The sequence below is a fragment of the Poromitra crassiceps genome (genome assembly GCF_964638095.1).
Source record: "Poromitra crassiceps genome assembly, chromosome: 7".
In the NCBI taxonomy this organism is placed as follows: domain Eukaryota; kingdom Metazoa; phylum Chordata; class Actinopteri; order Beryciformes; family Melamphaidae; genus Poromitra; species Poromitra crassiceps.
The window spans coordinates 16,646,508-16,790,686 of record NC_139628.1 but is presented as its reverse complement, the minus strand read 5'-3'; the positions used below and the strand labels follow the sequence as shown (position 1 = coordinate 16,790,686).

At 44.9% G+C, this 144,179-nt stretch overlaps 1 protein-coding gene across 1 annotated transcript; it reads right to left on the bottom strand.

The window, feature by feature from the left end:
- Positions 1-84,453: 84,453 nt before the first annotated feature.
- On the bottom strand, positions 84,454-129,191 carry LOC310779443 (uncharacterized protein; the record flags this gene model as incomplete). Its single annotated transcript, XM_083639976.1, has 10 exons — positions 129,161-129,191; positions 128,212-128,422; positions 126,277-126,447; positions 125,809-125,863; positions 121,877-122,756; positions 93,456-93,704; positions 92,398-92,544; positions 91,949-92,089; positions 87,465-87,557; positions 84,454-84,482 (listed from the first exon to the last, which is right to left on the bottom strand). The coding sequence occupies exons 1-10, from the start codon at positions 129,186-129,188 to the stop codon at positions 84,454-84,456; spliced, it is 2,004 nt and encodes a 667-aa protein (XP_083496102.1). The 5' UTR covers positions 129,189-129,191.
- Positions 129,192-144,179: the final 14,988 nt, after the last annotated feature.

Below are 144,179 nucleotides of genomic sequence, written 5' to 3'. Positions count from 1 at the left end.
TTTAGCGTTTGCGCTCATTTAACGCCGTGCGCAATGCAAATTGGGGGCGTGCACAAGCGCATGCCTGTTATAATTGTAATGGGCATAGGCGTGCCAAATGCCAAAGCAGGCGTTTCAGCGCGAAAATGTGGGGATAGATGGCATTATCCTATCGTCAGCAGCGCGCAATTACTTTGCGCTAAGAGCTTTGAAAAGGACCTCTTATCCGCTAAAACAGTTGCTGCGCTTGAGCACACCATAATCTCTGAGCAGCGCAGCACAGAAACGTTGTTTCTGTGGACGTGCCACCCCAGGACATCAAATTCTGCTGCTAAAATTGTAGCCTACTTGCAATAGGCTATTCGCCTTCTTCAGGCTATTCGCGGTCGTTGGCATCACAGCTGATCTGGCACAAGCCTCGGCACGAGTCGAGTTTTAACTCATTGAGTGCCAGCCACTTTTGGAGAACGGACGCTCCCAGTGCCAGAGTTTCAGAGCGTTTTCAGTGATTTCTCGAGGCCCACAGAATATTGTGTGATATTACTATGTAAACACCGAACATGCGCAAAGAACGAGGAGACTCTCTTCTATCATCTGCAAAAAAAAGTTTATTGATCCCATTTTCCGTTCTTTAGTTATGAGCCGGAGAAGATAGCTTGATTTAACCAAAAACAGCCATTTTTTTCTAGAAGCTGAGATAATGAGCCTTTTGTGAAATTAAACATTTCAAGCACATCACTGACTCTGAAGCTAATATTTTCTAATGTAGTCACACCTCAAAAATAATTTCCTTCAATAAAACAGTGAAGGCCAGGGAATTTTGTTTGGCAGAATAATATTTTTTAGCTGCAACCAGCAGCGCTGGCCCCTGCGTGCGCTGCTGGTTGCAGCTTCTTGCTGGTCTTGATTTGCTGCTGGTGGGCATCAGATAGCCTATTCTAGCTTGTTTGCCTGTCTCATCGAGCCTGCTGCCTGGGTCTGTGTTTACTGTCAATGGTTGTATGCTGTAGTGCCCTGCGCGCCCCACCCCCCTCCTCCTCCTCCTCCGTGGTGGGAGGAGTGTCTCTGGGGCTCTGCTGCGAGTGCGTTTGCTCTGCGTTTGCTCTGCACTGAAAAGTCCGCTGCACGCAGCTTTTTCACAGCATGTCGCCGGCTCCCAGCTGAGAATAATGTAACTTTTCAGCTGGTGTCGGCAACTAAATCATATGGAGGGGCTATCACAGCCGACACGGAGGGGCTCAATTGTGGCAGCAGATGACTGCTGTTCACAGGCACAGCTAACGTTATGCTTCATGCATATCGATGCGATTTCCGTTTCCTCATGACTTCTTCTCTCTTTTTTCCTCGCGTTTCTCTAATCTGCAGAGCACTGTCGCCACCTAATGGGTCCCTAAAATAGCTTTTACACATTCAACAGCCACCATACTTTCATAGGAGATGGATCTGGCTTTGATGCACGTCCCACCGTCAAAAAACGCAATTGACGAACATACTCGTCCTTGGCACTCTACGTTACTAAACCAATTGACGAACATACTCGTCCATGGCACTCAATGAGTTAATTGAGTCCACTGTAAATCCTCCAATCTTTTCTTTTGTCTCCGCCGTTTACCCGCTGCAAACACGTTTCTATTGTCCCACCCCAGTCAACAAAATAACCAGAATTGCATCAAAACTCAGATGTTTTTAACAGGTATATGATGTGATGGTGTCGTTATGAGATAGGGATAATATATACAGTCAATAGGCCTACACCTATCCAAATTACGTATAGGGAGAAGTACACCATGCCTCACGCAAACTGAACAGGGAGTGCAAGACGGGAATCTGATTGGCCTTTGATTGTAATGCCTAGGCATTGCCAGACCACACCTGTGAATAATTCTGGTGGTTAACACCGCACAAATCCCGTTTGCGTCGTGCATAAATTATTTGGCGCGCCTCTAATCTGCGTTTGCACCCGTTGTTGTGACGAGTTATGCTTCCCTGTTTTTAATTGCATCACCACCATATATTGGGGCTGTTTTAACTTAACACATTCACTGCCAACAGTTTTTTCAATACAGTAGGTAGCTTCTGCCAAGGTTTTTTTTGAGGATTCTGGCTCATCTTTCAAGAGCCGAGGATTATTTTCTGCTAGGACTTTGTGAACACAAAATATCTCAAAAGAACTAATAGAATGTGTGCTTTCTCTGTCTAAAAGAGTTAGTTTTTATCATGTTCTGTTATGTAGGCATTAGCAGTTGAATACAGCATGGTTTCAGCGTCTGAGAAGATAAGCTGAGAAAAATGCATTTTTGTGAAATTCGATAGAACAGGCAGAACAGTCACTTTAACCATTTATTTTTGGCATCAGTGAGACATCAGACATCTAAACAATATAGTTCTGAACAGTAATTTCCTCCATAACAGCACCCCCACCCCCCTCTCCTTCAAACTCCTCCCTCCATGGGTGTGTCTCTGGTGGCTTTGCAGCCTGTGTCACAGGCGAGTCTCTGCTGCCTGTCTGTGCTGCCTGGCTGCTGGCGGCCGCTCGTCGGGCGAGTCTGGATCGGCTCGTTCGTTTGTTGTGAGCTGGGATAAAGCTGCGTGCGATTCTGGGCTTTCTGCTGTGTGTTTCAAAGTGTGTTGCACCCAGAGTCTATTTTTGGAATCCCCCACCGTTGTGCGCCAGCTCCCAGCGCCAGCGCGAAAGCGTTTTCGCCAAACCATTTTCATGAGAATGGATTCCTCACGCTTCTTCCTGCTGTTTTTGCTCGGCTTTCTCTAGTCTGGAGAGCACTGTCGCCACTTAGTGGGTCGGTAAAATAGGTTATACACATTCAATAGCTCCCATATTTGTATAGGAGATGTAAAAGGGTTTGATCCACATCCCACCGTCAAAAAAAAAGAATGTGTTAAAAACAGGGAGGTCGCGTCTACCCAAACAATTATATCGTTTTGAAACAGTTACGTTTCTGTATAAATCATTACAATATGCTCCCGTGAGGTGGGAATGCATTTGGCGGCGGGGGTGCAAAACTCGGCATAACACCTGGACACTGGCGCATGGCAGACTGCTATCGTCGTGCAGAGACGATAGTATATAAGGCAGTCGCAAACAGGTGTGCAAAGTGCACAAAGCGGATAGCGCCTGTACCAAGATAGAGCCCTGTGTGTGTGTGTGTGTGTGTGTGTGTGTGTGTGTGTGTGTGTGCGTGCGCACTAGAGAGCTGCACGGGCCTGACATTTTGGCCCCCAGCCCGTGACATGCAGGCCCGTGCCCGGCCCGGAGGAGTTATGAAATTAATCGGCCCCAGCCCGCCGCAAGGCCCGACATCAATATCACGATATGACGACACATCTCTCTCTCCCTCTCTGTGCATGCTGCCGTGCTGCTGAACTCGTTGGTCCAAAACGTTGCTACACTGTGTTGCCTATAAAGACAACCACCGCAGCTTTCTCTCTGTCTCTCTCTCCCCCTCTCACACACGCTACCGTGGCCTATCAAAATCCAGACATATTGTCGAGAAAGAGAATGTTAGATCGTTTAATTGCCAACAGCAACAATGCCCTCAAACTGAAACATTATGTCACTCAAGCATATCGAAATTAAAACAGCAGACTTACCGTTTATAGCTGCATTGAATAACGTCACATTAGTGTCCTCACAATGTATGGTAGATGGGTTTGTTTTCCACAGGTTGAAATGAGCTTTCCCTACTGCAGTGGAGACTGTTTAACTCTCCCCTCGCAAACTTTGTTTTATGTCCATTGATCTTATTGCTCTCTCACGGCACGGACACACACGGCTTGTTTTGTTGTTGTTTTTTATGCTGACAGTGACAGCACGCTGACTGAAACATGTCATGACGTGGATTGTGGACTGGACTGGCAGACTAACGTCACGGTGAGGGTGTGTGTGTGTGTGTGTGTGTGGGGACGGTGTGTGTGTGTGTGTGTGTCTGTGCGCTCCTCCTCCTCTTGGTCTCACTCTGCTGTGTAAAATAAAGCGAGTAATACAGCTTTATTTTATTTTATTATTGAAACGGGTCGGAAACCGGCCCGGCGGCTCGGAGCAATTCATTTAAAAAAAAAAACGGCCCCAGCCCGTATTGGCCAGGCCCGAGGGGCCCGCGAGGGTACCCTCAGGTTTGCAGCTCTCTAGTGCACACTTGCCTGTGTGTGTGTGTGTGTGTGTGTGTGTGTGTGTGTGTGTGTGTGTGTGTTTGTGTTGCAACATCAGTGATACAACAGTGATATTTTGTCTCACCTCTTCTGAAGAATTCATCTTGACAGCGTTCCTCTCCTCTTCCCGCCAATCAGCTCTGACATCATCAAACAGAGACAGACAGTAAGACGGGCAACACCCACAAAAACAATAATAAATATAGCCGCAAGCGGCGATGACGGGGTCCAAGCATGGTCAGTAAGGGTGTAGTGGTCAGTAAGGGTGATGGGGTCAGTCAGGGTGTTGTGGTCACATAAGTACTTGTGACTTGAAGTAGTCCTTGGATAGAAAGCAGTTTTTGTGTACAATATCCCTTTAAGTATCTGGACAGAAAGTGGTATTTGGGTAGAACATACTGTCAATACGACAAGTACTTCTCTGGCTCTGCAGATACATATAATATGGTCTACAAAATTAAATACAACAGTTTGGATAGCTCACTTGGTAAAGCTCATGACTTATGCTAACTAAAGACCATTGCGGCTCAAAGTTCAAACCCCACGTGGGATGAACAACTTTCAACTTCAGACAGTTAAGTCAGTAACAGTAATTAAAACCCCACATGTTGCCTCCTTATTTTGCGGTGTTTCATGAACTTTTTCAATATCTTGGAAATGTTAGCTGGAGATTGCGTGGCTGTGTTCAAGAACGTGTTTTGCAACAGGAGAGGTTAGTTCTTGTCTCATGATGGAGCTTTTGTGTTCTGAAATCAGAATTTTCAGTTGTCATTGTGTCTTTCCCACACACACATCAAACCATAGGGCGTAGTGGCGTCCACTACAGAAGGTTGATGGGTTTTATCCCTGAAATTGCTTTTGGTGACTATAGCCAGCACCCTGCATGGCAGCTTGTTATGCAGTCCATTTACCATTAAGGACATTTTTGTATTACACACATAATGCACCACTTTACATTAAAAGTCTGCCCTGAATGGAGGTGTTTGAACTAATTGGTGTGGGTTGTGCTGTTACAATGAGCACATGAGTGACAAGGATAATTCAGATTGAATTCTCTTTTTGGACCTTTCACATCTGAAGACACAATAATGTATTGGAATGTTTTTCCTCTCATATATCTGAAAGAAGGCTCCCAGCAAACACAATTACATCATGATGATGTTCTGATATCATCTTTCAGTGACGTCCAGGACTAGGCCAAATCACAGCCGATTTGGGGATCATTTAGACATCTACACAGGAATGTCAAGATGACGTCGAAATATGACGTTACCATGAATAGGCATATTCAGTTATTCTGCTATGTACACAGTGTGTATTCAGCAGCGTTATACATAATTATATCCAGATTAACCTTTATTCTACATTTTCAAAAAATAAAACAGTTACCTGGCCGTGGTTTGAACCCAGGACCTCCAGCTTTGGTGTCTGCTACTCTACCCCTAAACCATCTTTCCACAGCAATGACAAGGCACGGATGTAACCTTATTATGGCATAAACTAGTTTTTATTAAAACGTGGGTGTCAAGTCTTTGTGGATCGGGCATTACTGTGTGACATCTAAACCAACTATGTATTATGCTACAGCAGATGCAGAACCCCAAAACACATTAACCCCACCCAAAATGCTACATTCCAACTTCCAGTAGTAGTAGTAGTAGTAGTAGTAGTAGTAGTAGTAGTAGTAGTAGTAGTAATAGAAGCAGAAGTAGTAATAGTAGTAGTAGTAGTGTTGGTAGTAGTGGGAGTGGTAGCAGTAGTAGCAGCAGTAGTTGTAATTGACCGGTTAATGAGTTGTGGGCAATTTAGTGTTGGCGTGTGTTTCATTAAAAGTTTCGAGATTTATCATTTCAAAAGGGTTTCACGTATCCAAAATCCTTTAATTACTTTAGGTCGGGGTAGTCCATAGATGACCCAGAAAAAGTTTTGTGTGATTTGGCCAAACGGTCTAGGAGGAGCTCGCAAAAGTAGGTTTTTGATCAAATTCAAAATGGCGGAAAATCTGCTACACAGAAATGGGCGTGGCCTAGTAGGTTAGATGCATGATGCTCCAGGGAAACCAGTAGATGTGGAATTTTGATTCTACAGCTCGCAGTTCAGAAGTTTTAGACCGACAAACGTGAGATTGGCTGTTATAGCACCACCATCTGGTGGATTGGTGTAATTTTTTTACTCTGAGTAGTGGGTGATGTCGTGAACCTGTGTGGAAAGTTTGGGTGATAGGGGGTGTATGGTTTCTGAGATCCACACACTTTTAGGGCAGGAAAAGAACAAAAGTAAATACACAAAAGTTTAGACATTTATAATTTCAAAACGGTTTCACGTATCCAAAATCCTTTAATAACTTTAGATCGGGTTAGTCCATAGATGTCCCAGAAGAATTTCCGTGTGATTTGGCCAAACGGTCTAGGAGGAGTTCGCAAAAGTAGGTTTTTGATCAAATTCAAAATGGCGGAAAATCTAGGCACACGCAAATAGGCGGGCCCTATATGGATAGATGCATATTGATCCAAGGAATCCAGGAGAAGTGAAATTTTGAGTATAGGACACACGGTTCAGAAGATATGGACCATAACGCGAAATGGTCTGTTATAGCGCCACCATCTGGCCAATATGGGTAATTTTTTGTTTCTGAGTAGTGAGGCACATTTACAATATATGTGCCCAGTCTGGCTATGCTGAGCCTTACAGTTTCTGCTGTACATACAGTTTTACCGGAGAAGAGAAAAAAAAAAAAAAAAAAAATCAGAACAGATACAATAGGGATCCACGCACTTCGTGCTTGGACCCCTAATAATCATAATGTAGCGCAAGCAGTAATTGTAGGATCCAAGCAGTTCTCTGAAGACTAAAACATACTGAAGAAATATTAAGGTTTCATTAATGCGAGTGGAAAAACAGTAAAAGTGCTGCTGTCCAACAGACAGCGTCTCATATAAGTCATTTAAAACACTAGAGGGCACTGGACTCGGCCACACCCATTAGCACACCGCTTTTTGGTCAGTGCATGTGATAATCAGTTCTATAGGCCCATGACCTACTTATGATAATCAGTTCTATAGGCCCACTTACTCTTGTTACTTACTCTCCAACCCTGCTCATGTAGGTCTCCTTACCTTTGAGAAGACTGGCAGGGGCTCCTCTGGTTGCGTTGACGACCTCTCTCCATCCGTGGACGTGTCACCCGTGCTCCACTTTCCAATGTCGGGCTCTGCATTTTCCTGTCCAGATATGCCCTGCCCAGCTCTGTCTTCAGGACATCTGTGAGGAGGACCACACTGTCCAGATATGCCCTGCCCAGCTCTGTCTTCAGGACATCTGTGAGGAGGACCACACTGTAAAGATACGCCCTGCCCAGCTCTGTCTTCAGGACATCTGTGAGGATCACACAGGGCCTCCTGCTACAGGATGGAACACAGAGAGAACCATTGACAAACGTCCTACAACTGTCACCTCCAACCCATTGCAGCCAATCAAGAAAGATATTCTCACTCTTACCACATCTGTCATTCACACTTCCCCTATTAGCTGAACAATAGGGGGCAGTAAATGGCTGCAGGAAGGAGAGGTAGGCAAGTGGACAGGGGTAAGACGTGCAGTCATAAGCTTGGTCTTGAATTGTGGGGCTTTAGCATGGCAGGTTGGAGCACTGTAGTAAACACATGCTGTACACACAGGCAAGAGAGTGGGGGTGGGACGACACACCGTTACTAGGGCTGTCAGCGTTAATCACGGGCCGCGTTTTCTTTTTTTTATCGCGTTAATCGCATGCCGCTATTTTGTCCCTTCGTCGCACCCGTACTTGTAGTCAAGCCGGTCGCAGCCGTTTCCTGTCTCCTGCCTGTGCAGGCATGGAAGAGAAAGACAGCAATACGCTTCTAAATGGCTCCTTTATAGTGGACAAGTCAACAGTAGTTTGCACCTTGTGTAAAACGTAATTAAAATATCACCGAAGTACATCGAGTTTGAGCTATCACCTAAAAGCTAAGCATAACGGAGCAGCTAGCGGCCAGCTAGCAGCCAGCCAGCTAGCAGCCAGCCAGCTAGCGCGAGACTCATCACTCATTCTTCCTTCAGAGTCCCGGATGTGCGGGTCCTCTACTAACGCCGGGATTGCACTGTTTGCATTTGCATTGTGGCTGTGCTCCGGTTTTGCTCCGTGCTCCGCCAACACTAACCGGCTGCGTGCAGAGCACGTCACGGCTCCGCTCCGCCAGACAGCTAGAGTGACGAGACCGACAAGTTCTCGCGGTGAAATCGTGCGAGACAATTTGTATGTGGTTTTCCACTTCAATGATGAACTTTTCCTCAGACATGTTTGTCCTCTGGCTTGATATTGAATGCTGTGAACACCTCTGCCCTGTTGATTTCATGCCTGGCTCCGCCCAACCTGCTGCAGCTTTGCTCCGACATCCGTGGAAAATAGAAGCCTTGCGTATCTTTTCCGGAGAGCTCCGGATCGTCGGAGCTGGGACGGAGTAGACACGCAACGCAGCGGAGTAGGTGGGAGTTTACACAATGATTAGAGTGGAAACGTATCGGCTCCGAAGCCGTACCGCAGCGCAGACGGACCGAACACGGACTCAGTGGAATGTGGCCGTAACCACTGGGAGGTCGGCTCCAATGGCTTCATGTGATATACACGTTATCAATATACACAGTTTCCAATACCAAGCCATTATTCACATGGAAGTGCCAAAGTTTTTAGCTCAGACACAGCCTTCTTCGGCTGTGTCATTTTGGGTTTCGACTGCTCCACAGCGCCGCCACCGGAACTATCGGTTCTGGAGCGTGTACTGCACTGTTTACAATTGCATTCATTTTCTATTCCAAGATATATTTTGTAGACATTGTTACCTCCTGTCTACATTCCACTTCTATTGAATTGAAAATAAATCTAAAATTCAAGATCACAAAGTACATTTATTTGCATTCATTTGATTCCCAATCACGACACACTGGTAAGAATTATTAATATCTAATTCAAAATGCTTTGAAATGCTAAATAATGGCATTTTAAACATGCAATACAAAGATGTGATTAATTGCGATTAACTATAGTTAATCGCAAGATTAATCGCGATTAATAAAATGAATCGTTTGACAGCCCTAATATACATGACATAAGCTGGAGCCCTAGTGTGTGTACTGCAGTGTGGGTTTGACGTTCTTCTCACCTGGCTCTGGTGGTCCTGACAGCTCTCGGTGGAGGTGGTGCTTCTAAATCAGACTCCGCACCAGACTCTGAAGTGCTCTCCTTCTCACCCTTCCTCCTCCTCTTCTTCGTCTTGCTCTTGTGTTTTCTCTGCTTCTTGTTTTTCTGACGGGCCGTCTCCTTTCCTTCCTTGGCTTCCTTCACTTCATCTCTCTCAAGTGTCTCATGCTCACCTGCACAGGGAGGTTTAACGCACAGCGTTAGAGCTTAGATGAGTGTCTGGCAAAGCACAAGTCCTACACTTAAACTGGACGCATTTAGTCTTGCCCTGGAGGAATATAAAATAATACTGGTACTTGTCTTGAGAAACAATGCTCAAGAACAAAATATTTGATCTGATGGCCTTCATTGTTTGTCCTATGAGACATACCATTTTGCTTAAGACGCTATCATTTTAGCTAGAGAAACAAGGATAGTTTATAAAATCAAATATAAAATATGAATCAGAATTTGGACAACATTGAAAGTGATGTCATAGGGTATAATTAAGCAATATAGCATGAGAGCCAGTGTGTTGTGAAGAATATATCCCCCTGATCAGCTGTTATCCCACGAGGCCGCAGGCCGAGTGGGATAACTGCTGAGCAGGGGGATATATTCCACAACACACGCAGCTCGAGTGCTATATTGCTTTTATAAAACGGTTTCCAAGTATGATAATATAATAATAATAATAATACTATAAGTCCGACTCCGACTGGCATGTCATTCTGATAGAGTCAGTTGAAACACTACTGTAAGGCGGGACCGCAAGAACATGCGGGTGATTTGATTGGATCGTTCTGGAGACTGAAGTTGACATTGGCCAATCCTGGCGCTTGCTGAGTAGCTGAGAGCTTTCTGGAAACCCCGACAGGCAGGCAGCTCGAGCGCAGCGTTGCATTCTCAGCGCTTGCAAAGCCTGACACCAACTAACGTTACGGGGTTAAATGCGGGGTTAAATGCGGGGTTAACAGCCTTTCTTTTGCAAAGAAGACATTAGCCCGCATCTATTCTTGTACAAAACATCATTTTCTGCGAAGTATTAGTAAAGTTATAAGCAAAGATCGATTCACAAGGATCTGACAGCTGTCTCCGCCATTTTTTTTTCCTACGTTGTCATTTGAGGTAAGCCTTATTATTATTACTCTCTTAGTAAGAGAGTTGCCATGGCAACCAATAACCCATGGCCATGGGTTATTGAACTCGGTTACTGGAATTATACAATGGCTGTGAACCAATCAGATTGCTTGATTTGAGAGAGCCGTTTTATAATGATCCATCACTCACATGAGGGAATGTCCACCATACATTCCATGATGCCAGTGTCCCAGAGGAGTGACTGATCTGTCTTCTTGTCCCAGAGGTGTGACTGATCTGTCTTCTTGTCCCAGAGGTGTGACTGATCTGTCTTCTTGTCCCAGAGGTGTGACTGATCTGTCTTCTTGTCACTGGAAGGCGTGCTGCTCCTTCACTCAAACACTCTGGATAGGAAAACAAAGATAATGTCATTAAAGCAATGGAGAATAATACAGCACAAACTGCATTCTGGGTATTTGTTTCTTACAGGGTGGTGTATTGAAAAGAAAAAGTAGAGCAGCACATGTCGCGGGTCAAAGTGAACTCTGCAATTATACAGCTATCCTGATGTAGGGTATAAGATGACTTTGGGTGGAAAGACTGGATGATTGACAGGTGGGCGTAGAGGGGAGGATATTTGGATGTGTTGTGCCTGGTGTGTTTTTTCTATCCTAATTAGGCTGATCCAGCGCATTGGAGGGGAGCGGCGCACCTGGGTGAAGAGGCGGTGGCAGGACGGCAGACGACAGAAACTGGGCAGCGGGACAAGCAGCAGACGTGCCGGGAGGAGCAGCAGACCTGCCGGGAGGAGAACAACGGCTCATTTGATTCTACGCACGCTAGTCCACCGAAAAGGGACGGTCGCTTCCAGACAAGCCTATAGGCTTTCAAGGTTGTGTCACTATGGTAAACAAGTCTTCTCATCCCGTGCTGCTCTCTCTGTGTCCTCATAGCTGCAAACGGGGAAATCAACCAGCAGGGGTTGTATCATTTTTTAGTGGTCTGTACAGACCATTGGTCAGTACCACTAGGGGGTGCTAAAGCGAATGGTCCGGACTAGTTGGTGTGGTTCTTCACTGTACCACGGACCACTAGTGTGGTCTGTCACGTGGTCCCTTCTCCTCTTAATGCATCGCAGTCAGCGTACAGACGCTCTGACCATGGTCCGGACCATCAGTGTGTGGTCAGTGTGGTCTGTGGTCTGTCACGTGGTCTGCCCATCAGTGTGTGGTCAGTGTGGTCTGTGGTCTGTCACGTGGTCTGCCAGCGTTCCTTCTCGTCACAATGCATCAGTCAGCGTACAGACGCTCTGACCATGGTCCGGACCATCAGTGTGTGGTCAGTGTGGTCTGTGGTCTGTCACGTGGTCTGCCCAGCAGTGTGTGGTCAGTGTGGTCTGTGGTCTGTCACGTAGTCTGCCAGCGTTCCTTCTCGTCACAATGCATCAGTCAGCGTACAGACGCTCTGACCATGGTCCGGACCACCTGTGTTTGGTCTGTCACGTACGCTAGTACATGGTCCGTCAGTGTTAATTCTCCTCTTAATGCATCGCAGTCAGCGTACAGACGCTCTGACCATGGTCCGGACCACCAACGTGTGGTCTGTCACGTGGTCTGTCAGCGTTCCTTCTCGTCACAATGCATCAGTCAGCGTACAGACGCTCTGACCATGGTCCGGACTACCTGTGTTTGGTCTGTCACGTACGCTAGTACATGGTCCGTCAGTGTTAATTCTCCTCTTAATGCATCGCAGTCAGCGTACAGACGCTCTGACCATGGTCCGGACCACCAGTGTGTGGTCTGTCACGTAGGCTACGTGATCCGTCAGTGTTCCTTCTCCTCTTAAAGGAATGATCCGACGGCAATTCCCGTGGACATTGTGTTAAAGGAATTTAATTCCCGAGTTCATAGCAGCAATTTGTTTTCAAATCGACCAAACATTGGCGGAAAAAACTGCATTTTTGTTGTTCTGGTGTGTTCAGCAGCTCATCCATTACCCAGGGTTCATTGCGCTGATAACGCGCGCTCCCGAGTCCCCACCCTGCCCTGAGTCAGACCGAGACACCGCAGACAAATATACATACTTACTGTACATACGGAGAGAGATAGCGAATTTTATTTATAGAAGAGGAGAGGAAAGGAGAGGAGAGAGCAGAAGAGACAAGGACATAGCATAGTTTTTTTTTGCAGTAGCTTAGCTAGCGTTAGCTGACGCTAGTTAGCTATCAGAGTGGGAGAGAGGGGGCTGTTTGGCTAAGCTAGCTTACCGTTGTTTAGTTAGTGTTCCTTTAGTTAGCGTTAGTTGAGAAGAGTCTCAGTGTCATTAGATTACACAAAGAGAAAACGTCAAACATGCCTATGTGTATGGTGCCTCAATGCGGCAACTATTTGCGGGAGGTAAACCAGGTACATCCTGGCCGACAGGAAAGCTATCACAGGTAAACATGGAACGGGGCGCAAAAAATGGCTGCGGATGATAAACAACTGCCACTATGATGAGATCACAGCACAAACGTGCTTGACGGACTTCGGATATGCCCATTGCATTTTACAGAAGATGACTACAACAGCTAGCAGAGTTGTTTGGCTTTGGAGCAAGAGCGCTGAAAAGATCTGCGGTTCCCCAGTCTGTTTCAACGTGACGAGACCAGGGAGAAGCTACAGGTAGGCCTAAGCTTGTTTTAGCTAACGTTGGCTAAGTTAGCTGTACTGAAAACCAAGTTTTGTATCTGTAACTTGTTGTGTCTGCTCTAACGTTACTGCAATTGCTAATCACTCTGCCATGTAGTCTCACTGTGTCTCATTTGCGTCAGGATTCCCCCCTGCCTGCGTTAGGCTAGTTTGGGTCTCTGTGTCGGTGTTTTGCTTAGTTGTTTACAGTTTATGCTGCATAGTCAGGAGGCAATATGATGTTTCACAAGCTTGTGCAGTATAAGCTCACTCCCCTAAATGAGCTGATCATGACAGTGATCGATACCTGTCAATCATTCAGCCAGTCATTACTGTAATTTAAGATTGTAATTTTGAAATGACAATGTGTTTACTTGGAAAGAGTATATTTTCCCTTTTATTATTTTAGTATTCCCAAATATTGCGTGGTTTCTAAGCAGCCATAGGCTTTTGGTTCTATCAAAGCCTTTATTTTTGAGTGATACGCTTTACTAAAACACTCATTGTATCATATTATATCAGAAGTGTTCTTTGTTTTGTGTTCATACAATAGTGATGTCAGTTAGATTTGGTTAGGTCAGAGCTATGGAATATTAAATCATCCATCTTTGCTCACTACATCTGTCTTCCTTACGCCAGGTGTGCATAAACTACATGTTATTATTTTTAATACAAAAATGTGAAATTATTATTGGTTATCGGACAGGAGAAGCAGATATTTATCAGTTATCGTATTGGCTGAAAAAAACAGCCAAAGTCCATAAATCCTCCATATCTGAAGAACATAAGGGGGGGATTTACATTGCTTGATGGATGACTGATTCCTCTAATCTTGTCTCCTCTCCAGATGACTACTCGACTACTAGAACTAGAACTACTACTACTAGAAGCCTCCACAAGTCAACAGCAACCATCTGCATCTCCCAAGGTGCAACCATCTACATCTCCCACGCCCCGGCCCAACTCAGCTCAGCCCGACCCAGCCCAGCCATAACCCCCCTGCCCCAGTATCATTGCAGCCTCCATCGACCTGGTAGCAACTGCATGAGAGAGGGTGCTTGGTTACTCAAACGCACACGGGCACACTTGCCACATGAGAAAAGTTAAAAACAAGTCAAACTGAGCTGGTGTCAGTTTGACTGACAAACGGTACAAGTTCAAACCAAATTGATTCAATTGTTTGATTCAAGTTCAAATTTAACAGTACATACCGGTATATATATTTAGAAACAGGAGAGATTGCATAACATTTCACTGGGACCAAAACCACAAAACAGAATGAGGGGGTCCCCGGTATATTTTCTATCTTGTAAGGGGTCCTTGGCTGAAAAACATTTGAGAACCTCTGGGCTAAGTATCCGGGTTGTTGCTGCTGTCTCTTGTTTGGCGTATTTTTCTCAGTGCATGAAAGAGCGATTATTCTTATGCCAAATTAGGAAGATGGCTCTTTTGTCTGGTCTGGACAAAATGGAAGCTAATGACAGGTTTCCATACATTTTCCAGACTGTGATTTGTTTTGAAGATTTTGCTGAGTGGTCAATATGATTTATGCTAACTGCTAACTAGTTTATATCAGTGAAGATGAAGATTGTTCTTCACAGTGACTATCAGAATATGTGAGATGATTGGCAGGGTTCATACACTTTACGTTTTAAAATTCCACATTTTTCGAGGCAGACCCTATGTCCTTGACTGGATGTGATTTAGGTACATGGTATTTGATATAATGCATGCCGACAGTGGCTTGTGTATAAAAATCCTCTAGGCTATCTGAACATTATTCTTCACATCAACAACAACTGGAGACTCAAAACATCAAAGCTATGTGTATCAGACTTGAACCACATCTTCCATACTTTTCTACAAAAAATAATCTAATTCCCAAACTATTCAAGACCTGCAAATGATCATAGAGTGATGCTTATACAGTAGGATACATTATGCTTTGAATTCCTTCCTGTGGCAGAACCCTGGGCAGAACATTACACTGAAACAGATCCCAGGGATTAAAGTTCTCAGTCGCTATGACAGATTTCTGTCAAATCGAGTCACAATATGTGAAAAGTACAGTAATTAAAGGCCCTATGCACATTTTATTTAAATTTGTCTATTGCATTGAGTTTGAATGAAAGCTTTTATTTTGAAAAAATGTTTGACTGTATAAGAAACAATATGTTAATTGGGATTTATTATAGCCACTAATTTGCATATGTCTGTTTGAACTTATAACAACACTGATTTAACCTAGAACAAAATTCATGCATCATTCGGAATCCAAATCACTTTTATTGCCACAATATGCAAGATTTGTGTCCGTATGCAGCGTGTAGGTGGAGGAGTGTTTATTAGCCATAAATTCAGAGTTAAATGGGCTGGTAATTTTTATGAATTTACAGTGAGTTAAATCAGCATTAAAATAAGTATGAGTTACAGTCTAAGCAGTGCACAATGTAGTTGGCAAGAGCAATCCAGTTCTGGTAAGACGAGCACCCACAATACCTGGGTGTGTGGGAACTTTTTAGAGTGACATGAGTGTTTTACATGAAAACCTGTGGGAAGCGACTGCATGTCAGAGGAAAAGCGGACACTTTAAAAAGCCTGAAATGGTTCAAAGGGACCTGGAAATATTCTGTGATATAGATGTTTTTTTAAACCTCAATGGAAGACCATCTGCTTGTTGGTTAGGCTGGTGTTCACCCTGCCTTGAGACACAATGGCTGCTGTGAAAAGGGTCTATTGTGTTAACAGTGACCATTGACAGACCACACGTGTTATTAAATATTTTTGCCATGGTTGTTGACTTGTCTTTGAACTATAATGTTGACGTTTGTTTGGTTTAAAAACTATTTCCCCTGTTTGTACTTTGGCAATACTGCACATCAATATGGTCATGCCAATAAAGCCTGTTTGGATTGACTTGACTGGTGCCATTAGCACCCCTAGTGGTAGAAACCAATGGCCCGTGACGCGGGCTGACGCTGCTGCCCATCCACTTTGTATTGAACATGCTGCTCGACGCCTCGCAAAGCATGCTGGGAGACCACCAATTTTCAAAAAAGCAAAGTAAATCTAGCAGCAGCTAGCTTGGGAGCTAGCTGCACCACACACTGGTTGTCCGGACCATGGTCAGAGCGTCTGTACGCTGACTGCGATGCATTAAGAGGAGAATTAACACTGACGGACCATGTACTAGCGTACGTGACAGACCAAACACAGGTGGTCCGGACCATGGTCAGAGCGTCTGTACGCTGACTGCGATGCATTAAGAGGAGAATTAACACTGACGGACCATGTACTAGCGTACGTGACAGACCAAACACAGGTGGTCCGGACCATGGTCAGAGCGTCTGTACGCTGACTGATGCATTGTGACGAGAAGGAACGCTGACAGACCACACTGACCACACGCTGGTGGTCCGGACCATGGTCAGAGCGTCTGTACGCTGACTGCGATGCATTAAGAGGAGAATTAACACTGACGGACCATGTACTAGCGTACGTGACAGACCAAACACAGGTGGTCCGGACCATGGTCAGAGCGTCTGTACGCTGACTGATGCATTGTGACGAGAAGGAACGCTGGCAGACCACGTGACAGACCACAGACCACACTGACCAGTGACCACACACTGATGGGCAGACCACGTGACAGACCACAGACCACACTGACCACACACTGATGGTCCGGACCATGGTCAGAGCGTCTGTACGCTGACTGATGCATTGTGACGAGAAGGAACGCTGGCAGACCACGTGACAGACCACAGACCACACTGACCACACACTGATGGGCAGACCACGTGACAGACCACACTGACCACACACTGATGGTCCGGACCATGGTCAGAGCGTCTGTACGCTGACTGCGATGCATTAAGAGAAGGGACCACGTGACAGACCACACTAGTGGTCCGTGGTACAGTGAAGGACCACACCAACTGGTCCGGACCATTCGCTTTAGCACCCCCTAGTGGTACTGACCAATGGTCTGTACAGACCACTAAAAAATGATACAACCCCCTCTCAAATCAACCCCACTGACTCCACCCGACCGTAGCGCCGCTGCCTTCTCCCTCAAGTCCGCATCACTGGTCCGAAGTCCAACTCCGCTGGTCCGACGGGGACGACAGAGCGCGCCCGCACGCACGCAGTCAGCTGCCTGGACTGGGACGGGGGCTACTGTTGGCTACTCGCCCGCTCCCTCTGGCCATCCGCGCCGCAGCGCATCAGCTCTCGGGTCGGTAAGCAGCAGCTTTGGAGAGACTTTTTAATCCGCCATTAGGCCATAAGAAGACGCCGGAGTACGGGACTGATTAGCGTATTCCAATTTGGGTCAGCGCTGGCCAAATTGGAATTTTTACTTTTTTTCATTCCTTTCATTCCTTTCATGTTTTTGTGCGGTCCGTTGTCGTGTCCCCTCTTCCTGTGATAAATAGCCTACATCACAATCACAGCCCTTACTGCAGTGGGCACCCCCTACGTGATTAACTTTACCCAGATCTTACTTTAAAGGCCCAAGTAGTGTGCTGTTTTATTCCTCTGATGAAAAAGTGGTGTGAATTGATTTAGCTGTTTCAGTATGTGCTTCATCTCTTAAACCTAATGGTTTGGTATTATGTGGCTTGATTTTACACATTGTTCATGAGCTTGATTTTTCGCATGTAGTGTGATAACTTGCAGTGTCCTGGAATGGAGTGTAATATAGCTTTGGCCTAATAAGTATTACTGGTGATATCGTTTGATCTAGGTGGGACAAGCTGATGGGGAGGAGTGGGGATTGACATTTATCCACAGTGAACTGTGGGGCACTCATGTGTTTTATTTGCTGCCTTGAATGTTAATAAAATTGTTTGTATTAAGCTTAATCCGTCTGTGTGTGTGTCTTGGGGATTGTGAGAGGTGGTGTCCATTGAAGAGGGTCAGTCGCCCTGTAAATTGGTATAGAAGTGTGACACACATCCAGGCCCCTATCTTCCCACTGGCCTTAGGCGCTAAACTGGCCTTAAACACACAAAAAAACACGCTTTGCGCCTGAGAAACTGTTTAAGGTATGTGATTTATATGTAAAGCTTATATATACATGAACGTCATGCCTTGTGTAACAGATGTGGGTAGGGCCTGGAACGAGACAACGCAGGGTTGTTTTCTAATATCTGTAACCACTGCAGAATACAATAGCCTACAACACACATGAGCTGCCTGCCTTCTGCTCTGCAAGGCAAAATATCAGAATTGACATCCACGGCATTCTGCTGTTGTTCCTGCTGTTGTTGTTAACGTTAGAAAGTGACAACGCCTAGAAAATGAAAACGTCAACAATTTCTTTTTTTTTAACCATGTGTGCCCGGGTGGAACTGAAGAACGCAAGTCAGGTTGCGTGTCGGCGATAGATTGGAGGAGGACCCGGTCTTCCCGCAGATATATTTCCGGCGGCGGCACGAGCAAACATTTTGGACGTGCACGAGCACGAGCAAACATTTTATGTGCTGGTCGAGACACGCTAATACCGTGGCTCGGGCGTTGTTTTGCACCGTGTGCAGTGAACCAGAGGCAAGACACGCTAATACCTGGGGCTCGTGCATGTTGGATGCCGTGTGAGTATCAGAGCAAATCTGTGCATTTGATAATTTCCTTAAACATCAGTGAGACGTCTGAATGTGGGTTTAATGGGGAAACTATTTCCAGGGAGGAGCTATTGGCTGGACAGGCTTCAGGAAGCGGGGTCTGCAAGTGGCGGTGCTGCACAGATATTTTACTGTTTGTATTTTGTTTATTTTATTGTTTGTATTTTGGTGTGGATGTTGTTTTATGATGACTGTTATATAACTATGTGCTGTATTGGTAAGTTGTGGTTCTTCCCAGTGTCACTGTCAGTGGTCTCAGCGGTGGGTCCCGGGGACTTGCAGCTGCACAGAGTGGGGCCCATATTTTGCGGTATAGTCTGGTGAGCATGACTGGCTTGGGGAGTGGGTTGGCCATTTATTCATGTAAATGTATTCATGTGTATAAAAGAAGTTCTCCAGCGCACACCAGGTGTGCCCTGGAGAACTTCTTTTTTACTCTTGTAATTCACCCTGCACCAGCCAGCACCCAGGAGAAGAGCACTGCTGTGCACAGGGCTTTTCTCAACTGTTTGTATTAATGTGTATATTGTATGCTATGTGTTAATGTGTTTCATGTTGTGTTTAGGGCTGGGTATCGTTCAAAATTTTTCGATATCGATACCGTTTCGATACTTTGATTTCGATACCGGTTCCTGAGCGATACTTCTTTTCGATACCAATTTTTTGAAAAATCCATTTTAACAAAATAAAACTGCATTACACATTGACAATTATGATACAAATCCTGTTTGTATCAATCCTGTTTTACAGCAGAAAAAAATAAAACCTACTGTGTTTAACATAACTTTAAGTTGTCTAAACTTATTGCTGTCCCTACAAAAAAATATTGGCATACTACAAAGGAAACAAATGTAAAACAAATAAATCAGTGCAATAGTTTTCAGTGCAAAACGGAGAGTTGCAAATCGGTGTTTAATACTCACTGATGCAACAGAACTCTATTCTTGTCCAAACTGATGAGACAGCTCCACTTCATGCATGGAAGAATAGTTGAGCACTGACTAGCCTATCAATATAGCCTTAATGGCACAAAGTGAACCCCATTTATATTCAACAAACTATCATGACATCAGCGTTTATTAACGAGTTGCTAAAAATACATAATGGGCGATAACTGCCCGCTTGCATATAACGTTAACACCAATTAATTGAACATCTAACGCTAGCGTTGCAGATCAGTGTTTAATGCTCACTGCTGCAACAGAACGTCATTCTTGTCAAAACTGACGAGACAGCTCCACTTCATGCATGGAAGACAATAGTTGAGCATTGACTAGCCTATCAATATTAGGGGTGTTAAAAATAATCGATTATAAGATGCATCGCGATGCGGATGTGCACGATTCTGCCTCGATTCACAAATGTCAAAAATCGATTATTAAAAAAATAAAAAATAAAAATTAATCAAATAAAATATAATGGAAGTACATGCAGGTGTTTATTTTAATTATGGATCATAATACAATGCAATTCCAAATTCACTTTTATTTTAAAAGTAGCCACACAGTGAAAAAAAAGAAAGTGAGAAAAAATAAATAATGTATTGTGGAAAAAAGTGATGCATCGATTTAAGATGCATCGAGATGCATCGATAATCGTAATCAAATCGTAGCCCTCTGAATCGTAATCGAATCGTGAGGCCAGTGAAGATTCACAGCCCTAATCAATATAGCCTTAATGGCACAAAGTGAATCGCATTTACAATCAACAAACTATCATGACAGCAGCGTTTGTTAACGAGTTGCTAAAAATATTGTAGCGACCCAGGGGTTTACATGTAATGTGGTGTTTCCGTGTTTAGCTAGGAACTGATGTGTGGGGGTGGTTCCTGGGGGGAACGGGGGTGTAAGTGGCACTTCCTGTCTCGTGGTGAGGTCAGTCAAGCTATGTGAGAGAGCTGGCTGGTCGTGTGTAGAGCTAGGAGCGTAGCCGTGTGTGGCTAAGAGCTAGGAGCTATGAGAATGAGCCTGTGACTAAAAGTCCTGTACCAACTACAAGTCTCCGGTTCCTGGACGAATACCTGAATCGTTACATTGGTGTCAGCAAGTAAAGCGGTATCGCCTCTGCGTCGGCCGAGAGGGGAGAGAGTGAGGAGGAACGACGGAGAAAGTTGGAATCGACGGCTGAGGGCTAGAGCGACCTAGCGGTAGCAGGCTAGCTGCGTGTACTAGCTCCTACGAGCACCACGTGCGATGGTGCGCGGTGGAGAATGGCCGTCGGTGAACGGGAGGAAAGAGGAGCTGACGACGGTGATCAGCTCGGTGCTTGCAGGTATGGAAGCCCGTTTGTTGAAAGAAGTCAGACGGCTATTGGAAGCTACGCCTGCCTGGGCAGTAGAGCTGATGCAAATGCTGCGAGAGGTGACGCAGTGTAGAGAACGGCCGGAGGAGCCGCAACAGAGACTGTGTTGGACTTGCGGGGAACCTGGGCATCTAGCGAGGTGGTGTCGCAGTGGTCCCGGGGGACAGACCAGGCACGCGGAGCAACGGTACTGGGGACGGCCGGGTCTCTGCTGGTTATGCGGAGCATTGGGGCACCTAGCCAGAGAGTGTCGAGAGGCTATCGGGGACCGGAGGACAGCGGGAGAAGAGAGACGTGCAGGCGGCGGGCAGGTGAGACTCTGTTGGACTTGCAGTTCGCCTGAGCACTTAGCCAGAGAGTGCACTGAGACTTTGGGGAACGGAGGAGACACAGAGCCGGAGCGGAGCAGCGGAGCAGTGGAGCAGCCTGAGCAACAGGCAGCGGAACAGCGGAGCAGCGGAGCAGTGCAGAGCCGGTTGTTCAGGTCAGGAGAGTGTGGACTGTGTGTCCAGATGGACGGGTGTTGATAACGCCGGAGGAGCCTAGCTGCTCTGCATACCAGCCAGTAGAGGGGGACATCATCAGCGACGAGACCATCAGGAGAGCGGGGATCGTGTTGAACAGCCAGAGGGAAGAGAGGGACATCATCTGCAACGCTGTCACAGTCGGGGGAGCGGCGCTCGTGTCTCCAGGTGAGCGAGAGAGGTTAGTGCCGGAGGAGACGGCTCAGCCTAGCTGCTCCACACCCGCCACGGTTGCTGCGCAGAAAGCTGAGGTGAAGATCGAGGCCGGTTGTGTTCCCCCTGCTGTCCTGAACACGCCGCCCCCTGGGGGAGGGGGACGGGAGGATGAGCGAGTGCAAGACTTGGAGGACGACGACAGGGGCATCTGGGATGTCGACGTGGGTGAGTGGAAATGCAGGCAGGCGGAGGACGCGGATATCGGTCCGGTGCTCGCGTGGGTGGCGGCCGGACGCCGGCCCCCTGTGGAGGAGACGCATGCGTGCTCCGGTGCCACGAAGGGACTGTGGAACATGTTTTCGGACCTGCATCTGGGTGAAGATGGGATGTTGGAGAGGAAAGGAGAGCACGGGATAAAGGGGTTCCAGAGGGTTGTACCCAGCTACCTACGGGGATGGGTATTACGGTGGGCGCACAGGGGCCGCCGCGGTGAGGGGCATCGCGGCCCTGAAGAGGCACTCCGCCGTGTGCGTGCACTGTTCTACTGGGGCAAACACAAGGAGGATGTGCGGAGCTACTGTAGTGCGTGTGATGACTGTAGGGACAAGGGGAGGGCCGAAGAGAGTCACCCTATGGAGGACTAACCCCACTGGGGGTTGAGCGGGACTAGAGTGCTTCAGGTGGGACAGAAGCTTTAAAAAGGGAATGTAAAGGTGACGGGGTTGAATGTTAATTGAAGTGGGATAATGTGAAGTAGCTAAATGTTGGGGTTATTGGTGAATTGAAATGTGGGTTTAAATGTGTGAAAAAGAAGAGAAATAATGTAAACTAGACATTATGGAGGGCCTAATGCAAACTAGACATTATGGAGTGCCTAATGCAAACTAGACATTATTATGGTGGGGGCTTGTGTTGTGGGGAAATAGAATTTGATGTGGTGATGGAAAAAAAGATGTTGGGGAAAAATGTTGTGTTTTGGTACAGGGATATGTGTGGGTTGTGGGTGCCAGCGTGGGAGCTGGTGCCAGCGTGGGAGCTGGCTTTTTGTTGGGTGAGGAGTATGTAGCGATCCAGGGGTTTACATGTCATGTGGTGTTTCCGTGTTTAGCTAGGAACTGATGTGTGGGGGTGGTTCCCGGGGGGAACGGGGGTGTAAGTGGCACTTCCTGTCTCGTGGTGAGGTCAGTCAAGCTATGTGAGAGAGCTGGCTGGTCGTGTGTAGAGCTAGGAGCGTAGCCGTGTGTGGCTAAGAGCTAGGAGCTATGAGAATGAGCCTGTGAATAAAAGCCCTGTACCAACTACAAGTCTCCGGTTCCTGGACGAATACCTGAATCGTTACAATACACAATGCCCGCTTGCGCAACACGTTAGGGCGCCAATTAATTAAATGATATAATGCTAGCTACAACTCACAGCCAGACTGTCAGACTGAGGGCTCTGATAACCGCTAACATCAACAACAACTTGCGGTAAGCTGACCCACCTCTCGACTATTTCTCTTGTCTGTGGAAACCAGTCCTTGTTGTTTCTGTTTCTTTCCCTGCTTTTCATCATCTTCGCCATATGGTACTCCAGGATAGGATTATAGCTTGTTAGACTAGCTTGCTAGTTCCACTTCTGTCTCCGCACCGCACGCTGCCTGCCTCACAACAATGCTGCTCACAACAAACACACACCGGCTAAAGTGGGCGTAACTTTTCCTGCATGCTTCTACATGACAGCCAATCACCAGCCGTATTAGAGTGTGGTGTGCAAGCATGTCGCATGCTTATAGGCTCAGTTTTGTTTTGGTATCGAAAATTGGTATCGATTGACAAGGGAGGCTTCGATACCCCTTAGTATCGATGCTTTCATTTCGGTGCCAAGTAAGTATCGAAACTCGATGCCAAGCCCTAGTTGTGTTGCAATTTTAGGTGTGGGTCTGCTGTCTTGGCCCACTGTGGTTATGCGTACCTAACCCTAAGCACTGTTGCACAGAGAACACAGTTGTATAGTCGGCTTGCCTCTTTATATTAGCAGAATTTTTGTTAATAATGATTGTGAATAAAATATGATTTTTGATACATTCTTCTATAGTGGCTAGTGTTTGACTCCTTGCCTTTTAGAGGTCCAAGACCTGCTCTGCATTTCTTTACAAGGTCAAATTATGTCAAAACAACACAAAACAGCTGGGTAATGTAACCGTGTTAGCCTACAACTCACCCTCAGCGATGCAAGGAGAGGAGCGTTATTGTGGAGAGCATAGTCTCAATGCCAGAGCCATGAGAGTTGTTACACTGATACACTACGTTACTGCATGCCGCAGATCTCTCTCTGGGTCTGGGACACTCCTCTCACCAAGGGAGGGAATCTTTGCCAGTGGTGGTGAATTCACCATTCACCAATCAGGAACGACTTTGTGATCAGGGATGCCCACCCACCCTGAGACCATCTAACTGGCTCCTGTAACAGCGAGCATTTCGAAACACTCTCATTGGTGCTATGACCTGTCACTCATTCAATTCCAACCCCCATACCCGAGATAGCATCACATTTCTTTGCCAAGACCCGCCCTACTCTGCCGCTGATTGGCTTACCCTGATATTCCGCCCCTTCCCTTAACCAATCATCACTCCTAGTGCCTAAACCCAACCAAACAGATGCAGAGTACAGCGAGAAGCCACCGTCATCATGGCTGTGGAATGTGGAAAAGGGGGTGGGGTGTGTGTACTGTGCAGCAGGGTCATTCCACACATAAATATTTACTCTACTCTACTCTGCACCAAACCCCTACTATACACACTGTGTAAGACACATCGCCAGACCCCTACTATATACACACTGTGTAAGACACATCACCAGACCCCTACATTACACTATACTGGTGGTCACTGGTCACTGGCTACTATAGTGCACCCTGATAGGTCATGATCCAGTGTGTCTGTGCTGAAATGATTAACAAACTGAAGCAGTCGAAAACACCCAACGAGCTTCAAAGCAGGTGCAGGAACCAAAAACAGCAAACAAGGAGAGAAGAAGGCACACTAGCTGCCTTTAGGTTATTGTGGAGATTGAACAGCTCAACTGGGAGGCATCCCTTCACTGACTGACTACCGTATTTCTTCTAATAAACCCCCCGGGTGTTTATTTAGCTAAATCAACCCAGACTTTTACCTATTAGTATTACCTAGTATTAACAGTATTTACAGGGGCCGTCCCACACGATACAGTGGACATTATTTCTGCCCTTCAGGGAGACATTCTACATGACTGTTATATTAAAAAATATATATAGATATATATATTTTATTATTTATTAAATGTTTTATGTTAATATGTTATTTATTTTATTTATAGTATATATATTTATTTTAATGTAATTGATGACAACATCAGGCTCGTGTACAGCTGTACCAAAGAAGAGCATGTTGTTATGTTATGGTATTGTAGCATTGTCAGGAACGAGGCGAGGGTCAGGATCTAGTCACCGCACTTTATTCTTTATCACACACAGGTCCGGGGCTACTGTCAGCCGTAGCCCACGCCAAAACAACCCCACAACACACACCAAAACCCCCGCTAGCTTCCTCCTAGCTTCTCCGCTCTTCACACACACAACCTTCCGTCTCAGGTTCCACACACCAACTCTCCGAGCTGTCCCCCGCTCTCACAGCTCCCCTCCCCCCAGCCAATCACAGGTGAATCCCTCTCTCACCCCCCCCCACTGGCTACATGTCGCCTTCACAGACCCCCCGTAACTCCCCATGCACAGAACAGTACAACACACAACAGCAGCACACAAACCCAACCCGTTACACTTCCCCCGCACATCAAAGCTTCTGGCCCCCCAGAAGCACACAAGTCCCTCTCCCCCCCCAGTGGGGTCACTCCTCCGCCAGGTGACTCTCCTCAGCCCCCCCCCCCCCTGTGTCCCACAGTCATCACACGCACTGCAGTAGTTCCGCACATCCTCCTTGTGTTTGCCCCAGTAGTGTCCCCCACGAACACGGCGGAGCGTCTCCTCATGCCCGCGATGCCCGAGACAGCCGAGGCCCTTGTGCGCCCACCGCAGTACCAGCCCTCGGAGGGAGCTGGGTACAACCGTCTGGAACCCTCTTTTCTCCCCCCTCCCCAAAACTCCATCTTCACTCAGACGCAGCTTCGCAAACATATCCCACAGTCCTTTCGTGGCACCGGAAAACGTGTGAATCTGCTCCACAGGGGGCCGGCGTCCGGCCACCACCCACGTGTACACCGGACCGATATCCGCGTCCTCCGCCTGCCTGCGTTTCCACTCCTCCGCTTCGACCGACCAAATGGCCATGTCGTCCTCGCCCGCCAGGTCCACATCTGAACACTCCCCCTCTTTCTCCGCCTCTCGCCCACGCTCGTCCTCCTGTCCCCCTCCCCCAGGGGGCGGCGTGTTCAGGACAGCAGGGAGAACACAAACGGCCGTGACCACCACCTCGGCTTCCCGTACAGCAACCGTGGGGGGCGTAGCGCAGCTCGGCTGTGCCGGTCCCTCCGGCGTTAGTAGCGACACCTGCTCACCTGGAAATATGAGCGTCGCTCTCCCGATCCTAACAAAGTTCTCTTCCCCCCGGCTTTCCACACTCTCCCCAACCCGTGTCTCTTCCCTGACTTCCACTGTCCCAGTGCAGTCTCTGGCCAAATGTCCAGGCCTCTTACACGACCAGCAGAGTCTCACCTGCCAGCCGCCTGCACGTCTCTCCTCTCCCGCCGTCCTCTGCTCCCCGACAGCCTCCGGACACCCCCTGGCGAGATGCCCGAAGGCTCCGCACGACCAGCAGACACCTGGCCGTCCCCAGTATCGTTGCTCCGCGTACCCCGTCTGTCCCCCGGGACCGCTGCGGCACCACCTCGCCACGTGGCCCGGTTCTCCACAGGTCCAACACACTCTTTGCGGCTCCTCCGTCCGCTTCTCTCCGCGCTGCGCGACTTCCCATAGTAGCTCCATAAGCCCCTCTGCCCAGGCAGGCGTCGCTTCCAACAGCCGTCTGACCTCCTGCATCAAGCGGGCCTCCACGCCGGCAAGTACCGCGCTGAGCTCCTGCTTCAGGCGGCCCTCCATGCCAGCAAGCACCGAGCCAAACTCCGGGGTCGGTAGTTCCTTTTCCCCCCCCGTCCACCGACAGGCATTCTTCTCTGCGCACCATTCCACGTGGTCCTTGTAGCAGCTAGCACACAAACAGCTAACTGCTAACGCCAGGTCGCACTCGAGCCTTCCAGTCGTTAGTTTTTCTTCTGACGCCAGTGTAGCATTGTCAGGAATGAGGCGAGAGTCAGGATCTAGTCACCGCACTTTATTCTTTATCACACACAGGTCCGGGGCTACTGTCAGCCGTAGCCCACGCCAAAACAACCCCACAACACACACCAAAACCCCCGCTAGCTTCCTCCTAGCTTCTCCGCTCTTCACACACACAACCTTCCGTCTCAGGTTCCACACACCAACTCTCCGAGCTGTCCCCCGCTCTCACAGCTCCCCTTCCCCCCAGCCAATCACAGGTGAATCCCTCTCTCACCCCCCCCACTGGCTACATGTCGCCTTCACAGACCCCCCGTAACTCCCCATGCACAGAACAGTACAACACACAACAGCAGCACACAAACCCAACCCGTTACAGTATAATAAGACTCTGTTGCAGGATGTGGGGAAAACATCCAACAGATTCTAACAAAAGCACAGGAAGGAAACTGGGGGTCAGATGGCAGTGAGTGAGTAGCATGGGGGGGGGTTGTAGTGGAGAGTGGGAGTGAGAAAGGAATGTCCTCTTCACTCTCTCTTTCTCCATCTGGTTATCATGCTTATGTATAATAACCTCACTACTTTATCCATCTGGTTATCATGCTTATGTATAATAACCGCACTACTTTCTCAACAATTATCATTCTCAATGTTCCTCTTCAAAACAAGTCACATTTAACCATGAAAACCGAGAAGCCCCTGACTGCAGTACGCAGATCGGGGAGTGGCTCAACGTGTAAAACTCAAAGTAAAACTCAGCTCTTTCTTCTTCTATCAGATCTTCGGCAGTGTGCACGCTTCTAGGCGTATTACTGCCCTCCGCAGGATAAAGTTCATAGTGACTCTTTTTACAGTGTTTATCATGTACCCACAAAACTACTCTAATATATCTGTAAAAATCCTATTGAACAAGATCATATTTTTATGACATTGTCTGGAAATTCCTGCTTATCAAACTGAACCAACAAACAGTGCTGTGATTCCTTTCTCTGCCCATTGAATAAATCTATTATCACTTGCAGCTGGCTTAAAGTCTGGGTCAAAGCTCAGCCACCTCAATATTATTTCTTTCTGCATTTTAAGTTGTTTCACTAGACGAAACCAGGTATCTATAGAAAACCTAACCCATCGACTCTGAATATCACTGTGTTTAGCAGCTAGTGGGGATCCTAGCAGACTTTGTATAGGTTTATCCATCAGTGACTATAACACATTATTATTGTAATGTTCTGTGTAGGTGTTGGGATATTTTTTACCTAATATTCAATATTCTTGTCTCATTTTGTGAATAAAATAATGGGAACACGTTTACATTTTCATGAGCCCTCAAAACTTCACACACAACTTCTTACTGAAGTTCAGCTCCCACTGAACTTGAAACCTGTGTCCAGCTGAATTGGAACAGTGAAGTGAAATCAATTCATTTGATAGACAGACATTCCTATATTTTTACTTGTTAAATGTCTTCTTTTTACTAAGTCCATTATTTTATCCATGCTGCCTATATTTAAAAAAATATATACCATAGCATTTCCAGAAGTGAGTGACACATGTTAAATTTATGTACACTCAATTATATCAGCTACATTAAGGAGATCAGAGACTGAAGTGATGTCTGTGCCATTGACACTTGAACACGCTTTATTCCTGTCGGTGTCAAAAACAGTAAGTGTTCTGTACACTCTATTCCTTTATTCCAAAAGCAGCAGACACCCGCATTCGCCTTGTGTCTATAATTTCTACACAAAATTCTTCGTAATCTTCCTGCAGACTGAAATGGAACATGAACGGTTCCCTTAGTTTAGTCTCCTCTTCATCCAGGCCATCAGACATCTGTCGCAGTTCCACCACTGCCCTCAAGCGATCTTCCTTGTCCATGGTGATGACTTGGGGAAGGGAAAGTTTTCCCTTGAATGTTTTTGTGCCACACCACCTTGCTGCCTCAATGGTGTCCCTAAGCAGAGCATCCTCCTAATCAAAAATAAAGAAAACCAGGTTGGAGAAGGCCCAGACCGGCCCAAAACAAATGATCAGATTTTTTTATATATAGCTTACTGTTATTTACCATTTAATTGTTATTTCATATCCTGATCTTCTGTTTTACTCAACAAACGCAAGCAACAACAAACACAAGCAACACAATATTTCATTAATTAAACATCAGTTGATCTTTCCTGCAGATTACTCAGATGATGGCTATTCGATTGTCTAATGCTTATACACGAATCCTGCGAAGTCGCAGATGTAAACAAGCTGCCATTACTGCGGTGACCTACTGCGGTGGCTCCAGGGGGAAAAACATGGCGTGCGCGTTTGAATGCAAGCTGTCCTCGAGTGTAGCCTTATATTTTTCTACATTTACATTTTTATTCAACGTTACTTTTGACAACGATGCCTAGGAAATCGGGAAGAAGCTGTGCCGTTATCAGCTGCCCCAACAGTAGTGGCAAACCAAGCCTTTACTAGCTACATGAAGAGTGCCCGTCTGAAACCATAACGTTACATAAACATACAAATATAGATTCCCTGGACGTGCAGAGGACCGAGCTGTTCGCCAGAGGTGGATCAAGAATATTAACAGAAAGGACTTTGTTCCCAATAACAACAGCACGGTAGGTTTTGGTTAACAGTCGTAAATCGCTAACGTTATTTCACCTCATAATGAGTAGCATGCAGCTGCAGCTGCCTAGCCTAAGCTAACAGTGATTATGACATGGGTTATGTCAACATTATGATGGTTGTTGATGGACTGTGAATATCGGACAGGTCCTTTCAGAATGATGTGTTCATCATCTGGTACAGTGTGCAATATTTGGCCAATCCATCCCGAGCTCAGATCATTTTGACCCTCTATGAGAGACCTAGTAGTTGGCATTCTGTTGCTCATCACAAGCCAGGCAATTAATAAAATACCCTTGAATGCCTATAAAAACACAAATTCGTATAGCTTTTTAAATTTTTACTAATGTAATTGGTGTGCAATGATTACATGCAACTTGATTGTTTATGCTAGCTAGCTAGTCTGTAACGTACATTAGCATGTTTACACAATAACGTCACTTGAAATGCGGCTCGTTAAGTGGTATTTTTTCCGCTATTTACAATTTGAATAATTACTATCCCCATCCATAATAAGGTCGTACCTTCATCAGTAACTGGGGGCTACTGTCTCACGTTATCAATCCAGCTCACGACGCTGTTATCATTTGGCATAGCGTTACTGCATTCTGCATCAGCCAGCAGCACAGTCTAGCTGCGGGGACCTACCCCCGCAGTAATGGCGGCCCCACTAGATGGCAGCCTACACAAATTGGCCGGTGGATTCGTGTATATGAATGTAGCCTCAACAGCCCGGCGAACGTCACGCATTTCCCATTTTACACTGTGCCATTTTCACGTCTAGGTCTAAAAGCCAGCTCCTACCTGAGTCTTCACGTGAAGTGAAGACGTCCGATGCAAAACATCCTCTTCTTTTAATGACACCTAGTTGTTGCATCCAAATTGTTGCATAAAATCCACTTTTCTGTCTTTCAAAAACCGAAAAGCATTTATTTGGAGCACCTCGAGCAACCCGGAAGTCGTTGTTCCGGGTTGCTTCAGATCAGAGAAGAAGAAGAAGCGGTGCTCCAGATAAATGCTTTTCGGTTTTTGAAAGACAGAAAAGTGGATTTTATGCAACAATTTGGATGTAACAACTAGGTGTCATTAAAAGAAGAGGATGTTTTGCATCGGATAGAGTCTTCACTTCACGTGAAGACTCAGGTAGGAGCCGGCTTTTAGACCTAGACGTAAAAATGGCACAGTGTAAAATGGGAAATGCGTGACGTTCGCCGGGCGCTACCTCAACATGAGACTCCTTGCCTGCTGCTGCAGAGTCTCAACATTGCGCAGACACAGGTCGCTGCACTTACCTCGCCGCCACGGATTTAAGCTACTTACACGTTATCAAGCACAACACAAACATACGTCATTTATGCATATGGTTATTTTCTTGGGTCTCGCACTAAAAATATTCTGCAGCAGCAGGCAAGGAGTCATGTTGAGGCTAATAGGAATGGCATCTTTTTAAATCTGCTTAAATCACAGCATTTCTCTGTATTGCTCTGGTAATAACTATCACAAAAACATAAGATACTATAATATAATATTGCAAAGTAGCACGTTAAAAGCACGTTACAAAGTAGCACGTTGCAAAGTAAGTGCAAGCACTTCTCTTCTCTCTTCTTCTTCTTCTTCTAATGTTTTATGGTGGTTGGCAAACAGCTTTTGTGCATTACCGCCACCTTCTGGATTTTAGCAGTTACAAAAATATTCTCTTCAGTGTGCGGTTCATGTGGGGGCAGGTGGGCGGAGTCAAACGTTGAGGTTGAGCCACTCCCCGATCTGCGTACTGCAGTCAGGTGAAAACCCGTAACAGTAGGCTATACAAAAGTAGGAACAGTGGCACCAAGTGGACGAAATAAAAAAGGTGCATAAGGGGGGAGTAAATAAACAAGACAACGAAAATGATAGTTACAGCAATGAAATGCATACCTGTAGAAGACATGAAAGAAGAAGGATGAGTTGCCTTCTGCTCTCTGCTGTGCATCCGAGTGGTCTCTAAACATGTAAAACAACAGCATGTTTACATGTGAAACTACCCCCTACGTTACATTGGTCACATGACAAAATGGCGGCTAGTGTGTGTTTAACCTCTTAAAGAATTCATCGTGGATATTTTTTGCTAATTTGCTAATTTGACAATTATTTGTGTGCGTGCGTGTGTGTGTGTGTGTGTGTGTGTGTGTGTGTCTGCGTGCATGCGTGCGCGTGCGTGCGTGCGTGTGTGTGTGTGTGTGTGTGTGCGTGTGCGTGTGTGTCCACGTGCATGGGCGTGTGTGTGTGCGCGCGCGCGCGCGCGTGTGTGTGTGTGTGTGTGTGTGTGTGTGTGCGCGCCTGTGTTACAGGTCACTGAAGAAGGAGAGACCTGACTGAAGGAGGGACTTGGCTTAACACGTTCAGTGCCAGCGACGCCATATGGCGTCATTAGAAATTTACCGTACAGTGCCAGCGACGCCAAATGGCGTCATAACTCCAAATTGTTTTTTTGACGGGGGGGTGTCGATCTAAGCTTCTTACGTCGCCTCTAACAATATTGTAGCTATTGGAGGTCGATAACCTATTTTACAAACCCATTAGGTGGCGACAGCACTCTCCTGATCAGAGAAAAAGGAGCCAAACACACAGAAATAGTCACTGGGGAAAATGAGGAAATCGCATCGCATCCGTCCGTATGCATCGACGTGCCTCCATAAACGAGCACAACGCCAGCTGTGCCCCCAGCAGCAGCATCCGCTGTCACAACTGAGCACCTCCATGTACGCTGCAACAGCACATTCACATAATCAGCCTTATTATTCCGAACTGGAAGCATGCGAGCCCGTGACAAACACACGCGGAACCAAAAAGCTGAATGTCGCGCACCATTCACTGTGTGTGCGCAGCAAACTCAGCAGAGACTGAGAGCCACCAGACACATAAGACACACCCAGGAGGCGTGTGCAGTTGAGGGGGGGGGGGGGGGGAGCACGCAGAGCAGCAGAGCAGCATACACTTCACCCAGACAGACCCAGACATCAGAAAATTAGCTTCAGAGTCAGTGATGTGCTTGAAATGTTTAATTTCACAAAAGGCTCATTATCTCAGCTCGTAGAAAAAAAGGGATGTTTTTGCTTCAATCAAGCTATCTTCTCCGGCTCATAACTAAAGAACGGAAAATGGGATCAATAAACTTTTTTTTGCAGGTGATAGAAGAGAGTCTCATCGTTATTTGTGCGTGTTCAGTGTTTACATAGTAATTATTAAAAAAATTATATGACTGTTTTAAAATGCATTGCGGCCTATGTGGCACAGCAAGCAACCTTTTGCCCAAGGGCCGTGGCACTCAAAGTGTTAAAGAATGTGTCATGTGTGTAAGAGTGGAGATAAGTTCTTTTGGAGAAAAGATTACTTTTAAGTTCATGTACGTGTCTTTTACTACTTTTAAGTACATTGTACATGTCTTTACTACTTTTAAGTACATTGTACAGATCCCTTGAGGTGTGTTTTTATTTTGTTTTTATTTTACTTTTATCCTGTGTTTACTTGATCCTTTTTCTGCTGGAAAACTGCTGCCATGCTCCATGTTTGTTTTAATTTGTTCATGTTTTGTTTTTTCATGTATTCGCTATGCTTTTTATATCTGCTGCACACAAATTGCCCTTCGGGGACAAATAATAAACTTGAATCTTGAATCTTGAATAAGGTCACATTCAGTTGTTACAGCAATTTATTCGATTCTGGACTTCTTTAGAGCATTTTTGTTCGTTTTTGCGCTCAGTGCCCTGTGATCAACAGCGCAAGTTGGCCAATCAGGAACGCCACTAGCACTGCATAACAAAACAATAATGGCTGCCTCCTTGCCTGTCCGTCTCGAGGAGTAATGTCAATGCTCGTCTTGTTAGCCATAAAGTGCAGTTATTGCAGAAATAGACTCAATAACAACAATTAAGCAAGTACAGGAGTATCGCCGCAACAGTGGAGTTTCTCGTGGAAAATATGTTTTTGCCGTTCTCCCGAGTGGATTTTGACTGGATCCAACACTGATTGGCTGAAGGAGTTGTCTGTCAAGGCAAGAACACCCGCCCAACCTCCGCCCACTGCTAAACACTGGGTGAACGAAGAACGAAATGAAAATGTGAGTTCACGTGACCCGGCTGGTTTACCAGGCTACTGCAAATAGCACACAACTGGCAACTTGTGGCAAGCTAGCTATATTTATGCGCATACACCCACTTTTAATTGGAAGCAACAACAACAACAACAACAAGCATGTGGCATATGACAGTGTTAGGACTATGAAAAATATAAGGTCAAAAATGCTAAGCTCAAGATTCAATTATAAAGTCAACCTTCACATATCAAAATGGGACATTTGTATTTTCTGTTTGTCCCCTTTAAAATATATATATATATATATAAGATATTATAAAATATTTAAAATGTTCTTGTAATTTATTTCAACAAAGTGACAGTAGGCTACTTCTAATTGATTAGCAGGAAATGAGGTCTCCACTTAATGCAATAAGTATGTTTCTCACTGACCTGATGATACATGGTCCATGGTACAAAGATTTTTTCCATTAAGCTTCACACTGATTAATTGCTGTCATTGTGTACAATTGTTAATTGTTGCACTTTCATTGTTTCGGAACAGCAACAGAAGAAGATCAACTGCTGTACATGTCCAGATGATCTCATTAAGAGCATTAGCTGGAGTACTAGCTGCGCATTTTCATAATAAGATACAGTATAATGATGTACATTCATGTTTAAAGACAGTACATTTTGTGTGTATATGAGTAAACATCAGACAATTGTCCAAGTCCCTCTGATCCGAGTCCCAAGCGAGTCTCAAGTCAATTGGTCCCGAGTCTCAAGCAAGTCCCAAGTCTTTCCTTTTGTCGGCAAGTCAAGTCAAGTCACAATGTTATTTCAAGTCAAGTCTCGAGTCGAGTCACAGGTTATGTCAAATCGAGTCACAGGTTAGAAAAAATGACAAGGCAGAGATTATTTAGGCTGCGGACGTGCGCGTTCACGTTAATACGTGCTTGTTGCCAAGCAACACACTTCTCTCAGACGAGCTCGAGAGAGCTGACAGACAGCTCCAACTCAGCTCAAACTTATAGGTCCCTATCGTTGCATCGGCGCTGTTTCTAGGCCGAGCGGCTGGCGCAGCTCAAATCAATGGGCGTGGACCAGCGCACTTGATATCGTCGTGCTGGCGCTAGATGCAGCCTCAACCATTACAACCACGCCTTTTAAGCGTAAAATTATGCACCATCATGCTCATTGGATAACTGCAATAAACGAATCGCACGCTTGCCTTTTTAGCTCCAATTCCAGTGATCCCGCAAAACCAGACGAAAGCCAAACGCTCTGCCCCCCCCCCCCTCCCTTCATCCAGTCGGTCTGTCTGCATTATAGGCTATTATTCCATATTATTATGCTTCTCAAACCAATCTAACTGCAGTTTCAATACTGCAAGCATGTAAATACGCTACACTATAGCAAGATCAAAGTGAAAATAATGTACTAAACGCATCAGCTAGAAAAATATAGCCTATTAGATTGGTGAAAGTTTGTCCAGAAAGATATCGTTTTCTCTCCCCTGCTGCAGGTAGAATGATGCACATAAATATACCCTACATTATGTAAAGTCATTGCATAAATGTGTTTTTATTGTAAAACTAAATGTCAAGTAGGGCCAAGTTATTGGAGCGGACATCACAGTATAGCACATCACAGAAGCGCGTTCCGCTGTCACTTATCTAAATCACGTTAAACCCACAAGGGGTATAGGCTCAAGAGGACATATATGTTTCACATAGGGTGGTGTTTCATTTCGATGTTTTATTTGGTCCAATATTGAAATGTTCGACAATTGCAGGTTGTCTTACCATTACACATTATTTTAGATCTACCTTTTATATCTATTTCGGCTCATTTGGTTGCTATTTAGTAGCGAAATGGAGGACCCAATTGCATGCTGGGAGTGGACATTCACAGGCAGTAAACTTACAACTGCTATTTCCTATGGGAAGCTGGGTGCTGCTATGTGTTGTGTCTGTTTGAGCGAGGGAGTCAGAGAGAGAGAGAGAAGGGTGACTCAGAGGCAGAAGAGCACTGGCGCACTGAATAGGCCTGGTTTCAGAGAGAGACAGAGAAGGGTGACGGGAGAGGCACAAGTGCACTGGCGCACTGAATAGGCCTGGTTTTCAAAGGCGCAAAGCGCTAAATGTAGGCCAGGTGCGAAGATAGCACTACGCCGGTAGTTAGCGCCGACACGCCCACTTTGGCCCATTCTGGGACTGCGCCACGCCCATTCGGCCTAAAGCGCATTTGGCAGCCTAAAGCCATATTGATATCGTCCCAAAACAGGCGCAAGGCACGTTTTTTTGCGTTTAAGGCCCGTTTTAGCGCCGAAGGCTTATGGGAGAATAGGGCCCATAGAGTTGTATTCAAAGCATAGAAACGTTGTCACAGCTCAATTTAACATCGCCAACACAAGCAGTTTGATCACAAGTGCAATCAGTAGCCTACTGAATGCGATGGCAGACTGCGCACTGCGGGCAGTTGGCGAAGTCAGGAAGAAATTAAAAGATCTTCCGACGCATCAGCTTAAAACCCGCCGACGAGCGGAGGTCCTGCGCCCAAAACGTCTATTTTACAGCACATATCGATCGATATGCATCACGCGCAGATCAAGATGAGACAGCTGTCAGTGAGTAGCTACGCATTTGGGTGTAACTTTTACGCCTGCTCCATACACAGACGCAGCGCATACAGGGTGCACTAGTCATAAAATTAAGTTAGTCGTAACTTTGAGTTCTACATCGGACGTAGCGTGTAAACCTAGGCGTACGCCCAGCTGGTGCACTCGGCTAATCTTGTCACAAGTCCGAGTCGAGTTTCGAGTCATTTTCTTCCAAGTCCGAGTCGAGTTTCAAGTATTTACCTTCCAAGTCCGAGTCGAGTTGGAAGTCGTCAAATTTGCGACTCGAGTCGACTCGAGTCCGAGTCCCTATGACTCGAGTCCAATTGTCTGGTAAACATTGTCTACATCCATAGATTAAGGGCCCTATTCTCCCACAAGCCTTCGGCGCTAAAACGGGCCTTAAACGCAAAAAAACGTGCCTTGCGCCTGTTTTGGGACGATATCAATATGGCTTTAGGCTGCCAAATGCGCTTTAGGCCGAATGGGCGTGGCGCAGTCCCAGAATGGGCCAAAGTGGGCGTGTCGGCGCTAAATACCGGCGTACTGCTATCTTCTGACCTGGCGTTAATTTAGCGCCTTGCGCCTTTGAAAACCAGGCCTATTCAGTGGGCCAGTTGCTTGGAGCGCTCCCCTCTGGCTCTCTCCCTCCCCTCTGGCTCTCTCCTCTTTCACCCTTCTCTGTGTCACCTCTCTCCCTCTCTCCTCAGTCTGACAGGCACAATACCGACTGTCTCTGACTCCCTCGCTCAGAGTCCCATAGAAAAAATAAGCTGTAACTTCACTGTAATGTGAATGTCCCAAGATGCATTGTGTTTCTCCATTTCGCTACTAAATAGCAACCAAATGAGGCGAAAACCTATATTAAGGGAGGATCTAAATAATGTGTAATGGTAAGACAACCTCCAATTGTAGAACATTTCAATATTGGACCAAATAAAACATCGAAATGAAAACACCACCCTATGTGAAACATATATGTCCTACTGGGGCTATAAATATCCCTTGTCGATTTAACGTGATTTAGATAAGTAACAGCGGAACGCGCTTCGGAAGCTTCTACTGTCATCTGCTATACTGTGATGTCCGCTCCAATAACTTGGCCCTATTTACAATAAAAACACATTTATGCAATGACTTTACATAATGTAGGCTATATTTATGTGCATCATCCTTCCTGCAGCAGGCGAGAGAAAATGATATCTTTCTGGACAAACTTTCACCAATCTAATAGGCTATATTTTTCTAGCTGATGCGTTTAGAACATTATTTTCACTTTGATCTTGCTATAGTGTAGCGTATTTACATGCTTGCAGTATTGAAACTGCAGTTAGATTGGTTTGAGAAGCATAATAATATGGAATAATAGCCTATAATGCAGACAGACAGACTGGATGAAGGGAGGGGGGGGGGGGGCAGAGCGTTTGGCTTTCGTCTGGTTTTGCGGGATCACTGGAATTGGAGCTACATTAAAAAGGCAAGCGTGCGATTCGTTTATTGCAGTTATCCAATGAGCATGACGGTGCATAATTTTACGCTTAAAAGGCGTGGTTGTAATGGTTGAGGCTGCGTCTAGCGCCAGCACGACGATATCAAGTGCGCTGGTCCACGCCCACTGATTTGAGCTGTGCCAGGCGTTCGGCCTAGAAACAGCGCCGATGCAACGATAGGGACCAATGACAGTGGAAAGTATCTCCATCAACTGGAATTCAGCTGATTGGACTGGATTGTTTGAAGCATTTCAGAATGGACTTGCACATTTCTCATCAACATAATTTCAATCAGGAGAGACTAGAGACCAAAGGATGAATAAAGTGATATTTATTACAATAAAGTGAATAATTTACTACAGAAAGAATGATGAGAATAAAGTATTGTTATTAGTCTTTGGCGGTTAGACACCGCAGGGAGATCTTGAGAGAGCTGAACCAGCCCAGAGCAGCATCCAGATATATCCCCCTGCAGTGTCTAGATACTGGTGGTGCTGGTGATCTCCTTCTGAGACTCATGATGACTCTTCCGACTGAAGAATGGGATAGGACTGCGATGACCGGGAGGAGAAGGGGAGGAGGAGGGTGCGAGCCTGACAGCAGCGATGATTGAGAGGCTGAATGAGACAGAAACAAGCATATTTAAGGAACCCGCCTCCAAGCAATTGGCTTACGACTGGGTTGTGGAGCAACGTGATAGGCTTACGCTGGAGGTGCGTAGGGTGAGAGGTGATCAGAGCAGTGATGTGACACTATGCAATTGGTTAACAGAGACTGGGCGGCAACCAGCTGATTGTTCATTGAAACCCGGAAATTGACAGCTTATTATGATCTTGTGAGTAGATTGAAGAGTGGAGATATAAAGTGAATTAAGGAAGTGTAAAAGATATTATAGTCTTCCTGCTTGAACTTACGTTGAGAACTACATCAGCCTTCATCTAACTCGTTGTATCGGGTTCTATTTTTAAGAGTGTGCTGTTTGAGAGAGAGAGGAACCGTTAAACCACCTCGTTCTCTCTGCTCTGCCTGTTCACACGCCTGAAGCTGCTGCTTACAAGAACAGAGGCGAGGCATCTTTGAAATAGACACAACGTGGTCAAGAGCAAAGCATTTCTTTTTTAGTGTAATGTAGTTTCCCTTGAACCAGCAGCATATTTGCAGTTAATAGTGTACAAACTTTGGGGGGACAGTGTAGGGGGGATCTATGCATTTTCAAAGTCTAAGACTGTGGGCCTCCCCCCAGACAAAGCTTGGAAAAAGGCGCCTCCCCTTGCTCAATTGCTGGATGCCTATTGGATCTAGGGCATTCACAGACTAGCCGACTAGTAAAACCACTAGTCGACACTGTGCTTAGTAGTTGACTAGTCGTTAAAAAAAATAAAATAATAAAAATTAATCTTTAAGAAAGAACATGAGGTATTTACACGACATACATGGACTATCATATCCCATATGCCCCACAAAGAACATCAAAACACAACAAAACAAAACAAGAAAACTGCATAAGATACACAATAATCCAAGAACAAACAAGACTATTGGACAAACAACCAAACAAAAACAATGCATTCAAAGTAAATACATAGATCTTGCCCTGTTGGAAGCTAGGAAATGCATAGCTTTAAATTGGAAAGCATCCAATCCCCCAGCTGTAGTTCACTGGTGGAATTAACTCTCAAGCTACCATACGTTGGATAACATTTACTACAAAAGCAAAGGCAGATTCTTAGACATCCCCAAAATTTGGCAACCACATACAGAGTTTGACTTTAAGAACTTTTTACCCCAGTGTCATTAGGCTTATCAGGATAGGAGCTGAATGCATTGTTTTTGTTTGGTTGTTTGTCCAATAGTCTTGTTTGTTCTTGGATTATTGTGTATCTTATGCAGTTTTCTTGTTTTGTTTTGTTGTGTTTTGATGTTCTTCGTGGGGGATATGGGATATGATAGTCCATGTATGTCGTGTAAATACCTCATGTTCTTTCTTAAAGATAAAAAAAAAAAAAATTAAACGACTAGTCGACTACCTTTAGGGACAACTAGTCGACTAGTAAAATTCACTAGTCGTGAATGCTCTAATGATATGTTATCTGAGCTCATAGACACTCAACAATTGAGCCAAGATATTGCTGTTTGACGTACTTCAGACTGCACCAAATACATAGAAGGTTGTTTCTGACTGAAAAACAGTAAAATTCCCCAAAACTGATGTATCTCTGAACCATCTCTTTGCCCAAATTTACACATTTACACTATTCTATGAGATCTCCTTTGGATAACTAATGAAATAATTAATGTAATACAGTATGTATTCACTTCCGTTCACTGAGCCTTCCCTGAAACTGTTTTGAGGCCCCCCGGGGAGGCCCACCTGCCACTTTGAAAACCTCTGATCTATGCGACCGACATGATTCTCACCTCCTTGTTGTTGAGTTGTTATAGGTGTTGTTAGTGTTGTTGTTAGTTGAGTTGTTATAGGTGTCCTGGCTGCTTAAAAAGCAACTTCATCTTCACTTGTGTGTTTTATAATACATGGAAATAATGAGGTCAAGCTTCACATAAAATGTCAATTCGTTTATTCTCTAAGAATCACTGTAATACTGTATTTGTAGTAATATTTGTAGTTTTCGAAGTTTATCATGACCTTAATATATGACCTATAGAAATAAGCTGACTGATCCAAACCTTGTCTATTAAACATAACATGCAGTTTTAATTCAGTTATTCCTCCTCTCATAAGTGTTTGGCTCTCTGCCCAGCACCTATAACTGGATGTACGCGTCATATACTGTACACCTCTCTTAATATATGTTATGGCATTTTCCCCATGATATAGCTATATTATTCCTATATTAACTATATTGTCTTTCTCATATTTATTACGAATAGTTTATGTTTCATAAGGGTTGGATAGCAAATTTTTCCTGAAATACTTCATGAGCACCCAGACAAAAGTTTTGCAAAGACATATCTGTTTGAGCCCTTTTTATACCTTTTAAAACATGCAAATCAAAACAAACATTGATCACGAAAAAGGAAAAGTCCACATTTTAGCCACTATCAAGGAACATTCATAGATTGATGCTGCCACCCAATGGCCTAGCATTGTCAGTGGCAATTTAGAGAAATGTCCTGTATAAAATAATGTATTTATTATACTTTAGCTAGTTGTGGTAGGGAATCATTTTCAGAGGCATGTGCCATCAAACAAATAATCTTTTCCCATCTCATAAGCTTTAAGATGACTGAAACCTAAACAGGTCTGATTTTTCGATCACTGCCACCGTATGTATGTAACCATCAAGTCAGTCTATGTCTATGGTAGGCAACCTGTGGCTCTGGAGCCACATGCGGCTCTTTAGCATCTCTCGAGTGGCTCCCTGTGGCTTTTACAAAAATTATATAGAAATTAATGATGGGTGTTGTTGTTTTTGACTTTTTATTGTTGTAGGCCTAAACTGATTCTTACATTCTCCATTTGTAAAAATGTATACACTGAATTAAAAAACAGTTTTAACATTTCAGTCAACTAAAAATGTGTGTAATGCTAGTTTTGTTGCAGCTCGAGGAGATATATAGGCTACTGTAAGGAATAATTACAGGAGCACAATTGCTCAACTTTGCGTAACTGATGACATCACTTATTCATGATAACATTTTGATCATTGTGATACAGAAGTATCTGTATGTCTGTCTGTAATCATTGTGATGTCATGCTATTATACTGTATGTCCTGTGATGATGTCATCAGTGATCAGTCTAAGGCTATTATAGCCCCACGGGTATTGCACTACTGTATAAGTTATAAAAGTAATAAAAATAGAGTCCGCACACTGGCACCTGCTCCCAAATGTTTATTTGACCACAAAAAAAGGTGACGTTTCGGGCAAAGCCCTTCCTCAGACATGAATGTAGTGTAGGGACACACCCCTTAAGTAGGCTACCCTCGCAGGGGTCACCTGACACAACATGTGATACATAGAATTAAACATACAGTGCACTTGTTCACATAATCAAATGGCAACTGGCAATATCAAAACGTAATTGTCTCAAAGGACAAGTAATAATGGAAGTTTTCAGAACAACTTGAATATCACATAAACTACTGTAGGGTGTTCAGGTTTCTACAACAGCATGAGTGAATACTTCTGATTGGCTAGCAACAGTGGTAAATACGCCAACAATCTACAGTTCGGCTCCAACCGCAGTATCACTCCGCTCCCTGATGAATGAAGAACACCTGTGCTGACTCCGCCCACTGTTAGCCTGTCAGTCTACAAATCTCTAACAAGGAAATGTCCGATTTCGTAGTAACGTTTGATTTACTGGGTGGATTGAGTTTTGAGCAGTGGTTAGATGAAGATGAAGGTGAAGTGAACAAAGAACGACATTGTGAAATTGGGGAGAGAGAACTGGCTGAGCTTGAGTTGTCACGGAGTGAACCTGGGACTGTCAAACAAACAAATTGGGCAATGCGATGTTTCCAGACCTGGTGTGCTCAAAATAATCTTGCACCTGACTTCAAGAACAACAGCAAGGAAGAATTCAACCTGGTTGTGTATGGAACTATATTCTGTGGCGGAAGGATAAATGTGTTCTGAAACCAGTAATGATTGTAAATAAATGAATTGAATGTTACAATTGTGTATTTTTTATATTATGTGGTAGCTATTGTAGAAAAGAAATTTACCACTCGAGGAAGGAGGTTGTGGCCACATTTACCACTGGTACAGGGTTTATGGCACTCGGCTTCGCCTCGTGCCACAACCCTGTACCAGTGGTAAATGTGGCCACAACCCCCTTCCTCGAGTGGTAAATTTCTTTTCTACAATTTCTTTTCTACAACTCGGCTTCGCCTCGTGCCACAACCCTGTACCAGTGGTAAATGTGGCCACAACCCCCTTCCTCGAGTGGTAAATTTCTTAAATAAACCGTCATAATGAAATGTAATATTTAAGAAGAAAGTGTGATGTGAACTATTACAAGGTGGTCTCTACTACTTTGAAATTGTGGTAGTAGTAAAAAGGTATATGAAGATACCACAGCTGTGAAGAAAATGACACAGGACAGAGATACTAGACAGAGCAATATTCTTTACAATGTGGACATAATGAGATTAGCACACACAAAAGCACACCTGCAAAAGGACTACAAATGACTAAAAAAATGGCCGCAAGTCAATATCTTCGTTCAGCCCTTTTGGGGCTTGAGTGTCCAGGGTGAAAATCCAGAAGGCCTCTCTTTTAAGTAGTAGAGAGTTGATGTCACCTCCACGTACGTTCAACAAGTTCAATGCCAGAATATCTAAGAGAAGAAACATTGTGAGAAGCTTGTGTGAAGTGGACAGCCACTGGGCTTCTGATGTCATTGTTACGGATGTTGGATCTGTGTTCTGAGATTCTGGTCTTAAGTGGTCTGGTGGTTTTGCCTATATGTAGGCGAGGCCACATGGACATTTGAGCATATAGATGACATTATTACTTTTACATGTTATCACTCCTTTGATGTTAAAAGGTTTTCCTGTTTTCCTATTCAAAAATACTGGCACATTATTAATAATACTCTGGTTTTTCTTCGGGCTACTGTATTCACTGTGAGAGCAATGGAGCAAGGCTAGCAATAGCAACTAACGTTAGCAACATTTGTTAGCCAAGCTAACGACTAGCAGGGAAAACAACTTGAACAAGATGGATGCCGTGGGTAGGAGGAAACCCTCCCCCGAGTCCTGTCCACGCTCACGCCCCTTTCTGTTTTCCCGGCTCCAGGGCCCCGTTCCAATACCCATACTTCCATACTATTAAGTAGGCAAAAAAAGAATTAGTATGTCCCAATACATAGTATCAAACAAGAAAAAGCCAGCACTCAAAAAAGTCCCTCTGAACATTCAATTCACCTCAGTCAGGACAAAGCAGCACACACATGTTTCGGCCCTACGGCCTTCCACACTGAGGAAGGCCGTAGGGCCGAAACATGTGTGTGCTGCTTTGTCCTGACTGAGGTGAATTGAATGTTCAGAGGGACTTTTTTGAGTGCTGGCTTTTTCTTGTTTGATTTGTGCTCGTGCCGTGCACCGGACCTCTTTGTTCACTCTCCGAGTGTGCTCGCATTTTGCTACTTTTGGACCAATACATAGTATGTCAGATGCAGTATGCCAAGAGTAGCAGGATGTTGTACTACATCAGCTCCTATTTCGGAGTATGCATCGATGCATGCTGCGCCAGCCAAACTTCCCCACAATCCTTTGCGCAGCGGAAGTTCTTCTTCTTCTAATGTTTTATGGCGGTTGGCAAACAACCTTTTGTGCATTACCGCCACCTACTGGAGTTACGTCGCACTGACTGAGCTGCGTGTATAATCCACGCCGAGCTCCATGACGCTGTGAACACGTCAATAACTATGATAAAAACACTGACAGAAATATGCACGTTATTATACTGCTAAGAATGAGACTGCATGTAAGTATCATCACATCAGTTTATTAGAAACAACAACATACATTACAATATAACAGCAATTTGTTTATTTGATTGTCTGTTCCAATTTTGTAAATGCTTAGTCTGAATTTTTTGTATAATGTACTGTTTGTTATTGCCAGACTTTGTTTATTGAATAAAATAAATAAAAAAAACTCAAATGTGGCGCTGCGAACGTCGGCGGAAGTGAGCAAGAGGTCGGAGTTCAGGAAGCTCACGTGACGACAGATGTAGTGTGTCCCAATAGTATGCATTTTGCATGCATGCTAAACACTACAATCCATACTTTGTGAGGGCAGCGGCAGTAGGGGAGAGTGGGGTGAGTTGTGCCAGTGGGGAAGTTGTGCCACCCCTTGTATCTCGAAAACCATAGAAGAAATTGGTCATGTGACCACACATTTTTGAAGAGGCATCCATTTTACTCACTCTGCAAAGAAGGGAGGCAGATGGCACAAGAGCTAAGCACATTTAAGTTCAAAAAACTGTTTTTTGCCTCTCAAAGTAAAATCTTTATGATCAAGGTTTATTGATTGTTGTGTCTGAACAATTATAGACAAGTTGAAAACATTTCACACATGTGTTAGTGTTTTAGTAAGCTACAATATGAGGCTATACTGTTAGCATGATGTTAGCTCCAAACCAGCTAAATTATACAAGTTTGTTAAAATGGTGGGGATGGGGTGATTTGTGCCAAAAGGCCTGGGTTAAGTTGTGCCAGTGCAGTTGCAGTTGATTTAGTGAAATTTTATTTCATTTTGTTCTTAAATGTTTAAATAGACCTTGTTGAAGAATATTGCAGTATTGGCAAGTGTAGCCTGGCTCTGTGATAGTTGATTTTGTTCATTTTGAACATAATTTTTATTTCTGAAAATGTTAAATATGTAGGTCAACTGCTGCTACCGTTTAGCCTTGTTTAACCCTGTTATAGTACACTGGACTTTAGTGTTATCTTTATTTTGTCTTGCTTTGATATAGCATTACAGTATATGAGATGAAAATGTTCTGTTTTACTTCAGTAATCAATGGCACAATTTACCCCAACGTATTCTCTCCAAAGGCACAACTTACCCCGCACCGGGGGCAAGTTGTGCCAAGAGACCACTTTTTTAAGAATAGCCATATTTTTTTAACAGTTTATTTAAGATCCAAAGGGAGTGTTCCCAGTGGTGCACAACATCCTGAAATATATTTACATATTGTAGTTGGAGGCATTACTGTCATGCCCTCACTTTAAAGACACCTCAAGTAAAAAGTGGCACAACTCACCCCACTCTCCCCTACATACTACAAGAAAGAAGTACAAGTATGGGTATTGGAACGCAGCCCGGGCTTGAACAGATTTCCCACAATGCAACAGGAAAATCCATTCATCCAATCAAACGAAATCAAACAATATCGGGAAGTGAGCTTAATTTTGCCGTGTCAAAAACATATAGCTAAGGTGGTCCAGATATTATGTACAGTCTATGGTATGACATGATGTGTCAGGTGACCCCTGCGAGGGTACTTAAGGGGTGTGTCCCTACACTACATTCATGTCTGAGAGGGCTTTGCCCGAAACGTCACCTTTTTTGTGGTCAAATAAATATTTGGGAGCAGCTGCCAGTGTGCGGACTCTATTTTTATTACTTATTTGTTTTAACCCCTCACTGGATGTGCGTGCCTTTTCTGTACTTTTTATACTACTGTATAAGTTGACATTGTCACACGCACACACACATATAGAGACTGCTACACAGCATAGTTGCACAAGCGTTTTTTATTGTTAATCACAATTAGTCTTAGGTGTTTATGATACCTGTTTATCTTCAGCCTTATTGATTTTACAGTAATGTTTCATTGATAATGGTAGAGTTAAATAAAACATTGTTATACATATTGCCAGCTTATCTTGATTGGTTATGCATGCATAGCCTATTGTACATGTGAGTGTGGTCAAGTTGTGAAGAAATCTAGTGTTTGGGGTGTTTAGCCATTAATTGAGACTGAATCTACAGTATATGGTTTGGAGATCCCTTTTGGAGATATCGGCCCTACAGATCTTTGCCTTCTCTACAAGACAATAGAACTGGATGGCACTCGGCTCGTGGAGCTCAAAGCACAAAAATACATTTGAAAAACGTACTTACTTTGTTGCTTAGGTTTGGAAGGGGGGAAAAGCGAGTATAGTTCTGTTGAAAGAAAATAGTTCCTATTAAACTGCTCAGAACAAGGTATGTGGGTTATCTTGGTAACCGAGTCATGATTTCTGGAAACACATCCAGTGCCATCCAGTTCCATTGTATTGGAGCTGAATCTCTACGGCCGATATCTCCATAACTCTAGGCAACTAACACAAAACGATCTAGATGGATAAATAGCACGACAGGTGAGATGAAAAATACGTATTTGGGATCTTAGGGTGAGCTGTCCCTTTAACAAATGTAATCATTTTATGAATATGAATGATTAACTAATTATTAATAGTCACATTAATAACCAAACCAACTCCTAATGCACAATGCAGAAACAAACCCTAAAAATGTTTGTGGCCTTTGTGGGAGGATCCTACACCTGACCACCAGGCCGAGCCATCTATGACATCATCAATCATATACTAGGGATGGGCATTTTAAGCAATTTAGATTGAGTACTCTCCTCCTTCTCCTTCTAAGAACGAGTAACCGGGTACTCGCGGGTGGAGGGGGGGTTGGGTCTGTGTGATTACTATGGTAATGACGGAGCTGAGGTAATCTGCTGTGTGTGGGGCTGTTCACACACAACGTTTGCATTTTTGCATGGAAAAAGCGTTACAAGGAGCATTTTTTGTGACGAGAGGGACTGACTGTGATATTAGGTGACGCTAACGTCTAAGCCTACCTCAGACAGTGGGCCCTATTCTCCCACAAGCCTTCGGCGCTAAAACGGGCCTTAAACGCAAAAAAACGTGCCTTGCGCCTGTTTTGGGACGATATCAATATGGCTTTAGGCTGCCAAATGCGCTTTAGGCCGAATGGGCGTGGCGCAGTCCCAGAATGGGCCAAAGTGGGCGTGTCGGCGCTAAATGCTATCTTCCGACCTGGCGTTAATTTAGCGCCTTGCGCCTTTGAAAAGCAGGCCTATTCAGTGGGCCAGTTGCCGGAGCGCTCCCCTCTGGCTCTCTCCCTCCCCTCTGGCTCTCTCCTCTTTCACCCTTCTCTGTGTCACCTCTCTCCCTCTCTCCTCAGTCTGACAGGCACAATACCGACTGTCTCTGACTCCCTCGCTCAGAGTCCCATAGAAAAAATAAGCTGTAACTTCACTGCAATGTGAACTCCCAACATGCATTGTGCCTCTCCATTTCGCTACTAAATAGCAACCAAATAAGCCGAAAACCTATATTAAGGGAGGATCTAAATAATGTGTAATGGTAAGACAACCTCCAATTGTAGAACATTTCAATATTGGACCAAATAAAACATCGAAATGAAAACACCACCCTATGTGAAACATATATGTCCTACTGGGGCTATAAATATCCCTTGTCGATTTAACGTGATTTAGATAAGTGACAGCGGAACGCGCTTCGGAAGCTTCTACTGTCATCTGCTCTACACTGTCATCTGCTATACTGTGATGTCCGCTCCAATAACTTGGCCCTACTCCACATTTAGTTTTACAATAAAAACACATTTATGCAATGACTTTACATAATGTAGGCTATATTTATGTGCATCATCCTTCCTGCAGCAGGCGAGAGAAAATGATATCTTTCTGGACAAACTTTCACCAATCTAATAGGCTATATTTTTCTAGCTGATGCGTTTAGAACATTATTTTCACTTTGATCTTGCTATAGTGTAGCGTATTTACATGCTTGCAGTATTGAAACTGCAGTTAGATTGGTTTGAGAAGCATAATAATGTAGCATTTTCAGGAACGAGGCGAGAGTCAGGATCTAGTTACCACCTTTATTCTGTTTCACACACAGGTTCCAGGGCTACTGTCAGCCGTAGCCCACGCCAAAACAAACCCCCAACACACACTCTTAACCCGCTCTCCCCAAACACAGCCGTCCCCCTCAGGCTCCACACACCAACTCCGCGAGCTGTTCTCCTCTCGCCCACAGCTCCCCTCCCCCCAGCCAATCACAGGTGAACCCCCCTCTCACCCCACCCACTGGCCACATGTCGCCTTCACAGACCCCCCGTAATTCCCCACAGACATGTCAATCCCACACACTTACAGTAGCACACAAACCCACCTCGTTACACTTCCCCCTCACATCAAAGCTTCTGGCCCACCAGAAGCACACAAGTCCCTCTCCCCCCCCAGTGGGGTCACTCCTCCGCCGGGTGACTCTCCTCAGCCCCCCCCTGTGTCCCACAGTCATCACACGCACTGCAGTAGTTCCGCACATCCCCCTCGTACTGGTTCCAATAGAACCGTGCCCGAACACCGCGGACCGCCTCCTCAGTCCCCTGATGACCGGGTCCCGGGCCCCTGTGTGCCCACCGTAATACCAACTCCTGCAGGTAGCTGGGTACCACCGCCCGGAACCCTCTCTTCCCCTGTTCCCCCCTCCCCAACACTCCGTCTTCATCCAGATGCAGGTCGGTAAACATCTCCCACAGTTCCTTTGTGACACCGGAACACCTGTGAATCTCCTCCACAGGGGGCCGGCGTCCGGCCACCACCCACGTATACGCGGGACCGATATCCGCGTCCTCCGCCTGCCTGTATTGCCACTCATCCGCGTCGACATCCATGATGGTCATGTTGTCGTCCTCCAGGTCCACATCTGAACAGAACTCCTCTTCCTCTGAACAGTACTCCTCTTCCTCCGCCTCTCGCACTCGCCCGTCCTCCCGTCCCCCTCCCCCAGGGGGCGGCGTGCCCAGGACAGCAGGGAGAACACAAACGGTCGCGACCACCACCTCGGCTTCCCGTACAGCAAACGTGGGGGGCGTAGCGCAGCTCGGCTGTGCCGGTCCCTCTGGCGTTAGTAGCGACACCTGCTCACCTGGAAATATGAGCGTCGCTCTCCCGATCCTAACGACGTTCTCTTCCCCCCGGCTTTCCACACTCTCCCCAACCCGTGTCTCTTCCCTGACCTCCACTGTCTCAGTGCAGTCTCTGGCCAAATGTCCAGGCCTCTTACACGACCAGCAGAGTCTCACCTGCCAGCCGCCTGCACGTCTCTCCTCTCCCGCCGTCTTCTGCTCCCCGACAGCCTCCGGACACCCCCTGGCGAGATGCCCGAAGGCTCCGCACGACCAGCAGACACCTGGCCGTCCCCAGTATCGTTGCTCCGCGTACCCCGTCTGTCCCCCGGAACCGCTGCGGCACCACCTCGCCACGTGGCCCGGTTCTCCACAGGTCCAACACACTCTTTGCGGCTCCTCCGTCCGCTTCTCTCCGCGCTGCGCGACTTCCCGTAGTAGCTCCATAAGCCCCTCTGCCCGGGCAGGCGTCGCCTCCAACAGCCGTCTGACCTCCTGCATCAAGCGGGCCTCCACGCCAGCAAGTACTGCGCTGAGCTCCTGCTTCAGGTGGCCCTCCATGCCAGCAAGCACCGAGCCAAACTCCGGGGTCGGTAGCTCCTTTTCCCCCCCGTCCACCGACAGGCGTTCTTCATTGCGCACCATTCCACGTGGTCCTTGTAGCAGCTAGCACACAAACAGCTAACAGCTAACGCCAGGTCGCGCTCGAGTCTTCCAGTCTTAGTTTTTCTTCTGACACCACTGTAGCATTTTCAGGAACGAGGCGAGAGTCAGGATCTAGTTACCACCTTTATTCTGTTTCACACACAGGTTCCAGGGCTACTGTCAGCCGTAGCCCACGCCAAAACAAACCCCCAACACACACTCTTAACCCCGCTATCTCTCCTAGCTTCTCCGCTCTCCCCAAACACAGCCGTCCCCCTCAGGCTCCACACACCAACTCCGCGAGCTGTTCTCCTCTCGCCCACAGCTCCCCTCCCCCCAGCCAATCACAGGTGAACCCCCCTCTCACCCCACCCACTGGCCACATGTCGCCTTCACAGACCCCCCGTAATTCCCCACAGACATGTCAATCCCACACACTTACAGTAGCACACAAACCCACCTCGTTACAATAATATGGAATAATAGCCTATAATGCAGACAGACAGACTGGATGAAGGGAGGGGGGGGGGGGGGGCAGAGCGTTTGGCTTTCGTCTGGTTTTGCGGGATCACTGGAATTGGAGCTAAAAAGGCAAGCGTGCGATTCGTTTATTGCAGTTATCCAATGAGCATGACGGTGCATAATTTTACGCTTAAAAGGCGTGGTTGTAATGGTTGAGGCTGCGTCTAGCGCCAGCACGACGATATCAAGTGCGCTGGTCCACGCCCACTGATTTGAGCTGCGCCAGCCGCTCGGCCTAGAAACAGCGCCAATGCAACGATAGGGACCAGTATCTCCGATGGTTGGATGGATTGCATTAGCACTTCGGAGCAGACAATAGTGTTGTGAAACAAGCGAAGGCTCATTTCCAATACATGTCCATTGTCCAGTAGGCTATCATCCATTTTACTTTATGATCACTGTTAGACTAATGTAAATCCATGGATTACAAGGTCCGGTGTTCTGCCAAAAAGTGAAAACTGACCAGTGTGATTAACCCTAGAACACTAACGTGATTTAAAGTCACACCATCACTAACGTCGGGTGTATTTCACCCGATGCAATATACCCCATAAAACATACTTCTCATCAAAATATCTTAAAGTACAACAATACATGGCAAATTGAGGTACTCTTCTTTTGTTTTTAAATGTGAAATATCACAAAAAACACAAAAAAGTTTATTATTGGGGACACTATAAAAAATATGTCAAATTCGGGAAAAATGAGGTAATCGTTATAAAAAAATCCCCCCCCCCCCCCCCCAAAAAAAAGGAGCTCCCAACTTCTCCTTCGGTCCACCCATTCATGTGGTGAAAAAAAAAAAATCACCACAATACCATTAACCCTAACCCGAAGATATTTTACCCTCTATCACTAACGTCGGGTGAAAATCACCCGAACACGTAGCCGGTAGAAAAAACCATGAATGGGAGCAGGGAAACAAACCTACATTCAATGACGTCAGTGAGCATCCTGAAGGTACCTAAGGACCCGCCCACCTCAGCAGCAAGACAATGAAAATCACGTGAATTCAATTGTCCGGGTGAAAATCACCCGACGTTAGTGTTCTAGAGTTAAGTTACAGCAGCAGCTAAATAGTGATCTCATCACCATGAAGCGATTGTCTCCCAAAAAGTGATTCTTTCTCCACATTTCTTGTGACTAACGTTATGGGAAACGACAGTGTAGTTAGTAAACTAGTGCAAAGTTTTGAATGAGTTGTATCAGGTGTGCGCTATGAATAAGCGTGCATCTGTCTCCTTCGGGAGCATATCTCCAGCCACCATTTTCGGGATGAGCTGGAAAACTTCTGGTTAAAACTTTCAAAATAATGCTACTTAAACCAAAGTAAATAGCTTATTGATGCACGTTGGAGGAGAAAAGGCTATTTCAACTAACGGAGCAGCAAACCTTGTATCAAAATATACTCGCTGTGATGTTATATGGTGTGAAACTGTGTAACGCATTACTCAAAATAAATAAGGATACGTTACAATAAGCGTTTTATTTTGAAATCAACAAAGCGGATGACGACTTGTACATTCTGGCTGACTAGACGCCCGTGCAGTTCATGCTGCCAGATCCACATGACGATGCGTGCGTAGATTTAGACCATTTTTAAAAGGGTGGGGAGTGGGGCGAGTACCTGAACAGCGGAAACGTTACTCGAGTACTGACGTTATGAACGAGTACCCGAGTACTCCTGCCCATCCCTATTTATTACCTCATCATTGATGTCATAGCAGCGTGAGCTTTGATTGGTATACTTCCGGGGACATACAGACATATGGACAAACCCTCTAGACGTATTGGCCTGGTGGCCACGGCGTAAAAAAAAAAAGGATGTAGCCTATATAAGTTGACTGTGCATTACAGGGTGCAAGGAGACCAACGGCGGAATGAAAACTGTAAAAAATGGCTTAATTTTTTTTGGCTTTAGTAGGCTACCCTCTCTCTCCCTGATTTCTGAATCCAAGTACCCCCTTTACCCGACTACAACACTTTGTTTAGAAAACTACAAGAGAAAACTAGCATATGATGCAATGAATGAATGATAAGTTTCGCTGGCCAGCCTCCTCTCCCTTCCGTCTGATGAGTCTGGCGCCGCAGGTCTTCATAACTGGGATAAACCCTCCGCTGCTCTACTCTGCTCTCCCATTGGAGCGACTGTTTCGGGGGCAGACTGCCGGCTTATTACAAGCTCTGTCATTGGCTCCGACCATGTCAATCAGAGCGGCTTCCGCTCCCTCCTCCCTGTGTGTCGCTGTAAATAGTGCCCTGCCGCCTCAGTGAAAACAACAATGCTAACTAGCTAGCAAGCTAAGGGCAGAAACCTACATGCTAGCTTGTTGCTACACGCTGAAAACGGCAAATTGGATTGCTGGAAACTATTTTCCAAGGGCACTGCCGCTAAGCGCCGCCCATCGCAATCCAACTAGACCTGCAGCGCCAGACTCCTCGGACGGAAGGGAGAGGAGGCTGGCCAGCGAGACTACCTTTTATAAGGATATAACATTACAAAATAAGAAATAGAGTGAAACAGTGGTGGCAGTTAATGCCTCCTCAGCAGATCTATTTGAAACCTTTCATTTATGTTCATGATTTATTCTTAGATTTTTTTTTTCCATTTTACCCTTTGTCTCAAGTACCCCATGTAGTACCTCCACGTACCCATAGGGGCACGCATACCTCCGTTTGAGAAATGTGTGCTTGGAGCTTAATTAAAAGAACAGGGCAAGAGGAAGCACTGTTGCCATCAGGATCAGCAGGTTAATGGCGGTGCTGCTGGCGCTGTTGCACAGGTCGCCCTCGCAGCAGTTCAGCTCTGCGGTTCCGATGGTCGTCTGTGCCAGGGAGCTTAGATTTGAGCACAGGGACCTGGAGGCACAGCCCTTCAACAGCGTCTGGTTGTGGTTATCTCCTAGATTCACTGTGAGAACAAAGACAAGGTTAGTGACTGGACTTGATGCTTTACCGCATAGTACATCACTAAACACTCACTATCAGAGCCATTTGATGATGTAGGGCAGTGATACTCAACTTGCGGCCCGCAAGCCACATGCGGCTGTGTCGCCAGCGATGGAATTGAAAAAAAAAAGAAAAATTACAGTGCAACTGAACGCAACATGCAAGATACCCGCTGAATAAGTGTCCAAATGTTCATGTCATTCTGGCCAATACTCCACTTTTGTTATAGCATTTCAGTCTGGAATATGGAATATCTTTCAATAATCTATGATTTAGCGGCTAAATTTTCAAATACCGTCTGCTCGCTCCCTTATGTAGGCTACTGTATGTACTTAACCTAACTAACTTAACCTAACTAACTATCCGGTGTGCACAACATTGTCAGACTAAACTCCGGCTGACACCCCAAAAACCTACAATCCGCTACAGAAAAATGTATATTGTTTGTTTATTAACTGGCCCCTATCCCTAAACATTCTTGTGCGGCCAAACTCATGCCTGAGCCCTGAACAGAGGCAACTGGAGCAACAGCGTGCCTTGCAACTGATGTGACATTTTATTGTGAAGGCATAGAATAGCCTTGCAACTGTGTGAACTTTCATTGTGAAGGCATAAAATAGGCTACATAAAATATTGCCACATCATGCCACACCCCTGAACAGTGTTTTGGCAAATGTTGGAGGCGATCAGCGCAACGGCACACATTGCAACTGTGTGAAGTGTACTGGGCTTTAAAGGCCCATTGTGTAACTTCTGACTCTTACTGACACCGGTGGCCATTGAAGTAACTGCAGGCAGCCTGTGTTCACGCTGGTGCATGTGTGCCATACTCGCATGAGCTCAGCTCTGCCTGGCCAAAACAGTGACAGCAGGAGGTGTCCGTTGCTTCGCAACGTTAGCTGATAAAAGTAACTTGAAAACGGCAACCTGGACAATTTATCGGACAGATCAGCCCCGAGACGGCCGGGAAAGATTCTGGAGGAATTAGCAGACGTTAATGTGGCGTGTTTGGTCGTGTTTTGACCTGCGTTGGCTGTGGTGAAGTGGATAGTCTAACATTAGCCTGAGGCAGGAACTAACTGTAACTGCCTGCTTCCCCTGGAGCTGATGTGAGGTGGACACAACCAAACGACCAGGGACTTGGATCTATTAATGCAAACCAAACAATGTTCCATATTGCATAACGGTAGTAACGTTAGGCATATTTGTGACTGTTACATTATCCACACAAGACGGTAACTTTATTAGCGGAGGCTCGGGGTGGTAAATCGATTATATCAGTTAGCCCCGTTAGCAAGCAAGCTAATGTTATCTAATAGCCAGCCAAAACCACAAGTCAATAGATTTGGCACAGTCATTTTGTGCATCACTTTTTGATCCATGCAGCCAGCCGTTTATTCTGGTAACAACGGAGGTAGGCCTATACGGTCTTCTGCAGTAAGTTTTGCAATAAACAACAGCTAACATAAAAACCGAATACAACAAGCTAATGCTAATGTAAAAGGTCCCCCCGGAAACACAGCCCAGACTCTAGTTTCCATTGCTGCAGACGGGCTTCACTAGATACACCTTTTTTTCTCTTCTGTCTACTTTTTACTGGACTCTGTGTTGTTTTTTTGCTGACGTTCATTGACTGCACTAACTAACGAAACGTTAGCCTGTGCGCATTTTCCTCTTTGCTGATGTATTTATTGGCTGAAGCGCTGAGAGGCAGGCTCCTGACCGCGTAGAAATGTCACATCGACCCGATTTTCTGCAAAACCTCGGCCCGATAAGAGCCGAAGGTTGCTCATAGACTTCAGCACAGCGTTGGAACGGCTGGATGGCTGGTCAAATTTTTTAAGTTATCTTATGGATCATCCATCCATCCATCTTTACATTACATTACGTCATTTGGCAGACGCTTTTATCCAAAGCGACTTACAATAACACATTTTTGTCAGCAATAGAGCAATCAACTATGCAACACAGTCTATGACAACTACAACTTCTGAAGGAACAGTGGTACAAGTTTAGTCTAGGTTAGAGACACTTCACCCAGTGGTTTGCGGACAACCATCTACACATCAACGTCAATAAAACAAAATAACTAGTGATCAGCCCCCCCTCACCTCAGCCCCCTGTCATCATCAATAGCCAAACAGTCGAGACAGTGGACAGTTTTAAATATCTGGGCATAACAATGGACAATAAACTCACCTTTGATCAGCACACCAAGGACATTCAAAAAAGGAGCCAAAGACTGTCAGCCATCCGGAAACTCAAAGGACTATGTTGCACCCCATCTCCTGCTGCTACTCTATCAGAGCATCATCCAACCAATCATTCTGTATTGTTTCACATGTTTCTACACCATGCTTTCTGTCACCAACCGGACCAAACTAACACGCATCACAAACACAGCTTCCAAGATCATTGGTCTCCCCACACCCAACCTCACAGAGTTAAATAACCGGTCCATCACACGCTTCGCACACTCAATAGAACAGGACATCACACACCCACTCAACCAACACCTCATCCCACTGCCCTCAGGGCGCAGGTACAGAACCCACTCAACCAACACCTCATCCCACTGCCCTCAGGGCGCAGGTACAGGACCAACTCAACCAACACCTCATCCCACTGCCCTCAGGGCGCAGGTACAGAACCCACTCAACCAACACCTCATCCCACTGCCCTCAGGGCGCAGGTACAGGACAATCAAATTCAGAAGAGCTCGCCTTGGGAAAAGCCTGATCCCGGCAGCCATAGCTGCTCTGAACACCAGAGGCCCCGCTGATGTGTTGTCTGTCTTGCCACACTGTTGTTGTCTCTGTTGATGTCATGGATGTTGCTGTTTTTGTTATGTCCTCTCTGTACACTGGTGTAAGAATTTTCTCCTTGTAATGTACAGGACAGTGAAAATGAATTTCCCTTCCGGGACAAATAAATTAAGTCTAAGTCTAAGTCTTAGGTTAGCTTTTTTTTTTTTTTTTTTTTTAGAAAGAGAGAGAGAAAGAAGTTAGATCATCTTCAACCGCTTATCCGGGATAGGGTCGAAGAGGTAGCAGTTAATTGTGAAGATTTAAAATATGTATTGCTGTAGTGCCATGTACCCCCCCCCCCTCCACCCCCAGCATCAAAACTCATGCCAGAGCCCTGAACAGTGTTTTGGTAGACTCTGGAGGTCTGTGTGTGAACTGTGTTGGGCTTCTATTGTGAAGGTGTAAAATACGTCCAATATTGCTGTAGTGATCCGAATGAATGAATGTGACCAAGTCAACAATTCCCTCTCTATTTCCAGGAGTTTGGCGGAGTGTGTCCCCCCTGGCAGTTGATATATACGCCGCCGCCATTGTTGTGTTGTCTGTTCTGACTACACATGCTGGCCCTTCAGCTGGGGGGAGAAGTGTCAGCTGGAACTCCTGACACTGGCAGGAGTTAAAACTGTATAGAAGACATCAACTCGTCTTACAACAACAGTGGAAAATTACTGGAAAGTCTAAGGTCACTTTCACATAGCTGTTTGGTCCGCTTTAACCGCGCCAGAGTTTGTTTCTTCGGATAGTGCGCTTTGTTTGGGGTGGTGTGAAAGCGCAAACGAACTCTGTTGCGGAACAAACAAGCGAACTCTGGTCTGCTTGAAAACATGGGTCTCGGTTCGTTTGCAAGTGAACTCTACCGAACCAAACACAAGAGCAAATATAGGAAAGGCAGTGCATCATGAGTAGAAGGCGGTAGAAGTAACCTCGCGTCATCAGGCTCTTCTCGGCGAGAAAGAGCCTGGCCTCCGCTCACAAGTGATGTTGTCACCCTGCCTGGTTCCGACCTAGAGCCCGCCCTAGACATGAAGTAACAGCGGAAATAGTTTGTTAACTTGACAATTAGACACAACAAATCAGAAAATAAAACAGCAAACAACAAAACAAAAGATGGAGGTACCGAACAAAGTTTTTGAAGAAGTTCTTTATATAAATATTGCGGATTCACAATCTCACATATTTTAAGCCAATAGACCCCTTATACAGCTGTCAACATTGGAGCTGCGCGCGCATCGTGAAGGCAAAAAGCCGTGAGCCCAGCATTGACAGACACAAAGAGCTGTGTAAAAGCCGCCACTGTCAGGACTGCTCTGTGCCCATCTGCGACACACAGTTAGATTTTAGTTTTAAAATGCAGTTCTCTGCTTACTACAACAGCTTATCGCCTAGTGATAAGCAATGTTATGCATCGAAATTAACGTTGGTTAATGGGATACGTCTTACAGACCCATACGCACTGGCGCTGTCAATGGATAAAAGACAAGAAGAAATGGCCAAGCCTAGAGTGGCCAGCAATACATAGCGTAGATAATTATTCTGTAACTTGCAAAGATATATTGTTATGTTGATAATGCACACAACTCAATAATGACATTATGTAACGTTGGTTGTTAACTAACCGAGCGATGTGGCTGTTAGCAGCCTACAGCTACAGGCAGCTTACCTGATATGAAATGAGCACTGCAAAGTCGGGCATTTTTAATGATGTCCTCGTTCCAATCAGTTCAACTCAATAATGACATTATTTAACGTTACTTGGTTGTTAACTAACCGAGTGATGTGGCTGTTACTAGCAGCCTACAGCTATAGGTGCTACAGCTTACCTGATATGAAATGAGCGAGCACTGCAAAGTCAGGCATTTTTTATGATTTCCTCTTTCGGCTTGCAACGGTTAGCATTAAAAGGAGTATGAGTTGACGGGATTCGGTAAAACTTTAGTCCTTGCTTTGTTGATAGTGTAACAGTAACAACAACTGTTCAGTGTTGTGTTGTGTTCTATTGCGCGTGTATGCGAGGCTGTGTATGTTCCCTCAAGTTGCCATAGAACAGGATATGTGGGGAGAATTAGGTGAAGCTTGTTATAACGTTAAAGCCTGGCTCTATCGTTTATTATTTTATTAACCAAGTGTGAATAGGCGGACCCGAATACTCTGCTACAATAGCTTTCCGATTCTGGCATCCCACTGTACAACACGAAGACATGTCTAGCTCGTCTAGTTTTCCAGCCACTGGAAAACTACTTGCCAGGGCTGCGCGGAGTCTGTCTTTCTGCCTCTGTCATGCGCATTGACGCTGCGTGATGTCAGTGTGACGTAGTCGTATAAGGGGTCTATACAGAAGCTTTACTTTTCAAACAATTGGCCAGTTGATGGAATAGTTATAACGCTAGTTGTCTGTCCGCTGTTATCGATAATGGAGGATCGAGTACAACTGCCAAGACAACAAGCCTGTGCTGGGAAAGACATGGACATTGATCATAAGATTTCACATGGCGAGTAGGCCTACTCCATTGTCTTTGGCTCTCCAGAAACCTTCCTCTGCAGTTACTAGAAATGTGGTAACGCTACTATACAACTTGTGTTGTTGTTCTTTTCAGGCTCTAGCTAACGTAACCTCGCCGCGTCAAGCTAACGGCAACAAAGACGCTTTTTGGCGCACTTATTTCCGGTGTTACTTCCAGTTTCTTGGTTTACGCCCCATGACAAAAAGCAGGGTGAAAGGTGCCCAGACTAGGTAGAAGGAAGCAAAACACTGCGGCGTGCACACAGGTCGGTGCGCACCGCGCTGCCTCCCTCTCTTGTCTCATCGGCAGAATGATGTTGGACCCAACAGCTCGCTACCTCATCTGCTGCTCATATTGGGCTCATTCTTGTAAAATATTTATTTGATAGTAACACCAAAGTAAAACCAGAAATCCCAAGATCGCATAAAGATGGTGTTTCTCTATGGGTTGTGTTTCGCGGATTCACTTGTGTTGTTCAGTCAGCCCTCAGCAGGCAAGGAGGCAGAAGAGGAGAGATTTCCCCTCTATATTCTGTCCATTAGACGAGTGACCGTATCGACCACATGACATTGTTCAGAAAGTTTGGTGAGTTTGACAAATTGCTGTGAAAGAGAACCAGACCAAATGAAAAATGAAAAAATGTTGCAACTTCACCCCCCCAAATCGCACCGAGTCCACCAGCTTATATGTGAAAGCGACCTTAATGTATTTTGGAGGGGCCCCCCAACCACCCACCTGCCATGAATTCCCGAATGGTCAAAAATGGTTAAGTCCTCCCGCAATTTTTTTCCGGAGTGAATGCTTGAATGCCGCAAAAAGTTCCATGCTCCTGTTCAGGGCAGAGGCTTCTGCTGTGGACTGCTGCTCGCTGCCTCTGTTCAGGGCAGAGGCTTCTGCTGTGGACTGCTGCTCGCTGCCTCTGTTCAGGGCAGAGGCTTCTGCTGTGGACTGCTGCTCGCTGCCTCTGTTCAGGGCAGAGGCTTCTGCTGTGGACTGCTGCTCGCTGCCTCTGTTCAGGGCAGAGGCTTCTGCTGTGGACTGCTGCTCGCTGCCTCTGTTCAGGGCAGAGGCTTCTGCTGTGGACTGCTGCTCGCTGCCTCTGTTCAGGGCAGAGGCTTCTGCTGTGGACTGCTGCTCACTGCCTCTGTTCAGGGCAGAGGCTTCTGCTGTGGACTGCTGCTCGCTGCCTCTGTTCAGGGCAGAGGCTTCTGCTGTGGACTGCTGCTCACTGCCTCTGTTCAGGGCAGAGGCTTCTGCTGTGGACTGCTGCTCGCTGCCTCTGTTCAGGGCAGAGGCTTCTGCTGTGGACTGCTGCTCACTGTCTCTGTTCAGGGCAGAGGCTTCTGCTGTGGACTGCTGCTCGCTGCCTCTGTTCAGGGCAGAGGCTTCTGCTGTGGACTGCTGCTCGCTGCCTCTCAGCCGCTGATTTGATCTCGTGTTGTTGTCTGTTGATGGTTTCTTTCCCTGATTTATTGTCTTGTTCCTTGGTTTTTATGTAAATAAAAATTTTGTTTTTTTTGTTTCTTTTAGGGATGTTCATCAATAATCGAAAATCGATAATTGATAAGGTATTGATTCGATAATGTGGAATTTGTATAGATTTTTTATATATATTTTTTTTATAAAATCAAATAGGCCTACATGTGCTGAAACTATAAGATTGGATTTCACTACGTGGTCGCAACCAGGTGAGGGCGCAATGGGAACACCTCTGGGTGGGGCTATGGGCGTGGTCTGTATTACACATTACAGTTACATAAAACATGCTTCAGCATGCACTGGGACGCGTCATCAGTGATGTTGACTGGGGTCGTAAGGTGTTTCGGGTCAGTTTAACATCATACACCCTCGCCCAGTAGACCCAGCCGAGGCCGATTAAGGCCCCGACTCACATCCCAGAAGCAGCCGCACACGGATCAGCCCTCCTACTCTATCTGCAACGTTGCCCGCGGAAGGGTTGATCATGCCCAATCCGCAAATAAATGCAATAAAGCTAGTGCTACGCCGCAGCATTGAAAGACCCTGGAGGCTAAGGCATTATGGGTTGTCTCCCAGCCACTCTCCTCCTTCGTCTTACGAGGCCCTCCCAGCAACACAGGCATCCAGCTCTATGCCTGGTTGTCAGGCATCCAGTGGAAAAATGGATGCCTTAACACATTCAGTGCCACAGCGCTTCAGTAAAATTGTCTGGAGCCTGTGCCAGATTCACTTCCATTCAGTTGAAAACAGCTATAGAATTTTTTCTATTATGGCTATATTAACGGGGCTGGACTTTAATGAAAGATTGAACACTCCTGCTTCTTCCAAAGAAGAAATTTTGTTTCTAGACAGTTCCATTATGAAATTATAGCCTCTCAAAAAAGTGCACTTTCAAGGGTTTTCTGTCGTTTTTTTTTTCTTTCCAAGATATAGCCCCTTTTATGAATACCTTTTGCACTCTAATTTCGAGCACATTTTCACTGACTCTGGCTGGTGTTTTCTGATGTGGTGGCGTGTGGTGTGGTTTCTGTGCAGCCACACACCCCTCTCCCCCCCCCCCCCCCCCCCCCCCCCCCTCTCCACCTCTGAGCTGCGGGCTCCTCCCACACGCACAGACTTTGCTTTCTCGACTCCGTTTTTGCCCCGGACAGATCCCAGCTTTGCTGCGCGCATCATTTCCTTGATGGGCATCAAGGAAATGATGCGCGCTGGCAAACGCGACTGAACGAAAAGGCTTGGCCCGTTCGGCTTCGGATGGCTTTCTAGGAAATCGTGTGGAGATAGATAGAAGCATAAGAGCTCAGTTGTGAGCGCGGATGCAGCCGAGCCCACTCTCGCTGTAGACGGAGCAATATATACGGCTCTGGCACAAAGCATGCATCGGTTTCCACGGCTTTCTCCGCTGTCTCCTGTACAAAGTAAAGGATCTGAGGTGGGTGGAGCAGCTCCTGTGACGATGTTTAAGGTGGCGCCGTGTGATCCCTTGAAGGGATTCATGCTCACTGGCTGGGTACGACCTTAAACAGCAGAATTATGGAATAATATGAATTATGATTTTAGGACGTCCACAGACGTCCTTGGCACTGAACGTTACTTTTTTTTAGGACGTGCACAGACGTCCTTGGCACTGAATGTGTTAAGAAGGCCTGTGCGCTGCACGTCATCCGGCTGCGCCGAGCACCTCGCTCTAGCCTGGAGGACCCCAGGCCGCGCCGATGCTTACACAGATTTTCGGGAGACTAATCCGTAGCGTTTGTGGATTTCTCCCTCACGAGAGAGCCAGTCTGGGGTGCTAACCCATCCCGTACCAGGTTGCCGTCTCTCCGGCCGTCAACTCTCTCCAGCTTGTCACCAACCTATACCTGGTTGTCACCTAGTCTATTCCTAGTTGTCACTGTGGTCAGAGAACCCAGAACTATATAGTTACATAAAACATGCTTCAGCATGCGCTTGGACGCGTCATCAGTGATGTTGACTGGGGTCGTAAGGTGTTTCGGGTCAGTTTAACATCATACACCCTCGCCCAGTAGACCCAGCCGAGGCCGATTAAGGCCCCGACCCGCATCCCAGAAGCAGCCGCACACGGATCAGCCCTCCTACTCTATCTGCAACGTTGCCCGCGGAAGGGTTGATCATGCCCAATCCGCTGCAATAAAGCTAGTGCTACGCCGCAGCATTGAAAGACCCTTCGGTGCATTGGAGGCTAAGGCATTATGGGTTGTCTCCCAGCCGCTCTCCTCCTTCGTCTTACCAAGCCCTCCCAGCAACACAGGCATCCAGCTCTATGCCTGGTTGTCAGGCATCCAGTGGAAAAATGGATGCCTCAAGAAGGCCTGTGCGCTGCACGTCATCCGGCTGCGCCGAGCACCTCGCTGGAGGACCCCAGGCCGCGCCGATGTTTACACAGATTTTCGGGAGACTAATCCGTAGCGTTTGTGGATTTCTCCCTCACGAGAGAGCCAGTCTGGGGTGCTAACCCATCCCGTACCAGGTTGCCATCTCTCCGGCCGTCAACTGTCTCTCCAGCTTGTCACCAACCTATACCTGGTTGTCACCTAGTCTATTCCTAGTTGTCACTGTGGTCAGAGAACCCAGAACTATATAGTTACATAAAACATGCTTCAGCATGCGCTGGGACGCGTCATCAGTGATGTTACACATTACTTTCCAAAAAAGTAATGCCTTACTTTACTTGATTACTCCCTGGAGAAAGTAATTTGTTACACTACTCGTTACATTACTTTTGCGTTACCCGTAACATCGCCTGAGATGCATTGTCACATAATTTGCCAGTTAACAATACAACGTTAAACCTTATACATATGCCCATATATTAGCACAAATCTCTATCGTAATGAGGTAGGTTGCAAAACTTTTCCTGTCTGATGGTGGCTGTGCGTTCCCTGCCATCTGTATTTTGCTCAAATATGTTTCTGCAAAATGGCGATTTCATTCTACTGTTGAAACTGGGAACATTTCCTCTACCATGTAGGAGGAGGCAACAAGCCTGTCCATCTCTGATTTTGATATTACCTGGTGAAAAGCAAGCTTTTGCTGCTTGCTTGGGGTTGAGGCAGGCGACTCAGCTTGGCTCTGCAACCAGCTTTGTGTTAGCATGTTTCCACTGCAGATGCTTTGAGAGGTTTGATGTCGTACAGTAGCTAGCTGCTTCTGTCCAGGGCAACGTTTGCAGTGTCACATTCGTGTCCTTCCCCGCAACAAATTCAAAGTAATGTGCGTATCTCCACCCCTCAAAAGTTGTTGTAGAAGATGGCGCGCTTGCAATCCAATTATTACGAGCATACCGCACTGCACCCACTTCACTATAACATGTTTTATTTGCGAGGGGTATTTATAGACCCCATCGCTGTATGTGGGTTTATCTTATGGTTTACATTTCATTTCATTTTATTTTGTCCAATATTCAGATAGGCTATTCCAGAAATGAAAGTTAACGTTTAACTTAAGTTCAGGAGCTGGGCCACGCCTCAACCACTCCCCCAACTTCCTAACCATCCTCTAAACCACTCCTCTAATTACATGGCAGCGTTACTTATACCTGGTTAACCCACCCTGTTTCACACCCTGTTTGTCTCAATCTCTCGACACAGACAGTACATGCACCTACGCTCAAACGCTAATAGCAACTAGCAAGCTAACAGGTTGTTCAGTAGGCTACTCACCATCATGGATCTTTATCCCGAGCTGCTGATCAATCCGGTACTCTCCGACGGCGATTCGGACGACCTATTCGATGCGGATTTTGTTCAGCAAACTCCAGAAGCAGCTCCAGCAATGTCACAGTCCGGGTCCGATCACAGCCAAAGATCTCAGCAGACCGTCGTGCGCTCGGTGGTGACTATTCCTCTGCGGCATCACCGTCTAAACTTCCGGCATGAGATTTCTCCAAGCCCCGAGGTTTCCCCCGCTGCTGCTTCGAGCGAACAACGCCGCGGACGCGGTAGCGTTCGTCGCTTCAGGAATGAGATCCCCTCAAGCCCCGAGGCTTCCCCTGCTGCTGCTTCGAGCGAACAACGCCACGGACGCAGTAACACTCGTCGAAGGCCACCCCAACCCGGCTCTCCTCCACACCAGCATCGGCAGCCAAGTCCCCGCTCCCGCTCCCCACTACGCCGTACACGTAGGCCGCGCCCGCAGGCCACCCAGGCCCAGCGGTCTCCTCGCGCACAACAGCAGTCTAACTCCCAATACTGGACAGTCGCCCGACTCCAACGTTTCCTGAAGGGAAGAAATATCCCTTTCTTCCATGGAGATAACAAAGCTACGCTGTTTAAGCTATATTTAGCCTGCACCAACGCCACTCCAGTGCCTCCGACAACAACAAGCTCAGCGCTGCCGGCTTCCGCCTTCGCCAGGAGTGACGTCACACAGCATCTCCTGCCGCCGCAGCCTGCAGCTCCCCCTAGAGGGGGACAGGTCGTATGTCCCCCTGTGCCTGCTCCCTCTGTCTCCCACCTCTCTCAGCTGATCTCAGCATTCCTTACATCCCAGTCCCCGCAGGCTGCACAAACCACCTGTACACAAGCATCCCTTCATCCCCTCATCCATTCATCTTCTCTACATTCAGCCAATAACAGCAACATGGCTACTACCCCCACTTTTACTGTCTCAGCCAACACGGCTTCGGCTAATCAGCCCAACCCTCCTCTTTTCCCAACTGGTCTGTCCTTTGTCGCCCCTCCCCCCCCCCCCCCCCCCTCAACCCCCCCTCCCTTCCCCATTACCCAAATGTCTTTTTGCCCTGTGCCACCAATTACACTCTAGCCACAGCAGTACCACCCACCCAACCAGGTTCCTCAATTCACCGCCCCTCCCCCATCTCTGCCATATTACGCCAACAGATACTTTCTGGTAATTACGTTGACTTAGCTCAGCTCATCCAACCATCTTCCGCAAATTCTGGCCAAACTAGGGAACTACAAACCATCTTAGGTCCCGTGCAGCTCCGTGAGCCACTTCGCTCCAGATCAAAGGATCTCACTCCAGCCGAATTTGCTCTGGCTTTCTCTCTCTACCGGGACGTCATATGCTCTGCATATCCCTCTAGGAGAGTTGAGCTGGACGACTATCTCTCCATCCTATTAGATATGGCCTTACGCTTTGGAGGTGTAGGGTTCTATACCTATCACATTCACTTTACTACCCAAGCCGCCGGCCGCATTCTGCAGTTCAACATGGGCACTTACTGGGGTGCCCTCGATTTCGAATTGTACTGTCGGATTTTCGCAGCTTGTGCATCTCTTTCCTGTGATCTATACGGTGCTCCTTCCCACCCTGCCACAGCATGCACAATCTGCGCACCACCACCATCACCACTACCACCACCACCACCCCGTTCACTTCCTTCTTCCACTGTCACCAAACCCACAGTATTTAACCGTCTGTCATTAGCCGCACCCCCACCTTCCATTATTCCTAAGCCTCTAGAGATCGGTTCCAAAGCGAACGTTCCCGTGCCAAGGGGAATCGATAGTCGGGGGAGAACAATCCTCTACCAGGCAGGCCGCATGGTCTGCAACAACTTTAATCATCTGGGTTGCAGGCCTTCCAACTGCCGCATCCTCCACGTCTGCTCCTACTGTGGCGGTGCTCATGCCAGAACTACCTGCCCCCATAACCCAACCGACCTCCCACCCGAGAAACCTGACAGCTGACTAGCACGCCACCTCGGCACACCTATCAAGGTAAATGCACTTGCCACCACTCTTCAACATCATCCAGACAGAGAATTCGTTGATTTTCTTATCGACGGATTCACAAATGGTTTCCACCCCGGCATAGACACACTCCCAGAGAATTCTCACATCTGTCACAATCTTCAGTCCGCCCTTGCGGAACCAGACACCGTCGACTCCTTACTGGCTAAGGAAGTCAAAGAAGGATTTATGATTGGGCCATTCACCAATCCTCCGTTTCCTGTGTTCCGCATCAGCCCAATAGGTGTTGCCACCAGGAAATACTCAGGAAAAAAGAGGCTTATTATCGACCTGTCCTCCCCACACGGGTCCTGCATTCCCAGCATCAACAGTGTCGTGCCTAGCCCGGACTTTTCTATGCAGTATGCAACTATCGATCACGCCATCACTCTTATCCGATTGGCAGGGCGCGGCGCTTGGCTCACCAAAGCGGACATAACTAGCGCTTTCAAAGTCCTGCCAATCCACCCAGATTTCTGGCGCTTCTTCGGCGTTCGCTGGAAAGGTGCATATTATTTTTCTGTGCGTCTCACCTTCGGATGCAAGAGCAGTCCGAAGATCTTCGACTCTCTCTCAGAAGCCCTATGCTGGATCTTGCTAAATAACCACAGGCTCCCATATCTCATCCATCTTCTCGACGACTTTCTCGTAGTCACTCCACCAGCCTCTCCCCCTCGTCACGGGCTCATTACCCTGACTAACGTCTTCTCCGATCTTGGCGTCCCGCTGTCTGAAGAGAAGACCTCAGGGCCTAGCACTGCCATCGAGTTCTTAGGTATCACCCTGGACTCAGTCGCTTTCCAAGCGTCTCTGCCCGCAGAGAAGATTCAGCGCATCACGCTGCTCTTATCAAATTATCTTCTGGCAGACCGATGCACAAAACGGCAGCTACTCTCCCTCCTCGGACACCTAAATTATGCTATACGCATAATTCCTCAAGCTAAATCATTCTTATCAAATCTTCTTTTCAAAGCCGCAGCCGCCCCCTCTCTTCACGGCAGAGTCATTCTCGACGAGGCGTGTAAGATGGAAATGAGTATGTGGCAACATTTCTTGTCCTCGTGGAATGGGATCTCCTTCTTCTACGACGAATTCGTCACTCACCCAGAAGATATCCAACTGTACACGGACGCAGCTCCCTCTATCGGTTTTGGAGGCTACTACGGCGGGAGATGGTTCGCCTCCGCTTGGCCCCCAGAGATCAGATCTCTCAACCCAGAGTCCCAATCTCCTTCGTCCACGCTGTATGAAATCTATCCGATCATCATAGCCGCAATTCTTTGGGGGCATGAGTGGCGTAAGAAGTCCATTCTGATCCACTCCGACAGCACCGCAGTCGTGGAAATACTGAACAAAGGTCGTTTCCGTTCTCCAGCCGTCATGCAGTTCATGCGAAGACTCACTCTGACGTCCGCTCGCCACCAATTCATCCTCACGTTCCCGGTCATCACAACAGCATAGCTGATTCACTGTCCCGCTTTGCTTTTCAGAAATTCAGATGCTTGGCCCCAGAATCGGAGATCAACCCCACACCAATCCCACCGTTTTCAGCCACGACCTACAACTAACCGTCCCGCTAGCTAACCTCACCGCCGCTTCCCAAGAAGGCATCCTAAACGGCTTCGCCCCAAGCACCCTGTCTGCCTACCTGACAGGCTGGAACAGCTTTAAAGCATTCCACGTCACCTACTATCTGCCTTTTCCCTCTCTGGACGCCTGGTCCGTCTGCAACTTCATCACCCACTCACATTCCATCAGGAAAATCCGCTCTTCCACTATTCAGACCTACCTGGCAGGAATCAACTTCTTCATTAAATTAGTCATTGGCCTCCCATGTTCCTCTACCTCTCATCCACACGTCACAATGCTGATTAAAAATCTGCGTAAACAGGAACCGGCGACTCCCGCCAGACGCTTGCCGCTCACCTCCGACCTCCTCGCCCTTTGCATCCGTACCCTACGCTCAGGTTACATTTCACCCGTCATCGATTCAACTCTAGAAGCCATGTTCCTCTTAGCTTTCTTCGGCTTCCTGAGGTGTTCTGAATTCGCCCCGACTTCATCGGTCTTTAATCCTTCCTATCATCCCAGTCTATCAGACGTCGTCATCCACTCCTCCGACTCTCTGATATTCACGCTCCGCAGAAGCAAAACGGATCAGCTGGGGACGTCCTGTCCTATTCATCTCTTCCGCCTGGACTCCTATCTCAGTCCATACGAACCGCTGATCAGTTATATCAGCTCCAGATACGCCGCTCAGGCATCCCCTAGAGATCCGCTCTTCCTCACCGAAACCGGAAACAATGGCCACCCGATTCTGGTTTCAAAAACATCTCCACGGAGTCCTGCTCATGTCTGGCATTTCATCTGAACATTACTCCTGTCATTCTTTCCGCATCGGCGCAGCGTCCACGGCTGCCCGGCTAGGTATCTCAGATCAAACCATCCAGGTCCTCGGCCGCTGGTCTTCTCAAGCATACCGTTCCTACATTCGCAATAATCTCAATGATCTCCGTCAAGCTCACGTGCAACTCAGCTCAACTTAATAAAGAAGAAGGAAAGAAAAGAAGAGGAAGAGAAGAAGAGAGGAAGAAACCGACTTATTTTGGGGGCCCTGCTCGGGCTGAAAACACGCCAACGCCAGACCCGCTCGGGCAGACCAAATCTGAGACGGAACCCCCACCCTGAGTCTCCCTCTGCCCCGGTCATCAGGACGTTCCCCCGGAACACGTGACCTCCTGGAACAGACGGCTCATCTTGCACCCACACTACACCATACACAACTCATTCTCTTCAGTAAAGAACCTTAACGATACTCTTGTTGTGGCGTGGTCCTTGCTAGTGAAATGAAAGTTAACGTTTAACTTAAGTTCAGGAGCTGGGCCACGCCTCAACCACTCCCCCAACTTCCTAACCATCCTCTAAACCACTCCTCTAATTACATGGCAGCGTTACTTATACCTGGTTAACCTGTCACACCCTGTTTGTCTCAATCTCTCGACCCACCCTCCCTCCCTTGTATACTCCCTCCATTGTATATCTCATCCCTCCATCCCCTATCCCTTCCCGCACCCCTCAACCCTAAACATCCTCATTCCCTCTCACTAGGTACGGTGCATGCCTCTCTATTGTCTTGTTCTAGGATCCATCCGGGGGGGGGCCTGAAATCTGCTCGGGCTGAAAACACGCCAACGCCAGACCCGCTCGGGCAGACCAAGTCTGAGACGGAACCCCCACCCTGAGTCTCCCTCTGCCCCGGTCATCAGGACGTTCCCCCGGAACACGTGACCTCCTGGAACAGACGGCTCATCTTGCACCCACACTACACCATACACAACTCATTCTCTTCAGTAAAGAACCTTAACGATACTCTTGTTGTGGCGTGGTCCTTGCTAGTGAATTGCATGTTGTGTTAAAATAAATATTATTATTTCTATCTAACACGTTTTAGCCTGATTTAATTGTAAAACACAGTGTAAAAATTGCCTTTGGCATGAAAAGCGCTATATAAATAAAGTTGCCTGCCTTGCCTTGCCTAAAAAGTTATGCAAATGTAACGGATTCATCTGGTTACTTATGAATTTAACCAAAACACCACCATTTCCTCGTTTTGTGTCTGAATGTCTTGATTTGAGTGATCTGTTGCTGTTGTGTGTGAACGCACCCACGTTGGTGACGTCGTCGCTTTGTGCACATGCGCACAGCTCCAGAAGACAGTCGGATGGGAAGATGGCAACGAGATGGCTGTGTCATGGTGATTCTCCGCCTGAAACCGCTCTTTATTTATAGCTTATTGTTTATTTTGTACCACAGAGTTTTATGGAAACCGCTTCTGTTTTATTTATAACACAGTAAAGAGCTTGAGTCCCAGTACTACTGCCTCCTGATTCATGAATGTTGCCACACGTCTCTTAACCAGAACACAACGCAGAGGAAAAACACACGGGTTACACAAAGCCTTCTGGGAAATTTAACCTGTGGAAGAGGAAAGTGGACGCAGTTCCCAGCATGCCCTGGGGTACTGTGTTTTTGTGTCAATTGTTTGTTTGTCAATGTGTTTTGGAGGTTAAAATTATTTATTGTTCTATATACATGATGTTAGTTATCTGCAAAGTTATGTGTCGACTAGTGCTGTTCTGCATGCTAATACAAAGTTGAAATATTGGAACCATGGGTGATTTTGCTGTGCAGTTACATGTAAGTGACCTATCCCCGTCTGAGGGGACACAGGATCTGCTATTAAAATGGAGATCTTTTCTCTCTATACTTATCTTGCTAGTAGCCTACGCGTTTGATTAGTAACTGTAATGTGATTACTGAACTTACGGACAGTAGTCCCTTACACTACTCGTTACTGACAAAAGTAATCTGATTACAGTAACGCGTTACTTGGTACTTTGTAACGCGTTACCCCCAATACTGCTCAGCACTCAGCCAGCCCAGACCATGAAATTAAGCGAGCAAAGCGAACCATGGGACCATTTCTCAGTTAAAAGACGACATTGTTCATTGCAAGAACTGTGATGCCGTTTATAAGTACAGCACGGCTAAGACGCCAATGATTCACCACTTGAACAGCGTACATCCGAGCCTGGTTAACAAGCTCTCAGCCTACCATCACTTCGGTGTAATAGCGCGAGGAGATGTGATGGCCGGCGGCGTGCAGAAAAGATCACAGAGGCCGTCTGCAACCTCATCCAGATGATATGCTGCCCAATACATGTACATATCGTTAAGATCTGATCAATGTGATTGAGCCAGCATATGAGCTTCCCTCATGGAGCACCATTACCACGCGGATTGAAAAGCGCTTTATAGCGCTGGACAAATAGGCATTTTGTAAAATAAATAACTAAATAAATAATTTTTTATTTATTTAAAAAATTAAAAATATATTATTAATATTATCGATAATTGATCGCTAATTTTCCCGAATTTCGATTATGGAAATTGATTCAAAATGCCCATCCCTAGTTTCTTTAAAGATGTTAGAGTTTGATTTGGGATGGTGGAGTGTTAGTCGGACACTCACGCCTCGTGCCACTTGTGTTCCATGGGGTTCCATTGCCGTTGCCACCCAGTGAAGTAGTTTGTTTACCAAAATGCTGCTCGGCTGATCCCTCGTATAACAGCCACCGCAAAATTATGTCATAATTTATTACAAAATGGTGGGGAATGTTGCATAATTTTGTGTTCAGGCTGTTTAAAACAAAATCATATTGAAGTGAAAATCAACATTTTGTAGAGTTATTCCATAATTTTATTACATAATGAGTTGTTACAGGCTGTTTACCTGTTGCGCTGACACAGCGGTCCTCATCCCCCATGCACTCCATAACCTGGTTGCATTCGATCGTCACTCTATCATCATAAACATACCAGCAGCCATAGCACCTTTTACCAGGGGGCACTGTAAGATAAAACTTACGTTGTTTATAGCCATGCATTAGACAATGAGCCTTGTTGAGCAATTCAGCAGAAACCACCCCCCCACACCCCCCCCCCCCCCCACACACACACACACACACATGCACATGCACACAGCACAGTACAACAAAATAATATATTGAGAATAATACAGCAAATACATTAATATTCCAGCTTCTTAAATTAATTGACAAATTTTAAGATTCAATTATAAGTTCTCCCAAAAATGAAAATTCAGTCAAACTGCATTCAAGACAACTCAGAACACAGCACTTTCAATTCGGATTTTACGACCTCTTGAATAGTTGCATTCAGAGTTACAAAAACAAACAGCTAGCTAATTTCATTGGTAACATAACTGTTGAATTCAATATTGCTATAATCAGAGTGAAATATAAACAATATAAACACATAATAATAAGTGCATAATTACACCTCAAATTATGTCAACAAACACTTTGATGACGTCAACTCGGACAAACCGGTGCTCTGAAATGATACACGAATTTCCGACGTCGACAACCGTTCAATTCATTTTTTACAGGTCGGAGCTCGTCTTTTTTCCATTTGGTCTGAGTTGTCGTTAATGGGGTATCCTTACTCACCCACATGCCGTGACGTTTTCTACTCCACAAAAAGTTGTGGATTTTCACAGCAAAACACTGTTGCAGCATTCTAAACAACTGGAGTGAATGGTGACCAACTTTCAAACGTAAAAACAAACAAACAGAAGAAATAAAAACATAAAATGCTTCCATACTGCTCACCTGACCTAATCCACAAGCCACAAGAGAAGCCAAGTCGACTTAAAAAAGTCATTTGCACCGTGTTTTTAGCTGCACTGTAGCCACGTGCCGGGTGAAGGTACTGTATCCTGCAAGTGCCGATTTCCGCTAAAAACATGACAATGAGATGGAAAGAGGTGGATGCCCTGGAACAGTGGTGATACCATGGAACATTGGTGCCAGGACAACCACCTCTGCCTGTACATCTCTAAGACCAAGGAGGTCTTGGGGAGGATTCCCCCCCCCCCCCCCCCCCCCAGTCACCATCAATGGCACAGTGGTGGAAAGGCTTGACAGCTTCAAGTACCATGGACGGGAGTCAACATCCACCAGCACCTGACGTGGGCCAGCCACACGCTTATATGAAACAATGTTGTAACTTCACCACACACACCCCCCCCCCCCCCCCGAATCGCACCGAGTCCACCAGTTTATAATGTGAAAGCGACCTAAAAAATCTTGAATCTGACTTGGTCTTCTTAAGTCAACTTGGCATCTCAGGGCTTAGAACACATTTGTGTTTCTGCTCTAAGCTGTCTAGTGTGCTGTACTGATCTGTTTTACTCTACTCTACTCTGCTGGTATAATTGGTAAGTTTAGTTTGAATTTTAGTAGCTTTACTGTATTTTAAAAGAAAAGTGTCTTGTGGGCTCTGATAATCAGCTGACTGGTATCAGGTGACCTCTTTCAATGACCCTCTGATTGCTGTGAGGGGAGGAGTCACTGTAGTTTAAAAGTGCTCCACCTGGCTTGCTTATCAGAACACATTTGAGTTTCTGCTCTAAGCTGTCTAGTGTGCTGTACTGATCTGTTTTACTCTACTCTACTCTGCTGGTATAATTGGTAAGTTTAGTTTGAGTTTTAGTAGCTTTACTGTATTTTAAAAGAAAAGTGTCTTGTGGGCTCTGATAATCAGCTGACTGGTATCAGGTGACCTCTTTCAATGACCCTCTGATTGCAGTGATGTCATTCATTCACAAATGACATCACTGGTCCACGACTTAACTCAAATCAACTCTCAAGTCCTGTCAAACTAAATGAATGACTGCTACACTGTTTACAGTTTTCAGATATGTGTGAGATCATGTGCAACATAAATGTCCATGATCGGGGGGGGGGGCATTTTTACCTTTATTTAGATAGGACAGTAGGCAGAGAGGAAAGGTGGGGAGAGAGACAGAGGGGACGACGCGCGGCAAAGGACCTCAGGCCGGATCTGAACCTGCGTCGGCCGCGCGAAGGGCCGAGCCTCCGTGGCACGCGCGCTACCAAACGAGCCACATAAAAGAGGTACTTATTAGCAGCATTGAGCTTTCAACCCCCGGCGGATCAATGAAGAGTTCTGCTTCGCTAGGTGCAGCTCTGGAACGTCTCTGTGACACTTGTAGATGAGCGGATCGGCATGTTCTGCTGCTTGGGAGTTTTCTCAGCGCCTCACTTGACATTTAGATAAGGGAGGGAGAGTCGAGCAAGCGAGACAAACACGTGACGGGAGAGCCGAGTTCGCTTCTCGCTGTATTCCGTTTTTTAACATTAACTCATTGAGTGCCAATGACGACAGCTGTCGTCATTTCAAATACTAACGTAGAGTGCCAAAGACGACGATTGTCGTCAATTGCGTTTTTTGACGGTGGGACGTGGATCAATCCCTGATACATCTCCTGTACAAATATTGTAGCTATTGGAGGTCTATAACCTATTTTACAGATCCATTAGGTGGCGACAGTGCTGTCCAGATGAGAGAAAGTGGAGTAAAAAACAAAGAAGAAGTCGTTGTGGAAACGGAAATCGCATTGCATCCGTATACATCCATATGCATGAAGCATACTGTAACGTTAGCTGTGCCTGCAGCAGCCGATCTGCTGCCACAATTGAGCCCCATCCGTGTCCGCTGCGATAGCCCATCCATATGATTTAGTTGCCGACACGGCGACACCAGCGTCTTTCTGAAAAGTTACATTATTCTCAGCTGGCGACACGCTGTAAAAAAGCGGGGGGATGCAGCGCACTTTTCAGTGCAGATCAAACTCAGAGCAAACCGCAGCAGAGACACTCCTCCCACCACGGAGGAGGAGGAGGAGGGGGGTGGGGCACGCAGGGCACTACAGCATACAACCATTGACAGTACACACAGACCCAGGCAGCAGGCTCGATGCATAGAGAGCAAACAAGCTAGAATAGGCTATCTGATGCCCACCAGCAGTAAATCAAGACCAGCAAGAAGGTGTAGGGTCTGCGCACGCAGCGGCCAGCGCTGCTGGTTGCAGCTAAAAAATATTATTTGGCCAAACAAAATTCCTTTGTTTTCACTCTTTTATTGAAGGAAATTATTTTTGAGGTGTCATTATATCAGAAAATATTAGCTTCAGAGTCAATGATGTGCTTGAATGTTTAATTTCACAAAAGGCTCATTATCTCAGCTTCTAGAAAAAAATTGCTGTTTTTGGTTAAATCAAGCTATCTTCTCCGGCTCATAACTAAAGAACGGAAAATGGGATCAATAAACTTTTTTTTGCAGATGATAGAAGAGAGTCTCCTCGTTCTTTGTGCGTTTTCGGTGTTTACATAGTAATATCACACAATATTCTGTGGGCCTCGAGAAATCACTGAAAACGCTCTGAAACTCTGGCACTGGGAGCGTCCGTTCTCCAAAAGTGGCTGGCACTCAATGAGTTAAAGGAGGACTTACCCCCTAGATATGTATCAGAACAGTGATTTGAAAATACCTATGGAAAAAACCAAGAAATGACATTATGCTCTTGTCTATACTAAACTCTTTGGCTGTGTTCAAGTCAAGATTTTTTTTCGGAAACCGACGCCATTACAGTTTGCCTACCGCCTCAAAAATAATTTATTTGAGAGGGGCAATATCTTTATAAATATCAACAACTAGCCAACGCTGGTAGCCTGTATGGAAACAGCGTTGCTCAAAATGGTTGAAAGTTATATCAATTTGGCCATTCATTGGCGAACTAGAAATTTAATTATTTTTGTCCCATATGTGTGTGCGTGGCGGCTGTATTTATCGATAAGAGCAAAGTGAAGTGAGGCTCGTTACCGCAGCACACAGCACAATAGGACAACCCCCCGCTCTGGGGTAACACAATGCGAGATTTCTCCACGTCATTCCCTCGTACAACTAGCGATAAACCGTGCAATGAAATCCGTTTTTAATTTGCGTTTTGGGGCTTTTCGTGATTCTTGTTAAAAGTTACTGCAGCGCAGGGCAGTGTAGACCTTCATGTGAAGAGCTCCGCCCGCGCGTCCCCGCTGCCTGGAGCACAGCACAGCAGCTCGTGCTCGCGCTCTAAAAGGCAGGGTGCCTACGAGCTGCTGCCTGGCCGGCAGAAAGGGCTCCAGACTCGGTGTGATAATCCTGTAACAGCATTTGAGCTTATTCAGGTAAGATATTAATAATGTAATGACACATTCAGCGATAAACTGTCTACAATGAAGACCAATGTCAAATATGACAACGTGGTGTTCCGTATTTTAAGAGCACAGGAGCTACTTGCTTGATCAAACGGTCAAACCCATTCTGCGCAGCAAAACACACACGAGTCAACGTGGAGGAGCACACACACACAGACAGAGAGAGTGTGTGTGTCCCCAGTCCCCAGTCGCCAGTCGCTCTGCTCTGCTGACTTCATTTCCTGAAAAGTTGGCGTTGCTTGTAGTGACGATATTATAGTAGCCGATTTGTTTAGAGCAGCTTTGTCACGTTGTCACGTCGTAGTATAGCGTTATATTTTACATGTGCGCTAAACTGCGACGATATTTGTTTGCGGAAATATCAGACTGTTCCCATGCAAAAGCCCCCGCCTCTCATGACTGAGCGGCTCAGCACTGCTGCGTACTACTGCTGCTGCTGCGCGCGCCCCCGCGGGTGCATGAGAGCAGACTCTCTCCTGGCCAGAAAGTGCTTCCAAGTCGGACTGATAATATAAACATCATCATTCGAGCTTATCCAGGTAAGATATTAATAAAGTAATGACACATTCAGCGGGAAACTAACTATAATTAAGACATGTGCCAACTTTGACGACGTTTGGTTCTGTATTTTAAGAGCAAACTTCAATAGGAATAGGCTTGGAGTTGTGAGGAGCCGAAAGGGTACAGGGGGAGTAGTGGAGTAACTATCTTGAAATCCCATAGTCTTTGGGGACACTGTGACGTCAGTGTGTTCCTAATCTCCCATTCATTTGAGAAAAAAAAGCAGTGTTCCACCCTTAGAGGGCGCTTATGCCAGATATGCTGCTGAAAAATGATACAAAAGGTAAAATTGCAACAGTTTGGTGTCAAATGTGGAAATTTTGACCAGAATTCTTCACACATCACCCCCAAAGTCATATATATTGGTTAAAAGCTGAAAAAAAGTGTTTTGGAGGTAAGTCCTCCTTTAACTTAACCAAGCTGTTTTAGGTGCCGACCCATAACTAACGCCGCAACATTTTCAAATTAACCGATGTGACATTTTGAAGTAACCAAAATGATTCTTTCAAATTAATGACAGAGGAGCGTGAAATCACAGACCCTTGGCATTGCGTACTGATTTGATTTGATTTGATTTCACTTTATTGTCGGACGAGTCCGAAATGTATCTTGCGTCCCAAGACACTGTTCCTCATAAATACAAAAAAACACATTTGAACAGACAGTACAACAAAAAGTGCTTCAACATGTATGACATCAGATGGGAATACATACATTACAAGAAATGGAAAAACACAAAAACAAAGTGGCTGCAGTGCCTCAGAGTATTATAGTCCCTACCTAGAACCACAGACTGATTTAGCAGCTTGACAGACTGGGGGACAAAATTGTTTCTCAGTCGGGTCAGCCAAGCCTATGGGACTCTAACTCTTCTGTTTGATGGCAGAAGCTGATATTCTTCATAGAGAATATGAGCTGGATCAGACGTAATATTGCCTGCCAAAGACAACATTATTTTAGTGTGCGCCGCTTGAAAATGTGGCGCAAGCATTTGACCCACGATTTTATGCCAAGGGTCCTGCTCCTGACAAATACTCAACATAGGGGAATGAAAATGCGTTGCAATGTTTGTTTTAACAGAATCAATCAATCAATCAATGCAGTAGCCATGACCAGCACTTAGCTTATAAAGACGCCAGCATTGAAATGGTGGTCTCGACCTAGTTTCAAGATGAAGACCAGACACGCTGCCTCACATGTAATCCTAGCGTGACGACAAGTGTAATCCTAGTGTGATGTCCGTGTGACGCACTTGCCAATATGACGCCGGTAATGTCGTCAATGCCGAGGCTATGACGTGGCAGTATTTATAGCCATGCTCAGCGTGTCATCGTCCTCTTTCCCTGATCCTTCTGGTCACTGTACCTGAGCTGATCGCATCCCATTCTCTGAAGCTGTGTTTTTCGCCCCACCCACCTCCTCAGTCCACCTCCCCAGTCCACCACCAATGTCTTGGCTCCTGAAGAATCCCCTACGGGGGGGGATTCTCTATCCTAGTCCGAGCAGATGCCTCAAGAAGAGAGGCATCTTACCACGGAGTCAGGACGATGACAGGCTGAGCATGGTTATAAATACTGCCACGCAGGGGCGGTTTTAGCATCAGAGCTTTGGGTGGGCTCAGCCCACCCAAAGGTCATGGACCACTGAACCCCTATGGGGGTCCGGGGGCATGCCCCCCGGAGGAAAATGTTGTACAGTTTCAAGTAAAAATGGATCAAACTGGCGCACTTTGAGATCAAAATGAAGAGACTAGATCTATGAAGAACTACACACATCAATATCTTCTTTACCGTTCTGTGGTTTTACAGCGATGAAAAAATAATTGTTTCCCTATATATACTATATATATTCTGCATACAGTTTACTATATGGTAGAATTATGCTTGCATAAATAATACCAAAATCACTTCAGGGGAGTTTCAAGTAAAGTAACATTTTGCTTTGTAGGCAAAACAAAAGTAAAATTAAATCAAAAGGGAACTTCCTCACTTATTGGCTGGAATAATATTCCGACAAGATAATAATATACTGTAAGCACTAAAGCAGGAGTTTGCAGTCAACTAGTTGATATTAATATGTGGCAGTATTTGTGGGGGTCAAAATCTATGTAGGGTGTACCACCACAAATACATCAGTGTATGGGAAACACTGACTATTAAATTGTGTGACTAGAAAGACACCAATAAATCTGAGAAAATGTACTTTAATTTTGAACAACAGCACTACAACGGTGGCATTACAAATGGTATTATGAATTTAATGTGGGAAAAAACAAGAATGCCACTTTTTTTCATGCAGAAAATTAAAAAATAGTTTTAAAGCAAAAATAAATAATACATAAAGATCATTTTAACAGAAACTGCTACTAATGACCACCATGGATTTGGAGAGATTTTTTGGTAACCCTTTATTTTACAGGTACCCTAGTTACATATGAACTATTTGTAATTACACATGAACACCAAATGTAATTACACAGTAATTACCAATAGTTATAAATGATGTTCATATGTAGTTACATTGTAACAGACCTGTAAAATGGAGTGAGTCTGTTCAACTGTAGTTCATATGTAGTTACATGGTAACAGACCTGTAAAGTGGAGTGAGTATATTCAACTGTAGTTCATATGTAGTTACATTGTAACGGACCTGTAAAGTGGAGTGAGTCTATTCAACTGTAGTTCATATGTAGTTACATTGTAACGGACCTGTAAAGTGGAGAGAGTATATTCAACTGTAGTTCATATGTAGTTACATGGTACCGGACCTGTAAAGTGGAGTGAGTCTATTTAACTGTAGTTCATATGTAGTTACATTGTAACGGACCTGTAAAGTGGAGTGAGTCTATTCAACTGTAGTTCATATGTAGTTACATTGTAACGGACCTGTAAAGTGGAGAGAGTATATTCAACTGTAGTTCATATGTAGTTACATGGTACCGGACCTGTAAAGTGGAGTGAGTCTATTTAACTGTAGTTACATGGTACCGGACCTGTAAAGAAGCTCTGGCCTGGGACAGAGATTGCTAAAAGCCAGTGGGGGATTCGAACCACTGAACTTCAGATTGCAAAGCAGGCGGCTTTAACCACTCAGCCACGAGGGCTTTCCAACTTTCTTAGTGGAGTTTGAGAGGATAACTGTATGTCAGTCAGATGTAGTTGTCACTTCCTAGCTTTGTTATTATAAGCATAGACTTGGGGGAAAATGTTGATACTTTGTTAGTTGTAGCTTGAAAGACAGGCAATATTGATTAATGTGAATGCATTTCTGCAGTGTGACTGTGCCAAACCCCCCCCCCCCCCCCCCCCCCCCCCCCCCCATGAGCTGTAAATGGCTCATGGGACTATTTACACCACAATTCAGAAAATTATTAGAATGTATTTTTTTATTTAAAATCTTTAAATATAACTAAATGTTTCTAGAGCACAGTGCATACAATTTATTTAGCAAATAGGGGATTTATAGACTTGGGGGGGGTATAGACTTTGGGGAGAGATGATCCGGCGGTCTGCTGACCAAAGGGGTCTTTGAGGGGCTTCGACTGGGTCCCCAACAAATTGAGAAATTGGGAAATTGATGGGGAAATGACTCATTTACAATAAGCTAACAATTAGAATGTAGAAGAATGGCTATTTTGATTATAGTTTCACTGTTACCGCTATATCTACAATACTTATACTATATATATATATATATATATATATATATATATATATATATATATATATATATATATATATATATATACAATACTTATTATAATTTTTGTATTGGAATTCTGGACAAAATCATACCTACAACTAAATAAAGTATCAATATTTTCCCCCAAGTCTCTGTGTATAATAACAAAGCTATGAAGTGACAGCAACTACATCTGACTGACATACAGTTATCCTCTTAAACTCCACCATGAAATTTGGAAAGCCCTCGTGGCTGAGTGGTTAAAGCCGCTTGCTTTGCAATCAGAAGTTCAGTGGTTCGAATCCACCACTGGGTTTTAGCAATCTCTGTCCCAGCCCGGAGCTTCTTTACAGGTCCGGTACCATGTAACTACATATGACCCACAGTTGAAAAGACTCACTCTACTTTACAGGTCCGGTACCATGTAACTACATATGAACTACAGTTGAACGGTCTCACTCCACTTTACAGGTCCGTTACAATGTAACTACATATGAACTACAGTTGAACGGTCTCACTCCATTTTACAGGTCTGTTACAATGTAACTACATATGAACTACAGTTGAACAGACTCACTTCATTTTACAGGTCTGTTACAATGTAACTACATATGAACTACAGTTGAACAGACTCACTCCATTTTACAGGCCTGTTACAATGTAACTACATATGAACTACAGTTGAACAGACTCACTCCATTTTACAGGTCTGTTACAATGTAACTACATATGAACGTAATTTATAACTATTGGTAATTACTGTGTAATTACATTTGGTGTTCATGTGTAATTACAAATAGTTCATATGTAACTAGGGTACCTGTAAAATAAAGGGTTACCGATTTTTTTTATTTTTTTTGGGTGGGCTGAGACTATTTTTGGTCAAAAAAGGCCTAGAACCGCCCCTGCTGCCACGTCATAGCCTCGGCATTGACGACATTACCGGCGTCATATTGGCAAGTGCGTCACACGGACATCACACTAGGATTACACTTGTCGTCACGCTAGGATTACATATGCTGTGAGGCAGCGTGGTCTTCATCTTGAAACTATAGGTCGAGACCACCATTTCAATCATGAGAGACCAGAGGGTAGAGTTAACAAGCAAGTTTTATTCAAGTATGGCATGGCGATAAGATCTATGGCATGAAACGGCATGGCGACTAATTCTGATGGCATGGCAGCATGGCAACTAGTTCTTTGGCTATGCCGGATTGGTCGATCACCCAGCGCCCGCAGTAGCGCTACGGCCACGCCCGGTCGGTGGTTTTCGTAAGTCGCTGCCAAGTATGCTTAATGCTAAGTCAGCGCGTGGAATTATGCCGGATTGGTCGATCACCCAGTGCCCGCTGTATCGCTGCGGCCACGCCCGGTCGGTGATTTTCGTAAGCCGCTGTGGGGGTTTTCTTTCTTAATGCTAAGTCAGCACGCCGAATTATGCCAGATTGGTCGGTCACCCAGCGCCCGCTGTATCGCTGCGGCCACGCCCGGTCGGTGATTTTCGTAAGTGCGACCGTTCCAATTTTAGTATAGCCTACTAAATTGGAACGATACGTTGGCCAGCCGGCAGGAAAGTATCGCGGGACTTGACGAGACTTGGTGACCGAGATCACGAATGAGCTAATTTGATCCCTGGGAGACTCCAGTCAACAGCCCGGGGGGAAATATCAGTCTGGTGGTTGTTGAGGGATGAGATTATGACGATATGTGGCGAAAACGGGAATAAAACTGGCTATTTAGATGCAGGAAAGACAGGCTGCCACTTGGCCCCCACGGAGCTCTATTTTACGACTGTATTGGAGAGGATTGATCTCAAAACAATGCGTAGGACGGCCAGAAACGCTGCGGAGATCATTGGGTGAGTTGTCAGATCATAATTAATGTGAGGAGAGGGGTCCAGGTTAAAAAAAAACGAAATTCTCCTTTAAGATCCTTGGCTGGCTGCCTATAGAACAACGAGTACACCAACTCAAATTAAACCAGAGCGCTCAATGACAAGGCCCCTAAGTACCTAACGGACCTGTTTCAAGTAACCCAAATGTACGAAACTCGCTTTAGCCAACTCTCATTGGACATTCCTCGTTATGGAGGACATGGTCAAAATACATTTAGGATTACTGGTGCCCTACTGTGGAATGCTCTTCCTGCATGCATTCTGAGCAAGACGCTGCCAATATTTAGGAAGAAGGTGAAGGATTTCTTGTATGGCCGCACTTGGTCAGCTTGTCTTGTCTGTCCACTTAACTGATTTGATGTAGCCTGCTATTCAGACTTCATCGTCAACTCATTTCCTCTTCTGGTCTGAGATTGCAGTGAGTTCAGAGCATTTCTATGAGGGGGCGGGCTTTGGTCTTCCCTAACCAATCACTAGAGACCAAGGTGTCCAGGGCAATAACCTCGCGTCACCAGGCTCTTCCCGAGGCACCCGCACGGCATGGCAGGGCAGCCGCAACAGTCTTGCTCTGCCTGCTGGAGCTGAATCTCTCTGGGCTCCCTGGCCCAGTTTGTTTTACCATTCTCATTATAGAGATGTGCGGGCTGCAGTTGTAACCGCACTGACCGCGGGCGGAGCGGACCATAAAAATAAACATTCGAATTAATAGGTGTTGCTGTTCTGTGTTTTATCATTTCAGATGAGCTCTTCCCCTTCTGGTCCAGTTCTGCTCTTTATATCACCATTGTCTTGGCTGTTGTCTTCATGTTGTTGCAGTTGTCTTTTTTGTGTGGAGATGGAAAATCGGTGAGTCATACATTTTCTTCTTCTCTTTCTTTATGCCAAGTTACTGTCATTGCTATTTGATTGTTACAGTATAGTGATATGAAGTGGCCAGGCTGATGATGTCATGTTGCCAGGTGGTGTCCCACATTTCTAGACAGTGATGTCATGTCATAATACACCAATGATGTCATAAATTGCAGATGATCCTACAGTGTTATCATACAGTAGATGGCATGGCCTGGTGTCAAGGTCACTGATGTCATATATCACAGATGATGTAATCAAACACTGATGATGTCACAGACAGTGATGAGGCCGATCAAGTTATGCACCTTGTTTATTTTTAAAAACTCTTCTACCTGACTTTTTTTGTCTGACGTCATTGTCATCATTGTCGAGTCATGGCCCCCGACTGATGATGTCATACCCACCGATGATGTCATGCCCCACAAATCATCGAGTGATGTGACTGATGTCATCTCCCACAATCATTGAATGGGCCAGTGGTGACTTTTCTTCTGTTATTCCCAACCACAAGTTATTGGCAGCTTATTGATCTCTATAGAGCTCAACAGTCATGTGACATTTCTTGCCCCGGAAGTGAGTTTCCCATTCATTTTCTCCATTTGAAAAATCCTTATATAAGGAGTTTTAAGGCTGGAACTAAGCCAACCCGTGACCTACTGAATCGTGAGTGACCAAATAAAACACTTCGGTTGGAACAAAAATAAAAAATAACATCCTGGAAAAAATGAAATTTCGATTTTGTTTTCCCCCCCCGCCCGTCTTTATTTTTTGTTTTTCCTCCAAGTGAAATGTTTTATGGTCACTCACGTTTCATGGGTTGGCTTGCTTCCAGCCTTAAAACTCGTTATAAGGTCTATGGAGAAAATGAATGGGAAACTCACTTGTGCCATGTGGAATGCCATGTGACTGTTGAGCTCCATGTCAGATCCTTAAGGTTGAAGACAGAGTGAAACAGATAAAAATTGTCCCTAGTACAGATTGGTGAAGTACCTTATCTCAGGAACTACTGTATATCAACTGTGTCAGGGATACACATTCATACTCCACTAGAGGGAGGTCTACTGATTGTGTGCCTGTTCGGTTCAGAAGCTGTCCTCTGCAACAGTTTGCCTTGAGATAAAAAAAAAAAAAAAAAAAAAAGCAAATAGATTCAAGCCCAGTCTATTTTTTTTTATTAGAGGTGACTCTTAAAAGGTTTAGCTGTGTTCTGTGTCTTACTGATTTTGTGATTGTTTTGTATTTTATGTTTAATTGTATTTAATGGTAGTGATGTTACAGTTGGTGTAATTGTTGATGTTGTAAGTGGTGTTGTACTGTAAGTAAACACATGCTGCTCAGTGTAAACCCCCCCTCCAAAGACAATGGAAATAAGCCCTCCAGCTTTATTGTGTTGATCCTTGATACCTTTGTAAAAATGGGTCTGAGAAGCTGGCTTCTACATTTATTCATTTCAAAGTAACACTAAAGTCAATCAGTCAATCCTCGATGTCACATGACTAAGTCACACATTAACACATCAGACAATGTAAATGAGTTGAGCGCCCCCTTGCTAATTTTATCCACGTTATTGATGATCACTGATCAGGCTATTTATCAAAAATGTCATCATGATATTGTGTGAAGGCACCTGTTTGTGCAGATCATTGCTTTTATTTATTGTTTGATGTATCTGTTTCTCCCACTCTATCTATAGCCTAATGCACTGCTTTAGGAACCTTAGCATGTTTTGTATGTTATTGTATTAACATTCTTGTGTATGTGGTATGTGAATGGTTGTTTGTCTTTTAACGGCTGCAACATGGGTGTAAGCCCAAGCTAATTAAAGCCAATTAAGTGAATTTCCTAATGCGTGAACTTCAGGTCAGCTCTCCCAGTGTTTTGTTTCAATTCTCTTTCTGCTACACAGACTTATATAGCCTAGTGGGAAATCTATGCCTAAATGTGGGAATACGGAAGAATATTGAAATCAGTCTCATGTTGAATTCATAGTCTAATTATAACATGTGGACAGATAGTTTGAGCTGGTTAACTGCTACTGACAGATTAGACAGTCACACAATACAGCACTGACACTGCAGGACAAAACATAACAGGAGCTCACCTGGAGTCACATGTAACTTATTTTTATTCATAATTATAGCATTACTTGTGGTACATTGATCCACTTTACTTTTCTCAGGCCTTAGCCTACATTCACACAGGACGCCGAACGTAAGCAGAACTGAAGCTTGAAGCAGGCACCAGCTGAACGTACGCCTTGTTCACACAAGACGCCTTCTCTTTTGCTCTCAGCTCCTCTCAGTGCCTAATCTCGCGCCTTGAACCTGCCCACAACTCCCATTGACTTCATGCCTCACGGCTTCAGCGTCAAGGTTTGAAATTCGGCGTCAGGCCTGAGTGATCGCTTCGGCGTGGCCTGAGCGTGGCTTCAGCAAGGCGTCAGTGTGGCACGCGTGCGGGATGGTGTGAACGGCTCCGCCTGTTAACAAGGATGCCAAAATGAAACTTGTGGGTACAGCGTAGGTACAGCTTCGGTTGAGCGTTGCTTCAGCGTCCTGTGTGAATGAGGGCTTAGGCTATGCCAACACATTTTTCATAAGACTTGTTTTTGCTAATTTTGTGTTTATTGGCTAGCATTTTTAACACACTCCAGATGTTACACATATTTTTCTTCAATAAAGTAAAAAAAAAAGCTTCCGGGTACTTCTAAAAAAAATTAATCACGAACACATGTGTAAATGAGACAGTTTAACAAACAATGCACATCTTCATACATACATCGGGGTACAAAATGCAACGTGTTTCAACCTCACTGCTCTTCATCAGGCTGCATCGTCTTTTTCTTCAAAACAGGATAAGAAAGTTAGATGCTCCTCACCAAGTCACTCCCATCATCAGTCCCTCCCCACCTGAATAATAATATCTTAATACAGAACTTGAGAAAAAGAATGGTAGAAAATGAATACAATACAGAATAAGCAGGGGCACCTGGCTATAAATGAAAGGGCAAACTTGGAAAGATAGGCACATGATAGGTGGGGGGATCCTGGGTGTCCTCCCCCAGAATGTTTAACTTTAAACACAGTTCCTGCATTTCTGCAACACCGAACCTCTTAGATTCAATCCAGAAATGCCAAACCTGTATACAGGGGTCCCCATACTTTTTCATCTTGGAGAGAGAATTTTGCATTGAGAAATAGGAGGCTTGTTGTGAGAGAGTGAGAAGAGGGTCATTTGAGTGAGTCATTTGAAGCTCCCCACTGTTGGGTGAAAAGAAGCGGCTGGCAACTGCACATAATATATAATAATATATTTATATATATAATAATATCTGAATCACTTTGTATCCCCATTAACCATAATGGTATTTAAATACAGGCCATAGCCACTAACAATTTTGTGTCTGGTTACTCGTGCATTTTCATTCATGTACTACCCAACTCTTATCTCCCAGGTACTTTATGGCATTAATGGGAAATTAACAGGTTAACAGGATTATTACATTATTAACTGAGAGTTTTATTGCATTGTTGGTTTAATGGAAGATTAGTATTTTAACAGAAGAGTGTCAGAGTTCTGGTTCAAGGCAAACACATCGACAGTATACTGAACAATCTGCTTTGCTCTTGACCACATTGTGTCTATTTAAAAGATGCACCACCACCACCACGTGGTATTCAAACTGATGTCGCTGCACTCTCAAACAAATACTGTAGCACGCTTTGAAAAATAGATGTGATGCAGTGTGTTATTTGAAGCTCAGATGAAGCCTAGTGATGCGAATGATACCCATGTAAGTTCATCCTTTGAACAGTCCATGTACTTTGATGTGCAGCCTATACAGCCAATGAAGCAAGCAGGTCATTTCCAGTTCATTGGGGTGCACTGTCATTAACTATGAATGTACAGAATGTTTACGTACAAGATGTTCTCATTGAGAAATGATCATGAGCATTTCATGTTATTAATGTGATTTGCTATTTGGTATTAATTTAACTTACAGCATTATCCTCACAAAGCCTGCATGCAGGTTTGATGTATACTTACTCTAGTCTAATTGATTAGCTTTAAAATGTTTGGAAAAAATCAAAGCATACAAAGTAAAGGTAACATTATTGACTTAAAATTTCAAAAAAAGTACAAGGTCACATAAAGGCTATGCAATTTGTAACAACAACACTGAGTGTGATTTGTTACTTCCAGCCTGGCAAAGCACAACTTTAAACTCCCGTCAGGTGTCATCCTTCGGTAGCCTGCAAAACACACACACACACGCACACGCGCACACGCACACGCACACGCACACGCACACACACACACAGGATACAAGTTGTCAAGATGGTGGCAAGTCATACAAATTAGTGTGGCAAGATAAATTCACTTTTCCAATCAAACTCAACTTGCTTTAATCATTTTCTTTAACCTTATCCACCTTATTTTTGAATGTCCCGTAAAATAATTATGGGCGCAAGGTCCGGTTTAGAACGTGACGGATTGTTGCAGCTTGCGCATTTCCTTGTTAAAACCGACGCTGGGAAAAAAAACAGTTGCTTGTCACAATAAATACACTTGTTTGACGACTTATTTGAGGGAATGTAATAATTTTATCTATCACATCTGATCTTTGAACAACTCTGGATATTTATCGACAAGATTTTTGCCAAGCTGGACGCGCTACGGGGGTTTAGGGTTAAAATCTTTAAACCGGAAGTCAAACTGTGAGAGATTGTTGCTCACTTCACAGAGATCTACGGGCTACAGTATGATGTGTCTGTCAGCAATGTAACGGGAGGAGGGGGGGAGGGGCTGGGAGGATTACACCGGAAGAAGCACCCATATTTCACGTAAAGCATCATGGCATCTAGAAATAAGGTGGATAAAAAAAGAGGGAAAAAGGCAACATTTCAATTGATGATTGATACCAAGACAGTGAAGCTCAAACATTTTGAGTAATTGTTTATAACATAGTTATTTTTTTATGATAGAATGATCAAGGTCAGTATGACCCTCAGTCTCACCTACTGCACAGTAGAATAGATAGAGTCCTCTGTTACCAGTGGGTTGTTTCTTGGTGAGGGAGTCGGCCTCGCGGTGGCGCTGCTGGGCACTCCTGGGTCTGCTTAGAGAGCCATGTCTGTCACTAGATGCTGCTCCACCATCGTCACAATCAAGGTTTGATCACACATACCAACCGATACGGTACACTTTTGTTTTCTTTGGTCCGAGCCAGTGGGAAAGTTGACTTTGTTGGATTTTGAATTTGGCTCCTTTATATTCACACTGCCTAATGTGAACCAGAGCTTGTAAACAAAAGTCACATGACTCACAAACAGCTGGGTTATTGGACAGAGTTTTGGTGACCATGGTGGTCATTCTGTTTTAAATCCGTATGACACCTCAAGACGTAATGCTCCTATAAGTTACTCTATCAAACTGCATCACCTATTGTAGTGTAAGACGCCCATATAGAATCTATATCTAGTCTTCTTCATTTTCACACAGCGCAGACAGAGGCCCTTGTGTCTGTGGTTTCCTCGTGTGGTTTCTGTCAGAGAAGAGAAGGTCTGAAATGAAATTCAGTCCACCTCCGTCTGCCAAACAGACCTTTTATAAAAACACTTCAAACGTCAGTTCAGTAGCTCAGTGGTTCTCATCCTGTTCTGCCTCTGACACCAAAGTGATGTCTATTCACGACCGCTGCTGCAAGTGAAAACGTGCAGGGAGGACAACACGTCATTTCCTCTTCTTCTTCAAGCTGTTGACCTTGATACATAGCAGTTTATGTTTCTTGATAAAGATCACATAATGCTTCTCCAATAAATAACACATGTAATATTACTTGTTGTGGCCTTATACTCCACATCACGTCCATGTAAAGTACAAATAAATACAAATAATAACAACGTACCTCTCGCCTTCCTGTGATATGTGACGGCAGCATACGTCGCCATGGTTGTATTTGCTACACCGGCCTCTCCAGAGACTGAAACATCAAAGAAAACTCTCTGTCAACCTGTACTAGTTACATTAAAAAAGATACCCTTCTTTACAAATACAATACTTCTTTACAAAAGTAATTCACATTTTGTTTAGGTTAACATTTTCTTTCTTTAAACGTGAAAAATAATCATGAGATCATTTCACTCGCTTCCAACGCACATCAATTTACTTCAAGATTTTTCCTAAATCAAATCACGATTATGGTTATACGTGTTCTGATCTGACTATTTCAAAATACTTCCAACAACTTACTGATACTGAAATGTCAAGAAAGGTCTTGAAGCAGATGAAGCATCATGTGGAATTATCTCACGAGTGGTCAATGTTTTCAGTAAATGAGCAATGATATGCATTTCATATTGATAACACACTCAGCTGGAAGACCCATGAAAGTCTCTCTTCTAGACTGCAACACTGGATGCACTGTCTATGTAGAATCAGGGTCTTCGGTAGACAGTTTTCAGGCAGTTAGAAAGCATCTTAAGATATGTGATAACATCATGATGGTAAATTATATATATATATGTATATATATATATATATATATATATAGATAGATATAGATATAGATATATATATATATATATAGATATATATATATATATATATATATATATATATATATATAGATATAGATAATCTCAGGTTTCATTTTGGCACTGTACTCACACAGGTTTTCAATGTTGGAGAAGGTCATTGCATCAGCACCTATTCAACATCACAATGTTTAGTCAATAGTTCATACTCAGCAGAAACAGGGGAGTGACTGAGTGAGACACCAATAGACAGAAGGGTGAGTGAGACAGATATAATACTCAACATGTGAATGTCACAACTCATTTCCACCATTTTGTTTTAAATCCGTATGACACCTCAAGACGTAATGCTCCTATAAGTTACTCTATCAAACTGCAGCACCTATTGTAGTGTAAGACGCCCATATAGAATCTATATCAAGTCTTCTTCATTTTCACACAGCGCAGACAGAGGCCCTTCTAGCTTTTTGTGTCTGTGGTTTCCTCGTGTGGTTTCTGTCAGAGAAGCTCAAATTATCACAAGCGTCTGAAATGAAACTCAGTCCACCTCCGTCTGCCAAACAGACCTTTTATAAAAACACTTCAAACGTCAGTTCAGTAGCTCAGTGGTTCTCATCCTGTTCTGCCTGTGATACCAAAGTGATGTCCTCTCACGACCGCTGCTGCAAGCGAAAACGTGCAGGGAGGACAACACGTCATTTCCTCTTTTTTTTCAAGCTGTTGACCTTGATACATAGCAGTTTATGTTTCTTGATAAAGATCACATAATGCTTCTCCAATAAATAACACATGTAATATTACAGTAAACAGTAAACACTGGACTTGTCCTTTAATGTTGCCTGATGTATTGTAATTGCGTGATAACCTTATTTCCAACCCCTTCAACCAAGGAGTTGCTGCCACAGAAGCGCAGTGGAATAAAGATACAGGTTCTTACTGTCCCATACCACAAACAGATCAGAATACAGTCTTTGGATTGATACGGTTCTTTATCAGCACCAATAACTCACGACTTCTTAGACAGGTGCTGAGATCTCTTAGCCTGGTATCAGCCCCATATGAATCGCACTTGTCATCACTATTCATATGGCTCTGGAGCCCCGCCCATTCACTGGGTTTATTCAGGACATACTGTCCGGGACACCTGATTGGCTGGTCGATGTAGGTGGTGGGATCTTATTAATAATTAATCTAACGTTACAGATAACGCATTACAGAGTGCTGCAACAACACGCCTGTATAGCTAGGCGGACGGCATGGTGGCTCAGTGGTTAGCACTGTTGCCTCACAGCAAGGAGGTCCCGGGTCCGAACCCCGGTCCATCCCAGGTCCTTTCTGTGTGGAGTTTGCATGTTCTCCCCGTGTTTGTGTGGGTTTTCTCCGGGTGCTCCGGTTTCCTTCCACCATCAAAGACATGTATGTTAGGGTTAATACTCCTGTCAGTGCCCCTGACCAAGGCACTGGCAAAAGAACTGGAGTTGGTTAACTTAGGCTAGGTAGCTGTTAGCACATTAGTTATGTGGCAGTAAAACGCCACTGAATGACTAGTTTGATATAACTGTCAACCAGTTCGAGTCACATTCTTTCCATAAAGCCCACCAGCTTTGATATCTGTTGGCTAGTTGTTGATATTTATAACTATATTGTGGCTCTAACTTTTTTTCTTTTCTCTTTTCTTTCTTGTCGTGGTGGCTGTTTCCGGTCTTTCAGCTCTGGACCAGACAAAGAGTTAACAGAGAGAGAACAGACAAACAGAGAGAACGGCACTGCTGTCATCATTGGGCTGCAGTGGGATAATCGGTGGAACAAGGTATTACCTTCAGTTCTTATCAATTTAAGTTCTTTGGCGCAGAATCATCGAAGTAGTTTGATGATTGACACAGACAGCAACCAATCAGTTGGGGCTGAAAAATACGTCACCGAATCAGTGGTGGAAAGGCGTGCATCCAGACCCTAATGAACGATTCATTGGGGCTGGTTAGCAGGCTAGAGATCTCTGGCTTTCAAAACTCACTTTCTGACCTGTGCCCACTCTGTTATGCCCCCTCCTTTTTATTAGCTAGTTTAGAGTTGTGGAAATACCGAGGAAGAGGCATGTTCTATCCACACTGTTGCAATATTGTTGTCACATTACTTTATGCCCATTAAAATAAAACAAGATACTAATTAAGACATTTTGCAGCAATAAATTGAGCATGTAAATTGAGCAAGGCGGTAGTTCAGTCAGGCCACGGATGTCAAGCCCAGCTTAAACCCAGCCCACAGCTGATTAGGAGCTGATCTCAAACCCAGCCCACATCGGCTCAGCTGATGCCATTGGCTCAACTCAAACAGGGGCGCCCTATTTAAACCTGCTTTACTCTGCCTGTCATTGCTGCTTCCTCTGCAAGCCTGTTTGCAACCCACCTCCTCCCCAGCTCCTCCCGTTATGCTATATCTGACTTAAACAACGTCATTTCTGTTGTCATTGTTGCTTGCTCTGTCCTGTACCTGGGGGTCTTTTGCTGCTCCTTGCCTTAAGGCTATATTCCACATATCTGTGGAAGGGCAAGGAGCTCCCAGAATCTGCTGCTGCTGCTCTCCCTGCCTTAGGCTTTCCATGCTTGCTGCGTGGAAGGGCAGGGAGCCTCCAGAACAGAGCCATACCGCCAAATTTAACTTATGCAAATAAAAGCTTTAAATTGATCTAAAGTGGTGTTGTGTTTTGACTAAAGTGGTCCTGACTGAATTGGGGTTAATTGTTTTGTGTCATCCTGTCTCCTCTTTCCCATGTTTAGTGACAACACAGACTGCATGATATGAATGAGCTACACCGCTCAGCTTTTTCAAACACACCCAAAAAACAACAACTCTGAATTAACAAACATTTTGTTTTTGTGTCACGATACCTCAATGACATAAACACATTTGATGCTTTCAATATACAGTACGTTGTGTGTGTATGCCTGACTCAGGTCCTGCCTTTTTTTGGGTCATTATAGCAGGTAGTTATTTTTCGGTACCTCTGTTTTTCACACGGTGCAGTAGTGCCCCCGTCAGCACCAGACCCACCAAGAAAATGATGAAAACGGTCAACATCAGGACCAGGAGCCGAGGGGAGCGATGGGCGGAAGGATGGGTCTTTTTGCGAAGCACTGGAGAGACTGCAGACAAAATGATAGGATACATGCAACTTATTATAGATTGTATTAAAATCCCCCCCCTTCCCCCACCCACCATGATATTGACCCATTTTTGGGCGTAAACCCATTGCTGTGGGCTTGGTCATAAGGACCTTTTGGATAAAGTTGAAGAAGTGCAACAACAAATAATTGGCATAGGATTGATGGAAGGATATAGTGCTGGACACAAAGGTGGTACGCCATAGCATCTTTCATCTATGTGAAACATGGCCATGCAAAAAAAAAGCAGAGTATGGTCTTCATTTTGTCTGGAAACACTGTTGTCTCACCTCTCACAGCCAGCCAGCTCTCTGGTGATTCTCCAACACCAGAGATGTTACACTTGTAGAGGCCCTCGGCAGATTTAGAAACGCTGTCGATGGTCATCTCTGATGCAGAGCTGGTCCTGATGAGGAGGCCGTCTTTATAGAAATCAGCTGAGAGGTTGGAGGGAGTTGTGGGTGTACAGTAAAGAGTCACAGCATCTCCCTCCATCACAGGAAGGACAGGACTCTCCAGGATCACAGACCCAGCTAGACAACATACGATTGATGAAAATGTATTTTATGAGTTTGTTTTAGACACAATACTTCACACAACATAAAATAAGTTATCAATCATGTATTCGGGATACAAGTTGTGGTGCAATTTTTAATTTTTGTATTTTTATTTAGCCTTTATTTAAACAGATAAATCACATTGAGACAGAGGTCTCATTACAAGTGCAACCTGTTTAGACAGCAGCATACAACAGTTTACAAAGTACTGTATATACTGTAGTACCTAGAGTGTAGGCTATAGGTAATTCAAATCCTTGCTTGACTAAATTATTTTTTTTCCATTCCAGACGCTATACCTCCTCCCCCCCCCCTTCCAATTTGGCCAATCGTCGTTGCTCCACCCCCTCTGCCGATCTGGGGAGAGTTGTAGACTAGCACATGCTTCTTTCGATACATGTGCAGTCATCAGCCGCTTCTTTTCACCTGACAGCGAGGAGTTTCACCGGCAGGACGTAGCACATGGGAAGATCATGCTATTCCCCCCAGTTCCCCTCCCTCCAAACAGAGGAATCACTAGTGCAGCGACCAGTACTTAATTCTGCTTCCCACCCACAGACACGGGCAATTGTGCCTGTATGGACGCCCGGAGGTAACACGGGGACTTGAACCTGCGACCCTCATGGGTAGGCATACAGGGAATCTACTGCTGCACTACCCAGACGCCCTTACAAGATGGTCAAACTATTTTGGAGATAGTGAATGATGGACTTCACGATGTCCACCCCCTCCAAAATGGTATAGTCTTTTTTTTTTTATTAATTTCATAATTTATCATAATAAGCATATACCAGTGACAGTGATGTTGACAGTGTAGCTTCTGTTTCCCTGTCCAGTCTCACACCAGTATTGTCCACTGTCTGTTGTAAATAAGCCATCAACAGTGCAGGACCCTTTTGTCTTCTGGTTGCGACATTCCTTAATCTCTCCCTCAGTCTTGCTCATAACTCTCCATCCAGTCGAGCCATCAGACACCTCACACTTAAAAGAGACAGTCGTGTATTCAAAGTGCTGCAGTCTGTCAGGAACAATACGAGGATCTGAGACAGAGAAACAGAGAGAAAGAGAGACAATAAATTAAGAAATTTGAAATACATAACAAACTTATATACTCTAGAGCAGGGGGTTCCCAACCTTTTTTGTGCCAAGGACCAGTAGATAGACGGAAAAAAAAGTTGCGGACCGGTGGTCAATTTTAATAATAAAAAAAAACAAAAAAAATCATAGGCTATAATAGTATAGGCTGTGTGGTAGTTGAAACATAGTTTCAAGTTGACGTTTATTTATTTTGGAAGTTTGTAAAAAAATGTTTGTAAAAAAAGAAAAGAAAAAAGAAAAATGGACCGGGCTCGCGGCCCGATACCAAATGCGTTGCGGCCCGGTACCGATCCGCGGCCCGGTGGTTGGGGACCACTGTTCTAGAGAGAACTCAACGGGTCTAGCCTCACAACCCACATTTTCCCTTAGTCATTAAGTCGTGACCCAAATTTCAGATTTGTTTTTGCCTACATGCTTTTTAAACATGTTTAAATTGGTGATGCTCTTTTGTGAATGCTCTATGTCTCTAGTTTGTGGATGTAAAGTGTCATGAGGCTGTGATTATGCTAGAGGTCACAATAGCTCATTTTATACAGTGAGGTACATTTTTGAAAAATGGTCTCACTGCAATGAAGCGGCTACTATGGGACTAACATCATCACACATGGTTACAATTGGGCTCATTGAATCCACGAGTCTCAGCTTTCCAGTCGTACCCAATTTATACAATCCCAAGAGCGTTTAGGGACCCCAGTATGCAGACATATTCAAATAGAATATGCAACAATAACACATTTATACTGCATGCAAATAAAAACGGCATGGTGTTTTGCACAAAACTGCATGGGATTAGCATAAAGTGGGCATGTCTATAAATAAATGTATTCCTTTACATGTATTGACCCTTGGCCCCTTTAGAACTGAACTCTTCACAAAACACAAAACCTGACTCAAAAGGTAAGTATTATAGCGATTGTGAAACAGGAATAGAGGTTTACAATTGCTTGGGAATGGAGGGAAGGGATGTATAATTCTAAATGTATGTTTAGGCATTTGGTAACTAATTGCTACGTACTTACCACCTTGCTGAGCAGAATAACCGTGCTCAACTTGCACAACCAACAGCATCGACACATTCATCACTGGAGAGAAAAAGGGAGAGTATATCGTACAAAGACAGGCTACCTTTAGATGTAGGTTATACAATTTTTACTAAAGGGCAATTACACACAAAACAATTCTTACACAAAACAACTCAGGCTTTTCCAACTGGCTCTCATTGTTGAACTTGTAGCACCTCACCGTCATTTATAGAAGGCAATTAACACGTTCACTGCCAATGACGTCTTGATACGTCAAAAAAAATCCAACGGTTGACTGCCAATGACGTGTTGATACATCAAAAAAAAAAAAAAAAAAATTTGACGGTGGGACGTGGATCAACGCCCCCCACGTCTCCTATAAAAATATTGGAGCCACCGAACGTGTACAACCCATTCCACCGACCCACTAAGTGGCGACAGTGCTCTCCAGACTAGAAAAAGCAGAGCCAAAACTGCAGGGGAACGCGCGATGAAACCATTCTCATACTGTAAAATGGATTGGCGAAAACGCTTTCGTTTTCGCGCTGGTTGCTGGCGGTGGGGGATTGCAAATTTGCATAATAGATTATGGGTGCAACACACTTTGAAACACGCAGCATAAATAAGACCAGAATCGCAAAAGCTTCATCAAAGCTCTCAACCGAAACCCCAAGAAACGAGCGAGCCCATCCAGACTTGCCCAAAGAGCGGCCGCCAGCAGACAGGAGCAGCAGCAGCAGCAACTCGCTTGTGACACGCCCGCTGCAGAGCCAGGGAGGCAGGAGGAGAACACACACGGAGGGAGGAGTTTGAAAGAGAGGGGGGTTTCCTGCTGTTATGCAGGAAATTACTGTTCAAAACTATTGTTTAGATGTCTGACGTCTTACTGATGCCAAAAATGAATGGTTAAAGTGACTGTTCTATCGAATTTCACAAAAAGCTATTTATCTCAGAATAAATTTTCAGACGCTGAAACCATGCTGTATTCTACTGCTAATGCCTACATAACTACTAACTCTACAAACTAACTCTTTTAGACAGAGAAAGCACACATTCTATTAGTTCTTTTGAGATCATTTGTGTTCACAAAATCTTAGCAGAAAAGAATCCTCGGCTCTTGAAAGATGAGCCAGAATCCTCAAAAAAAAACCTTGGCAGAACCTACGTACAGTATTGAAAAAACGGCTGGCAGTGAATGTGTTAATGCCACCCCTGAAGAAGATAGACTCTTGTTTACTATATGAATTGTGTGAAATTGAAAACGAGATTCATTTCTTGTTCTATTGTACAGCTTATGACGACGCAAGGGACGTACTCTTTAGTAAAATGTCCTCTATTTATGTTGACTTTTTTTGAGTTGGACGATTATGAGAAACCTAAGTTGTGTTTTAAAAAAGGAACCTTCCTCACAGCAAATTTTATTTGTCAGGCGTGGGAGCAAAGACAGACATTTTTGTTTAGAAAGTGATGTATTGATCTGTATTGTTGAGCAGTATGCTGACTTGCGACTTACGTGTTATTTTAAATGTACCATTACCAGTACCAATGTTTTATTGTTGTATTTTATGCGTCTTGTAAACCAATGAGGGGTTGGGCACGTGGAGTGCATGACACTTGAATAAATCAATAAATCAATTGATTGCGATTTTGGCGATCAAGTGATTTCAGGCAACTAAATGGCTGGAATGACGGGAATGAAATGAAATGCAGCTTCTCTTGAGGCTGATGGATGTGGTAAGTCTCTACAGCCAAGCCTTTTTGAAGGTTTTCATGAGGGTGTTGTGATTGACACATTATGGACTGTACTGTATTACTTATATGTTTGAATGTGGGACATTTGAGTGTATTGCCTGTGTTTAGATTTGGCCTCACATTCGGGGGAAGACAGAGAGGACCAAATGGCTGGGTCACACCCGACAGATACCAGCACAGCTGGGGGCCAAGCCTCAAAGAAGTTGCCATTGTTTTATCTCTAAGGGTAATCCAGCCATAAAACCCCCTTTTCCCTTGCCTCACGTTACAGAATGGGCATAGCCCAACTCACCGAACGATGTGATTGGCCCACCATGCATGCTCATTTTAATATGGGACCAGTAACAAAACTGGTCGAAAGCAGTTTTAACTTACAGTCTACAGTAAGAGTCTCAACTAAGCTTGAACCAGGGGTTGGAGGGGCCAGAGAAGCCGGCTCCCCTCCCCCGCTCGCTGCACCCCCTGAACAAAGGCCTAACCAGGCCTGACCACAGCCACCAGAGGCCAGGGTGAACCGCGCAGCAGGCCCAGGGATCGCCTACCAAAGCCGTAAGTCCCACGAGACATAGCATGCTTACACTGAGATAGTTATACTTAATCTCAGTTAATTTAAGTCGGTTTAGTGTTATAAGTCGCACGGAAAAGCCCTTCCTGTGCTTTCAAACTAGACCAGCCGCTCTCCTTGCCCAGAGAAGCCCAGCTGGACCGCAAAAGCCGACAACAAGACCGTACCGCGAGCAGACCGCTCAGCAGACCAAGAGGAGCAGAAGAAGCAGAAGAGCCACACCGCAGCAGACCCAACCAACTGCTGCAGACGAAAGACGCCCAAGACAGACCGTGGCCTGCAACCAGCCACAAAGAAGGACCACAGAGCACAGCACGACCCTCGACTCAACGAGCAGAGAGACTGCACGTCAACGCCCGGCATCATCTGCACCCCCAGCAGACGTCCGCTGCCCGCTTTTCCAGGCCAGGGTGAACCGCGCTGCAGACCATCGCTCCCACAACCCAAAGCCATCCTCCCTACTGCGCGTAGGACAACTCTCCCCAACCAACAGGATCCCGCTCCACAGAGTGGAACACACGTGAGAGTTTATGGTTTAATGGTTCTGGGCAGTTAAGGTTAAAATGCATTACCCTGTATGTGTTGATTACAGTATCCTGTATGTTGATGTACAATGTTTCGCACACTGTTGAATGATATAGACGCCTGAAGGTGAGCGCCAAGTTCAGCACGAACTTAGCGGCCACCAGTGGGCCACTCTCCTCTCTCCCTCTCCCTCTCTCCCCCTCCCACTCTCTCGGCTTCCCAGCTGAGCCCGTTCAACCGAAAGGGCTAGGCTTGGAACGGTCTGGAGGTGTTCAGGATGTCTACCCGCAAAAATACAGTTAAGCTGAATTAGAGAGTTTGATTAGTCACTCACACAGAGTGACCCAGGCTAGGCAGGCAGAGTGATCCCTTCCTAAATTCGGCAGAACCGCCATTTTGAAAAGGAGGCGGTTCCAGACCGCCCCCCAGCCACCTCTGTCTGACCGAGTCAATCCTTCCTCAACTTTGGCAAAACCGCCATTTTGAAAAGGAGGCGGTCTACACACGATCAGCCCGCCTCTCAGCCAATCCTGTGATTACATCACAGAGACAGCCAGAACGAGCCACTCCACCTTCTCTCCTACCTCCTCCTCTCTCTCTCACACACACACACACACACAAGTGCTAATTAACACCCACATACTCACATACCCACACACCCAGGCCTGCCAGCCAGGCAGACTTAAAGCACACACACACACACACACACACACACACACACACACACACACACACACACAATTGATAATGTTTGTTCACATTAGGTATTAGCTATAGATGTGGTAGAGTATTAGTCATAAAAGTAAATGTGATGAACTGATATTTTAATCATTATGTTAATGTCAATTGATATTGTGATTTATTAAATCTTTTTATTACATAATGCTATGAATCTTGGTGGTTATTCATGAGGTATTTTATCTGTGGAAATCTGTGACAGAAGCTTACGAACTTTGACCTTCAATTAACTGTACAATGAACACTATATCACTATGAGACTGATATGACAATTTGGTTTGGTGTCTAATCTAGTCATAACTGACTTTTAGACAGGTCTGTAGCCTTAACTACAGTGGTGCCCCGAATCTTACAGAGAATACAATATTTTCTGTCAAATCTAATAAATTTATGAATATTAATAATTCATAATTATTAATAATCATATTTCATAACCAAACCAGCTCCTGCGAGCACAACATAAATGACGCCCCGTTTGAGGATTCTAATATCAGTATTTCCACAGATATGATATGCATGAATAATAAAAATTCATAAATTTTTGAAAAATCAAAGTTTTTCAAATTTTTCCAAAATCAGGTTTTCTATAGCGCTTTGCCAAGCAAATCACATGCGTCAGAAGACACTAAAGGAACTCTAATCATAAAATATGGAATCTTCCCATAATCTTAACACAAGTTAGGATTTGTATTGAATATTACTGAGCAAAACCGTCCCAAAGACAACAGCTCAGTTTAAAATCCTTGATTCCATTTTTATGTTAGAAACCACAGTTAACAAACTGTTTTCCACTGTGCCTTCAACCTAAAATTGTGAGAGATAGCAATTTTTCCATCTATCAGAGAGTGACTCTATCAGAGAGTAAATAGACAGCGCTGCGCATTTTTAAGTGGAACCTTTGATGCTAATTTGAAAGCCACACTGGCAAAGGGTGGGGGGAAGTCAGGCTGCCCCCCCTCACATTAGCATTCAAAAACATTCACCCTGGCTCTCAACAGCCAGAGACAAAGTGTAAACAAAGCCCTGTGACCACCAGTCACAGTGAATTTGCATGCGAAAGACAGGCAGACACCTGCACCTGATGACACTGACAGCAGACACCAGCCGAGTGACAGCTGACAGATGTCAAACTAACTGCATGCAATTGGCAGCTAACTCACAGAGAGACTGTCACATTTGGGCCATTCTTTAATTAGGATTAGTAACTGTGGGCACTGACGGCATTGATGCCATAGCAACACGGTGAGTGCACACACCTTTTGCTTAAAATTGACAGCAGTAAAACAGCTGCTTGACTCATGCGCGATGAGCCCGCGCTGCCACAAGATGGTCAGCGCTGAAGCATTCTTTAAGACGGCCGCCACCGACTGGCAAGCGGTAGCCGCCTCTCTTATCTGCCCGCCTACAGGAGGAGCAGATGAATTTAGCATTGTAATGCTAACCCTAGCGGTCCTAATAATTCCATTGGGAATTATTTTCTTTCTGCAAAATCGCAGATTCCAGGTGCAGGACGCTGCGCATCAGCGGCAGACCACTGTCTACCAGACGCAGATAGGCAGACTGCGCAACAGCTGTCAAGCTACGCTGCAGGCCAATCTGGGTCTGCATCAACAAGCCCAGGACTGCCAAACAGAATTAGCCCGACTGCGTACCGAAGTTTCCCGGCTGCAACAGAGCCAAAAGGGCATGCCGACCGGATCCACGGCGGCCCTCGGACCCAGAACGGTCCCCCTCTCGGGTCGCACTGCTCCACCAACCACCCGAGCAGTGATCGCACGGCTAAACGCGAGAACGGCCAAGCAGCAAGAGCACCAGAAGGCCGTAAGGGCCATAGCCCCGCCGGCACCGGAGGCTGACACGCCTCCTAGGGCTAGACCAACCCCCGACTCGAATCAGACCCCCGCACACCACTTAGCGCCCGCGCTGGCAAGCAGCCGCGCTGCTAGACATCGCGACACCACACCGCGAAAGGGGGGAGACCGCTCTCACAACGAGCAAACTGATTCAGGCTATTCAGCCCAGCAGTCGTCATCCGATTCCGAGCTCGACGTTCATGCTCCTGACATACCAGTCAGTCATTCATCCGAGCAACCTACGTATAGACTCAGACGTTATTCACGCTTTCATCCAGCTCTGACTTCCACCTCAGAGCACAAACCGCTGACAGTCAAACGACGTGACAGCGCCATTTCCGGTTATGACAAAACGATCCACACTGCAACCCCCTGCAGGGAGGAACGTGTGTCTTACCGGCTTTCCATTTATCACGCCCGGGGCGAGTCGATCGACTACCGCCCTGTGCGTTATAAACCGTCATTTGCTCAGGCCACCAGCGGGTGCGCTGATGAGTCAGATCCAGTCACTAAGTTCCGGCAGATCCACTCCGCTTCCCAAACAGAGAGCGTGACTATGATGAGCAGGGGAAACAAACAGCATTCACAGCTGGACACAGACCAACTGCCCAGTTATGCTAACCTGTCATTCAGAGAGGATCCTGCTAGGTCTTTTTCACCAGAGGCTATCCAGCCTCACTCACTTTCTAGCTCCTGTCCACCAAGGAAACAGGAAGTCAGCTCTTCCACCCCTCCCCCCGAAAGGGGGGACCCCGGGCTTGATGACATTAGTCGCTCTTTGGTGCCCAATCGGGCAAACGGCCACTCCTTCTTGCAGCCTCCACTGCCAAAACAGAGTGAGTCAGGACTCTCTCTCCAAGAAGCAGAGTCACGCTATCACTTACTGAAGTCAATCGCAAACGACATTGACTTGTTCGATCCCGCCAGTCACGAGGTACACTTGACAGATTATCTCAACGAAGTCGAACGTGGTTCGCAGGCTCTACCACACGCCTCGCCGCGAGAGAAAGCTCAACTGATATGGAGCACGAGCTCAAAGCACGTGCGTGCGTTTATCCAAACGCAACCTTCCCATATCAGAGATGACTTTGACAAGCTTCGCGAAGCCTTGGGCGAAGAGTACATCCTTACCCAGTCGTCAGCGGCGGGGAGGAACGCGGCTTTACACGTCAAACAGAATTACCAGGAACATCCTAGGGATTACTTCAGACGTTTGAAAATAATTTATAATCAAGGTAGAAATGGCCCGGATCAAGGAGACGTGCCACGTCTCAAGGAACTTTACCTAGATGGTCTGCATGACTCGGTGCGCCCATCCGTAGCCCTAGACGCACGTTGGTATGACCGAAACATGCGCACGGTTCTCAAAACTGCCTCAATAGCGTGGGAGGTGGAAACCGAAGCAAAAAGCAGAAATGGCCAGTTTCAACCCACCAACCGCGTGTGTGTGGACCCAGAGACGGTACCACACACACGCTCACCACGCAGGCCAGACCACCTGGTTCTGCCGGACAGAGCCAAGGGGGGTAGCTGCTGCCCAAAGAGACATCACAGTCGCGCCACAGGGCGCGAACGGCGTGAGTCTCCTCAGCACACTAGGCCCTCCACCCAATTAGACCTCCGAACGGGCGCCAGACGCCTGACGGGCAGGGTCGGCATTCAAGACACCAGAGGATGTCATTTCCACCAGAGGAAGTGACATCAAACTCGGTGAAGGGCGGGTGACTGGCTGCAGCCATCCTGTCACCCCTGACAGTCACCTGTCACTCGGCTCTCACCCTTATCTCTATGTAGGCTAGAGGCATTGTCAACGCTGTGCTGTGAAACATAACACCTTTACGGCAGGCAGTCCACATCAAAATAGGACAAAGCTTGGCACATAGCTACATAGACACATGCACAAACACTGCTGGAATGCAGCACACATTCAAAATTACACCCTGTCACCCTCTCTCTCTCTCCTTCCCTCCTCCTGCCCTTCCCTGGTTTACCCTGTTGATTTTGAAATGATGTTGTGTATGTGACCTTAAGGTTGTATTATCTATATGGTAATGAGTCTAGGTATGGTTAGGAGTCTGCCCAGAACCAAGCCTGAACCGATGATGAACTATGAACTGCCTAGACAGAATATGACACTTTGATCCCACAGAGCAGATGGACATGGTGACCAAAAGTTACCACAAACTGACTGTACAGCCCTTCATCCTCGCCCGCGGACCGCAGGTCGACAGCAGTCCACAGACGAGGAGGGGGGATGTTGTGATTGACACATTATGGACTGTACTGTATTACTTATATGTTTGAATGTGGGACATTTGAGTGTATTGCCTGTGTTTAGATTTGGCCTCACATTCGGGGGAAGACAGAGAGGACCAAATGGCTGGGTCACACCCGACAGATACCAGCACAGCTGGGGGCCAAGCCTCAAAGAAGTTGCCATTGTTTTATCTCTAAGGGTAATCCAGCCATAAAACCCCCTTTTCCCTTGCCTCACGTTACAGAATGGGCATAGCCCAACTCACCGAACGATGTGATTGGCCCACCATGCATGCTCATTTTAATATGGGACCAGTAACAAAACTGGTCGAAAGCAGTTTTAACTTACAGTCTACAGTAAGAGTCTCAACTAAGCTTGAACCAGGGGTTGGAGGGGCCAGAGAAGCCGGCTCCCCTCCCCCGCTCGCTGCACCCCCTGAACAAAGGCCTAACCAGGCCTGACCACAGCCACCAGAGGCCAGGGTGAACCGCGCAGCAGGCCCAGGGATCGCCTACCAAAGCCGTAAGTCCCACGAGACATAGCATGCTTACACTGAGATAGTTATACTTAATCTCAGTTAATTTAAGTCGGTTTAGTGTTATAAGTCGCACGGAAAAGCCCTTCCTGTGCTTTCAAACTAGACCAGCCGCTCTCCTTGCCCAGAGAAGCCCAGCTGGACCGCAAAAGCCGACAACAAGACCGTACCGCGAGCAGACCGCTCAGCAGACCAAGAGGAGCAGAAGAAGCAGAAGAGCCACACCGCAGCAGACCCAACCAACTGCTGCAGACGAAAGACGCCCAAGACAGACCGTGGCCTGCAACCAGCCACAAAGAAGGACCACAGAGCACAGCACGACCCTCGACTCAACGAGCAGAGAGACTGCACGTCAACGCCCGGCATCATCTGCACCCCCAGCAGACGTCCGCTGCCCGCTTTTCCAGGCCAGGGTGAACCGCGCTGCAGACCATCGCTCCCACAACCCAAAGCCATCCTCCCTACTGCGCGTAGGACAACTCTCCCCAACCAACAGGATCCCGCTCCACAGAGTGGAACACACGTGAGAGTTTATGGTTTAATGGTTCTGGGCAGTTAAGGTTAAAATGCATTACCCTGTATGTGTTGATTACAGTATCCTGTATGTTGATGTACAATGTTTCGCACACTGTTGAATGATATAGACGCCTGAAGGTGAGCGCCAAGTTCAGCACGAACTTAGCGGCCACCAGTGGGCCACTCTCCTCTCTCCCTCTCCCTCTCTCCCCCTCCCACTCTCTCGGCTTCCCAGCTGAGCCCGTTCAACCGAAAGGGCTAGGCTTGGAACGGTCTGGAGGTGTTCAGGATGTCTACCCGCAAAAATACAGTTAAGCTGAATTAGAGAGTTTGATTAGTCACTCACACAGAGTGACCCAGGCTAGGCAGGGAGAGTGATCCCTTCCTAAATTCGGCAGAACCGCCATTTTGAAAAGGAGGCGGTTCCAGACCGCCCCCCAGCCACCTCTGTCTGACCGAGTCAATCCTTCCTCAACTTTGGCAAAACCGCCATTTTGAAAAGGAGGCGGTCTACACACGATCAGCCCGCCTCTCAGCCAATCCTGTGATTACATCACAGAGACAGCCAGAACGAGCCACTCCACCTTCTCTCCTACCTCCTCCTCTCTCTCTCACACACACACACACACACAAGTGCTAATTAACACCCACATACTCACATACCCACACACCCAGGCCTGCCAGCCAGGCAGACTTAAAGCACACACACACACACACACACACACACACACACACACACACACACACACAATTGATAATGTTTGTTCACATTAGGTATTAGCTATAGATGTGGTAGAGTATTAGTCATAAAAGTAAATGTGATGAACTGATATTTTAATCATTATGTTAATGTCAATTGATATTGTGATTTATTAAATCTTTTTATTACATAATGCTATGAATCTTGGTGGTTATTCATGAGGTATTTTATCTGTGGAAATCTGTGACAGAAGCTTACGAACTTTGACCTTCAATTAACTGTACAATGAACACTATATCACTATGAGACTGATATGACAATTTGGTTTGGTGTCTAATCTAGTCATAACTGACTTTTAGACAGGTCTGTAGCCTTAACTACAGTGGTGCCCCGAATCTTACAGAGAATACAATATTTTCTGTCAAATCTAATAAATTTATGAATATTAATAATTCATAATTATTAATAATCATATTTCATAACCAAACCAGCTCCTGCGAGCACAACAAGGGTTACTGTATGACAAAGACACTATGCTGACTGCTAAAGTGTGAATGTAAATACAATTAATACCAATTTGACATATTCACCCGTGCACAGGGATTTCTTAAATTATCGGACACAGAGATGGAGCCAGATAGCAAAAAAAAAAAAAAAAAAAATCCTTTTCCCCGATTTGTTATCCCATTTTTATCCCCCATTAGTGCTAATTTTAATTTATTTATCCTGGTTGCTGCTCCACCCTCTGCCGATCTGGGGAGAGCCGAAAACTGGCTCCATCCTTCCTCCGAGACATGGGCAGTAGCCAGCCGCTTCTTTTCACCTGACAGGGGAAGCTTCACCGGTAGGACATAGCACGTGGGAGGATCACGCTATTCCAATGAATTCCCCTCCCTCCAAACAGGCACCCAGAGGAGGCACCACATCAGCAACCAGGATATTGCATGTTTTGGTGAAGGGGTTCCTATATGAAGGAAACCAGGCACGGGGAGAACATGCAAACTCCACACAGAAAGGCCCTTTTGACGACCCCACCCGGGCGGTGGGCACTCGAGGACATGTGGACGGGCACGCATTCCTTCAGCGTTCACAGCAAAATTACATTTTCAATTCCACAATCAACCAAGAGATGTGTCTAGGATCTGTTCAACATTATACCGTTGCTATCAGTACCAGCACGTCTAACTACTGATAAGTCTCATTTTGATTGATCACATTGCTTTGATTACTTTCACCGTCTTTTTACGTCATTACTTTCGGCCTCCTTTTTCATTGTTTTGTGATTTGTGAAATGAGGAGAGTCAGTACTCACCCAGTGTGAGGCAGAGAGCTGTGCCCTCCATGCTGTCTTGCTGCGGACTGTCTGAACATCAGACTGAAGAACAGCTAAGATCTAACGGAGGTGAGAACCTCCCCTTCCTGTGGAGATTATTTGGCAATTGGCATGATAAAATGAACAGACATACCTCCCCCCTCCTCCTCTGGCTCTAAAAGAGTAGCAGTGTATCTGTACTGGCCTGCTGGCTCTATGTCCTTACACAGTTTCCTCTGACACTGTTCCACCTCCATACCTTCCACCACTTCCAAATTCACTGAACCACTCTACCCTGGGTTTGGGCTTGGGTTGGTCGGTTCCTCAGTGTCTCTGTGTCAGATAGACGAGTAAAAGAGAAACACTCACATTGTGACCAAACAGAGCTGCTGAGATGATGGTTCACACTGTTCTCTCTCTCTCTCTCTCTCTCTCTCTCTCTCTCTCTCTCTCTCTCTCTCTCTCTCTCTCACACACACACACACACAGAGTGAGAATTAAAGTGAGAATATTAGCATTTCCTATGTGTACTGCTTATCTCATTGTAAACAAACATCTGTCATTGTAAACAGAGTGGATTGAATGTGAACAGCAACTGAACAGAGTTTGAATTTCACATGCACAACATGTCTGACTTAGAAAATAAAATGAATCAGATTGTTCTTTTGGGAGTATTTGGGACCCGTTTCTAGCCTACCTCGATATTAGGGGCAGCAGGTGACTTGCACGATATTATATTACGAAACTGTAATATTGAGTGTCGTTGCGGCTTGTTTTTTGTTTGTTTGTTTTTTGTTGTGTTTTCTCCCCTGTATCTGAGCCTGTTTGTTTGTCTTGTTCTGTTTCAAGAAAACTTGAAAATAAAATATTGAAAAAAATGAAATAAAAAATGTATCAGATATTTGACTAGACAGAATGAGAGCACAGTTATTAGTTTTGCATTTTTTCATTATTTTTCTTTTCTGGTCTTCAATTCAGTTTAGTTTCACTTAGTTTCTCGAGTGCGTTTATTTGTCAGGGGCATATGTTATAAGTATTACAATACAAACAACACTTTAGAGAAGGCAGTTGACTCTCAGTCATGTGACATCCCAGTCTCAATAAACACATAACCCCATGCTTGTTGTGTGGACACATTTGATCAACCATTTGACTACAACTAAAGACATTTTCTGTATATTTAGATTTTATTTAAGTTAGTTTTGTAAGAACACAATATTGTTTCAGTTAGGTTTTTTCTAAAATATTTTTTGTTTCACATCAGCTAACTTTATTCTTTCTTTTTCTGCACTTAGTTTTAGCTTTGTGAAGGTGTTCAGAGAAACTCACCTGTGCCATTTTCTTTCTTTTTTTGCCCATAGTGTCATCTTAGATCTGTCTAGGTGTCTGTCTATCTGTCTGCATGTCTGTCTGTTTGTCTGTCTGCCTGTCTGTCTGTCAAGGACCCATCAGAAACACTTAAAGGGACTGCAATTTTTTGCACATAATCTCACACATATAGGAAAACTGTAAACCATTTTGCCACAAATGATATCACTGGTCCATAACTTAACTCAAATCAACTCTATCATAGAGTTAGTTTGACATAGAGTCTCTATGTCAAACTAAATGAATGCCTGCAAACTGTTTACAGTTTTCGGATATGTGTGAGATTACAGTATGTGCAACATAAATTAGCTTTGAGAATTGGTGGTTCTCCTTTAAGCTTCCCCTGAAACTGCTTCATTCACCCCTGGAGGTCCTGAACTCCACCTTGAGATCCACTGGTCTAAACCGGACAGAGGGGGAGACGGGGTGGTTAGGAGGACTCTGCCCTCATGTGGTAGTAAGGGAAAAGTACAGTATTTACATTGTGCAAAACATGTATACCTTCAATAGCAGGGGCTCCCGAACTTTTCAGACCAAGTCCTACTAGATACCAAACCAAATTTGGAGGGTCGTCCCTTGATGGAGGGTGTGGAGGGAAGAGTAACATCAGATCCTGCTGGAGGTGGCAGCTCACAAAGCACCACATTTGTAGTATTTCAGTGAGCCACTGTTTCCATTTACAATTATCCATTTACTGTGAAAGTAACATGTCGCCTATTTTTTGCACAGTGGATACTGTAGTCCCTCGGACGAGAATCTGTATCTCTCATACAGCACCTCGTCCGGCAAATCAAAAGGATTGATTCTGTCGCGGAATATTCTCTCCCTCCTGAGAGCTCGTCTAACAATTTGCGTGCCGATATCAATGGGATCGTCAGGCCATTTTCCAACAGAATTGATTGGTCGGGAGGCGGCCCAGCGATCTCACTCTCGAACATAACTTGCTCTGGACCAGGTTAGCTGTTCAGCATAAGTTACCATGACAACGTACCCCGATAAAAAGTAAACCACCTTCGTGAGACTGAAAACCTATGGTTAACCCTGAAGTTACCTCACTAAGCTGAAATCCAGCTTCGTGCCACTGAACCCTGGACCCTGGTGTTTGTATCGATTTTACCTGCTTGGCTGCTTGACAAGTGCAATGGAGAGGTCACGGCAAGACAGCCCACAAAAAGGGACTGGTTTTGCATGTGGTGGCCACAGACAATTGCTCTCTTCTTATCCTATCCTTCCTGACTGATTCTTCTCTAGTTTTGTGTTCTGTTAAGTGTCCTTCTCACTACTGGTAGCATGAGGCGGTACCTGCAGCCCAATCAGGTTGCACTGGTAGCCCAGCTCCTCCAGGATGGCATGGATTAACTTCATACCTCAAAGTACACTTCTGTGGCTGAAATTGTCTCATTTGACCCTGCTATGCAGAAAAACACATCGGTAGTGATTGTTTCCCAACACCAGAGGGTGCTGCTTTCCAACCAAAAGCCAGGTTAACCTTATTCTCCTGCTGTTAAACGCATACTGTTTTTATACAGTTAAATAACCAAACCCAGTGTTATGTTTTGTAAAATATGTGAAGTTTTGATAGTGAAATTGGTCCCTATAACTTGTTTGTCATGTGTCATAATGTGTCCGTGTGTCCGTGCACCATACACATGGTTTCATGTCAACAGCTGATTATCCTCAGCTAGTCAGCCTAGATGAGTAATTAGTGTTAATATTATGTTAGTGTACTAAAACATAACACTATAGCCTTTATGTTAACATATTATAATGACAGTATTTAATATTTGTATAATGTGAGGATGTGTGGGTAGCAGAAGGCGTTGTTGTAGCCTAAGGGGACATTCACACCAAAAGCGTTTTTTTTTCAGTCAGAACGCTATGAAAATCATGTTGAGAGCGCTTCCATTGTGCACAAAACACAGCGCACGGAGCGTTTTTTTTGCGCTCCGTTTGTTTTCCCCTGTAGTCGGGTTCAGTACAGATCAGAACACAACGACCACAAGGACGGTAGCCAGCTAGTTTTGTCTGTTTGATGTTGTTCACTGTCAACACGAAAACCAGATTATTGCCAATTCTGGCAGCAGCGGAGGTCGAGAATACCTCGGGAGGAGAGAAGGTAGGAGGAGTGAAAAACACGAGCAGCGTGCTTTTCCTCTAATGTTCAACTTTTTTCAGCTTTAAAACGCCCACAGCGCTCCTCCAAAAACAACAGACGCCACCAGCGCTGAAACGCCAGGTGCGTTCATTAAAAGAGGAGCATGTCTAGCGCATCCTTACATAGAGAAGGAATTGCAGAAAGACGCTGACAGCTCCAAAAGCGCTTTTGGTGTGAATGGCCCGTAAGAGGCTAATTTCCACTAGACAGCACATCAGATTGTGAAATAGAAGGCCCACATTCATCATTTTAGTGGTTTTTGTTTCATTACATTTACTTTGTAATGTCATTTTTACATTGCTGTTTAGATTCTAGCAATCCAATGCCGAGATTTATGGCTGAGAAATAAATAATATAAATAATATAAATAATAATGAATAAATAATTCTGCACAGTCAGACTTTGCTGTCACTGAACCTTTATTTCTTACATGTTTGGTTGGACAGTTAGAGATGAACAGAACAATGAATTGAAAATAAATCAAAATCACAAAGTGAACCAATCAGAAGCTGCAATATACATTTCTTCATAGAGTTTGATCCTAAGTGGATTTAAGAACAAGACGTTTTCAAGCTGCAGGTAATCTCGATCCATCAAAAACATTTAAAGGGATAGTTCACATTTTCTACAGTCTAGACCTATTTGTTAGTTACCAATCATGATGTTGATTGTTCTTTCTCAGCACAATACCTGTACCTCATAGTAGCTCTGGAAAGTTGGGAAATAAAACAAACGGTCAATGGGGTCATGCTCCTGTTTGTACAAGCTGACTGAAGCTCACTGAAAATCACTTTGTGTGGACTGTGGATGAATGTTTAATTATGTTTAAAGTATGTTCATGCCATTTGCACTATGGGCAGTGAATACGCCACTGTCTGTGGCGTGTCTTACTGCTCTATTGCTCGTTGCTTCTTGTTTTTTATTTATATATCTTTTATTTTTTGCACTATGTTGTAACGGAGCCTACAGCACAAGAATTTCACACGTGATACTTGTACTACGGAGTGACAATAAAAATCTTGAATCTTGAATCTTGAATTCAGTCAGTTTATACAGGAGCGTGACCCCATTAGGGTAGACTTAAAAAAAAAAGTGAACTATCCCTTTAAAGGACGGCTTTCCCGTGGGGAATATGAATATATATTAAATCTCACGCCCCTAAGGTTTTCGAATCGGTTGAAATTTTTGAAATTGGTTCTTCACAGCCAGAGATATCAACCGAAATCCACTCTGTGTGTGTGTGTGTGTGGGGGGGGGGGGGGGTGGTGGAGGGGAGGGGCGGGTGCGGGCACCCGAAATCCTACATTTCCCACAATGCACTGGGCTCGCGTGGCCTTCGTTTCCACGCCCACCCCTCAGGCATTTGGCTGATATCAAACTCCAGTAGGTGGCGGTAATGCACATATGCTTGCCAACCGCCATAAAAGCTAAAGAAGAAGAAGAAGAAGAAGAAGGCTGCGACATATAAACATTTAGTAGAACAAGAAAAAATAAAAAAATAAATTGCCTCCAAATTGCACCAAATTTAAACGGTAGTATATATGTCGGGAGATGTCTTCATAAAAAAAAATTCATGCATTTTAAAGGTCCCATTCCGTGCAAAAGCTGTTTTTACTTGTAAATGCATATTTACTGCTGTCAGCCCTCCCTGTAATGAGTGGTCACACGCTCAGAACTGCCACAGTTGGATTTGTCCCTATCCAGCGTCCCCCTGCAGTCTCCTCCAAGCCACACCCCCAAACGCTTTGTTTGCCCAGAGGGGAATTGGGACGTCACTAGCTTCCTCCTGCATACTGCGCGGGTCTCTCTCACACAAGCTACCTGCACCATTTAGTCTATAGCCACAAAATTAACACTTCTAGCTGGAGCGACGCCAACTGTACGTGATCCAGCAACTGCAGAGGTGCATTCGGTAAGTCTAGGCATTTTGAGATGTCCTCTTTAGCGTAGTACCGTTAAGTTAACGATAACTCGCAACCTAGCGTGCTGGTCCACAGACGCTAATCTGATTGGCCGCTGGGAGCCTGGGGCGGGCTCTCCCTCAGCGGCCAATGGGAACTGTTAGTTCTGAATATACAGTATTATAGAAACAGGCCATTCTTGGGAAGCGACGAGATGAGGAAGTGAGAACTCCGTCACAACAAACGGGGTTGCTATATTTTCGACAGATTAATCCAGAATCGTGTTTTATGGACCAGAGACACACGTTTTTAAGAGGTTACAGCTGCACGAATTGGGACCTTTAACTCATTGAATGCCATGGACGTCCTTCGACGTCCAATTAAATAGTGACGTAGAGTGCCACGGACGTCCTTCGACGTCCAATGCGTTTTTTGACGGTGGGGCATCGATCAAAGCCCCCTGCATCTCCTGTCCAATTATTGTAGGTATTGAAGGTCTATAACCTATTTTACGGACTCATTAGGTGGCGACAGTGCTTGCTCGGTGCAGTCCAGATTAGAGACAGGTCCGAGAAACAGCCTAAAAGCCGTGGATCAAAGACAAACCGATGCATGCTCCCAGAGCCATTTGCTCTGTCGCGGGAGCTGACATTGGCTCCAAACAGGAGTCAATCCGCGCTCACAACTGAGCCCCTCTGTCCCTGTCTGTCTGTCTGTCTGTCTGTATAGTTTCTCCACCCGATTAGCAGCCAGGAAAGCAGCCCCTGACGCCAAACCATTCAGCAATCCGGGTTGGCTCTTCCCTGCTGTGGCGCTGAGAGCCGACAGCAGCACACAAACGCAGCACTCCGAAAATATAATGGTTGCGTGAGGCTGTGTGCAGTGTGGGGAGGAGTTTACGGGGGGAGGGGGGGAGGGGGGTGGTGCACGCAGGGCATCACACAACAACTACGTCACTACATCAGAAAATATTATCTTCAGACTCAGTGAATGTGCTTGAAATGCTGCATTTCACAAAAGGCGGATTATCTCAGCTAATAATTTGAAAAGCCTGAAAACGCTGAAAACAACCTATCTTCTCCGGCTCATAACTAAAGAACGGAAAATGGTATCAATAAACTTTTTTTTGCTGATGATACAATAGAGCCAGCTCGTTCTTGTGCGTGTTCGGTGTTTACATAGTAATATCACACAATATTCTGTGGGCCTCGAGAAATCACTGAAAACGCTCTGAAAACTCTGGCACTGGGAGCATCCGTTCTCCAAAAGTGGCTGGCACTCAATGAGTTAAGGCATTTTCCTAGGAGTTACGCGCATCTGATGTTGTAACTATTTCATGTAAAAATGTGTAAAAACGGGTACATTGCTCAGCGTTGATTTCGTTACTTCAACGCACCTACTACTAGATGTAAAATTTGACGAGCTTTCCAATGCCGCCAGTCCCGTGTCTGTACGTGCTTCCGTTCCCGAGATGTGGTCTCTTTGCAAGGAGCTATGGAAAGCTAACATTAGCTAGCGTAGGCTAGGCGGTGGAAAAAGATGGCTGCCTTTTGTTTTTCTTCAATACCTCTGAAGGGGCGTGGAGGACCTCTAGAGGCGGGACCATGGCGGCACAGGCCCACAAGTAGTGTAGTTCATAGGTGCTCGACTTCCGCAAGGCTGGACTTGACGCCCCGACGCGTTTTGCGTCAGAGCGTCATGAAAATAATGTGAGAGATGGTTGATAGCTTTGGTTGTGAACAACCAATTTCAAAAATTTCAACGGATTCGAAAACCTTAGGGGCGTGAGATTTAATATATATTCATATTCCCCACGGGAAAGCCGTCCTTTAAGTCAAACTATGGAAATCCTGCACACTGACAACAAAATCAATTTGTTTAAAGCCCCAATAAGCATTTTTCTCACCTTAATATAACAGCTTTTTAGTCATTGGAGATGGTACAGTGACTTATAACAGAGAGAATGTCGCCTCTATTGGTCACACACCGCCCTCCAAAGGCCTCTCCTGGGACTACGCAATTTCATGCCTGCGTCCCGGAGGCAGCCTGGAGGCACATACTGCGCATGCGCTGTACAGCTGAAGCGCTGTGTTCAGTAAAACAACGAAGTAACTCGGTACGGATTTGCTACGAAAATGACGTTTCACGTACAGTAACTATGGATTATTATATCATCATGTGGTGAGTACCCGATGTCACAACATGTACATAGAGCTTTCTCGCGCTGTGTTTTGTTGACTTTGAACGGCGATATCGATACCGATACTATTGCACCCAAAGGGCAGTTTCCCCAATAGCAAAACTTGTTCTATATGTACTCGGCTTGGGAAATAACTTATTACATCTAATCTTACTTGTTAGTGTTTTTGTTTATGTGTTTTCTTTCTTGTATTTTATTTCATTGCGTGTCTGTCATGCAATGTGTATTGTTGTCTTGGACCCCAGGAAGACTAGCTATCATCTAGGCATTAGCCAATGGGGATCCTAATAATAAACAATAAACAACAATCTGGTTACTGTAATCATGATAGAAAAAAGGTAACTGTAATACATTAGTCACAGAAAAAATATGTAATGATTATAGTTACATAGTAAAACAACGGGATTACTAGCATTAACATTCATTGTATATTCTATTTATTGTATATTTATGCAAGTGGACGTGCACTGTAAATATTGACTATTCTTATTGTCTAACTTATGTTTGATATCATATGGTGCAAATAAATAAAACCTCAAAAACCTAAAACCCTGGAGGGGGGAAAACACACGGCTGTTAAAAAGGACAAGTGCACCCAAAAAATAAATGACTAGAAACCAGATATCTCTGAAGATGGAAATATTGTTATTGTATTATTATTAATGTGAAACAGGCGACACTAGATAGATTGGCTGAAAGCCTGCTGTAACCAACACATAAAGTCTGAAATGAGTATTACAGGAAAAATGTCCTCCTGAGGAGCATGCCCCCGGACTGTAGTAGTCAAATGCAGGACATTTGTTCAAAAATAATGCAAAAGTAACAAAAAGTAATCAGTTACATTACTTTTATATTGTGATTGCATTAGTGATTATCAACCTGCAACCAGGTAATTAGTAATTGTATCACATTAAACAAATTTCAGGTATATGTCTGTGTGTCTATGTGTATATGTCATTGATGCTCAACTTGCTTTGCCCCATGGGGTACTTTTGCAAAATGAGTCCAGGGGCCAGTTATTAAACAAACATTGATACAAAATAATTTTTTTTGGGAGCAGAATGTCAGCTTTTAGGGTGCCATCCGGAGTTTAGTCTGACAATTTAAATGTTGAAGCTTTTGACACTCTGCCATGAACCCACATAGCATCAATCTGAACCACCAAGCAGAATGCAAACACATCATCAAAGCAATAATCAGGGCAACAATGCAAACACAGGGAGTAGTGTAAACACAGTGCGTCACTATCTGTACTGCCCCCCACACTTCCTGAATGGTATTGCATCAAGGACTTTTTGATATCAAAGACATACAAGTGGATTGTATGCAACAAGTTGGAAGCGGCAACGTCTGTTATTTAGAAGAAGAGGATGTTAGGCATCGGATAGCGTCTTCACTTCAAGTTTCTGGCTCAGGTAAATCATCTTTTAAGACCTAACTAGACGCGAGAGCGGTGCGCTGGTCTGATGGGAAATGCTACGTGGGTCCCCCGGCGCTAATGCTCAGTATGAGCGAGAAGCGCCCGGCTAGCAGGGTAAACCTGCACCATGCTCTTTAAGTTAAGTTAGTCAGGTTAAGTCAGTTAAGTCAGAGAAGCTTGTTCCCGCTGGAGACAGTGGAGGCGCTCTTCAGCAGGTTAGATGCAGCGGTGTTCCTTCACAGTAGATGAGTGTCTGAACAGTTTCTTACAGCGGACACAGCTGTAAGGTTTAGCTCCAGTGTGGATGCGTTTATGGATTTTTAGAGTAGCTAACCGTCTGAACCTGCTCCCACATTGGTCACAGCTGTGGGGTTTAACTCCAGTGTGAATGTGTTTATGTGTTGTTAGGCTATGTAACTCTCTGTCCTTACACAGTTTCCTCGGACACTGTTCCACCTCCATACCTTCCACCACTTCCAAATTCACTGAACCACTCTACCCTGGGTTTGGGCTGGTCGGTTCCTCAGTGTCTCTGTGTCAGATAGACGAGTAATGATGGTTCACTCTGTTCTTCTCTCTCTCTCTCTCTCTCTCTCTCTCTCTCTCTCTCTCTCTCACACACACAGAGTGAGAATTAAAGTGAGTATATTAGCATTTCCTATGTGTACTGCTTATCTCATTGTAAACAAACATCTGTCATTGTAAACAGAGTGGATTGAATGTGAACAGCAACTGAACAGAGTTTGAATTTCACATGCACAACATGTCTGACTTAGAAAATAAAATTAATCAGATTGTTCTTTTGGGAGTATTTGGGACCCGTTTCTAGCCTACCTCGATATTAGGGGCAGCAGGTGACTTGCCCGGCTATTCCTCATTGACCTCTTACACAACATCTCCTAGAAGCACATAAGCACCCTATCCAGCTGGTAGCACGATATTATATTACGAAACTGTAATATTGAGTGTCGTTGCGGCTTGTTTTTGTTGTGTTTTCTCCCCTGTATCTGAGCCTGTTTGTTTGTCTTGTTCTGTTTCAAGAAAACTTGAAAATAAAATATTGAAAAAAATGAAATAAAAAATGTATCAGATATTTGACTAGACAGAATGAGAGCACAGTTATTAGTTTTGCATTTTTTCATTATTTTTCTTTTCTTGTCTTCAATTCAGTTTAGTTTCACTTAGTTTCTCGAGTGTGTTTATTTGTCAGGGGCAAATGTTATAAGTATTACAATACAAACAACACTTTAGAGAAGGCAGTTGACTCTCAGTCATGTGACATCCCAGTCTCAATAAACACATAACCCCATGCTTGTTGTGTGGACACATTTGATCAACCATTTGACTACAACTAAAGACATTTTCTGTATATTTAGATTTTATTTAAGTTAGTTTTGTAAGAACACAAAATTGTTTCAGTTAGGTTTTTTCTAAAATATTTTTTGTTTCACATCAGCTAACTTTATTCTTTCTTTTTCTGCACTTAGTTTTAGCTTTGTGAAGGTGTTGAGAAACTCACCTGTGCCATTTTCTTTCTTTTTTTGCCCATAGTGTCATCTTAGATCTGTCTAGGTGTCTGTTTATGTCTGCATGTCTGTCTGTTTGTCTGTCTGCCTGTCTGTCTGTCAAGGACCCATCAGAAACACTTAAATGGACTGCAATTTTCAAAGCTGATTTATTTTGCACGTAATCTCACACATATAGGAAAACTGTAAACCATTTTGCCACAAATGATATCACTGGTCCATAACTTAACTCAAATCAACTCTATCATAGAGTTAGTTTGACATAGAGTCTCTATGTCAAACTAAATGAATGCCTGCAAACTGTTTACAGTTTTCGGATATGTGTGAGATTACAGTATGTGCAACATAAATTAGCTTTGAGAATTGGTGGTTCTCCTTTAAGCTTCCCCTGAAACTGCTTCATTCACCCCTGGAGGTCCTGAACTCCACCTTGAGATCCACTGGTCTAAACCGGACAGAGGGGGAGACGGGGTGGTTAGGAGGACTCTGCCCTCATGTGGTAGTAAGGGAAAAGTACAGTATTTACATTGTGCAAAACATGTATACCTTCAATAGCAGGGGCTCCCGAACTTTTCAGACCAAGTCCTACTAGATACCAAACCAAATTTGGAGGGTCGTCCCTTGATGGAGGGTGTGGAGGGAAGAGTAACATCAGATCCTGCTGGAGGTGGCAGCTCACAAAGCACCACATTTGTAGTATTTCAGTGAGCCACTGTTTCCATTTACAATTATCCATTTACTGTGAAAGTAACATGTCGCCTATTTTTTGCACAGTGGATACTGTAGTCCCTCGGACGAGAATCTGTATCTCTCATACAGCACCTCGTCCGGCAAATCAAAAGGATTGATTCTGTCGCGGAATATTCTCTCCCTCCTGAGAGCTCGTCTAACAATTTGCGTGCCGATATCAATGGGATCGTCAGGCCATTTTCCAACAGAATTGATTGGTCGGGAGGCGGCCCAGCGATCTCACTCTCGAACATAACTTGCTCTGGACCAGGTTAGCTGTTCAGCATAAGTTACCATGACAACGTACCCCGATAAAAAGTAAACCACCTTCGTGAGACTGAAAACCTATGGTTAACCCTGAAGTTACCTCACTAAGCTGAAATCCAGCTTCGTGCCACTGAACCCTGGACCCTGGTGTTTGTATCGATTTTACCTGCTTGGCTGCTTGACAAGTGCAATGGAGAGGTCACGGCAAGACAGCCCACAAAAAGGGACTGGTTTTGCATGTGGTGGCCACAGACAATTGCTCTCTTCTTATCCTATCCTTCCTGACTGATTCTTCTCTAGTTTTGTGTTCTGTTAAGTGTCCTTCTCACTACTGGTAGCATGAGGCGGTACCTGCAGCCCAATCAGGTTGCACTGGTAGCCCAGCTCCTCCAGGATGGCATGGATTAACTTCATACCTCAAAGTACACTTCTGTGGCTGAAATTGTCTCATTTGACCCTGCTGTGCAGAAAAACACATCGGTAGTGATTGTTTCCCAACACCAGAGGGTGCTGCTTTCCAACCAAAAGCCAGGTTAACCTGATTCTCCTGCTGTTAAACGCATACTGTTTTTATACAGTTAAATAACCAAACCCAGCGTTGTTTTGTAAAATAATATGTGAAGTTTTGATAGTAAAATTGGTCCCTACAACTTGTTTGTCATGTGTCATATGTGTCCGTGTGTCCGTGCACCATACACATGGTTTCATGTCAACAGCTGATTATCCTCAGCTAGTCAGCCTAGATGAGTAATTAGTGTTATTATGTTAGTGTACTAAAACATAACACTATAGCCTTTATGCTAACATATTATAATGACAGTATTTAATATTTGTGTAGGATGTTGTGTGGGTATAGCAGCAGGCGTTGTTGTAGCCTAAGTAGTAGTGTAGTAGTTCACACCAAAAGCGTTTTTTTTTTCAGTCAGAACGCTATGAAAATCATGTTGAGAGCGCTTCCATTGTGAACAAAACAGTGCATGGAGCGTTTTTTTTGCACTCCGTTTGTTTTCCCCTGTAGTCGCGTTCAGTACAGATCAGAACACAACGACCACAAGGACGGTAGCCAGCTAGTTTTGTCTGTTTGATGCTGTTCACTGTCAACATGAAAACCAGATTATTGCCAATTCTGGCAGCAGCGGAGGTCGAGAATACCTCGGGAGGAGAGAAGGTAGGAGTGAAAAACACGAGCAGCGCGCTTTTCCTCTAATGTTCAACTTTTTTCAGCTTTAAAACGCCCACAGAGCTCCTCCAAAAACAACACACGCCACCAGCGCTGAAACGCCAGGTGCGTTCTTTAAAAGAGGAGCATGTCTAGCGCATCCTTACATAGAGAATGAATTGCAGAAAGACGCTGGCAGCTCCAAAAGCGCTTTTGGTCTGAATGGCCTCTAAGAGGCTAATTTCCACTAGACAGTACATCAGGTTGTGAAATAGAAGGCCCACATTCATCATTTTAGTGGTTTTTGTAATGTCATTTTTACATTGCTGTTTACATTCTAGCAATCCAATGCCGAGATTTATGGCTGAGAAATAAATAATATAAATAATAATGAATAAATAATTCTGCACAGTCAGACTTTGCTGTCACTGAACCTTTATTTCTTACATGTTTGGTTGGACAGTTAGAGATGAACAGAATAATTAATTGAAAATAAATCAAAATCACAAAGTGAACCAATCAGAAGCTGCAATACACATTTCTTCATAGAGTTTGATCCTAAGTGGATTTAAGAACAAGACGTTTTCAAGCTGCAGGTAATCTCGATCCATCAAAAACATTTAAAGGGATAGTTCACATTTTCTACAGTCTAGACCTATTTGTTAGTTACCAATTATGATGTTGATTGTTCTTTCTCAGCACAATACCTGTTCCTCATAGTAGCTCTGGAAAGTTGGGAAATAAAAAAACGGTCAATGGGGTCATGCTCCTGTTTGTACAAGCTGACTGAAGCTCACTGAAAATCACTTTGTGTGGACTGTGGATGAATTCAGTCAGTTTATACAGAAACGTGACCCCATTAGGGTAGACTTAAAAAAAAAAAGTGAACTATCCCTTTAAGTCAAACTATGGAAATCCTGCACACTGACAACAAAATCAATTTGTTTAAAGCCCCAATAAGCATTTTTCTCACCTTAATATACGGTAACAGCTTTTTAGTCATTGGAGATGGTACAGTGACTTATAACAGAGAGAATGTCGCCTCTATTGGTCACACACCGCCCTCCAAAGGCCTCTCCTGGGACTACGCAATTTCATGCCTGCGTCCCGGAGGCAGCCTGGAGGCACATACTGCGCATGCGCTGTACAGCTGAAGCGCTGTGTTCAGTAAAACAACGAAGTAACTCAGTACGGATTTGCTACGAAAATGACGTTTCACGTAACTATGGATTATTATATCATCACGTGGTGAGTACCCAACATCACAACATGTACATAGAGCTTTCTCGCGCTGTGTTTTGTTGACTTTGAACGGCGATATCGATACCGATGCTATTGCACCCAAAGGGCAGTTTCCCCAATAGCAAAACTTGTTCTATATGTACTCGGCTTGGGAAATAACTTATTACATGTAATCTTATTTGTTAGTGTTTTTGTTTATGTGTTTTCTTTCTTGTATTTTATTTCATTGCGTGTCTGTCATGCAATGTGTATTGTTGTCTTGGACCCCAGGAAGACTAGCTATCATCTAGGCATTAGCCAATGGGGATCCTAATAATAAACAATAAACAACAATCTGGTTACTGTAATCATGATAGAAAAAAGGTAACTGTAATACATTAGTCACAGAAAAAATATGTAATGATTATAGTTACATAGTAAAACAACGGGATTACTAGCATTAACATTCATTGTATATTCTATTTATTGTATATTTATGCAAGTGGACGTGCACTGTAAATATTGACTATTCTTATTGTCTAACTTATGTTTGATATCATATGGTGCAAATAAATAAAACCTAAAAAACCTAAAACCCTGGAGGGGGAAAAACACACGGCTGTTAAAAAGGACAAGTGCACCCAAAAAATAAATGACTAGAAACCAGATATCTCTGAAGATGGAAATATTGTTATTGTATTATTATTAATGTGAAACAGGCGACACTAGATAGATTGGCTGAAAGCCTGCTGTAACCAACACATAAAGTCTGAAATGAGTATTACAGGAAAAATGTCCTCCTGAGGAGCATGCCCCCGGACTGCAGTAGTCAAATGCAGGACATTTGTTCAAAAAGAATCCAAAAGTAACAAAAAGTAATCAGCTACATTACTTTTATATTGTGATACTTGGATTGCATTAGTGATTATCAACCTGCAACCAGGTACCGTAAATTCCGGACTATAAGGCGCACCGGTGTATAAGCCGCACCTTCAAAGTTGACTATTTTTTTCTTATATAAGCCGCACCGGACTATAAGCCGCGGGTGTTTTAATGGTATTTTTTTTTATTTTTTTTTATTGTGTTTTAATGTTTAATTACCATATGTAATGCTCCCATTTATTAACATTTCAACAAAACAACATAACACAACACCACCTGTGTTGTTATTTACAGTGCACACAGTGTCATACAGTGTCATACAGTGTCATACAGTGTCATACAGTGTGGTGAAAAGAGGGCAAGAGAGGAAATTAAAACAGAAGTGGCTTTATAGTTAGAAAGAGTGCTAAAAAAGAGAGATTTTTTTTTTTTTTTTTTTTTTTTTGAAAAAATCCATAGATAAGCCGCACCGTTATATAAGCCGCAGGGGCCAAAAAAGGCCAAAAAACGGGAAAAAAGGTGCGGCTTATAGTCCGGAATTTACGGTAATTAGTAATTGTATCACATTACATTTTTTTCAGGTATATGTCTGTGTGTCTATGTGTATATGTCAGGGATGCTCAACTTGCTTTGCCCGGGGGGTACTTTTGCAAAATGAGTCCAGGGGCCAGTTATTAAACAAACATTGATACAAAATAATTTTTTTTGGGAGTAGAATGTCAGCTTTTAGGGTGCCATCTGGAGTTTAGTCTGACAATTTCAATGTTGAAGCTTTGGCACTCTGCCATGAACCCACATAGCATCAATCTGAACCACCAAGCAGAATGCAAACACATCATCAAAGCAATAATCAGGGCAACAATGCAAACACAGGGAGTAGTGTAAACACAGTGCGTCACTGTCTGTACTGCCCCCCACACTTCCTGAATGGTATTGCATCAAGGACTTTTTGATATCAAAGACATACAAGTGGATTGTATGCAACAAGTTGGAAGCGGCAACATCTGTTATTTAGAAGAAGAGGATGTTAGGCATCGGATAGCGTCTTCACTTCAAGTTTCTGGCTCAGGTAAATCATCTTTTAAGACCTAACTAGACGCGAGAGCGGTGCGCTGGTCTGATGGGAAATGCTACGTGGGTCCCCCGGCGCTAATGCTCAGTATGAGCGAGAAGCGCCCGGCTAGCAGGGTAAACCTGCACCATGCTCTTTAAGTTAAGTTAGTCAGGTTAAGTCAGTTAAGTCAGAGAAGCTTGTTCCCGCTGGAGACAGTGGAGGCGCTCTTCAGCAGGTTAGATGCAGCGGTGTTCCTTCACAGTAGATGAGTGTCTGAACAGTTTCTTACAGCGGACACAGCTGTAGGGTTTAGCTCCAGTGTGGATGCGTTTATGGATTTTTAGGGTAGTTAACAGTCTGAACCTGCCCCCACATTGGTCACAGCTGTGGGGTTTAACTCCAGTGTGAATGTGTTTATGTGTTGTTAGGCTATGTAACATACTGAACCTGCTCCCACATTGGTCACAGCTGTAGGGTTTATCTCCAGTGTGGATGCGTTTATGGATTTTTAGGGTACCTGACCGTCTGAACCTGCGACCACATTGGTCACAGCTGTAGGGTTTAACTACAGTGTGAATGCGTTGGTGTCTTTTTAGGTTAGCTAAAAGACTGAACCTGCTCCCACATTGGTCACAGCTGTAGGGTTTATCTCCAGTGTGAACATATGTATGCCTTTTTAGGTGAGCTAAAAGACGGAACCTGCTCCCACATTGGTCACAGCTGTAGGCTTTAACTCTAGTGTGAATGTGTTTATGTGTTGTTAGGTTACTTAACTGACTGAACCTGCTCCCACATTGGTCACACCTGTAGGGTTTAACTTCAGTGTGGATGCGTTGGTGTGTTTTTAGGCTACCTAACCGACTGAACCTGCTCCCACATTGGTCACAGTTGTAGGGTTTAACTCCAGTGTGGATGCGTTGGTGTGTTTTTAGGCCACCTAACTCACTGAACCTGCTTTCACATTGGTCACACCTGTAGGGTTTAACTCCAGTGTGAATGCGTTTATGTGATATTAGGCTACCTAACTGCCTGAACCTGCTCCCACATTGGTCACAGCTGTAGGGTTTAGCTCCAGTGTGAATGTGTTGATGTCGTCTTAGGACACCTGAATCACTGAACCTCCTCCCACATTCCTCACAGTAGTGGGGTTTCTCTCCAGTGTGAATGCGTTGGTGACTTTTTAGGCTACCTGACTCTCTGAAACACTTCCCACACTCCTGACAGGAGTAAGGCTTCTCCCCTGAGTGAACTCTCTGATGACGCGTTAACGAAGAAAGTGTTGTGTATGTTTTGTCACACTGATCACAGCGGTGACGTCTGGGTCCGCTGGTGTCTCTCTGTTAACATAAGAAGATATAAAGAAAGAATCAGGACAGAGAGACTGTGGGCCCTATCTTGGCAAAAGCAGTAATTTAGCGTTTGCGCTCGTTTAACGCCGTGCGCAATGCAAATTGGGGGCGTGCACAAGCGCATGCCTGTTATAATTGTACCCACCCCATAGGCGTGCCAAATGCCAAAGCAGGCGTTTCAGCGCTAAAATGTGGGGATAGATGGCATTATCCTATCGTCAGCAGCGCGCAATTACTTTGCGCTAAGAGCTTTGAAAAGGACCTCTTATCCGCTAAAACAGTTGCTGCGCTTGAGCGCACCATGATCTTAGAGCAGCGCAGCACAGAAACGTCATTACGCACGGACGTGCCACCCCAGGACATCAAATTCTGCTGCTAAAATTGTAGCCTACTTGCAATAGGCTATTCACCTTCACCTGCTATAACTATAACCCAGAGGGTCGTTGGTAGAGCCCGACCGATATGGGATTTTTGAAACCGATACGATACCGATTTTAGGGAATAAAAAATTACCGATACCGATAATATCGGCCGATATTTTTATTTTATTTTATTTTTGTTTTTATCATCAAATGTTTATCCCCCATTAGTGCTAATCCCCCATTAGTGCTAATTTTTTATTTATTTATCCTGGTTGCTGCTCCACCCTCTGCCGATCTGGGGAGAGCCGAAAACTGGCTCCATGCTTCCACATGGGCAGTTAGCCAGCCGCTTCTTTTCACCTGACAGGGGAAGCTTCACCGGTAGGACATAGCACGTGGGAGGATCACGATATTCCAACGAGTTCCCCTCCCTCCGAACAGGCGCCCTTAACGACCAGAGGAGGCACCACATCAGCAACCCTCAAATATCAAACACTTGACAAAGATATGATTGAGTTGACATGAATTGAAATATGTGATGTAGGCAGGATATTTTACAGCTTATTAATAAACTCAATGCAATGAAACAGTAAACTTAACTGGGAATTTAATAATTATAAATAACTAGAAATACAAAAACACAATAGAACAAATAGTTAAGAAAAAATATCAAATATACACAACATGCTGTCCATGCTGTCTATAACTTATATATATATATATATTAAAAAAAAATAAAAAAAATCGGCCGATATTTTTTTTTTTTTTTACCGATACCGATATATCAATAATCGCCAATATCGGCCGATAATATCGGTCGGGCTCTAGTCGTTGGCATCACAGCCGATCTGTCACAAGCTCTCTCCATCTCTCTCTGTCCTCGGCACGAGTCGTTTTAATTGAGTCCACTGTAAATCCTCCAATCTTTTGTTTTGTCTCCGCCGTTTACCCGCTGCAAACACGTTTCTATTGTCCCACACCAGTCAACAAAATAACCCGAATTGCATCAAAACACATGTTTTTAACAGGTATATGATGTGATGGTGTCGTTATGAGATAGGAATAATATATACAGTCAATAGGCCTACACCTATCCAAATTACGCATGGGGAGAAGTACAGCATGCCTCACGCAAACTGTACAGGGAGTGCAAGACGGGAATCTGATTGGCCTTTGATTGTAATGCCCAGGCATTGCCAGACCACACCTGTGAATAATTCTTGTGGTTAACACCGCACAAATCCCGTTTGCGCTGTGCATAAATTATTTGGCACGTCTCTAATCTGCGTTTGCACCCGTTGTTGTGACGAGTTATGCTTCCCTGTTTTTAATTGCATCACCACCATATATTGGGGCTGTTTTAACTTAAAAACAGGGAGGTCGCGTCTACCCAAACAATTATATTGTTTTGAAACAGTTACGTTTCTGTATAAATCATTACAATATGCTCCCGTGAGGTGGGGATGTGTTTGGCGGCGGGGGTGCAAAACTCAGCATAACACCTGGACACTGGCGCATGGCAGACTGCTATCGTCGTGCAGAGACAATAGTATAAGGCAGGCGCAAACAGGTGTGCAAAGTGCACAAAGCGGATAGCGCCTGTACCAAGATAGAGCCCTGTGTGTGTGTGTGTGTGTGTGTGTGTGTGCGTGCGCACTAGAGAGCTGCGCGGGCCTGACATTTTGGCCCCCAGCCCGTGACATGCAGGCCCGTGCCCGGCCCGGCCCGGAGGAGTTATGAAATTAATCGGCCCCAGCCCGCCGCAAGGCCCGACATCAATATCACGATATGACGACACATCTCTCTCTCTCCCTCTCTGTGCATGCTGCCGCGCTGCTGAACTCGTTGGTCCAAAACGTTGCTAGACTGTGTTGCCTATAAAGACAACCACCGCAGCTTTCTCTCTGTCTCTCTCTCCCCCTCTCACACACGCTACCGTGGCCTATCAAAATCCACACATATTGTCTCGAGAAAGAGAACGTTAGATCGTTTAATTGCCAACAGCAACAATGCCCACAAACTGAAACATTATGTCACTCAAGCATATCGAAATTAAAACGGCAGACTTACCGTTTATAGCTGCATTGAATAACGTCACATTAGTGTCCTCACAATGTATGGTAGATGGGTTTGTTTTCCACAGGTTGAAATGAGCTTTCCCTACTGCAGTGGGGACTGTTTAACTCTCCCCTCGCAAACTTTGTTTTATGTCCATCGATCTTATTTCTCTCTCACGACACGGACGCACGCGGCTTGTTTTGTTGTTGTTTTTTATGCTGACAGTGACAGCACGCTGACTGAAACATGTCATGACGTGGATTGTGGACTGGAGTGGCAGACTAACGTCACGGTGAGGGTGTGTGTGTGTGTGTGTGTGGGGACGGTGTGTGCGTGTCTGTGCGCTCCTCCTCTTGGTCTCATTCTGCTGTGTAAAATAAAGCGAGTAATACAACTTCATTTTATTTTATTATTGAAACGGGCCCGAACCTGGCCCGGCCCCGGCGGCTCGGAGCAATTCATTCAAAAAAAGCCTGTATTGGCCAGGCCCGAGGGGCCCGCGCGGGTACCCTCGGGTTTGCAGCTCTCTAGTGCGCACAGGCCTGTGTGTGTGTGTGTGTGTGTTTGCGTGTGTTTGTGTTGCAACATCAGTGATATACAACGGTGATATTTTGTCTCACCTCTTCTGAAGAATTCACCTTGACAGCGTTCCTCTCCTCTTCCCGCCAATCAGCTCTGACATCATCAAACAGAGACAGACAGTAAGACGGGCAACACCCACAAAAACAATAATAATAATAATAATAATCATCATCATAATAATCATAATAATAATGTAGCAGCAAGCAGTAATTGTTGGATCCACGCAGTTCTCTGAAGACTAAAACATACTGAAGAAATACTAAGGTTTCATTAATGCGAGTGGAAAAACAGTAAAAGTGCTGCTGTCCAACAGACAGCGTCTCAAATAAGTCATTTAAAACACTAGAGGGCACTGGACTCGGCCACACCCATTAGCACACCGCTTTTTGGTCAGTGCATGTGATAATCAGTTCTATAGGCCCATGACCTAGTTATGATAATCAGTTCTATAGGCCCACTTACTCCTGTTACTTACTCTCCAACCCTGCTCATATAGGTCTCCTTACCTTTGAGAAGACTGGCAGGGGCTCCTCTGGTTGCGTTGACGACCTCTCTCCACCCGTGGACGTGTCACCCGTGCTCCACTTCCCAATGTCGGGCTCTGCATTTTCCTGTCCAGATACGCCCTGCCCAGCTCTGTCTTCAGGACATCTGTGAGGAGCACACAGGGCCTCCTGCTACAGGATGGAACACAGAGAGAACCATTGACAAACATCCTACAACTGTCACCTCCAACCCATTGCAGCCAATCAAGAAAGAGATTCTCACTCTTAGCACATCTGTCATTCACACTTCCCCTATTAGCTGAACAATAGGGGGCAGTAAAGGGCTGCAGTAAGGAGAGGTAGGCAAGTGGACAGGGGTAAGACGTGCAGTCATAAGCTTGGTCTTGAATTGTGGGGCTTTAGCATGGCAGGTTGGAGCACTGTAGTAAACACATGCTGTACACACAGACAAGAGAGTGGGGGTGGGACGACACATCGTTACTAGGGCTGTCAGCGTTTTTTTTTAATCGCGTTAATCGCATGTCGCTATTTTGTCCCTTCGTCACACCCGTACTTGTAGTCAAGCCGGTCGCAGCCGTTTCCTGTCTCCTGCCTGTGCAGGCATGGAAGAGAAAGACAGCAATACGCTTCTAAATGGCTCGTTTTACTTTAAAAAAAATCCCAAATGGCACAGTGGACAAGTCAACAGTAGTTTGCACCTTGTGTAAAACGTAATTAAAATATCACCGAAGTACATCGAGTTTGAGCTATCACCTAAAAGCTAAACATAATGGAGCAGCTAGCGGCCAGCTAGCAGCCAGCCAGCTAGCGCGAGACTCATCACTCATTCTTCCTTCAGAGTCCCGGATGTGCGGGTCCTCTACTAACGCCGGGATTGCACTGGTTGCATTTGCGTTGCGGCTGTGCTCCGGTTTTGCTCCGTGCTCCGCCAACACTAACCGGCTGCGTGCAGAGCACGTCACGGCTCCGCTCCGCCAGACAGCTAGAGTGACGAGACCGACAAGTTCTCGCGGTGAAATGGTGCGAGACAATTTGTATGTGGTTTTCCACTTCAATGATGAACTTTTCCTCATACATGTTTGTCCTCTGGCTTGATATTGAATGCTGTAAACACCTCTGCCCTGTTGATTTCATGCCTGGCTCCGCCCAACTTGCTGCAGCTTTGCTCCGACATCCGTGGAAAATAGAAGCCTTGCGTATCTTTTTCGGAGAGCTCCGGATCGTCGGAGCTGGGACGGAGTAGACACGCAACGCAGCGGAGTAGGTGGGAGTTGACACAATGATTAGAGTGGAAACGTATCGGCTCCGAAGCCGTACCGCAGCGCAGACGGACCGAACACGGACTCAGTGGAATGTGGCCGTAACCACTGGGAGGTCGGCTCCAATGGCTTCATGTGATATACACGTTATCAATATACACAGTTTCCAATACCGAGCCATTATTCACATGGAAGTGCCAAAGTTTTTAGACACAGCCTTCTTCGGCTGTGTCATTTTGGGTTTCGACTGCTCCACAACGCCGCCGCCGGAACTATCGGTTCTGGAGCGTGTACTGCACTGTTTACAATTGCATTAATTTTCTATTCCAAGATATATTTTGTAGACATTGTTACCTCCTGTCTACATTCCACTTCTATTGAATTGAAAATAAATCTAAAATTCAAGATCACAAAGTACATTTATTTGCATTCATTTGATTCCCAATCACGACACACTGGTAAGAATTATTAATATCTAATTAAAAATGCTTTGAAATGCTAAATAATGGCATTTTAAACATGCAATACAAAGATGCGATTAATCGCGATTAACTATAGTTAATCGCAAGATTAATCGCGATTAATAAAATTAATCGTTTGACAGCCCTAATATATACATGACATAAGCTGGAGCCCTAGTGTGTGTACTGCAGTGTGGATTTGAAGTTCTTCTCACCTGGCTCTGGTGGTCCTGACAGCTCTCGGTGGAGGTGGTGCTTCTAAATCAGACTCCGCACCAGACTCTGAAGTGCTCTCCTTCTCACCCTTCCTCCTCCTCTTCTTCGTCTTGCTCTTGTGTTTTCTCTGCTTCTTGTTTTTCTGACGGGCCGTCTCCTTTCCTTCCTTGGCTTCCTTCACTTCATCTCTCTCAAGTGTCTCATGCTCACCTGCACAGGGAGGTTTAACGCACAGCGTTAGAGCTTAGATGAGTTCAAGTTCAAGTTCAAGTTCAAGTTTATTCATATGTCCCAGAAGGGCACTTTGGGTTGCAGCAGAGCAAAAACAAAACAGTCATCAAATCACACAAGACTCGAAATAAAAACATGAAACACAAAGTGCAGACACAAATAGACCATAAAACCATAAAAACCATAAAATACCATAAAACCATAAAAACAAAATGAAGACACAATAGACCATGACATGGTGCAAAGTAGCATTCAGTTCAAAAGTGCCAGTGTAGTTTAAAGTGCACTAGAGGCCGGTAAGTGCAAATGCGATAAGTGCAAATGCAAGGCAGTCTAAGGAGACTTAGCCACACAGCGCTACATATTACAGAAAGTAAATGCTACAATATAACTATTGTATATAACACAAAATAAATAAAAACATCAAATAGAGTGTCTGGCAAAGCACAAGTCCTACACTTAAACTGGACGCATTTAGTCTTGCCCTGGAGGAATATAAAATAATACTGGTACTTGTCTTGAGAAACAATGCTCAAGAACAAAATACTTGATCTGATGGCCTTCATTGTTTGTCCTATGAGACATACCATTTTGCTTAAGACGCTATCATTTTAGCTAGAGAAACAAGGATGGTTTATAAAATCAAATATAAAATATGAATCCGAATTTGGACAACTTCGAAAGTGATGGCATAGGGTCTAATGATCCATCACTCACATGAGGGAATGTCCACCATACATTCCATGATGCCAGTGTCCCAGAGGTGTGACTGATCTGTCTTCTTGTCCCAGAGGTGTGACTGATCTGTCTTCTTGTCCCAGAGGTGTGACTGATCTGTCTTCTTGTCACTGGAAGGCGTGCTGCTCCTTCACTCAAACACTCTGGATAGGAAAACAAAGAGAATGTCATTAAAGCAATAGAGAATAATACAGCACAAACTGCATTCTGGGTATTTGTTTCTTACAGGGTGCTGTATTGAAAAGAAAACGTAGAGCACGCACATCCAGGCCCCTATCTTCCCACTGGCCTTAGGCGCTAAACTGGCCTTAAACGCAAAAAAAAAACACGCTTTGCGCCTGAGAAACTGTTTAAGGTATGTGATTTATATGTAAAGCTTATATATATACATGAACGTCATGCCTTGTGTAACAGATGTGGGTAGGGCCTGGAACGAGACAACGCAGGGTTGTTCTCTAATATCGGTAACCCCTGCAGAATACAATAGCCTACAACACACATGAGCTGCCTGCCTTCTGCTCTGCGAGGCAAAATATCAGAATTGACATCCACGGCATTCTGCTGTTGTTCCTGCTGTTGTTGTTAACGTTAGAAAGTGACAACGCCTAGAAAATAAAAACGTATTTTTTTTTTTTTTAACCATGTGTGCCCGGGTGGAACTGAAGAACGCAAGTCAGGTTGCGTGTCGGCCATAGATTGGAGGAGGAGCCGGTCTTCCCGCAGATATATTTCCGGCGGCGGCACGAGCAAACATTTTGGACGTGCACGAGCACGAGCAAACATTTGATGTGCTGGTCGAGACACGCTAATACCGTGGCTCGGGCGTTGTTTTGCACCGTGTGCAGTGAACCAGAGGCAAGACACGCTAATACCTGGGGCTCGTGCATGTTGGATGCCGTGTGAGTATCAGAGCAAATCTGTGCATTTGATAATTTCCTTAAACATCAGTGAGGCGTCTGAATGTGGGTTTAATGGGGAAACTATTTCCAGGGAGGAGCTATTGGCTGGACAGGCTTCAGGAAGCGGGGTCTGCAAGTGGCGGTGCTGCGACCCAGGACCCCGGCTGAGGAGAAGCAAGGAACCGGAACCGACACACTCTATAACCCAGGCCTGATTGCCGTTACTGGACGAGGCTGGAGCCTGGTCCAGGGCACTGAGTCTCTCACGATTGTTATAGTGATTGTCTGCCTAGCCGGGAGTTCCTGAAATAGAGCAACCAAGTTACGTTAATTTGCAATCACAGTATTATAGCGCTACTGCTGTGGGACCGCGACAACACGTACTCGCCCGCCTTTTCTCTTATAGAGGCCACCTCCGAGGGAGTGGACGGCGGAACCGAGACGTGACGGAGCCAGAGCGCTGTGTTTGAAGGATTGCCTAAACGTTGGTGCGGCGCTGTTGGGCGGCTGGTTGGACCCCGCCCGGAAGTGAGGGGCACGTCTGCTTGGCTGGGGCTATGGAACACACGGGACTCTCTGTCTGGACTTTTTAGTTGTACATTTTTATCCCATTTTATTCCCTGTATTTTAGCTGGCTTTTAAAGCCCTTAACCCCATTTTTATCTCTGTTTGAAATGCCCCGTTTTTAATACCTATTTATATTGGAGTCAATAAATGGTATTTGTTTGGGTACAACTGTTTCCGTCTCTGTCCTTGGGTCTAGTTTACACTGCTCTCCCTTGTATAGAACCTACATTTTACATTTTGGTCTTTTTCTAATAGAGTTCCTAGGCTCTATCAAAACAAACCTAGGTGGCGTTGTCAGGCAAGCACCACAAAAACCAAGCCATTACATATACACACTGTGTAAGACACATCACCAGACCCCTACATTACACTATACTGGTGGTCACTGGCTACTATAGTGCACCCTGATAGGTCATGATCCAGTGTGTCTGTGCTGAAATGATTAACAAACTGAAGCAGTTGAAAACAACCAACAAGCTTCAAAGCAGGTGCAGGAACCAAAAACAGCTGCAAACAAGGAGAGAAGAAGGCACACTAGCTGCCTTTAGGTTACTGTGGAGATTTAACAGCTCAACTGGCAGGCATCCCTTCACTGACTGACTACCGTATTTCTTCTAATAAACCCCCCGGGTGTTTATTTAGCTAAATCAACCCAGACCTTTACCTATTAGTATTTACCGATTAGTATTACCTAGTATTAACAGCAGGGCCGCTGCTGGCCATTTGGGTGCCCTAAGCGTAATTGTTTTGTGGTGCCCCCCCCCCCCCCCCCCGCAAAACTTTCAATAACTGTCAAACGAAAGACTGCAAATTCATTAATTATGAACGATACTAGTGTATCTCACATTACATTACATGTGGCAAACAAACAATTGTTAGAATTACTGTACATGTCAGCAAACAAGCGATTGTTAAACTGTACATGCAAGCAGGGGCGGACTGGGATCATAATTCAGGCCGGGCATTAGATACCAAGCAGGCCAGGCCGATACGGGCCGACGTGCGTGCCGGCGTCCGAAGGGCGGTGGCGAAAAATTTGGGCTGTTTGAAGCCCAATTTGGGCCGTTTGAAGCCCAATTTGGGCCATTTGAAGCCAGATTTGGGCCGTTTGAAGCCAGATTTGGGTCGTTTGAAGCCAGATTTGGGCCAGTTGAAGCCAGATTTGGGCCAGTTGAAGACAGATTTGGGCCGTTTGAAGCCCAATTTGGGCCGTTTGAAGCCAGATTTGGGCTGTTTGAAGCCAGATTTGGGCCGTTTGAAGCCCGATTTGGGTCGTTTGAAGCCAGATTTGGGCCAGTTGAAGCCAGATTTGGGCCGGTTGAAGACAGATTTGGGCCATTTGAAGCCCAATTTGGGCCGAGTCCAATTTTACAATGAGATGCACCCACTTTAACCCTGAATAAATTAATAAAAACACTAGTAAACCAGTAGGCGGCGACTGGCCTGCTGTTCAGTGAGTGGCCTGACTGAGGGCACCAAAAAAAAAAAAAAAAAAATTTTTTTTTTTTGGTGCCCTCAGTCACATGATGCCCTACGCAGTCTGCGTACTCTGCGTAATGGGGTGCGGCGGGCCTGATTAACAGTATTTACAGGGGCCGTCCCACACGATACAGTGGACATTATTTCTGCCCTTCAGGGAGACATTCCACATGACTGTTATCTTTTTAAATGTTTTATTTGATTTGATTATTTATTAAATGTTTTATGTTTATGTTATTTATTTTATTTATAGTATATATATTTATTTTAACGTAATTGATGACAACATGATCAGGCTCGTGTAGCTGTACCAAAGTAGAGCATGTTGTTATGTTATGGTATAATAAGACTCTGTTGCAGGATGTGGGGAAAACATCCAACAGATTCTAACAAAAGCACAGGAAGGAAACTGGGGGTCAGATGGCAGTGAGTGAGTAGCAATGGGGGAAGGAAGGGGGGGGGGGGTAGTGGAGAGTGGGAGTGAGAAAAGGAATGTCCTCTTCACTCTCTCTTTCTCCATCTGGTTATCATGCTTATGTATAATAACCGCACTACTTTCTCCATCTGGTTATCATGCTTATAATAACCGCACTACTTTCTCAACAATTATCATTCTCAATGTTCCTCTTCAAAACAAGTCACATTTAACCATGGAAATCCGTAACAGTATACAAAAGTAGGAACAGTGGCACCAAGTGGACGAAATAAAAAGGTGCATAAGGGGGGAGTAAATAAACAAAACAAACGAAAATGATAGTTACAGCAATGAAATGCATACCTGTAGAAGACATGAAAGAAGCATGAGTTGCCTTCTGCTCTCTGCTGTGCATCTGAGTGGTCTCTAAACATGTAAAACAACAGCATGTTTACACGTGAAACTACCCCCTACGTTACATTGGTCACATGACAAAATGGCGGCTAGTGTGTGTTTAAACAGTCTACAAACTTAGATTAGCGGCCCAAATAATACACAACAGCTACACAACGTAAAAGCACTAAGAGTAAACAACATCCACCAAAGGCTATACTACACAATTGGTTCGTTTTTCCAAAGAAAACAAGGAAATAGCACGGGAGCATTCACAACACAACTTACCCTCATCAGTGCCAGTCAGATGTGAGGGTAGAGGAGGGGCTACGGAAAGTCAAGAGGCACAGAAGAGGCGAAATACAGAAGGTTACTTCTACAGGAAACATTGGCAAAGTAAATTAATAAAAATAACTCATAGAGATAAAATTTACAAATACTCAACAGAGTCATTAAATCAAAATAAGATTTGCAGATACAACTTGGAAATAATAATTGATAATGTGTATTTTTAACTCTGTTACACACACTACTTTCTCCATCTGGTTATCATGCTTATGTATAATAACCACACTACTTTCTCCATCTGGTTATCATGCTTATAATAACCACACTACTTTATCCATCTGGTTATCATGCTTATAATAACCACACTACTTTATCCATCTGGTTATCATGCTTATAATAACCACACTACTTTATCCATCTGGTTATCATGCTTATAATAAATGCACTACTTTCTCCATCTGGTTATCATGCTTATAATAAACACACTACTTTGGCACTAAAAGCTTATGAGAAGAATGCAGCATCACAGTTATTCCCTGTAAGCAGAGGGGGCTGGGGAATGGGTGCCCCGTCTATGTGCCGACAGCCTGCAGTGCCGATAGCCCACAAGCAGAACGAGCTGAGCGAGGGGGCGTGCAGCGTGTCGGTGGACCGGCTGGAGCTAACCTCTCCCAGCCCCCATGCCTAAACCTAACCTCTCCCACCCCCCACGCCTAAACCTAACCTCTCCCACCCCCCACGCCTAAACCTAACCTCTCCCAGCCCCCATGCCTAAACCTAACCTCTCCCACCCCCCACGCCTAAACCTAACCTCTCCCACCCCCCACGACTAAACCTAACCTCTCCCAGCCCCCACGCCTAAACCTAACCTCTCCCAGCCCCCATGCCTAAACCTAACCTCTCCCACCCCCCACGCCTAAACCTAACCTCTCCCACCCCCCACGACTAAACCTAACCTCTCCCAGCCCCCACGCCTAAACCTAACCTCTCCCACCCCCCACGCCTAAACCTAACCTCTCCCAGACCCTAACCCTAACCTCTCCCACCCCCCATGCCTAAACCTAACCTCCCCCAGACCCTAACCTCTCCCACCCCCACGCCTAAATCTAACGTCCCCCAGACCCTAAACCTAAACCTAACTTCTCCCACCCCCCACGCCTAAACCTAACCTCTCCCATGGCTCCCATGGCTCTTGTGCGCAGGTAACTTCACTGTGTGGAAAGTCTCAGGAGACTTGAACGGGACGAACGAGATTTGGATTCACAGACCCCGTATGAGGAGACCAGAACAGCCGGGATGCGTACAACAGCCATGTATTTATGGATCATATAATGAGTATATGAACCGCTGTATATGAAAAGTTGTTATTTACAGAGCGCATGCAGCTTGCCCCGTTTGCGCCCATTATAGCCTGTTTGAGGAGCCTACTATGAGCTAAATATCTCCTGTGGGCATCCGAATGAAACCAAAGTTATTTGGGTGAGTAAAACATCATATTTTAAGCTGGAAATAAGGTCTGGGGTGTAAAAAAACGGAATTATCCTTTAACAATAAAAACAATATTCTCAGATTTGGCTTTCGGGAGAATCTCATCAAAGATCTGTGGCTATAATGTGAACTAAATTAGAGGTCTCCATCTGCTCGCTCTCTCTGTCTCTCTCTCTCTCTCTGTCTCTCTCTCTCTCTCTCTCTCTCTCTGTCTCTCTCTCTCTCTCTCTCTCTCTTTCTCTGTCTCTCTCTGTGCCCTTCCCCCCCCCATTGGAAGAGTTGATGTTATCAGCATCAATAAAAGGTCCTATACTCTGGCCTCTGTAGTAAATCAGCCGACACTAGTGTATCATCTCATCAACATTTCCTCCTCCTCCTGGGTTGCCAAGACAACAGAAAACATATTGTTATCTCTCATGTGTCAGCGGCTACAGTATAGATAGGGTTGATGCTGTATTATTTTATAGCAATGGCAGTTGGTTACTTTACAACCGTTTGGCTGTTTATTAGTTCAGAAAGACGTTGGACGTACAATAGGAAGGTGCCTTCAGTTAATGATCAATTTGCCAGGACAGTCAATGCAGTCAATGCTGTCCACATCTGACATGATGGAGGTTCCTGCTTGACCACAGCTACAGAAATACAGACACAAAGACAAAGCCTCACATTTTATTTCCTTTGCACATATTTAGGACTTCCCTCTCCTCCACTCTCATAGACATGCACACTTGTTATTGTAGACTAAGATCCACATGCAATAGAATCGAGGCTGCAGCAACTACAAAGTAGACACACCCCCAGGGAGGTGACAGAGCCGACTTTATTATTTTCATTTCAGGACTTTGGCCTTGAAGCTTAATTTCCTATGAGCTGACGTGACTGTGATACATGCAGCAGGTAGGCTATGCTAAGGCTAAATGTTATATTATTTTCTAAGTGCGTATTTTATGAATAAAAGCAGATTGTCATAGCTCGAGGTTTCCCTCTCAGTCATGACTATTTTTTCATAGTTGTGAGTATTTATTTCAGTCTGAATTGTATGCGGAATGCTATGAAATGTAATATATGTATTTTTTCACTTCAAAAATTCAATCAAACTTAAATGCATTTTGGAAACAGCAGTGCTATTTTTAATGTTTGACACAACATCCTTTGCCTCTGATTCACACCAACTGTCATTTGCTGTGTTTAGGCTACATGTCAGTAACTTAATTTATGGAATAGGGAATTGTGAAATAGAAATGGCCGGTTATAAATCATTGTGGCGTAATATCTTCAACAAACCTGCATGGCAGCTTCAAACTATTTTAAAATGCACAACTAACAGTCATTAGTGACAAATGAAGGTTAAATTAATTATCATCCATCATTAGCTGTTGCACAGTGAGGGTAGCCTATAAAGTATAAAGCCTACAGTGTAATTATTAGGGGTCCAAGCACGTATATATTATTATTATTGTTATTTTATTAGTATTATTATTACTCACTCTTGTGAAAATGTAAGGTTTGAAATGGGCTCACAGGCACATTTGGGATCACACTCCATAATTCAAACAAGTAATTTATCTGTACACTAACATGTAGATCAGATTAAAGGAATAGTCCCCCCTAAAATCATTTTGTGACCTACACTTCATGCCAGTCAAAACACTGGTGAAGTTTGTATGTCAATTTAGCATACAGTGAGTTAGCAACTACTGCTCCAGTCCAAAACAACTGAAATGACTGGGTCCTAACCCTAACCCCCGGGTCTTTAAAGTTCCCAAAAATACTATATACTGCACTTTTTTTTTAAGCCAGGTCAGTACTACCCACATTTTGATGAGATATTTAGGATTTCATGATTTTGCATAAACACCACTGCATGTATTTCTATGTTCTTCCTGGAAATTAACATTTTGCATTTATTACAATGTTCAGAACTCCAGGATGCTTCACCTGAAGGATGGATTGTCTCTCAAATCTCAGCTCAGAGTCTTCAGTGCCTTGGCTTTCCATCACACTGCCATTGTCCTTCTTCTAACACACTCTTGTGAAGGTAAATTTAAATTACCTACACACAAAATATCAGTATCACTTGTGTCCCTGTAGAGCAAAAATAAATGTGTTTTGAGTTTGCCACAACAGAGGAAAGTTTACCACCCAACCAAATTTGACAGATTATACATGTCACCATATACAATTAGGTTTCAAAAACATGAAAAAATAAGCAGTATTGTCTGCTCTGAAAACTGTGGGGGGTTTGCTGAAGTGTCCCCAGTGACTTTGGGTCAGAGATGGGAGCGGGACAAAACTTTTAGGGTGCACCGTGCACATCAGGGTGGGAATTTGGTCATTTTATGGGCAAGGCCATGGCCTTCGGCGTAGCAAAATTGTTGGCATGAGGTTTTCCCATGAGGACCAGGAAGTATAACCCTGAAAGCTGTAATTCCTCGAATGGCCACTTGAGGGCTCAGAAGTCCCGCCGTTCCCATTCACCCCCATGTAAAAATGCTCCACTTTGTAACAGTGTTTAAGCATCTTTACAGGCTGGGCCTTAGGGTTTTGGTCTAGATAGCTAATTTAACCTTATCATAACTGTAGGGCGTAATTTTTTATACTAGGCGTGGGTAATTCTCACACTGGTGCACATGGTGTCAGGGGAGAATTATCCCCACCTGGATGAATATGCTGATTAGAATTCTCTGTGAATACATCTTTTTTCCTGACACATTAAGGAGAGAGGACTCTTACATGAGAGTTATGGGGAGTTGTTTTGATTTTCAGAATTTCAGTAACAGCAAATGCAGCAGCCATAACTATTCCCATAACCATAACCACTTCACTTTTCATCTCTTTTCAAAATAAGTCAAAGAAGCGCACGCTGTTAGTAAGTTCCAGGCCGGTGCGTGACAGAGTGATGATATACTTATCATTATCACTCTGTCATGCACCTTGTGCACCAGGCCCATGGGGGCTAGTTGTATTTTCTACCCCCCAGTTGAACTCTTCCACTGTGTGACATTGCTGTCTTTCAGAGTCGGGCTCATTCTTACAGCTAGAGTGAAGATAATATGAATGGGATCATATGAAACTAAGACCTAAGGCATCCATTGCTACCAACTATGTCATGCTAGCTTGTGCGCAAGGGGGTGCAATAATGTTCAAAATTGGGCATACATTTTGATGAGGGGAAAACAGGCATGGCCATTTTCAATTTTGCCCCCTCACCATTTTTAACTGCCCCCTCAGTCACTTCATTCTGGAGCTGGGCCTGTTGTCTGCAAACACACAGGGATGCATCGCTAAACAAGCCGTGGCATCACAGGCGTATGGAACGAACATGGATGCACCTGGTCGGGGTCAGGCAAAGGTCAAGTTATGCTGTGGGGTTGGAGGCTGGTCTTCCAAGGGGAAAAGACCCCCATACCTGGTTATGGCTAGGGTCTCCAGGGTAAGGCTTATGCTTAGGGTCTTCCCCCCCTGGGGGTCGGAGACCCCCTTAAAAACTCAGGGGTGGGGGGGAGGGGTGGAGATCCTAACCCTAAGCCTTAACCCATGGCTACCAGTGCCTAAACTTACCCCCTCCCCCCTGTGCCTAAACCTAAGAGAGGTGTAACTTGACCTTTGCATTCCATTCGACACAAGGTGCCGTGCCAGAGCAGTGATATATTACGTGGCTGGAATGAGAACATGTTGCAAGTTCTCACTGCCAGTATTAAAACAGACCTATTTCTTCCCAGGTCAGCCTCAGGTGATTGGTCCATCTCAGCCAATAGTGGCAATAGTTGGTGATGACATCATTTTGCCATGCCACCTGGAACCTGCCATGGATGCTGTTGCCATGACACTGGAGTGGGCGAGACCTGACCTGACCCCGAGATTTGTCCATGTGCGTCGCTATCATGAGGAACTTGTGGATAAAAAACACCCGTCCTACAAGGGAAGAACCTCTCTGTTCATCAACAAGCTGAAGCACGGAGACATCTCACTGAAACTCTCTAATGTGAAACTCTCTGATGAGGGAAGATACAGATGCTTCCTTCCCTCATTGGGAAGAGACTCTTTTGTTGAGCTTCTCGTTGGTATGTGGGCATATTTTCATTGTGCATTTGTTTTAACTTTATTAATCAGATAATTTGATTGATAATGATGATGATGACAACCGCAAACACCTTGGCGCAGTGGTGTGGCCATTCAGCCTCATGGCACTTTAGTTTTGGGGGTAGCCTACCTCAACAACATGGCAAATTGTTTTCAACAAGGGAAATAGTCCTACACCTACCCTACCCCTAAGCCACCCACATCCCCCTATCCACTCCCTTTACCCACCCCTCGAACCCCAACTCTCTACAACATACATGGGCAACATACGGCATACGGCCCGCGGGCGCCCCCTGTGTGGCCCGCGATGGAATTGCAAAAAAAAAAAAAAAAAAAAATTACAGTGCACCTGAACGCAACATGCAAGATACCCGCTGAATAAGTGTCCAAATGTTCATGTCATTCTGGCCAATACTCTTCTGATAGCATTTCAGTCTGGAATATGGAATATCTTTCAATAATATTTATGACTAAAAGGCTAAAAGTAATCTCATGTGTAAGAAATGACTGTTCTACATTGAAGTAGAAATTTAAATAATTGTTGGTTTTGGATTTATTTAGCTTCAAGAGTGCATTTTTGTTCTTGTGTGACCCTCAACACAGGCTTTGAGAATCCCGGGCCACTTACTGATACTTATGCTTAAATTAACCCACTCATATTCTGGTTTATTTCAAGAAAAACATTTTGGCTAGTGGAAATTCTAATTTGCTGGTAACTTTAAAATCTAGCAGCCATATTGGCAGGTGGTGAAAAAAGTTACTTTCAAGCCCTGCAGGGAGAGCAGGTGGTGACATAGGAGTGAGTGAGAAAAGGATCAAATATTGGTGGTTAAGACTGAATAATGACATCACAACTGTTAATTTAAAATGAGTTATTCCTCTAAACCTGGCTTCAAATGCCCAAAATTTTTCGCGCTTGCGCCGTTCAGCCCTCAGCAAAAACTGGTAGCGAGGACATTTTTTTGTGGCCCTCTCTATCATCAAAGTTGCCCATCCATGGGTTATGGCATGACAATATTTGTTCGGCCCCCGGCAACAATCTGGGTTTCTCATGTGGCCCCCCATGAAAAATAGTTGCCCACCCCTGCTCTACAACCTACCTATCCCGAGCTGCGGCCCCTATACAGCTAGATCTTTTTTTGAAGATAGCATCTTTGTCAGAGCTCCTAATTCTCTCGATACTGATTATTAACAGATTGACACAGCAGTAGGTCACAGATAAACACATTTACAGTCCGGTGCAACAACATAAGCAGAGTTTGTAGTAGGCCTATGCATTATTTGCTATGATTCACCAGATTTAATGAGTAGCCTACCTGCATCATGTGTGCATCATTACAGTCACTTTATCAGGGTTTCTCTCCACTTTACTGATTTGATGATTGTATACTGTGTCAAGTATCATTATTTAATTTTCATTGAAACTATTTCTCCTGTTGTTCATACTGTAATTAGGTGCTGTCTCCTCGCCTGTCATCAGTTTAGTAGGACGTAACGAAGCCAGTGGTGGAGTGGTTTTAGGGTGTGAATGTAAAGGCTGGTACCCAGAGCCTGAGGTGTTTTGGCTGGACGGTGAGGGAAACATCCTCTCTGCTGGACCTCCAGAGACACTCAAAGGTCCTGATGGCCTCTATACTGTCAGCAGCAGAGTGACTGTGGAGACCCTCACCAACAGCTTCACCTGTAGAGTTCAACAGCACAACATCAACCAGACCAGGGAGACACACATTCATGTTGCAGGTATAAACATTTTCTAAAGTCATGATATGGACACTTGATTAGCTTTAAACAGTTGAGGTTTAGTTGGATATAAAGTCATGATATGGACACTTGATTAGCTTTAAACAGTTGAGGTATAGTTTGATATAAAGTCATGATATGGACACTTGATTAGCTTTAAACAGTTGAGGTATAGTTTGATATAAATGCTGTCAGCTGTTCTGTGTTTTATCATTGCAGATGAGTTCTTCATGGTCCCATCTAGTGCTGCTCTTTATATCAGCATTGTCTTGGCTGTTGGCTCCATGTGTATTGTTGCAGTTGCAGTTGTCTTTGTTGTGTGGAGATCGAGAGAAAACAAAATCCGTAAGTTACTTTTTTATTTTTATTATTATTATTATTATTATTATTATTATTATTATTATTATTATTATTATTATTATTATATTATTATTATTAAAAGGGATCGTAAATTTGACACAGTTGACAGTTAGCAGTGACGTGAAGGATTTCATTCCAGAAATAATAAAAATTAACCAAGTGTTAATTGTTTACTATGAAAAAACGACTTATGATGACATTATTGAAAATGGTAAGGTTATAGGGTAGAGAAAAATAACTTTAAAGTATTCGATGTAAAGTTTATTCTCACGGCATCAGTCACTTTGTCAGAATAGGTGTTTCTTTTTTTAATGTTTACAGTAAGGGTGCTTTCACATTGGGGACCTGGGAGCGGAACCGAGCACATGTCCCCAAATTGACCGCAGGTGCCGTCCGTTTCATGAGTGTGAACGTTGTGTGCCTGGGACAGGGTTCACTTGAAAAGGTGGTCTGCGGAACATGCCCAGCGACAGAAAACTTGAGAATCTGAACACCAATCGTATACCGAACCACATAGACAACACACGGGCGAGGATACACTTCAGGCATAGTTGATGAAGCAACTGTACTCTGCAAGTGTTCCGTTCCATCGAGCACGCAATACATTTTGTAATGTGAAAGCTGACCAGCAGGGAAGAGGGGAGGGCAATTGTACTCGGGCACAGAACGAAAGCAATCGTTCCCAGTGAGAAAGCACCTGAAGTCTCATTAAAGGATGGCTTTACCGGTTATCAACTCACTTTGCATCATATAAAATCTCGGTAATATAAGCACATGGGCAGTGTTTTATCTTCTCTCTCTGTTTACCTCATGGTGAAAAATGCTCCTGTTCCTGTCTGCAGAAACTCCGCCCCCGCCAGCTGCAAGTCTATAAGGCTCGTTAAGGCTCTCAATGCATTCTCCATGGATGTGCGCATACTTAAAAAATTTAAATAAACAATAACAACCACCCTCTGAGCAGATTCCACATCTCCAGCAGGACTTCCGCAGCTCCGTTGTGACGCGTTATGATCAGGGCTGTAGTGGTGGCTAAACGCACATAAACACCGTTTAAGTACCTTTTTCAATGCTCTGCAGCGTTTATGCACCTTTTAAGATAGTTTACTCACATTTTTAAATCGTTTATGCACTTATTATTGCACGAGTTTTAAAAAGTTTGAGTAGGAAACTCCGTTGATGCAGAGACCACGGCAACCACGTCACACACCAAAACATAAGAAACAAGATGACACATGGCACTGACCAGGAGCTCCGCGAACCGTATAGCCTACTACTTGTGGAGCGCTCCACGGGAAAGGTAGGCTACACGGCCCCGGTCACGTTGGTGCCTTTCTCGGGCTGCGCTTGCCTGCCCAGACAAACAACTTGACGGTGCCATTGTGGCAGCGATGCGCAATGCGCATTTGGAGACGCGCATTTGGAGACCAGCTCATGGTGAGCTGAACGGATGTTGGTTAAAAGTGTGTGTCAGGGAGGTACGGTGGTGCAGTGGTAAGCACTATCGCCTCACAGCTCGAAGGTCGTGGGTTCGATTCCCACCTGGGGACGAGGTGAACGCTGAAGGATTGCGTGCCCGTCCGCATGTCCTCGAGTGCCCACCGCCCGGGTGGGGTTGGCAAAAGGGCCTTTCTGTGTGGAGTTTGCATGTTCTCCCCGTGCCTCCCGGGGGTTTCCTTCATATAGGAACCCCCTTCACAAAAACATGCAATATCCTGGTTGCTAGTGTGGTTTCTCCTCTGGTCGTTAAGGGCGCCTGTTCAGAGGGAGGGGAACTGGTTGGAATAGCGTGAACCTCCCACGTGCTATGTCCTACCGGTGAAGCTTCCTCTGTCAGGTGAAAAATCGGGGGGGGGAAAAATCGGGAAAAAAAAAAAAAGTGTGTGTCAGGAGTGGGGAAAATCATATAGGCCTACCGTTTTACAACTGAAGAGTGAATCACTGGTGTAAGAGACATGATTGATTTCCCTCTGATCAAGTAACGTTTGTAACATTAGGTGCTACTTGAATAGTCTGGCGAGATCTGTGCCCCTGGCCTGGCTGCCGGCAAATTCACAAAATGTTTTATTATTCGTGAAAAGCCGAGGGCGAACTACGGCATGCAGGTTATTTTCTTCTTCACGCAATTAAGACAACGTGACAATTTCTGACGCAGAAGAAGTAGAATGGATTCGTCAGTTTTTCACAAATAACCCGAAAAAACGAAGAATATAGGTTGCAAATGGTAAATTGCTTGTTAAATCAGTTAGTCAGATTATGCCTGACATTATTGTTGTCAAGTAGCAATGATTGAAGCTTGATGTGCTGAGATCAATCAAGCTAATGTTATTAATTTGCACAGCTCTGGCTGTCATTAGGCATTGATTAACTGAATGCTATTGCTAACTGTTACTTTGAACATCCATTTGCAATGCTTCTGGCTGGATATTAACTATTGTAAATTTGTCACAATGAATGCACTTTGTGTACAATGTGTAAATACATTTTATATTGATTATTTAGGCCTAATTATTTGTAAAGTCACAACACATTAGAGATGTGTGTATTTCTTCATAGATTTAGCCTCTTCATTTTGCTCTCAAATGCACCAGGTTGACAAATTTTACTTTAAAATGTAAAAAAAATTATTCCGGGGGAGAATCCCCTCGGACCCCCCTTGAAGGTCCAAGGCCCATCCCATATTTAGCCAGCTATTTTTCCTATCTGGCGGACTACTCAGAAATGTGGGGCACCCTCTGATATAGCTTATAGGGCTATATTCAGATTAAGTTGTTCTACTCTCATATTTTGTCTTGTATATCGGTCACGGAAGCTTATAGTTTATCCGCCGTTATAACACTGCCGGTGCCGCGTGAGAAAGCTGCCTCAAAAGTATAGTTTACCCACCTTTTTTTTACCACTACAGCACTTTATGATGTAAAACGCGTTACAACAGAGCGCTTTGCCAGAGGAGGAAATGGGAGAACTCTGTGAGGAAAACACAGAGGGCCCTATCTTCCGACAGGCGCTATCCCCTAATAGCGCTTGCGCACCTGTTTGCGCGTGCCTTAAAGGGATAGTTTGGTTTGTTTGAAGTGGGGTCCTATCAGCTAGTTGCATATGGTACAGTGTTCTGGACGCTGAGCGCACCGTTTATCGAGACCCAGCACTCCAAGCAACAGCCTCCACAGCTCGGTCTCTCTAGTACACAGGGCCAAGAACTAAAACGTAATTTAGCCACCTAAAACAAAGCCCACCTAAACAAATCAATATCAGTGTACATGCAAGCTCTATTTTGACAATTTTCAGC